This window comes from Diadema antillarum, unplaced genomic scaffold (assembly GCF_040938485.1).
Source record: "Diadema antillarum isolate AM-2024a unplaced genomic scaffold, OU_Dant_1.0 scf00000001, whole genome shotgun sequence".
NCBI classification, from domain to species: domain Eukaryota; kingdom Metazoa; phylum Echinodermata; class Echinoidea; order Diadematoida; family Diadematidae; genus Diadema; species Diadema antillarum.
In genome coordinates, this window is record NW_027270890.1 from 3520136 (window position 1) to 3630268 (window position 110133).

Consider the following 110133-nt stretch of genomic DNA (forward strand, 5'->3'; position numbering starts at 1 on the left):
GTCCACAAACTATTGCGAGCTGCCTTTGCAAAAGGGCTAATGCTTATTCGCTCTATTCCCGCTCAACGCTAGCAGGTGGCAGCCACTTCCGTATCACCAGTGGCCGTGTAAAATCAGGAGAGTTGATCATCTTATGGAGTGTAGGATCTTTGATGGAATGATGCCCTGACATGGGAGATGTTGCACACAATGGAGAGAAGGGGAGAGGGAAAGGCAGACATTTCATCCATTTTGTACTGTGCCAACTACCCACTCATTTCACTGATATGCAAAGCAACATCGAGCTAATTTATTTCTTCAGTCATAACTTCAGCTTCCTTTTCCAAATTTTTTGTGACTTTTTGTCTTGAAGATCAAATTATTCTTACGTTTAGAAGTGTGTTGATATTCTTCAGATTTGATCAATGTCTCATCTTTCTGCCAAAGGGTTTTTTTTTTTTTTTTTCCTGTCACATTTTTGAGAGCTATCAAAGTCCTGGGGTAGTATTCTGAAAATCTTCCCTAAGTTTCTTCCTAAGTTTCTTCCTAAGTCAGAAACTTAGGAAGTGCCTAGGAAAGACAAAATTGGTATTCTGAAATTTCTTCCTAGACACTTCTTAATGCAAATTAAGCCATCCTTATCCCCACCCACGTCCTTTCTTAAGCCAATACGAAATGCCGTATCATAAGGAACTACTGTATACGCTATATATTTCGCGTGGGTTTTATTTTCGCGAATTTCGCGAGTTGGGAGCTATTCGCGAAATTAACAACACGCGAAAATATTACCTTCCAAAATGAATCCCTTGCCTTGATGATACGAACATTTCAGTACTAGTATACCATGTCACGGCTTACCGAACAGACCATACTGGCTAAGCTTGTTTACGCACGTCCACGTCTACTTACGAATACTGTAGAGAGCCAATCCATTATCGCAAGGGGACCACTCGTCAGAAATCTAGCGCGATGGACTTAACCACTTCAAAAATGTTGAATTCTAACTTACTAGTTCGCAAAGTTTGGTAAGTTTTTTTCATGCAGTGTATAACTAGTAGGTCCTATCATTCTTATTTGCTAGTAAGTTGAACATTCACACTTTCTTTGCCACTTCATATTTTCTCTGGTCCCCCAATCGCGAATTTAACCACTCGCGAAAATGTGTGACAGCGGCAATTCGCGAAAATTTATGTACGCGAAAATTATAGCGTATACAGTAACCAATGTCTGCCAATGACAATCGCATATTACTGTGACGTAGGGTCAAATACACGAGTGCGCGGCACGTCCCCTTTCTCACGCTCATTTCGCGCATCAAAGTACATGTGCGCGCAGTGACTGACAAGCGCGCCTATCACGATGCTTGCAGTTTGCTATTCTTAACAACGTACTTAGGACAGGGGTGGAGCTTTCCTAAATATTTTCCTAAAATTCTTTCCTAAGTGCATTCTAGAATACCAACTAATTCCTAAGTCAGAAATTTGCATATTCCCGCCCCCTTCCTAAGTTTCTTCCTAAGTCTACTTAGGAAGAAACTTAGGAAGATTTTCAGAATACCACTTAAGAAAAAATCCTGACTTAGGAAGAAATTTCTTCCTAGGAAGGATTTCAGAATACCACCCCTAGAGTCCCTCCTGCGATTTATTTCCATAATAGTCATGGGGTAAGTTTTGGGGGGAGAGTGAAACAGTGAAATGTTGTGGTTAAGATGAAGTACATTTTAGAGGTAAAGAGCGTAAGACTTCTACATCTATTATTAACACTATGGGGATGCCAGTTTTCAGGCAAAAGCCTACAAATTCAGGCCTTTATAGTTTCAAAGTTCAAACCCTGTCGTGTACAAAGTACAACTGTAGCTTCACGTAGATGTGTTTCAGGTCCTTTTGTTCTAACTGGCATCCCTAAACAGTATGGGTAATTAGGATATTGTTTGCTGATGAAATCACTTTGTTTTTAATGGAAAATTGGATAAAAAAGAGAATGATCCTCTCTATGTAAATGGAATTTACAAGGAATGACAAAAAATACTAGAATTGTGTAATATTTGTCTCATTGCTGTGGTAACACCTTTTAAACAAGACCATTCGGATTGCTATAGAGTGTCCATTTTAATAGTTTAAAGAAATGTACCTAGCTGAGGCAGCATGTTAAATTAAATGTGAATTTTTTTCTTGGGATTTTTCTACCCTTTGGGGAAACTGTGAATGGTGTCAAGACAATTTAATTTCTTTTCTTTTTTTGACGGGCATACTCTGTGTTTTCCTTGCCACATCTGACAATGCACAAAATTTTGATTGAACAATTTAACAAATTTGAAATTTCACTCTTCATTGTTAGCTTCTTAGTGTAATGCAAAACAAAACACCTTTGTATTTGAAAAGCTAGTCTTATTTCAAGTCTTCCATTACTTGCTTGATGGAAATCTTTTGTGCAATAACTTTTCAGAAAATTTTACAAAGAAACTAGAACTAATGTATGCTGGAGGTGTGTTGATTTTATATTTTTGTAGATATCATGTTTGTTATGTACATACAGGAAAAGTAGATAGGGTTGTCATACAACCTAGTATCCTGTAGATTGTACATACAGGTACATGTGTACATGTGTGGGAAGGAACAAATTTACAATGTGACTTGAATATCTGCACATGTGCTGTTTATTTAGTTCATTGAACGTTGCACCTGTAGTACTCGGCATAGGTCCATGAAACCATGTTTACCTCGTGAGCCAAAAACTAAAATCTGGAGTTTGCATGATAATTTTAACAAATATGCCATTTTAATAGAAATCATCTTTAAATGCTGAATAATGTTGTGCTAGTGAAAAAGATTCAGTCATTGGTTGATAAAGTTGATAAAAATTGTGAAAATTGATAAAAGTTGATAAAGTCAAAGGCAAGGCATGAGAAAATGTTACACAATGCAGAACATTTGAAGGAATGTTTACAACTGCTACTACCAGTAGTTGACAATTTGAGTCATGTACTACTGTAGACCTAACAGAAAACACTTTTAAGTATGTTGCTGCTATGATGATTGAAACTATGTCAAATTTAATCAATCCAAGTAACAATCTATATGAAAAGAAGAAATGTTTTGTAGCGTTGAGGTGTCAGAGCTTATGATAACATATTTTTTTTCACACATACCATGCACTAAGCTACAATAACATCAGTCATTATAGCTACATATTTAGAGTTGTACGAGTGAAATCACAAGTTTGAAAATATCGCAGCAAAGTAGGAAAGCACTATGATATTTTTGGTAGCATGCATCATCCGCAAATGGTACATCTGTACGTCTTATCTTGGCAACTGATCTATTGAACTTTCTGTGATCTATTGCCAATAGGGAACAAATATTGCAATTACTAATGTTCATATTTTTGTGTACAGAGTTGACTTGATTCAAATGGTCCACTTACAGTATGGTGTATGCATAGTATACATGCCATTCTTGGCTGGGTAGGAGATGGGAAAAGTTTGCCCAGCTCTACAGCTGAAGGTAAAAACCCTGTGTGACCCAAAATAAAAGTCGCTTGTAGCTCAGAGTTTGGGCCACTGGTGACCCGAAGTAAAGGTTTTATTGATGTCTTGAAGTAGAGGTCACTAGTGTCCATGAATAGAGGTCACTCAAATCTCAAAGTAGAGGTCAGTGGTGTGGTGTGTTACACTTACTGTAGTTGCCAGTTGTTTTTGCATATTGCACAAAATGTTGGTCATAACAATGGCAATGTTAGACACCTGCAGCAAATTGGTATTTAAAGGGATGGAATAGTTTTGGTAGAGATGGGGCTTCAGGTTTCCGTCTATTTGAGATTATTTTTTTTTTTGAGATAATGATGATCCTCTTATGAAATATAAAAAAAGAGCATATATTTCTAAGAGGAATTGAAAGCTCATTTGATAAAAATTGGGTGTGAAATGGCTGAGATATCCAAAACAAACCAGTCATAGTAAAAGGTGCTACCCACCTTTTATTAGGATCACTCTGTTTTATTTTGTTTTTGGATATCTTAGCTATTTCAAAACTGATTTTCATCAAATAAACTTTGAATCCCTCTTACAACGGTATACTCTTTAAAATTTCATAAAGTGGTTTCAAAGTATCTCAGAAAAAGTTAAAAGCTGAATCCTCACCTCAACCAATAATGTACTATCCCTTTAATCACAGGGGATATTGCAAATGTTTCATTGAACATACTCACACACACATACATATGTGTACATGCAAACACTATCAATATAGAATTAGAGGGAATGACCCATGTTTACAGACAGTATGTAATGCAGTACAGTAAATGCACCAAAGTGCAAAAAAGTGTGTGTGTCTTCTTGCAGATGTTAGTCATTATATTTTCATGTCCTGCTGCAAAGTGATTGCCTTCAAAATGGCAAGTTTGTGGCATCATGTACATTTTTAATTTGTCAGTCTTTGGAAGAACGAGTGCAGATGTTTTCTGTTAATGTCATTCAGGTACCTCACATTAGGATAAACAAAGTTGTAAATCATTGTAATTCCTCTTCAGTATGTTTATTTGCTGAGAGAATATAGTTGTAATGTATATTGCCTGGACTGGATGATTACTTTGACTAGGATTTTATTCTGGTACATCGGTCATCGAAACTTGATATGTCGCATATTAGTAATCATTTGATATGCACATACATTGTATGTGGTGTTTATTTTATTCACCATGCGAAATATTTGTCAGCTGAAAAAAAAAATGAAAGAACGAAAGAAACCACAAGCCAGATTTGAGAAGTTTTATCTAAAATTGGCAGTAAAAACATTGCGTCCTGTGATTCGAGTCAAATTGATCCCTACTATATTAGCCGCTGCTCTGCACCAGATTTCGACCAACAGTCTTGTACTGAGTACTGTGGGTTTGCAATTAACCTTGCTTTTGTGTACATTGATGTTTCATGTGTAGGGAGCTTCAACTGTTCCTACCATCTCTACAAGAATATTGGCATTTGTTTCAAAGTTTATGTTTATGATGTTGGCTAGCAATTCTCTCAGCAAGAACAATGTAATACTCAGTCAAGTGGTACTGGTAGGAAAGTCACCATTTTCATCATTTATAAGTTTTTGCTCCATCCAATGCAGTCTTTTAAATGCTTTGTATTTGTTGAAAACATATTCAACACATGTAGCCGTCCAATCCAGAATATTGTTTTCAAGTTGATATTTATCAAAATTATCCCATTTTTCTAACTTCACACATTTATATAGAGGTTGAACTTGTGACAAAAGACATCTGAAATGGTTTTCTTGTTTCACATACATGTATCAGATTACTCACAGCCAGCAGTTTACTATTTTTTTTTCAGAGCAAGAAGTTACATATTCCCAACAACTTTAGAATTTACATTTAGTGTAATGTTGGAGGTGAATATTATTGTAAAACCGGAAATTTTTGCATGCATGAAACTTTTGCAAATTTGGCGAGGAGCCAAGAGTCACGAAAGTAAAATGTGCTTAAAAGGTTTTGTCTGCACAAAGCCCTGAATGTAAGTGGCAATTCAGGACAGTTTCATGCCGCAAAAGAAGCTGTTGGCTCCAATTCTAAAACATTGTGTGGTATTACAGTACTTTTGCTAAGGAGGAATTTTCTGACAAATTTCAGGAGTGTTGCGTCCTTACGAGCCACAAATAGAGCTATGCTCTGCTGAATATCAAACATGGCAAATAAATTTTCTTGGTGAACAATGAAAAATTGATAAGACTTGACATGACACTGGACAGAAAGGTCAAGGGGAGAGCGAGTCAAGTTCCAAGTACACACAAAGCTGCAGATTATCCTTTTTTTTTTTTTGGTGGGGGGGGGGGGGATGGGGATCAAATGCAGCTTTATCACACTTGTACATGAATGTGAGTCGCAATTTCTGATTTTCAAGATGTAGGTGGAGTGCAGTACTTTGGTGTGAGAGTTAGAGAACAATTAACTCTTTTTCTATCAGGTTCTATGTTAATGTCATGAATTGTGAAACATGGAGGCACCCAACATGCAGGACATGTCATTTATTTCTTCGAGATGAAAATAGGAGGTACATTAGTATTCACTATTAAAGGCCCACAATTGTACATACAATTTTATATAAATTTATCAGTATTTGTTCAACCGTGTCAGCTTGTATCAACATACTCGCCAGCCAGAGGTAATTCAGTTGATTTATTTTCTATTCAGCTAGCAGCTACGAAAAAAAAAGCCTTGTAACACGCATACTGCTTTTAGTATGTATTCATATCTGAATAAATTTATGAGAGTTATTTATGTGTAAATATATTTTCCCATTTGCTGATGTGTGAATCAAATAAAAGTGCGACAAAATTAACCGTGTATCCACTTGTATTTCTGTAGTCCTCTGATGCTCGTTCCGTATTATTGAATTTGTTTTATTGAATTTGTTTTATTTTTTATTTTTTAGTCAGAATTTTCCATAACTATTCTGAGACCTCTTCAATAGATATGCCTCATATCGGGAATGTAAAATCAATGGCAGTTACCACAGTAACAGCCTATCATCTTGAATCGTCTCTTACTATAGTACAGTGCACTCCCATTACAACAAACATGATTATAATATTCCTGTTACGAGGTAAAAATTCAGGCTCCAAAATGTTCAGCTCTAAGTTTTCACTCTATCTGCTCAGCTTGAACAAAATTTTGATACATTTATAATGAAAGAAAACTGCCTGTCCAAAGGACTTTGTTATACTGGGAGTTGACTGTAATACGAGATGTCATAACTCACTCCATTTATCTATCTAGCAGACACATCTTTCATCCAATAATATGTTCTGGCGTGTGAACTGTCTCCCAGATGGAACCTATACAGTATCTCCAGATCAGTGGTGGATCCAGAGGGGGTGCATCGGGTGCGCGTCCCTCTTTATTTGTTGCTAAAACAAAAGAACTAAAAAGAAAAAAATTAGATGAAACCCAGAAGTAGCACCAGAAATATTGTTTTTGCCCCCCCCCCCCCATTTATGGAATTCCTGGATCCGCCCCTGCAGATTGTATATAGATCATACAATTTATACTGGGTGTCATGATGTTGATTAAATCTGAAATAAGTCTTGCATTTACATCACAGATAAATACCAATCATGCACTTGATGAAGATTACTACCCTGGTTCATATACTGACACACTCGCCAAGCCTCGTACATTAGGCATGAGACTCAAGCCTACAAGGTCCTTCTAACGCTCACATGCTGTCTTTCTGTGAAAGACCTTTTCTCACACCTCACAAATCCGTAAAAGCACACACACACACCCACACCCACACACACCCACACACACACACACACACACACACACACACACACACACACACACACACACAAATGGATTTTCAACCACACACACAAAAAAAAAATCACATGAAGACTTCTTTTATCAGAACAAGCCAAAATTTACTTTGGCAAGCACCAGATCAAATGATTTACAGCGTAAAACACTAAAGGTCCATATCGTGGGAGGGGGACACAGCCCTCCCCCTCCCCCTCCCCCCCCCCCCCCCAAGAAAAAAAAAAGTTTGCAATGTAATTAAAACTTAAAAGAAAAGTTGATAGTGACACAAGGAACAGATGATTAAATTTTGGCAGTGGTCCGTGAATGTTTTCATGGACTTTTGAAGGATTTTTTATCTTTTGGCAGGTAGGGTCAATGAACTTTGCAGTTCAAGCTGTGCATATTGGAAGTTTACATACGCGCACTAAAGCGGGTGCTCTGCTTTAGCGAGGTGCCATGTAGCTGGAAGCTGATGACAGATACAAAAGGCTTCTGTATTGGGAAATTGTACGCGTGTACGGGTGGAAATGAGTAGCTGGCTTGGCAGAGGTCTGTACTCTCTCAGTGCTTTTCTAGTTACATACATACATATATCTTTTTAAAAATCCTCTATTTAATTCGTTGGCAAGAATAGCAGTGACATGTAGTAGCTTTTCTGTGGTAGGGTTTACAATTTGATACAAAATCAAACATTTCTGATTTGAAAGCTGTGTCATCTCACAAAGCCTTGTGCCAAGCTCTGTCCCTTGGATGGGACATTAAATGGAGGTCCCTTGTGTGAGATAGCCATGACTCACGCACATAAAAGATCCCACTTCATTCATTCATCACAAAGAGCAGGGTGCTACCCTGGTGAAGTGGTCCCCCTATCCATCTATTGACCGATTCGGGTTCGTTGAGGGCAGCAGACATTTTACGGCACAGGGCGCAGCCATAGTGGGTGTATCAGCCGACCCCCCCTGCTCTCCCCCACCCCTGGGCAATATGTTTATCACGCACTTGTAACAAAGGTTCGCGCACTAAGCAAGCATTCGCGCACTCTGTACGAGACGCCTATTGGCTAAAGCAGTTTTTCATTCTGCGCGCGTGCTATTAGGGAGAGGGGTGGGGGAGTGCGGAGGAGGGGTCGGCTGATACACCCACTATGGCTGCGCCCATACCAAAAATACACATAGCGCGTCACAGAATCGGTCAATACAAGAAGACGGGCAAATGATGCCATCCCCTCGTGTTTCGCCCCAGGTGACTAGCAATAGTCGAACAGTATCAACCAGGCAGGTGTGCCATACACTTGAATGAATGAATGTGCCAAACGGCATATCTAAGATTGTAATTCTTTACCAACTAACCAATCATTTTCTGAACTATTCTATTGTTGCAATGACAAATGCAAAGTTATATCACAGCCTCATTCAGCAGTGTGAATATCTTTAGTGCTTACTCACGAAAACAAACAGATGAGGAATACATCATTTGTTTCATATCAAAAACTTGTGTTGTTTGGTCACTTGTATACCAAAGCACTATTACAACAGTGACTGCGATCTTTACTGACAAAAACTACAAGTTGAACGAGAGTTAATTTAGGGACAAGTACCAGATTGAAAGGGAGATTCAGAAAAGTTCCAGCAAAGTTTTATAAACTTTTCAGAGGTTCAGCGTGAAGTTAAAGCCAAAACAATTCTCGGAAGAGCTCAAAATTTATCTTCCACCACTTGCTATTTGCTTGCAATACATTTGAGAGGGTCTACAAAGAAGCTTACCCGGTTGACACAATTAGCAAAGATGGTGAGCTGTTTTAGGGATATTTTGAGATCAAACGTGTAAGATAATTTTCATCACATGCATTCATTTATGACTTTTATTTCACAAGGGCACTCCCAATTCAGCATTGTGGGTAGGTAGAACACTACGTAATTATCGATTGTGCCCAAGCAAGCATACACTTGTATTTTCCAACATGCTACATGCAATTCACTTTAAACGCAGATTAATGGACACTGCTGTAGCCCGATTGATCAAGTATCAATAATCAACTATAAAATTTTATGTAGCGGCCATGATCAGGATGTTCTGAAAATGTAGTACTGTCAGCAAACCATTTTGATTTATCTCTCATATTTTCACTGTCACCTGACTAAAATTGTGTTATTATTGTGTTCTTCCACAGATTTCCATAATATAGAAGTTAGAGTACATTTAAGAACAAAAAATAGATCTTTGTTTTAACTTTAATATAGATGCAATTTTGATACATGTACGGCAAGTAGAATTGAAGAAAGAGTATCAATAATGTTCATTGGCGAGAGAGAGAGAGAGAAGTGAAGTTTGATGCAAGGTTTCCCTCCGCATACCAGGTTCATTTTAAAACTAATTTCATGCATATAAGAGCTGCCAATTTCGATGAGAGCACTGCCTTTATCCGTAAATGCAACATCATGATGATGTTGTTGCAGAAGTAGAGTCACAGTCGTGGCCCCTGGTTGGACACTGGCCCCCGGTTGAACACAGAGTTGTAACAGAGGTGGAGTCACAATGATGTCCCCCATTGGAAGAAACTTTCGGGGAATCCACTTGACTTTGGTACTGGGAGGAAGCTGTCACCCTCCTCTTTGGTGGTGGTGGAAGACCGGTAGACTGGGACGATGGCATCCTGCCACACCCATTCTCTCTGTTTGATGATTTTTGTCTCTTACGTTTTCGGAGTTGATTGTTGTTTCCCCTTTCTGCCGGAGCTTTGCTTTGAGCTCTTGCTCCTAATCTAGTTGCAGTTCTCTTGGTGACCGTGTGCCCTAACAATGGAGGCTTCTTCCTTGGAGCCCTGACAGTGGGTGAGTGCTCCCCAAATGAAGACATGGCACAAGCAAGTTTGGAATTTGTTCTGATGTTGCCGTAATTGCGGATCATTGCACTCAAGGGGGTGTTGAGGATGTCACGATGTTGGATCACCTTGAGAGCAATGTCTGTCCACATCTCCTTGAACTTCTGCATGACGGTGTCAGCTAGAACAAAACAAAGAAGAATGGTGTTAAAGGGATTGTATACTATTGGGGGAGATGAAGAATGGGCTTTTGACTTTTTGCAAGATATCAAGAAACCACTTGTGAAATAGTACAAAGGATACCATTCTACCAGGAATTCAAAGTTTATTTGATGAAAATTGGTTTTGGAATGACTGAGACATCCAAAAACAAAGTAAAACAAAATGATGATAATAACAGGTGGGTCCTACCTTTTGTTAGGATATTGCTCTGTTTTGGGTATCTCAGTCCCCAACCAATTTTCATCAAATAAACGTTGAATTCCTCTTGGAATTACATGCTATTTCATGATATATAAGAGGTTTCTCATCATCTCACCCAAAAAAGTTAGAAACCTGAAGTTAGGTCTAAACCAAAATTATACGAGCCCTTTAACAGTCTGGACCACATCTCGAAATCTACAATACAAATATTTCAGTCTGGGTTGTAGCATATCATGAAGGTTGCAGACTTTTCAAACACCTCACACGCCAAGTGCAACTTTCAGCACAATTGGAAGCGAGACACATTAATGCATAATAAACTTTCACCAAAGAATACATGCAAATACTAATCCTAATTTCCTGCTCTGTACTATACCTGTACATTGAATATTTTGCAAGTTGTTGTTGTTGTTTGTTTTTTTTTCGCAAATCGGGTGCTATTTGTAAATTTATAAAAAACACACGAAAATATTTACTCTGATCCATACATTTCTCAGTTCAGTACCATACTCCACAATCGCATATTTTACCACTTGCAAAATTGTCGTGAACTCCTGTTTCATCAAAAATAGACTCGCTATGCACAGCATATACAGTCACTGATAATTATGAGAGCAGCGAACAGAGTTAATAGACAAAGCCATGGCTGGAGTTAGGGATTGCTTCATAGACACAATTGCTCTGCCAAAATGTGGTAGAAGATCATTTCTAACCACCTGTTTGGTTTGCCAGTAAATCTCCTATAAAGGGCATCATCTGAAAACAAAGATTACATTTTGTAACTTTTCTTGGAATACCTCTGTGTGAGGAATGAAGATGAAAAATGTTTAAGCTACTGCAAACTACTTAGTGCCACTAATCATCACACAGGTTTGGTGTCAACAAAGTACTCTGGCAGTTGGCTGGAGGTCTCCAGCCAATAGCAAGCAATGAGCTAAACAAGACTGACAAAAAATTGTGAAAAGTAGAAACTAAAGAAACTGATAGCTCTTAAGGTTATGCTAAGTCACATAGTAGCCTGCTTCCCTTCTTTGATTAAAAGTGTGGCCTTGGTCATTTATGGCGTTTAGGTAAACGGAAGATGGATAAACTTGTAGCTCAAAATGCATCAAGTATTTCAGTTGACAAAGGTCTACCTGATAGTGAGAAAGGAAAAATATCTAATAGCAGACACTTTCAAACTACGCAAAAACTACACTGTAATTTCAATGCCTGGTCTTTTGTTTTGCATGGTTTGGGTAGTGTGACTGCAAGCTTCTCCAAAAGAAACTTTCTCACAAAACTTGCAACATGCACTCAGGAAGTTTCTCACTTCTGTATTGTGACCACACATGGCTGAAACTGCAAGAAGCTTGCGATGTAATAATAGATCCATTCTTGTTGTTTATACACTTTGCACATTCTTTTGCATGTTTTTTGTGTTTGCTTTCTTTAAATGGGGGGGGGGGGGCTTACTCGTGTGGAGCACCCATACTAGAGATCAAAAGTATGGGTAGATGTAGTTTTGCATCACTGAAACTACCTGTAGTTTTGTAGGTAGTGTAAGTGTATGCTCAAATTTCTAGATACCTGGTATTATTGGGTCTAGGGCAATTACCCCTTGGACAATTACCCCAGACCCTTCCCCTGACCCTAACCCTAATCCTGGGTCCAGTTTCATAAAACTTGTTATCAGTGACAACTGCCACATTTCGGTGACAAATTTGCTCTCAGCCAATCAGACGCAAGGATTTCAGTAGCTTGTAACAACTATCACAACTTGTCACTGATAAGGAGCTTTATGAAATGGGGCCCTGAACCTAATCCTAACCCTAACCCAAAACTTTAACCATACAACCTAACCCAAAACTTTAACCATACAACCTAACCCTAATCTTTACTCTAACCTTATCACTGACTAGTATTTAGCTAGGAGGTAATTGCCCGGGGGGGGGGGGGGGGGGGGGGGGGGGGGTAATTTGCCCTGATATGTATCAGGAAACAAACTACACGAGGTTCACATAGTGTTGCTGCAGCTAGAGACTATATTTGCCACAAACTTGTTACCTGTAGCTATGTTGTACAGCCAAAGTCTTATGTCCTTGTCCAGGATGGGTGTTGGGGAGGGCAACGAATCCTTGAAATGTCTCAGAACCGCTTCTTGGTGTTGGCAACGCTCCCCCGGTCTGGCCACATGACATGAGCACCGTCCAACCAGAGTGTCAACGTGGTAGGTAGCATTTTCAGCCTGAGGACTGGTCACAATGTACTGTGTTTGGGACATCTGCAGAGTGAATGCAAACATTATTACTTTACATGATATCATGCTCTTTCATGTTGGAATATAGAATAAATATACTGATATCTCATTCTCTGTACTTGTGACAAAAAAAATCAAACTACTGCTTACTTGTGTGGGCTCACATGCCTACAGGCAATACATTGCAGTAAATGTCTTTACTTTTGTGTGCCCTGACCCTCATGTTGCCTCCATTTATTTCATTTTCATTTTGTGTAACATGTACCGTACAGTGTGTCCCTTTATAATGTTCATTGTTTTTTGTTTCATCTTTGTATTGTTTATGATATGTATCCTTGATTCTAATTCAAAATAATGATAATAATAATAACAACAAGAAACAACAACAACAACAATAATAATAATAATAATGATAATAATAATAATGATAATAATAATAATGATAATAATAACAATAATAATAATAATAATAATAATAATAATAATAATAATAATAATAATAATAATAATCATAGTTAACTTTACCGTGGCATATTATACCAACGCATGAAGAGAGCATAAGTCTTTCAGTAACAGAGGTATTTTTCTCATATATCCGATAGTAATATTGTTTGTAGAATTGAAAATTAACTAAAACATGTATCACTCATCCACAAGTTTATAACCACACAATATCTCTAAGTCTCGTAAAGGCCCACATATTTACCTTTTGAATGTTTTCCGCAGTGATTGTTTCATCTCTCCGCGCAGCGCTTGACACGGCACCACAGTCCAATCCCCACGCTGCCACAGCCACGAAACCCTGCCTGTAATGTTCCTCCATGGAAGATGACACAAAGTCCACCAACTGGACAATGTTGAACTCTAGAGTCCTGTCAAGAATTCTGTCCCTAAGTACCATAACCGCCTCATCACATATTTCCTTCGTGTTCCTTCCACTTGTCTGAAGGTCATCGCACTCACAAATGGCCCACGTGTCTCTCCTCTCCATGTATTCTGTGATGTACTCCTTGAAATTCCTGTGAAAAAGGTTTATTCATCAGGTGAGACAGTATTTGTTAAACAGTACAGATCTAATAAAAATAATAATAATGACAAGAATATTTCATTGCAACTGATTGACAAATTGCCCTACATTGACGTGAATAAGCACGGAATTGATCAGTGTTTTAGTAGTGGCCATGATAGAAAATTATGGGCGTACATACTCAAGCAGGATTCGAACCCACGACCTCCTGATCACCGGACAGGCGTCATCTCCACTAGACCACCGAGCTTTCGCCCGAAAACAAGTGTTGGTTCTTATCCTTATAGCATGCAGCGAGGTACTGCTTTTATTATTCAAATTCATGAAAACACATCTCGACGGAAGTATTTCATGAATTTGAATAAGAATATATCATACTTTCTGGCAGAATGGGGGGAAAAAGATTATCCAAAAACACCTGGCAGAAGCATTCAAGAGACTATTGAGAAACGAATAAGGTATAAAACACAAGGAAAGACATTTCCAGAAAAACTTTAATCATTTTATCATACAACCTCAGCAACTTTTGCATCAACATATTCAGTAACATACTTCTAGACCATATTTCTGGAGGTTACGCCCGACATCGTTGATATATATTACTGGAAAGTGAATATCTTGATTTAAAAATTTTGCATTGAATCTTGATCACAAAATTATTGAACTTTGACCCCCACCACATGTAAACTTTTCAACATCTCATATGTTAAGCAGCATCACACGACACATGAGAGAGGCAAGGAAGATTTAAAGTCCTAACAAAATTTCACAATTTACGGCTTATTCCAGGAGGTTTCAATACGATATCTGATGTATGAAAAAGACAGACTAACTGACAGACAGATGTACATACGAACTGAAAACACAAAGCATCTGGTGTTTTGTTTTTTGACACAAGTCATAGCAGAAACATCATACTCAGGACAGGTGAGTTGATTCATAGATGCCATGACAATTCCTTGTTCAAAAAAGCAATATAATAATCTACTTTTTCACAAGAAATATTTCTAAAAATGTGCAAAATGGTTTAATCGACTTTTACTAGATTTTCCTCTTTATGTGATTTTCATTATTCTTTTATATTTTCCTTTGTACTTGCTGCTCAAATTGACAAATTATAGAAATAGATATAATAAAAGTTGGATGGACACTGCATGAATACTCACGGAGTGATTTCATAGTCACTTAAAGTCTTGTCATACAGTTGATTCATCTCATTCCCAGAGGTGGCATAGACCAATCTCTTGAGATGATTCAGATGATACCATCTTAGGTCCTTTGGAACCGGGCTAGTCTCCTCCCACAGCCTCTTCCACGCTGCTTGCAAGATCTGCAAGGGTCCGATGAGGCACGTCGTCGAGGGAAACACATGACGGATTGCATTCTGCTCCACGGAATTGTCATCGGTCAGAAAAATTCTTGGCCCCAGCGGACCTCTGCCGCTGAAACACCTGCTTGGGAGAAGGCCGGCGTAAAGTCGTAGTGCGGCTGTGATTTCCTCTTCCATCTCGGAAGTGGTGATGAGCATGCCCAGGGGTAACCCAAAGGCACCGGTGTGAGTGAGTAGCATGAAGACACTGCACCCATATCTCTCTCTGTTGGAAGTTTCATCCACAAAGACGATCTCCCCTGAGTACATTGACTCCTGGTGGATGCGTTTCATGAGCGGTGTACAGATTGCAATCACAATTTTTTTGTTACTGGTTACTTCCATAGCCATGAACTGCCCACCTCGCTCTTCATTGTATCGCTGGATGGTATTACGAAGCTGTGCTAGTATGGCTTCCCCGGCAGTTCCTCCGAATTCCTGTGGAAACAGCTTTCTCTGCCATCTGACAAAAGAAGAAGAGCAATGTAAACCATGATTACTACCTTCACCAAGGGAGGAGGTTATGTTTTCTTTAGCGTTTGTTATTCCATGTGCAAAATAACTCAAAAAGTTGAGAACGGATTTGGATGAAACTTGCAGGAAAGGTTGAGAATGACAGATGTAACAGATGATTAAATTTTGGTAGTGATCGGGAAATTTTTGTGGATTTTATGAAGGATTTTCGATATCTTGGCAGGTAGGCTCAATGAACTTGGGAGTTCAAGCTGTGCATTTTTGAGGTTTTCTGCTATTAACGGCGAGGCACGCCGTGTGGCTGGAAGTTGATGACGTAACAAATTCAAGGTTTCTGTATTGGAAAATCGGGCAACTTTCAGCACGCACACATATGGGTGGAAATCACTGATCTCTATGGAAGAATAAGATCTGTGGTGGAAATGAGCTGCTTGACAGAGGTCTGCGCTCTCAGAGTGTTTCTCTCGCATTTCTTAGTAACATATTTCCAAGTCATGCCTAATTCAAGAACAAAGAGTACCCACGCCATTGCAGAATCTTTTTCCATGTTTCCCTGCAGTTGCCTCATATAGCAGCAGGTTGATACAGTTTGCATACTATCATTGGAATGCAAGCTTTCATCAATATGTTCACTGGATTACTCACTGCTTTACTGAAATCCTTTTGGAAGAATTTAAAACTTACACGCCAATGAGCAAGTAGTATATCGGGTGTCATTAGTTGATCAATCACATATAGTGTATAGCATGGAAATAAAAATACTTAATAATTTGTTGATGTCACACTGTATAAACCTATTTACAATATTTCAATATTCTTAACAAAGTGTATGAGATAAGTGTACTTTCTACTCATTACCTTATCACTTCCTGCTCAATATTATGTAAATTTTGGTAATGTGATTTATTCGGCCTTGCATTTGATTAAATCTTACCGCTGATTTATTTCATGTTGTATCTTTTTGTACTTATGTAGATATCACATCTTGTTTGTTTCTACATGTTCATTTACTTTCTCTTTTGTTGCTTTAGTATTATGTGATTTTTATTTTCAATTTGAGCTATACAGTATTTGTAATAGCGCTCACTTGAAAAGCAGGCCCTTGGGACCTGAACATGACTACCCTGTTCATTTTTTGAATAAAACTGAATGAATAGATAGATTAGAATACCGTCGAGCAAATTGAAGGTCTGGACAGATAGCTCTGTCTGCAGTCTTCACATTGTTGTCCTCTCTACAACGACTCTCTAATTTCTGCCGTAGTGACTCCAACGCCTGCTTTGCTGAAAAATTCCGCTTGAAGAGGGACGACAGTGACGCCCTGGTCTCGGCTGAGACATCCCTAAACTTGAGGCTGTCCTCACACATGATGGGATGGTTGTGGACGTAGACAAGGATAACTTCTGTGGCATACTTCGGCAAATGTTTGTCCTGACTCCTGGAAGGGGGGGGGGGGAGCACAAGTACTACATCAGTTGAATTCCTTCAACATTAAATGCTGTAATTTCAACTTCAAGTACTAAAGCAGTGAAAATAACATTGTAATCTAGGGATGCCAGAAAACGTAAAACAGCACAGCAGTATAAGGGCTGAAAAGGCATATTAGGTGGAAAACAGTATTTCTACCTTTGCTGCAATACACACGTGTAGTATTGTGACGTGGAAAAAACATTATGCATATTTCTAGCAAAGCTTAGTTCCAAAATGCTGCGATAAAGTAACAGTTGGCATCAGTGACAATTCAATAACAATCCATGCATGCAACTGATTATAGATCAATGAGTACCATCATATTTTATAAACTCAGGAAAATAACACAATAAGGCCTGCATATTTCTGAAAAAATCATGAATTTGATAACCACTAGAGGCAATGTTAAATTTGAACACATACTGTACCTGGTGGACCGATTCTTGAATCTTGTCTTTTTAAGTGTCACCATCATTTTAGCCTGACAGTCTGTGTGTTTGGACGGGTTGCGTCGCTTCGAGTTTGTTGAGGCCTTCTCCGGGCGTGTGTTATGCTGGCAACGGTAGTCTTTCTGGAATGAAAATCGAGTTAAATTGGGATATAGAAGTACTATCGTGATGCATGAAATACTTTTCCAGTATCTGCAACAGAAATCACTGAGTCAATGTGAGGCGAAATTTGCCTTTATCACTGTTCAGTAAACATTGTTGATGCTTGTCAATTTGTTTTCTTTTATGTTCCATTCTAATTTTCATAACTGGTACAGAAAGAACAGATTCAGAGCAGCATTCACATGAACGTTGTTTAATAGCCACATGGACCAGCTTATGGATCAGAAGATGTATGTTTACCACAACTGAACTGCTTTTGACATTCTACGTAATTTCATTGCATTTGGTTTTATATTTCCTTTGCATTTGATAAGAAACCTCAAAATGTTGCAGTATAACAGACACAGCTAATTCTAACAGTTCCTCCTCAGAAGAAAATAAACAAAGTGTTGTTTTAGTACAGATGCCTCGATCCACTATTCACTAGGGTAGTTTGGCTGAGGCTGCACATTGAATCAAGCTGTAGCCAGTTGATCAAAATATAAGAATTACCTTAAAGAGTATTTTCCGCCCATCCACTGGATGTGTTCGGCTCACTCGCCACGTTGCGTGTGATGCATCTTGAAAGTTTTGACGCCACACTTTAAACTCCTCCTCAGTGTGAAGAGCCAGCCGCAGCGTCGCAGTGAACTCCACCTCGCTGTTGGTTTGTGAAGATTCCTCGACGCAGCATGCATGGTACTCATATTCCACAGGTAGAATATCCTGAAATGAAAGTATGAGAAGTTGCATAAAATGCTACTAGGACACCTGAATAGAAAAAAAAAAGTACTGGTATATAAGTATCAACACTCTTGAAACAAGCATTTATGGTTTGTGATAAATGAAACAGACAGTCAATTGCCCTTGGGGTAGCTTGGACAAAGACAAAATAATTGAGGTTACCTAGAGGTAGAACATTCTAAACCTCGATATTTTACACTTGTAGGTCAAAAAAGGTTATAAATTTCATCATGGCTTCAGGGAACCTGCATAAGGAAGTGTTGTAATGTTACTTTTTATCAAACCATACCGACCCGAAAGCTGCACATTCGGGTTACAGCACCCTGGAGTTATGGTACCTTTTATCTACCTGCGACCAGCCGGAAAGCGAAGCGTGTTCAGGCTGTGTTAAGGACTTGGTGCCTCGTAAGATCAGAGTCGTACGTGGTGGCTTTGCCTGTGAAATTCAACTTAAAATCTGAATAACCATCATGATCAAGTCATGATCACTAAATTGAATACAAAGTCTAAAAGAATCAGTTCAGTTGTTGACTCCTGTTGTGTAATTTTCCTAATTTTAAGGAGTTTTAACAAGCCCTTGATATGATAAAACTCTGAGACAACCAAATCCTCCGATCACATCAGAGACAAGCGGATGGCTGGTCTGATTTTTCCTGAAACAACTACCAGGCTACAATACTATATACGCTGTAATTTTCGCGTACAGATATTTTCACGAATGAGGAGGTCACGAACATTTTCACTATTTTCACGAAGTATTGGCATTCCATTGCTGCAATTCCTTTCACTGCTATGTTTTGCCTTCGCATTTTAAATCAAGGCTGCCTTAAATCAAACCCAATCCATACACACATCCTAACTCTAAGTAAGCATAAATCAGGGGGTATCTTGTTCTTTATTGTTTTAGTTAGATAGACTATGAACTGTCCCGCCTTTTCAATTTCGTAGCGTGTGCACGCAATTGTATCGTACATTGGAGGGTCTATAAATGCTTACCGGTCATAACGTCCCCACGTCAAAACGTCCCCAAGCCAAAACGTCCTCGGGTACGACCAAAATGTCCCCGGGCCCAGCTGGCACCAAAACGTCCTCGGGTCAAAATGTTCTAGTCTATGTCATAAATTTTTATAAAATCTATGAATTACAATGTTCATACAAGTATCACTTATCAATTCATAACGGTAAATGTGAAGAAATTTTGTTATTTAGAGCAGCATAAGCCAGCATATTTCTAGAGTCTTGTGATGAGAATGTACGCAAGATAGAATTGTCAACAACAAACCGAGCTCGACCATGGCCAAACGTGAGTAGAATTTGTGCCCTTTGCGTAATAATTGTCACTTTGTTCACATCAAAATAAATAATTAGATCATGGAGAATGTGATGTAAGGTCATATTTAAACAGAACGATTCACATCCATTTGAAAAAAAAAAGATTTAGTGAAAGCAAAAGAACAAAAATCTGGGTGACTTCATCGAGTTGCGAGCTGTAATGCCTAAAAATATACGGACTGACGTTTTGACCCACAGAGCGCGCGCCGACAAAAGCGGTGACGTTCTGGTACTTGACCCGGGGACGTTTTGGTTGGAACACGATGGGGACGTTTTGACCCGGGGATGTTTTGACCGGATTCGCTATAAATGCATTATAATTACGAGCGCTTGATTGGGTACCACCTACCCTAAGGATCTGCAGCTCGTTTATTCAAAAAATATAAAACAAATTCGCTTAAGATTTTCCTCAAATACTGTATGCCGTAAATACTGCAGTTTCGAATCTCGTAACCGTCCGGTTGATTCTGAATCCCTGTTGTAAAATAACGCAATCTCAGTGTATGCGATGCATTTTCAGCCAAGGGTACCGTACCTCACGATTGGCACCCCCTCCCTCTACTATCTGGTAATAGGTACACGTGAATTTCACAGTCATATGCATCGTTAGACCGAGTAGTAACGTGATTAGTTTGGTTCATTAGTTTGTTTGAGTTTGATTTTCGTTTCTCCGTTTTCATTGTTTTCATAGCTAATGGTGTGGCAGCAGTCCCCAGGTTGCTGCCATAGTAACAGTTTACTCTCCCTGGCGGTATTGTTAGATGCGCGTATTGCCCTAGAATACGCTAGGCGGTATGCTTTGATTATTGTATGCGCGCAGGCGCTTCCCTTTGATCTTGTAATGGTAACCAAATAGTAGAATGATTTTATACGCTCAGATCAGTTTCACATCTGTAGCTACTACAGAAAAAATCGAAGGTACATTCAGCAACGAAATCTTTAAAGGAAAAGGAATTAAAGTCAACGAACCATAAACAAGCTGCTTATATGTGATACAATGTTCACCAAAGAGGTAAGCAATTTAAATATGATTGTATTAAGTCTTATATACAATATATATGTGATTCTTATGATTATAGTATTTTATATGTTTGTACATAGAGGTTAAGATTTAACAATGAATATATTGTGAAGAGTGATCGAATTAGTATTGATGTTACTCTTTAGCAAATGTGAGATTGAAAGCACTGTGATCTATAGATGTATATAATTTTAGTGATTATTGTATAAATGCATAATTTTAGTGTAAAACATTCATTAGACATATATGAATGACAAAGCAATTTTATTGTAATTTGTGAAACTGAATTAGATCTTATTGTTGTATATTTTACTTATACAATTTTCTTTACAGTTTCACGGGTACGACCGTTGAGAATAAATATCTGACCGATTCCAACTACGTCCCGTTTGTCAACTGGTAATTTATCGCATGGGCAGCTACAGTGAAACTCTTTGAACATCGTTCCTGTTCAACGACAAGTCGATGATCGTCATACCAATCTGATGAGCCATTCGATGTCAACCAGCGCATTCGTCCCATCGGCGTTCACCACATCGTAAAGTCGGGTGCAACGCAGGGAATTAGGCAACTGATTGACGGCTTGAATTCGTGGTAAAGGTCTTCGAACAAGTGTCATCGGAACTGAACTTGAACTTTGAACTTCGATACATGAATGCTGATACTTCCAGTGCTGATATAGACTATAAGACAGCTCAGCCCATCATCGATTCCTCATCCGTGACTTCTGTAACAGTCTCCTGGTTGTGGATACATCGTGATCGTGCGGTATTGATATTATAATCTCGTACAAGCTGTATTAGATATTAAAGTACAGTTTATTTCGCTCTGTAGGAAGAGAACTAGAGCAAGAAAGGAGTGCGTGACATAAATCATATGTAACTAGACTATATAGCTTTGTAAGGACAGTGAATGTGATTGAGCTATATAATTTGAACTAGATATAGAGCTATATATATAGACTTACTCGAATTCAGAAGTGAATATCGCGTATTAACTATATCCTTAGTGTTATACACGTGATATACTATCTGGACAGAATGTGATGTGTAATTACTCTTCGTAAAGAAAAATTGTATTCGCTATAGTACAATATTTCAAATCTGTGTTACGAAAGAAAACATTTTCTTTCTCTTTGCCTAGAAATGAAGCGAAGTAAGTGAAAATTAGACACTGTTGACATGGTTGATGTATAATAACGACCTTATAGAACTGTTGACGTTAATGCAAAGAGTGTGTTATCTGTCAATATGGAAGAGTATCAAAGTAATACTACCGATGGTCTTGAAGATAACGTAAATACAAGCACTAAGAAAGAAACAATCGATAGCATGTCTGCCAAAAATGTGCGGCGTTCTACCCGTACAAAGAAACTTACAGAAAAGGCTAGACAGAACAAAGTAGAAGAGTTAGAAGAACAGTTCTATTCAGAACATTTTGACATGCTAACAGTCTTGAAGGACTCTGAGAAAATGCTGTCCTCAGTTTCCGTAAACTGCGATGACCTGTCAGAAAGAAAATCTGACATCTCTGCTAGATTCGGTTCACTGCAACAAGTAGCAGATGAGCTAGAAGAAGTTCTAGGGGAAAGGGATGAAGAGATAGCTAAGAATTTAGACAAGCTCTCCCCAATTGTTGTTGATATGATTTCGAAAATCGTAACCACTGTTTCTAAGAAGCAATTCGATACTAAGGAACCATCTATCACAAGGAAGTCGACTGGTTCCAAGATCTCGAAAGCATCTACAATCTCGTCGAAGAGGTTGGTTGTTGCAGCTGAGACTGCAGCTCTGCAAGAGAAACTTGCTGCACAAAAGCGTCAGAACGAACGTCGGAAGGAGTTAGAGCGTCTTGAGTTGGAAGAAGATGCTCGTAGGAAGGAAGCTTCTTTTAAGATGGCGCAATTACGCAGAGAACTCGAGGAAGAACGTCTAGAAGGTCAACTGAAGGCACAAGAGGCAATGATGAGAGTGTATGAAGAGGACGATACTGCATCCTCCATCACAGTGAGATCATCTAAGCAGCTGGTTGGATCATCTCAGAAGGAAAAAAGTGCAACAATCGTGAAAGAAATGTCACGGGAGAAAAGCATTCCTAGAGCTGATGATCATCCACTCCCTTCAAACCAGAAGTCGTCGAAGACAGAGGCCCTAAATCCTGAGTCACCAGTCTTCTATCCAGCTTCCTATCGCTCAGATGCCAAGGAAAGTGATGCTCTTACCGAGGCGCTTGCTCGAGCAATGACGCTTACCAGACTGCCTATTCCTGAGCCTCCTGTATTCATGGGTGATCCTCTACAGTACCCTGACTGGCTGTCAGCCTTCACAACTTTAATCGAGTGTCGAGGAATCCCAGCTGGTGAAAGAATTCACTACCTCAGAAGATACCTTGGAGGATCTGCTAGAGATGCTGTCAGTGGCTTCTTCTTGCTGAGATCAGAAAATGCCTTCGATCAGGCCAAGGCGGTGCTTGAGAAACGCTTTGGTAACCCCTTCACGATTTCAGAAGCCTTTCGATCTAAACTTGATGCATGGCCAAGAATCGCCAATAAGGACCACAACGGTCTCCAAAATCTCTCAGACTTCCTGCGACAATGTCTGGTGGCCTCTTCAGAAATCAAAGACTTGCAGATCTTGAACGACATGCGAGAGATTGGCAAGATTTGCACGAAACTTCCTGACTACATCGTACACAGGTGGAATTGCACAGTAGCGATGCTCAAGAAGAGCAGTGGACGATATCCATCCTTTGAAAAATTTGTCTTGTTTCTGACAGAGGAAGCTGACATCGCAAACGATCCTTACGTGACGTATGAGACTGCAAAGACTGGAAAAGACCGAACCCAACACGTCAGTCAGACACAGGAAGTAAACAAGAAGCCTGCAAATCGGCAACAAAGGATGACTTATTCGACAGCTAGCAAGCCAAATGTGGCCAAGAAAAGCTGCATCTTCTGCGAACGACAGAACCATGGCTTAGAAGAATGCCGGGAATTCAGTAGGAAACCAGTGGAGCAGAAAAGAGAGTTTGTGAAGAAGGAAGGACTGTGCTATGGGTGTCTTAGCAAAGGTCATATGTCCAAGCAATGTCCAAAGAGGAGTGAATGCAAAATATGCAGTAAGCGTCATCCAACCTGTATGCACGACGACACATTCAAACAGTCAACTGCAGCAGGAAAACAAGAAAACAAGGACAAACAAGAAATGCAGTCTACCAAGGCCAAGGAGACTCCCAAAGAGAAAGAAGCAAATTGCCACAAAGCCATATCAGGTACAGACGCTTCTCTCACATCAATGGTTCTGCCGGTATACCTGTCAAGCCTGGACAGTCCCGAGAAAGAGATAATGGTCTACGCACTGTTAGACACAATGTCAGACACAACCTTCATTGCAGATGGTGTTGGAGAAGAACTTCAGGTGCCATCACATGCTGCTACGTTGAGGTTGACAACTATGACAGACAACTGTACGAATATTCCGTGTAGGAGATATGAGAACCTTGTAGTTCGTGGTTTCAAGTCGGCCGAAAAGATACCACTTCCTGCTGCATACTCCAGGAACTCAATTCCACTTGATGAAGCGCACATCCCTATACCAGAGACAGCAATCCAGTGGCCTCACCTAAACTGTCTCTCAGACCAACTCGCACCAAAGCAAGACTGCCCTGTAGGTCTGCTCATTGGATACAATTGCGCTCGAGCTCTCGCCCCAAAGAACTGTATCTCTGGAAAGAATGATGAGCCCTTCGCAGTAGAAACAGAATTAGGATGGAGCATTGTTGGTGGCTCTCAGACGTACTCTACAGACAATTTTGATGCATTCGGGCAATCATATCGTACTGTCAGCATGAAGGTAGAAGCTCCTATTTTGACTGACAGTCAATCAGACGTGAAGTATGTCTACAAGACACAGCTAAAAGATGTCACGACTGCAGACTTCCTTCAGATGATGGAAAAGGACTTTCATGAAGTCGAAGGAACAGATGTAATGTCTCAGGATGACAAGAAATTTCTGCAGATCGTCAGAGATGGAATCAACCAAAGGGATGATGGATACTATGAAATGCCCCTCCCCTTCAAGAATGGTGAACCCACTCTACCGAACAATCGACAAGCTGCCATAAGTCGACTCAAAGGATTGAAGAGTCAGTTCCAGAAACGACCTCAGTACAAAGAACACTACATGACATTCATGAACGAAATTCTTCAGCGAGGTGATGCAGAAAAGGTTCCTGCGGAAGAATTGTCAGTTGAGAACAAGTGGTACATACCACATCATGGGGTATATCACCCAAAGAAGCCGAACAAAGTGAGAGTCGTTTTCGACTGCAGTGCTCGTTACCAAGTAACCAGTCTAAACGATCATCTCCTACAGGGCCCCGACCTCATCAACCCTCTGATTGGAGTCCTGTGTAGATTTCGCCAAGGACCCATTGCTTTCACGTGCGATGTGGAAAAGATGTACCATCAGTTCCGCGTCATGAGACAGCATCAGAACTACCTTCGTTTCTTGTGGTGGGAAGATGGAGATCTTTCCAAGACTCCAGTGGACTATCGAATGAAGGTCCATCTCTTCGGCGCCACTTCCTCCCCAGGATGTGCCAACTTTGGACTAAAGCAAATCGCGAAGGACCATAAGGAGCTCAGCATGGAAGCTGCTGACTTTCTTACAAGAAACTTCTACGTCGATGACGGTCTAAAGTGTGAATCTTCTGAAGCAGAAGCCATTGACCTCATTCAGAAGACAGTGAGCATGTGTGCCAAAGGTAACTTGCGTTTGCACAAGTTTGTTAGCAACAGTCCAGAAGTCACAAGCAGTATCCCTGAGTCTGAACGTGCTGCTGTTGCCAAGACTAGTCTTGAACTCGGCCAGCAAGACGCTACGCCCATTGAACGAGCACTCGGCCTACACTGGTGCATCGACTCTGATGAGTTCTGTTTCAGACTTACCCTCAAAGACCGTCCCTTGACAAGACGTGGGATTCTTGCAACAGTTGCCTCCGTCTACGATCCTCTCGGTTTGATTGCACCCTTGGTTCTAGTTGGGAGACAGATTCTCCAGGAGATGTGTAGAAGCAAGATGGACTGGGATCATCCTGTTCCTGACGAGCTCCGTCCACGATGGGAAAAGTGGAGACAGGAGATGTTGAAACTCGACAAAGTGAAAATCCCCCGTTGCTTCCAACCACAAGACTTTGGAACTCCCAAGGAAGTTCAGCTGCACCACTTCTCAGATGCATCATTGACAGGATATGGTCAGTGTTCCTACGTGCGTCTAAAGAATGAAAGCGGTCGCGTCCATTGCTCCTTGGTTATGGCAAAGGCACGAGTATGTCCTCTCAAGCCAACAACAATCCCAAGACTAGAACTCCAAGCAGCTACTTGTTCAGTGAAAATTGCCAATATCCTGGACAATGAACTCGATTATAGTTCTGCCACACACCACTTCTGGACCGACTCACAAGTTGTTCTTGGCTACATACACAATGAGACAAAGCGATTCCACATGTACGTTGCCAATCGCGTCGAACGCATCCGTCAGACCTCGCGTCCAGAACAATGGAACTATGTAGCCAGCGCAGAAAATCCTGCAGATCATGCATCTAGAGGATTGACGACAGAGGAAATGCTGGCATCAAACTGGCTCACAGGACCCAAGTTTCTTTGGGAGAATGAGATTCCTCCTCAAGATGTTACTGCAGAAGTCTCTCCAGATGATGTTGAAGTGAAATCTGCCACTGTTCACGCAACACAAGCAAAGACTTTTACGTCCTTTGAAGAAAGGCTGACACGGTTCTCCAGCCTTGAAAATGCACTGAAAGCAGTAGCAGTCATAGTAAAGTGCTCTTACAGGAAAAGGGGTCTGAGCATTGACGAAGTCGAAGCCAAACAAGTAGCAGAGAGGAATCTCATCTGCGCAATCCAGAAGGAAGCCTTTCGTGAAGAAAGAAAGCAACTCGACATATCAGATTCCCCAGCCACTTCGAAGTCCAACTCACTGAGACAGCTTGACCCGTTCCTAGATGACCACGATCTGCTACGGGTGGGAGGTCGGTTGAAGAAGGCAGAAATGATGTATGGTGAAAAACATCCTGTCATCCTACCAAAGGATAGCCACCTCTCTAAACTTGTCGCCTTACACTACCATCGAAGAACGGCACATCAAGGAAGGAATCTAACCATCAATGCTATTCGCTCTGGTGGTTATTGGATCACTGGTTGCAGACGCATTGTCTCTTCTCTTATCAGCAAGTGTGTTCACTGCATCGGATTCCGAGGCAAGCCAAGAGGACAGATGAAAGCCAATCTACCACAAGACAGAGTAGAACCTTCACCTCCTTTCACATACTGTGGACTCGACTGTTTTGGTCCCTTCACCATCAAGGAAGGGAGAAAGGAGTTGAAGCGATATGGACTCATTCTTACCTGCATGTCAATGAGGGCTGTACACATAGAAGTGCTAGATGACATGTCTACTGACGCATTCCTCAATAGTTTGAGATGTTTCATTGCAATCCGAGGAAACGTTCGCCTCATTCGTTGTGACCAAGGATCAAATTTCATGGGTGCAAAGCACGAACTAAAAAAGGGCCTTTCTGAACTGGATGAAAATCAAATAGCTACCCAGATACTGAAGATCAACTGTGAGTTCAGGATGAACCCGCCGGCTTCGAGCCATATGGGAGGAGTCTGGGAGCGGCAAATCAGGAATGTCAGGAACGTCCTGAATGGTATACTTGATCCGTCGGGCACTCTACTCTCAACTTCTTCTCTGCGAACGTTCCTGTATGAAGCGATGGCAATCATCAACAGTAGACCTCTGACCGTCGAAGATCTGGAGTGTCCAGACGGCCCACTCCCATTGACTCCCAATCATGTCCTGACAATGAAATCAGGTCTCGTATTACCCCCTCCAGGACAATTCGTGAAAGAAGATCTCTATCTCCGAAAGAGGTGGAGGCGTGTCCAACACTTAGTCAACCTCTTTTGGGCACGCTGGAAGAAAGAGTATCTTCACACCCTACAAGCAAGAAAGACTTCGTCACAGCCACAGCCAAACATTGAAGCAAACGACATTGTCATCTTGCAAAACGAGAGTCTCTGCAGAACGGACTGGAGAATTGCCAAGGTCATTGAGACCATCTCCAGTGATGATGGTTTGGTTCGAAGAGCGACTCTCCTCATGGCAACTCCAGATCTAGACGAGCAAGGCAAACCACTCCACAAAAGAAGTGTAATCGAACGACCTGTTCACAAACTGATCGTTCTCATCAAAAGCTCAGAATAGTTACTGACTATGTTATATTTTTTGAAGGTTTTCACAGTACTTTGCTGTGGCATATTGATTATTATTGTGATATACTTCGCTATTGGTTTGGTATCAAACCTTTGTTTACACAAAATTAAATGTATAATAAAGTGATTAATGTGAAATAAAATCATAGATGATTTTGGGTGGGAGTGTGGCAGCAGTCCCCAGGTTGCTGCCATGGCAACAGTTTACTCTCCCTGGCGGTATTGTTAGATGCGCGTATTGCCCTAGAATACGCTAGGCGGTATGCTTTGATTATTGTATGCGCGCAGGCGCTTCCCTTTGATCTTGTAATGGTAACCAAATAGTAGAATGATTTTATACGCTCAGATCAGTTTCACATCTGTAGCTACTACAGAAAAAATCGAAGGTACATTCAGCAACGAAATCTTTAAAGGAAAAGGAATTAAAGTCAACGAACCATAAACAAGCTGCTTATATGTGATACAATGTTCACCAAAGAGGTAAGCAATTTAAATATGATTGTATTAAGTCTTATATACAATATATATGTGATTCTTATGATTATAGTATTTTATATGTTTGTACATAGAGGTTAAGATTTAACAATGAATATATTGTGAAGAGTGATCGAATTAGTATTGATGTTACTCTTTAGCAAATGTGAGATTGAAAGCACTGTGATCTATAGATGTATATAATTTTAGTGATTATTGTATAAATGCATAATTTTAGTGTAAAACATTCATTAGACATATATGAATGACAAAGCAATTTTATTGTAATTTGTGAAACTGAATTAGATCTTATTGTTGTATATTTTACTTATACAATTTTCTTTACAGTTTCACGGGTACGACCGTTGAGAATAAATATCTGACCGATTCCAACTACGTCCCGTTTGTCAACTGGTAATTTATCGCATGGGCAGCTACAAATGGCACTTAATCCCTCGCGTACCTTTTCGTTCTAAATTTATACGCAAACAGCCATGCCCATGAAACGCAGGGTGCCGATGTCCCCTGCCGTTAGCGGATAGGTGGCACCCTATAGCCATGATAGCTAGACCTAGTTCTAGTCCACAGACCATGTTGTGTAGAAATTTAGATCTATCTAGCACTCTACTTACCCGAATTTTTTCTGGGATTGTGGCATTTTCGCATGTTCGCTTTCTTCTTCTCGAAGATACGGGTTGAAGCCAGGGTTGGTTTGCCAACAGCGGTTCCTCAACAACAGCCTCACATTCCATGATTTCCACGTCCAGTAGATATGTTGTTTACTAATCAGGACCAAAGTCGGGGAATTCCCCGAAAGGGGCTTGCGATCCGATCTCCGAGGCCGAGGGTGCCGGGCCACTGCGCCAGGGCCAGCTCGCTAGGCTAGCTAGGTGGGTGCAAAGTGGGGGATAGAGCATACGATTCTAGAGAAGAAGCATCCTTGACAGAGATTTTAGAAGCAACTCGGGCTCCGACGCGTGCTCTGCGACATAAGATGGCATATTACTAGTTTTAGTATACAGTATTATCAAATATCTAATCCAGTGCCAGTTCGCTTGCCTGCCTGCTTGGTTTTCTACGGCCGTGTCTAGTGTGTACTCGAAGTTGCGTGTCACATACACATGTGTGTCATATTAGTCTGACTTCAAGACGTTTGATTCATACCCCTCTACTCATGTAATCTCCCCTTCCTCAGTCTTCATGCAGCCTCCCCTTTTCCTCCTCCTCCTCCTCCTCTTCCTGCTCCTCCTCCTCCTCTATCTCCTCCTCCTCTTCTTCCTCCTCCTCTTCCTCCTCCTCCTCCTCAACCTCCTCCCAACGGGGTCCTCCTCCTCCTCCTCCTCCTCTTCCTCCTCTTCCTCAACCTCCTCCTCTTCCTCCTCTTCCTCCTCCTCCTCAACCTCCTCCTCCTCCTCCTCCTCCTCAACCTCCTCCTCCTCCTCCTCCTCCTCCTCCTCCTCCTCTTCCTCCTCTTCCTCCTCCTCCTCCTCCTCCTCCTCCTCTTCCTCCTCTTCCTCAACCTCCTCCTCCTCCTCTTCCTCCTCTTCCTCAACCTCCTCCTCCTCATTCTTTCCCTCATGGCCTTTCTTCCCCATCAAAAACAGTTGATACATCTGATAATAATTATTGAAAATGAAGATAGCAATAATAATGATAACAATGTATAAGCCACGATGTAGGCTCCTACTAAAAGATGTAAAAGACTCTGAGTAAAAATTTCTTAATTGATAACTATCATTTTTAATGTGAATATCATTGACAAGGTGTTTTTTGTTTCCTCTATTTCTTGGGATCATTTGAATTAATCAAAAAAAGTTTCCCCTGTAATGTGCGAATATATATAGGCCTACCCAATGGGCGGTCAGGTAACAACGGGACGAGCTCATGCAGTGCTTGGTGTAAAATATTAAGTTTCTGCACTCAACAAATGGAGTCATTATTATCATTATTATTGTTATTATTATTATTATTAGTATCATTATTATTATTATTATTATTATTATTATTATTATTATTGTTATCATTATCATCATTACTATTATTATTCAGTGGTGGATTCAGAGGGGGACGCAACTGGCGCACGCCCCCCCCCCCCCCGTATTTATTAGTTGCCCCCCCCCCCCCCCCCTTTACAGAATTCCTGACTCCGCCCCTGTTATTATTATTTATATATTGTTATCATTATTATCATTATTATTATTATTATTATTATCATTATTATCATTATTATCATTATTATTATTATTATTATTATTATCATTATTATCATTATTATCATTATTATTATTATTATTATTATTATTATTATTCCCATTATTATTATTATTATTGCTATTATCATTATTATTATCATGAAGATGTTATAAATTATAATCATAATTGTCCATTGTTGCTTTCCTTTGCAAATGAAAAAAACAAACGAGATCTTCAATTACACGTTAATGGCAATTTTAGGTAGCATGTACCAAAAGTTCATCCATTTTGACTTTGATATAAAAAAAAAAATCGAATTGAAGACAAGGCCATGCCGATATAATCTCAAGTACCCCACAGGTTTCGTAGTTGCAGTTTATTTAAGCTCATGTTCGGCCTCGAGTTTCCCGTTTTTGTGCAAAATGTGACAATAGATTTCATATTTCAAAAATGTGTTTTGTTCGATTATTCATTTTGAGTTGTTGTCATTTTAAATTGTGTTCTGGGAAGTGAATGTTCATATCGACGTTCACTAAAGAGGAAAATATTTGGTTTTGATGCTGAATTTTTAATGAGTATGTTGCAATTATGTTCAAACTGTTCTATGGATGTCGCGCAATTAGTGATTAAATTTCTTTTTTGTGAGTGTTAGACACACGCGGATGTGCGTGTGTATGGGTGAGTGTGAGTGTGTATGTGTGTGTTTTAAGTGTAAGACTTAAAAACAAAAGGTATTTTCAACTGGACAATAGAAGTAAAGAAATCTAGACATGTTCGGCAGTATAAGGCTGCATGTGTGACGAACAGATTGGCATATCAGCGTGATAGAAGCTTGTCTCAGCATTTGGGACAATAATAGCCTTAACGTTTTGCTCAATAATGTATCCCATTGAGATATATCACAGCTAAAACAAAACTTTGAAAATAATGAATTTCCGAAAAATGCTGGATCGCGCATGTGGTTGCAAGTGTTTTCTCAAACATGTCTATTTCAAGTAGGCTGAATTGTAAAGAACGAAGTAACCACACTGCCTGGCCAGCACCATTGTGGTGATTTTAGCGTCTATATAGGTAAGATCAATAGATTGACACCGATTACGTAATATTGGTTGTTCATTCAGCTTTTTGTGAATGTATGGGGCGAACGTTGGTGGCGGTATCGGAGAAGATGTGTTATCTGTTCAAAAAATGGAAATAATTATACGTCTACGATAATCATGTACTCTAGTGCATCGCGGGAAGAGCTCTCTGTACCACCCCCTGGGTGTAGTGTCATGCATATACATAGTACACACACAGCGATGGGAATATCTACGCAATAAATTACACACTGCAGTGTAATGACATAGCGTTGGACAGGTGCGAAACATAATGGAGAGATGAACAAATAATCATCATGCATGTACAATATAGATAGCTGTATCTACGTGTATAGGCCTATAATGTGCGGAACCGTCAGTTTGTGACCGTGTCATGTCGTGATGTGGAGTCCATTTCTCGTATCAGGGTGACGTAAGCGTGAGCTCTTGATGGAGAAGGGAGACCACTACACAGGCGACTGAGAGAACAGGGGGGCAGACAGTGAGGATGAGGAGAACGAGACGGAGGACCGAGGAGGAGGAGGAGGAGGAGGATGATGCCTCATTAAAAAAAAGATGATGGATATGAGTAGTACGAGGAGGAGAACGACGATGGTTAAAGGAGGAGAAGGCTCTCTAAAAAAAAAAATCGAGTGAAAATATTCACTCTTAAAGGAGTGAATTCAAAAAAGAGTGAATTTAGAGTGAAATTGGAGTGATCGAGACAAGGGATTAAAGTGTCTGTAGAAGAAGGGAACAGAATGAGGAAGAGAGGGGGATCGAAGGGAAAGGGAGGCAGAGAGAAGTAGAAGCAATACGTGTATAGGCCGTGCCCCGGGTCTTCAAAACTTTTCACGTCTTTCCATGCACCATCAACATAATGATAATAATAATAATCACCGTCGTCATCATCATCCTATCACCATTGTCATCATCATCATCATCATCATCATCATCATCGTCATCAGGATCATCAGAATCAGAATCAGAATCATCAATATACCATCATCGCAATAAAACTCAAGAAAATTTCAGTTGTAATCTTTACATTCATCTGTTTATCATCTCATCATACTCTCTAAAAAAAATAGAGTGAAAATTTTCACTCTTGAAGGAGTGAATACAAAAAAGAGTGAATTTAGAGTGAAATTGGAGTGAATTTTGAGTGAAAATGTTCATTTTCACTCGTTTTAGAGTGACGTCAGGGATCACTCCAAAATCTTCTAGTGATCCCTGAGGTCACTAAAAAATGAGTGAAAATATTCATTTTCACTCGTTTAGAGTGACATCAGGGATCACGTCAGGGATCACTCCAAAATCTTCTAGTGATCCCTGAGGTCACTAAAAAATGAGTGAAAATGAACGTTTTCACTCGAAATTCACTCCAATTTCACTCTAATTTCACACTTTTTTGTATTCACTCCTTCAAGAGTGAATATTTTCACTCGATTTTTTTTAGAGAGTAGCTATACCATAAATCGTTCTCCTCATCATCATAATCACAACGCTGAATCCTTCGTTACCATCATAATTATTAATCATCATTATTTTGGTATAGCGCCACCACTATGCCATCGACATCAATAAGCACCAGCATCCTCTACTATCTTCGCAACATTACCAATAGTTGTCATCACGAAGAAAATCATGGCCATGATCAACATTGTCCACAAACACCACAATAATCATCTTCTTGAGGTGTGAATTATACTATCATACATTTGTGGGAGAGGGAGACAAAATTGAAGAAAATTCATACCCCGACCTTCACCACACTGGTCAATATTTTCTTGCTTTCAAGCAGCTTCTTTTTAATCATCATGCATGACGAGCGAAATGATAATATTATTTATAATTTTCATCCTTACCCCACTCATAGAACTGCCACTAAAGCCATGAGGTTGTCATGTATATAGTGTACAGCATTATTTTGTATGCATGATATCGATACTTAGTGTCACGCCTTGTGGACTATTGTTTACAATATAGCAAGTTATGTCAAAACAATGTCGCGCAAAAAGCACATCAATTTCTTCCTTTATCGCCATTACTGAGAGCAAATTACACGTCATCACCGTCTCTATTACAATATCCATCATCATCATCATCATCATCATCATCAAGGCTAGATCGCAGTCTGACTCTTAAACCTCTTACTTGACCACAGAATAATATATCGTATATAGTTTCCAACCGTTCTTCGCCAATTTATGTTCGCGGGAAGTCAAGCAATCTCGAGTGCACCCATCACCAAATCGAATTATGAAAACTTTGATGGAGAACGGATCATTACAACAACAAAAAAGACTCGATAAACATGGTGATAAAATTACTATATAAATGCAGAGTATTAACATCATTGGTCAGTGTACATTTTAATATTATTCCCGCCGTTTGATGTAAAGCACATAAAGATTGTCAAATTGTACAATGAATCATATGAATACATAGTAGAAATAAGTAAACGGATACAATAACACACGATGCGTTGACCTGAACGTGCATGGGAGTAGAGTTGGCTAATGCATGCACAAAGTCGCTAAATCTCATGACAGGGGCATCATATACAGCCCCACAGACAAATACTGCCCTACTTTGGCAAAAGGAAGCAAGTAACAAAAGTGACATTTCTTGTAAAAGAGCAAAATGTGTCTGTCATTTACACTGACGTCAATGGACTATCATGATGTCTTATCTAACATATCTCTTAGTAGGATGAGTGTTTCTGCATGAAATTTGGCCTGGAAGAAGAGCTCATTATGTAAATTATGAAAACATCAATAACTCAAATTCGGATGGTATGTCACTTGCTTCCTTTTGCCAAAGTATACTAGGGCAGAATACCAATCGAGGTTAATGTAGAACCTGATGCAAACAGAACTACTTGTATAACTATATAGCATTTCAGCTTTTAACACCTCAGTCTAATCATTATAGCTACATTGATTAAAGTCTAATTACTTAACGCAGACGGTATAATTATAATGACGTATTTCATATCATGCATTCGCAAGAAATAAACGAGAAAAGAAGGAGGTTCGTTTCTCTTCTTAAGTAACGTCAGCTTCAAGCATTTAAGATAAGATTATACTCTATATACACTCACTGAAAATGTTGTTCTCTTCATAGAAAAGCCTCTCTGTAAAATGAGTGGAGATTTAGTTACTCTAAACAAAATACATGGTATATTCGCTGTGATATTATAGTATACTCAGTATAAGTATCGCGCGGATGAGCAAAGATAGTATACCTTTTCCCAGAAAATTCATGAACAGCGTATATCAATCTACATTATCACTATATCGTTGAATTATCAAGATAATCGATAAGCCTTTCTTGGGCGAAAGGGCAGCAAACGAAACATTCAGCTCGATGCAGTTTCCAGATATTATTCACGATGAAGGAGTACATACATTATTATACAACAATAATCTATGCTCTCATCAACAATAAATCAATGGAATTAATATCCTACCAGCATTTATATACAGGTCTATTGTCATAAATCACCCCATTATTATACTTCGAGTGCTCCTGTTTACATGCCCTCTTGAATCGATCTAATAAATTAAGTAAAGTGTGCATATTGGACGTTCATGTCACATTCAATATACGACACATAGACATACGCATATACATCAAACACATTCATGCATAAAATTTAGCTCTCACACACACACACACACACACACACACACACACACACACACACACACACATGCACGCACAAACTATAACGAGACACACAGGGGTATACCCCTATATACTTATTATGCCTTTTGGCCTATAGGCTTATGATGCTGTATCCACAGTGAAAACTAATGTTTTATAGTCCATGCTTGACAGTATTACTGACGTGATTTCATTAAATTTCATTAACTCTGTAGTTACTTACATCTAAGCAGAAAGTAGAGAAATGAACATTTTCTGTATATGATGCTGGCATATACAAATACATTATCTTGGAGTCACAAATCTTGATACATGAGCTCGTATTCAGTCAAAATACAGAATGAGATACTGAGTATGCACGTTGTCATTGTCAATACAGTCATGACACGGTTGAATATTTTACAGAGACAACTTTCTTTCAAAACATAACGTGCATGTATATAAGTATAGCATTCCTTTCTTTACCTAAAGTACATACATTTTCATCACACGCAAAAAGGGTTTATTGTGTGCTACAAGTTCTCTGTTGTTGTCATGGTGCTTTTGTTTCATTTTTGATTAATTTGGTGAGTTATTGTTCTCTCTACGGATGAAGTACTGTATTCTTTTCTGTTTCTTCATACAGAAATGAATTACGAACAAGCAACAGGGAATACTTTGATATTTGAATTATAGCAGACATATTTTTAACTGGAAGCACTTCCTTTTTTTTTTTGGGGGGGGGGACAAACACGCACAATTCACCACACAATGAACGATGTACAAAAATCACATGAATTATTGCAATCATTTCTTCAAGTTATTCATCGATCGTGAAAAAAAAACCCCGGAAGAGGTCAAAGTTCATGAGCATTGCAACGCCTCGTTGTATTTATACACAACAAACTGCGAGAGGTCAGGTCGTCCTAGCACCATCATTGCATTGGACAATTCCATTGCAGCTTGGTGGGGAGGTATCCTTTTCAACGATATATACCGCCAGTCCCTCAGAGCTCCGAAGTATCGATCATAGGAAGGATGGGGAGGATAGAGTCGATCGATTCTGTCCATCTCCGAGTTGGATAAGTTTAAGCTGCACGCGAGGTCCACCCAAGACATGCTGAGGTTGGTGGCGATAGTCCATAGTACCTGATCGCTTAACGGTCCTGTGGTATCGTGATATTGTGTGAATAAAACAACATTATCATTTTTATATTTACGGATATGATCTTTAAAACCATAATAGCATAATACATGCATTTTGATGAAAATAATTACGCTGACATCGAACAGAGAACAGAGATTTCATTTGCAACCTGATGGGAGGGTCTAAGAGTTTCAAAACAGCATAAAAACTGCAATATCGTGGATTATTATTTTGTAAACTGAAGTAGGGCCTATGGTAGACCTATAACAATTAACATGGACATACAGACAAACCCAGATTTAAAACACACAAGCTAGCTTTTTCAAATTGCCATCTGATAATGCCATTCTTTTTCATCGTAATTCTTTCGCTGTATAATTGATAACGTATCAATTTTTTGTGTGAGTAGAGCTCCGATACCGAGTATTTTTCAAGTCATAAAATCATACCTGGCCATTATTTCCTTTTATTGCATTGCTGCAAACCACGTGCCGAAAAACATACTTTTCATTTCATGGTTTATACGAATATACAACTGTACCACATAAATGGGTTTCCTCATTTTTTTTTCTTCTTCTCCTCTATCACCAACTTTTTCTTTATCCCCTATACTTCTTCCCCTTATTATCAACTTCTTCTATAATAGCTGCTGCTTCTGTATAATATCTGTATAGCAGTCACATTTTCTTTTCAATTTGCTATAGTAATGTACATTTTGAATATTCTGTTAAAAAAGAATTCAAAATCTTCGTAGCCCTCGAAAGGACCATCACGACATGCAGTACCATGGATCTGAGTCGTAGGTATACGCCATTGATATCGACAGAGTTATTTTTTTTTTTTTCTGGAGGCGCACACAGTCAGTTATTATTGTATCACTGTATCACATGTATTGGGTTTTTTTTTTCTTCTTCTTCTTCTTTTGTGACTGTAATTTGATTTGCATTGTTCTATGTTATTGTGTTTTCTAGTCTTTTTGTGTAAACAGCACCAGTGTCCTATAGAAACACCATCATAAAGCGCCATATAAATGCAATAATAATAATAATAATAATAATAATAATAATAACAATAACAATAATACTAATACTAATAATAATAATGATAATAATAATAATAATGATAATAATAATAATGATAATAATAATGATAATAATAATAATAACAATAATAATAACAGGTACATGTATATCATACCTTCTGGTGCTTGAACAGGGATATGTGAATTCAGCTTGTAGTATGACGTAGCATCACCGTCTCTCGGCATGTTGAGCGATTAGAAAATATCCAACTTCAATTTAAAAAGATGAGTTGTCAGTGTACGACTCCCTAAAAGACAAGTATGTGAAAATGAAACAGAAGACACCCGATTAGTAACTCGATGCCACAGTTTACACAAACATTTCACGCGTTAAGGCTCTGTTAATGAGTGATAATAAAATATACACAAGTGTAGTCGAAATTGCACTTTGGACTCTGAATTAACATGATTATGATCAGCAACTTCACAAAGTGTGTATATAAACTTCCATGCGTGCTCCTGAATATTGTCTGTATAATCTTCAGACAATAAGTTTTTCTTCATTGTCACACACGTTGTACATTAATTGACCGCGGAAATCGCTGATTTCTCTATGTAGCACTTTTATTATTACGAAAACACAAAAGAGAGAGAGAGAGAGAGAGAGAGAGAGAGAGAGAGAGAGATGTGGATCAGATATAACAGAGAACAGAAATATCATTTGAAACCTGTGGAGTATACGTCAGGGCCTATGAGTTTCAAAACATAAAATATCGTGGACTATTTGTAAACTGAAGTAGGGCCTACATATATAGGCCTACAACAATTAATATGGACATACAGATAAACCCAGATTTAAAACACACAAGCTAGCTTTTTCAAATTGCCATATGATAAGGCCATTCTTTCGCTGTATAATTGATAACGTATGTATATCAAATTTTTAGGTGAGGAGAGCTCAGATACCGAGTATTTTTCAAGTCAAGTCATACTACAATGTATACCGTCCCTTGATTTTCTTTTGTTGCATTGCTGCAAACCACGTGTCGAAAACATACTTTTCATTTCATGGTTTATACATGATATATAAGTTCCGCTTCAAGCATGTTGGCATGACACAAAGCGATGCCGTCAAACATTAATTCTACAAACATGTTAGGATCCCATACTTTGACAAACAGATATTGAAACGTTAAAACTAATAATTGTAATGATATCAAGCAATTTGACAAACTATAAGAAAATCATCGAATATAATCTATGTCAAATCGGGTTCAAAATGACTTTCAGTTTCATCACGTCATTATAATACGTTATAATATTCATATCCCTTCTACATAATGTTTGGAATTCATATTTTATTTTGCAATGAGCATCATAGATATATCTTCTTCTTTTTTTGGGACAGTATAGATGAAGCTAATGTGACGAATATCAATGAAACTTGTTTAATTTTTTCTATGAAAGGTAGTAAACGCCCTGTAGACTATAGAAGAGAAATGATACATGCATTAATGCAACGAGAACATTTATCATAATGAGTGAGTCTTATTATCTCTTACCTCACACGCTGATCTCTGGCTCTGTGTAGCTGTTGGCACAAACTTCTTCTATTTCAGAATTATATCGCTAAGAAATACAGTTGACCTGTAACCTCGTCTTCATTTTATCTAGAAAATTCACACACCAAATATTCCTGAGAGTTTGAGAAAGAGAGAACGTCTGTCTCAACGGATTCGCCAGTGAAGACAATCTGAGCGTGTATACCCACTTCCTTCACGACAGAACATACTCAACTGATAAACAGTGGGAGTCACACGAGTTCGCCGTGTTTACAGACACTCGCTGTCAATTCATAACTTGACCCCAGTCTCAGGGTTATGGCAGGTGTGTCCTGGGGTAAACCTCCCCCTTGCTTTATATGCCTCTCCGCTATCGTTATCTGCTACTGTTTTTGAAAGGTTTATATAGATTTATTTCCTTCTTATCAAGCCAATATGTGCTAATCAACCAACATTAACCTTATCTGTTGATATTCGAACCTTTATCTAACAAGAAAGGTAACAGGGGATGTGATATCTCAGCAACCATAAGTATTCCTCATTCCGACTTCGGCAACCCCCTTCGGAAGGAGGAGTGGTACATGCCTTACACTGCCCCCGTTTTTCCAATACACTTGCAAGGGGAGGGAACAATTGATAGCCGATTTTAAGATCCATTCATAGACCTGATAGGGCATTACGGTCTATTGTTATGCTAACCCGTGTACGATCAAACCGTCACAATGAAAGTACAGCGAAGGGGATCGAGCGTTCCTTAGCAACAACCCAAACAAATCTGGGATTGGAGGTGCTGCACTCACAGACATGTGTCTTACGTGTTAGCCTTAGTTCAAGAGTCGTTCTAAACCATAATAGAATTAAATTCTTCCCACTACTCCGACCTGCATTGCCCTTGTCTGTATTCTTGGCAATAAACATCAACCACTTTATCAAACATCACTTTTTTGGGGTCTCTTAGAAGTGAAAATCAGTCGGTTAAAAAGTCTTGTGTAACTGCTTATATGATTATCTGTGGAGAGGGCTGGCCTATAATGCAGCTTATAGATCACATCACATCAGAGGATGAGTTACAACATTTCCCCCATAATTTTCCCCATAATGGGGTGGGGGGTGGGGGGTGTTCAGGGGGTTCTGTGGACCCCCCCCCCCCCCCTCCGTTTGACAGCAGACCAAAAAATGAAAGAAACAAAAAGAAATAGTAGATTAGTCGCGGAACCGCCCCCTCCCCTTTATAACAAATGAAACCCAGAAGTGGCACGAGAAACGAACAAAGATTACACGGGGAATCTTTTTTTTTTTTTTTTTTTTTTGCTTGTCAGCTGATTAAACCTGGAAGTGGTCCACTTTTTCTATTCTGAATCCCCCCCCCCCATGAAAATATTAGGCCTGATTTTATGTATTTCAGTGAAAGTATCTGAGTGGCTATCGAACTTGAAAGGGCCTGACAACCTGATACTTAACAGTATAGCATATTTTCTTGAAGAAGAGGATGAATAGGACTTCATTTTTTCCTTTTTATGAGGAGCAAGGAGAAACCAACACCAAACGCAGTGAAATACATGCCGCATGCATTGTAGGCCTTGATATACCTATGAACAGTTCATAGTTTATAATATTCGTTCTTAAATAATGTATTTATAAGATCATGAAGCATTATCAAAAATCTAAGTGATTACGGTATTTTGTCATTTCTTCTGTTCATAATGATGATGAAATGAACCAATTTGTCTGCAAACAATTTTGTCTATCTTTTTAAAATGAAGAAGTGTGTGAATGTATCCATACGATGTGTAGATTATAGTTTTTATAATCTATAACGAGCATCTTGTGTGTGTGTGTGTGTGTGTGTGTGTGTGTGTGTGTGTGTGTGTGTGTGTGTGTGTGTGTGTGTGTGTGTGTGCAGGGAGGACCACTGTGGGAGAGAGACACATTCTTATAGTATCTGAAGGGCGGATCCAGGGATTTCGTAAAGGGGAGGCGCCTTTACAATATTAGAGGGAGGGGGGCGCACACGCTCCTCCCCATTTTTTCTTTTTAATTCCTTTGTTTTAACATAAAATAATAGGGTGGCACGCCCCCGATGCCCCCCCCCCCCCCATCTGCCACTGTAGTATAGTCTGAAATCTGCTGTGATGTAATCATTTTGGGTCCTTGTGCTTGCCAACACGGCGTGTGGCAAAAGGAAAAGAAAAAAAATGGAAAGAGAGTGAAAGAGAGAGAGATAGAGAGAGAAAGAGGGGGGGAGGGGTCACAAGGAGAGAGTAACAAAGATTAATGGTACCGAACACTTACTAGTCATTAGAAAAAAAGGACAACACTTACTGTAATCATGAAGGCGTTAAAATGATGATGATGATGATAGCAGTATAGTCGTGGTAGTAGAAGTAATAGTAGTAGTAGTAGTAGTAGTAGTAGTAGTAGAAGTAGTAATGATAATAATATATAATGTTAATAATAATGATATATAAATGATAATAATAATAATAATAATAATAATAATAATAATAATAATAATAATAATAATTATTATTATTATTATTATTATTATTATTATTATTATTATTATTATTATAATAATTATAATTATAACAATAATGATAAAAAATGGAAATTATGGAATTGATGCTGTGTATATACTGAAGCTGGCTGCAGGGAGAGAAAAAAAGAGTGGTCAGATATAATAGATAAACATAAAATAGATAATTTTAGATACTGTCTAATAGCTATGATACATATTCTGTGCTTGTTCCAAAGCGGGATAATAACAAAGAAAACCAAAATGTGAATGTCGAGTTGTTTCTAATCAACGAAATACTCATAGTATTCAACAGTGGGAGCAGGGGGAGGGGGGAGTGGAAACACCCCTGTTCCACCGTGGAGCACCTCGAGTGTGATGTAACGCTGCAGTTTACACCTGTAGAAGTAGTTACAGTAGGAGAGGCGGTACATGAACAGTAAAAGTGCATTGACCTTGTATGACCTCATCTGACCTCTGTTATCTACTACCCACGAGCGATTCAATCTCGACATTCGAACAGCACCGAACACAAGGTCGTTTACTCGTGAGGTGATGACAGATTGGTGAGGGGGTAAAGTAACAATCTCCGCCAACAAGCCGATGGGGGATTCGGATTACGCAAGGCACGCGTCCTCTGACAGACTCTTTCGCTCATTTTAAAGGCAGAATACCTGTTAGAAAAGAAAATAAGCTCAAATTCGTTCTAAGACTCTGACTACTACAGTTGGATCGTTGGATCGGTGTGCTGTGTGTATCATTTTCGTGCAGCATTGTGGAATTAACTACCAACTAGCCAACAGAGGGCGCATGGTAGTACGCGGCGATATGAATAAACATGCTAATTTGCATACATGAGCGACGCGTCGCTGCGAGTCTTGGTGTTGTGTCAAATAAACTAAATTATCTTAATTTCCCTGTCTTTACATTTTTGATAATGTAATGAAACAGAATTAACTTCATATATAGTATGCCTATGACTGCTCTGTTTTAAATATATGACGGCATTTGGCACTACACTAGGGATAATTAACCCGACGGCACTGTATTTCTAACCAGGACTAGAACGTATCTTTGTAATGATAATATGCTTGCTTGCGATTAATTTCGTTATCTTTGCGCAGAAGGCAGTATCGTAGCCAATGAGGTTTATCCGAGGCGCGATTATTGCTAGTTGAAAACTTATCCCAATACCCCGCTCTGACGACGTGAAATACCGTCGGCTGTAGCAATTTTTTCCGGATCTCCAAGGAGATCTCATATAAACTCAAAGAAAGAAACACATAACAAATAATAAAAGAACGACATTAGTCACATATTAGTTTTCTTCCTTTTTTTCATACTTTTTCTGCTTCGATTTCTATTTTCCTCAATTTATAGGCATATTCGTTTTCGGACCATTTGAAACTTTTTCATTAAAGTCCATTTATGACTTCTAATTTAGGTTTTATACGTTATTGTTCCCATGTTCAATATTCATGCAGTCGCAGACCCCATTACTAGTATGACGGTAGTGTCTGTATAGTGAATAAACAAAATGTTGGGCCCTCCCATGAGGAACATCGATCGAGGTGCCTGTGTCTGAATACTACTGTACAAACGTTTGCATCTTCCACATCCCTGGTATCTCATATTAGTATGAATATTACTTTAATTCTCTTCCTAAATGATAAGTAATAAACAGGGATTGATAAATTACCAATATTTGATTATACATGCACTAGCTACAATAATTCATAGTGTGGAGAAATCCGGCAAAACCTAAAGTTTTTTTTTTTCAGTTTTGAATAAAACATATCCTATGATTTAACCTGAACATACCATGATTTAGACCACGAATTTGAGAAGAAAATAAGTCTACATGAGTTTCATATAAAATAACATTTATTTTGCCAAAAATTAGACATAATTTAGCAGAACAACATAAAGAGAGGCAAAATAATGCCAAAGAGGAACGAAACAAATTGAAAATGCAAGGAGAAATAAGGTACCGTAACTGTTATGAAGAAACAGCTGTCATGTACAGTATTTTCATAGGATATATTATCATCAAATATGTGTTCTTTTCTTTTTTTTTTCTCCCTCTCTCTCTAATTTGCTTTTCTGATTCGGCAAACTTGTAACATGACACTTAATACCGAAATCCGATCTGTTCAAAGTACCTTTCGGCGATTCTACTCTCAGTCGCGTGAAACAATTTGACCTCCACTCTCATATCACATCGATCATTTGAATCTTTTATGCCCGTTTCGCTCTGGAAGACATGACTGTTTTGGGAAAAGAAATTTTACCAAGCCAAGAATGATGAAATTTTCACTCCCGAATCATGACAGCGTATGCTATACCACAGCCTGTTGTTATAGCCAGGAGCGATGACGTGTGATTAGATTTTTTTTCCGCACCCAATCGCTGTACGCCACTTTGCACAAGTTGAGGTCAAATCGTGACCCTTTGTTGTACACGTTCACTAAACACATGTTTGATTAGACTTCGCCGGAGAAGAATCTAGTAGCCGGTACATTTCATTTAATGAATCCAGTGTGTATGCATCCCAGTTTTTAGGAAGAATCTACCAATACAAGAAGTACATACAATAGGGTAAGTTTCTGTGAATCATATTGCATTTTCGATTTCCTACAGTAGAAAACAATTTGCTGGCAGACACAAGCTTCGAATTGCAAAAAGAAACCCTAAGTCCCATACGCGCAATTCTGTGTAATCATATTTACACTTCTGCTGCTCTAAATACAATTGTCTACTGTGTCTACTAGATTAGTACATAGTAGTCTAAAGTAAACTTACTGATTTGATACTGGCTAATGAATTGAGATGAATGAGATGTTATCCTGCCGCAGCGCCCACGCAGGTACTATCCACACACATGCCACAAAATATTGCAAAGTCCTTGTCGTTCATAAGACTGTCTTTTACAAAGTGTAGTTGCACAAGTGTTGTTGGGGATCCTTACCTAAGTGTTTTATTTCCAGAGGTGATCTCTATTTGTCAACCAGTACCACGTTGCTCAGCCAGCAGGCATCTGTCACCTCTGCCTCAAATCTCAGGGCAGCGAGCTCCTCATGTACTTTACGTGGCATGGGTTTTCGTCTGCCGTGATACTGGAGCAGTTTAGTTATTGTTAACTTGTGCTTAACATATAACTGAGCTATGTGTGTCTCGCCATTCCACACATGCAAATTTGGGAAGTTCCTCAGTTGTCAACACTTATTGTTCTTCTTCTCCTCCTTTTTTTCCTTCTTTTTCTTGGTTGATATTGAATATTGATATTGTCATTAATTTGTAGCTCCCTCCAGAGTTCAGCCATGTTCAGCATTGAACTTTGCATACATTGCAGTTTAGTGTGACTTTATTTGTGCCTTGAATTGTTTAATGTTTATTGTTTTACACCCATTCACAAGCTGTTGAATTGCTCATCATACCTCAACTGGTACTTGTGGAAGATTTCAACAAACTGCTAACCACTATTTGTCTTCCCAAGCAGATCTCCCGGAATGAGTGTATGATATGTTGAGAAATGTAAATGTGCCTTAGTTCCATAGAAGTTGAAAGGTGCCTTAGTTCTGTAGAATTATCAGTACATCTTATGATAATGACATTTTAGATTTCATACCTGTTTTCAAGTCAAAAAGGGACATTTCAATCCATGAGGAATATGTTTGATTTTTACATTTCTTTTTCAGAAGTACTACCATTAATCAGCTCTTTTTAGTCAATCGTGTGTCATTTTAGAAAAGAAAAAGCAAGTCTTATTTCATTTAGGTATTTGCTGCATAGTTATACAAGTGAGTAGATATATCTTTTTCTTGTTTATTTTAGATCAGATATGATATCTTGAACCCTTGATGACTTGTCATAACATTCACATCTTTTTCCTTACCTTCTGATTTCACCCAGCCATGAGGGTACCAAGCTTAGTTGGGCTGCTGTCAGCGGTCAGTCTGGTCTTGCTGACCGGTCAACCCAAGCTGACCAGTGGTCTGGCGGTCATGTCTGTAGACTTGGGCAGTGAGTGGATCAAGGTGGCTATAGTGAAGCCAGGTGTTCCAATGGAAATTGTTCTTAACAAGTGAGTATTACCCAGCTGGTATGAATACCTTGACCTTCCAAGGGCGACTAAAACACATTATAGAATGGGTAGCGAGAATCCTGCAATCTCATTGGTCGAGAGCTATGTGTTGATTTTTACTGACCGCACGCTGAGTCACAGTGGTAAACATGTTATCGCGCACTTGTAGCAAGAGTACGCGTACTTGTAATAAAGATTCGCGCACTAAGCAAGCGTTCGCGCACCCAGTACGAGACGCCTATTGGCTAAAACAACCATGCATCAGTATTTACTGATGCATGGCTGGCCGTGCGTCCAGTAAAAACTGATGCATGGTGTATGTATGCCAAGCCAAAACGAAATGCATCCAGTAATTTTGTCATCGGGTGACACGATAGAAAAATGGGTTTTTGGCAAGAAAATTACCCATTCTATAAATCAGATGATGCACATGTCTTTTCGTGCGTCAGTCGGAATATAGTGTGCATGCGGTAACTATGGAATTTAGCCTAAACCCACGAGGCGAAGCCGAGTGGGTTTTATAAGCATTCCATAGTTACCTTCTGCACACAATTACGACTGACGCACTCAGACCTGTGCGTCATTTGTATACGGTACTAGTCTGTAGGGCAAGCAGGGGTCGCACTTAACTTTTTTTTTAACTATCCAGGCGGACTACTTGGAATTAATTTTGACACTGAAGCAATATTTTGGCTAGCCAGACGGACTAGTAACTTCAGAATTTTACGATTTTTAGCTAGTCCGACGTGATTTTTGGTGGCCAATGGCCAGCAGACCATCGCCAATTTCGAACCCTGGCAAGTAAATAAACATGCATCAATACCAGTTTACCCTTTGTGTGCTTTGGGTGCTGATGGCTCAGTAAATCCCAGCATTATACACACTGTTCAAAGTCCCTGGCACAGAAAGACTTTTCAAAACAGTTTAGGGCACTTGTCCTTAAGCCCATGCAAGCAAATAGGAGAAATACAATACCGACTATTTGAAATGTATACATGCCTGTACCTTGTTTGATAGCCTGCCAAAGACCTATCAGAAAGCTATGGAATGGATGAATCCTGCCAGTAATTGAGACTAAATCCTGTTGCCGATAGTTTATTTCACCATTCAATTCAATTCAATTCAATTCAATTCAATTCAATTCAATTCAATTCAATTCAATTCAATTCAATTCAATTCAATTCATACATTTATTCAGTATAAATCATCAGTTCAATTCAGTTCAACTCATATCATAATTCACTGTCTAGGCAGAACTTAATCACACTGTTAGCATTACATTTCAAAGTAAATGAAATTATCATTAAAGCAATTAAAGTTAAAGTTCTTTTTTGTACTCTTTCCAATTTTTATCTGAGTGGCCTTTCAATGTTTTCCATGTGTGCATATACAGAGAAAGTCGCAGGAAAACGCCAGTAAGCATCGGCCTTCGAGATGACGAGCTACTCTTTGGAGACCCAGCTCAATCAATGGTGAGTGTTTCTTCCCCAGTGTGAGTTTTTTTGTTTGTTTTTTTTCATCAGGCAAACTGCTTATGACTATTTAAAACTGCTTCTACAGAGTAACTATCAACAGTGCAGCCTGCCTGTGATTGTTGCCAATTTGAGCTGGTGAGTGGGTGTATGATGGAAAAGAGAGAAAGCATGAAAAGAACAGACAAGCTAAAAGCATGGTTTTGTAAAGTAGATATTACAGAGTTTAATTTGTTTTGTTTCTTTTTAAACTTTTTATTGATCAGATAATTGATGTGTCCATCAAAACAGCACTAATCATATTATGAATTAATACTGTGGGATCAACATGGCAAAACATGAATGAAAAAAAATGTAAGGAATTACATCAAACAGCATAAGATACACATAGTGGGTAGTGGTATTCATTAACGGTATGGATCAAAATGAATTTTCTACAGGAAACCAAATATTACAGAGTTCTCTGCTGGAGCATTGTGTATGAAAGTGAGTTATATAAATGAGCAGATACAGGACTTGAAACACAAGACTGACTTGATGTTTTCTTTTGGTTTCTCAGAGACCAAGGTCTGTTTAGTTTTGCTTTTGGTGTTTTCTGTCTGCATGCTGCAGCTGCTGTTGGCATGTTTGTACATGTGCTTTACACACTCTTTTATTGAATTCCACAAAATCTCAAGAATTATACTGTATCCTAAGTTGCCATGGAACTGTCAGTATCCTGATTCTGGTATATCAACAGAAAGTTAGGGCAGATGTAAATGTAAATGTCTTCACTATTCTTGTAATTTCATCAAACTTGTTAACATAAATCAAATTACTGTAAAAGTGGAAATTTTCGTGGTGTTGAAATTTTCGCGCATTTTGTGGAACAAGAATCTTGTGCAAAAATAAAGACTCGCAAGTATTTTTGCTTCCCATATGTTCCTGTAGTTGATGTCTTGATTCCGTGGAATTTAAAACACACGAAACTTTTTACCTGGCTGAGTGCGAAAAACTAGTCGTATGAAAGTATGTAATTTGAGAACCTCAGTGATGGCACATTATATTTTGGAAAAGGCAAGTTGTCATTTTCAAATGGCACAGGGCCCTATGTTCTGGTATTTCATGGTTTTTACAGTAACATGAAAGTTGTTTTGGCATCTTTTGTGCATTATCAAATACATGTATCTTCTGACAGATAAAAGACTAGTGGCATGGAATAATCGAAAATTTAAAAGTTACACCTCAGAATATGTGGTTCAGATTCAACATCTTTTTAAAGCATATTGATGCTCATTCCAATGTAATTTTTGCTGGATTTTTATTTTGATGGATTCATTGATATATCTTCACACTGATGATGAGCATGATAAAGTGTCATTTTGGATAATGCAGTATGGAGAAATTTATCAAGTTGAGTCAAAACATCAAGTTATTCTAATTGTCTTCGATGTTTCCAATGATCAGTAGTGGTGCGGTGAAAGTGAAGCTTACCAAACTTTCTGAATACTGTCAATATTTTTTCCTCTCCACTTACTGTGAATGCTTATCTTGTTTCTCTTCAGAACATCAATGGATAATTAGTGTAAACGCTGATTTTTTTGCAAGATTAGATTTTGTGTGTGTGCTATAAAGTGACTAAAAACATATTCAAAGATTCTTGCATTTGAATTGTGCAATTGTCAGCCCATTCAAAAAGTGCAGAGAAAAATTGTAAGGATATTTATCGCGGGTTGTAGAATCTGTGTCAGCCAAAAGTAACTTGAAATGTTTAAATTAGTGCAGTGCGAAAATTTCCATGTTTACATTAATGAGCAAGGCATCCTCATCAACCATATGTGACCCTGCACCTCAAAACAAACAAAGAGTCGCCAGACATGAATTTTTAGGTAAGACCATGTTCTGAAAGAGCAGACTTTAAGCTTTAAAATGATGTATAACTCAAATCAAATGGACTCTCCTAACTTATCTGAATATTGGAAAGAAAGCACAAACTCAGGAAAAGTGTGAACTGAGAAAAGAGGCTCTGAAGTACGGTGTCTATTCAAGCGCTTAATCTTTACCAAACCGTGCTGGCTGTGCGATGAATGGGACAAAAAACAGGAAGTAAACCACCAGAGTAACAACAATGAAGGGATTATCAGATTAAACTGAAATTAAGCATGCCTCATTAACACATTCTGTCCATAATTAATGCCAACTTTCAAAGCAGTAGCACCATTCTTTCAAAAGTTGTTAGAGTTGAAAGTGAAGAGTGTGGACAAGGTTTTTCAGAAATGAAAAAGGGATTCTAAAGACACATCTAATCACACTATTCTACCAAAAATGTTCGAGATAAACTGCTAAAAAAACACACTTTCCTGCCCATTTTATGATACCAAATTTTAGCATAATGTAAAAGAAGACCCGCTCTTTCAGGAAATATGAAAAAGTCAAGTTCGGCTACGTGTAGGTTGACCCATTTCACTTATTTTCAGTCCTCACGCAAAATCAGTGTGTGCGACTTTATGTTCGTTTTGAGGTGCACGGTCACATATGTAGTTGAATTGCTCTGCATTTCCTTTTTTTCTTTTTTTCTTTTTCATGAAACTGAAACTACCCATTATGTTTGATTTTCACACACTATGAAACTACACACATGTGTATTTCCAGTGGCCTGTGCCATAATTCATTGATTTCTTTTTTATTTTCTACTATTTTGTTGGTGTATTGAAAGTACAGACCTGCAAGGGGCAAACTACAATGTAGCTGTGTTGAGTCTGTGTAGTGACAGGGAAGGTTGAAACATCTGTCGCTGGTGATATTCTGTGCAGTTTAAATGTTTTTATAGTGAAAAACATGAATCATCAAACAGCAGAATCAAATCTAATACCAACTTTTCAAACATTGGTCCTGCCCTGTTTCCTATTGCTACAATATTCAGTTTGACGTCATGAATTAGATTTGGGCCCAATTTGATCTCTTTATTCTGTCATGGAAACATGGAGATTTATGCTCTCGTCTCTTGATTAGCAGTTAACATGAATACTTATATTGAAGGTTGCCTGGCATAGCAGTACAGTTGTCCAAAAAAAAATTACAATCAATTTTTTGCATTGATAACACCCAATATGATTAAACTGTCTTAATGCTACTTCAGGATCTTAAAATATAATATCTTAGCTCTATTTTGCAGAAAACCCCATTCAATTTGGTTAAGTGGTCACAGAGAAATGTGAAAAGTTGTAAAGCATACGTGTCATGAGTCTGATTCTTCCAAGTTTAGCACTTTGATGCTTTTGTGTGTGAATACAATAGACAGAACTTGGAGGGACGAGATTCTTGACATCCTCTACAGAATTCCTCATTTCTCTTTGACCACTGAAGCAAATTGAATGGGGTTTTCTGTAAGATGTGGGCAATGAGTTATAGTTTCATACCATGAATTTTTACTTGGATTGATTGACTATTCTTAAAGATATCATTGCGGAGGGTCCCGTTGTAATTTTTTTTGGGACATACGGTACATAGATGTTCACATACAAGGTGATTTTAGTAGATCGTTTTATCATCACATATTCAGTGAAGCATTCTTTGAAGGCAGAAAGAATGAAACTTTGTTACACTTGTGAAATCACATATCATCACTTTGGTGTCAAAACCATCTATCTCAAATTTTGATGAAAATTACTTTCTTTGATCAATGGTCAGATAGTCAGTTAAGTGATGTCCTCTCCTAAAAAATGAAGCCACCATGGCATGTCAAATGAAAGGCTATCCCATTCGCTATAGTGCTTTGGCTGCCATGCGTTTTTGCTTTCGTGAACATTTGGCATTTTGTATATATGAGGTCTTGTTGCCCCAGTGAGGATATTTCATGATTACACAAATTTGTGACAGGAAACAAGAAACTAGAATGCTAGTGCCATTACCAGGGTAGCTATGATCCCGTCCTGCCAAGAAATTAACACTGTCATAAAATATGCAAGGTTTGTGTCAGCTCTCAGTCTGCATGAATTATTCATGAACCCTGGCAAGTGTCCCTCGTAATTACTCAACCCTTAAAGGGATTGCCGCACATTAATTTACTTAATTGTCCATCAGGGAAATATATTGGAAATGTATTAGGTAAAATAATAGGCTTTTTTTTTCCTCATGAAAATGATGTGCATGGCAAGTTAGACCAAAGCACGCAGACACACACACATACATGCTAAAAACATAACATACTTTATTCAGAATTTGTCTGAAGAGTGAAGGAAAGAGATGATGTGATGTGCTAGTAACATCAGCTGGCTACTTGGGTATAACTGCAATTTCTTTACTGTGGAAATGAACATTAGATAGAGAATATCCATTTTCTGTATTTGAGAAGCATATTAACTCATACAGTTTAGTGGAATACACAATGTATACTCTTGCATTATACAGTAGATATTTGCCAAAATGATTTGTAAAATATACCCCCCCCCCCCAAAGAAAAAGTAAAAAAAAAAAAGTCCCTTGTGTGTTGTCCTCTGATTTCAAAGACTTTTTTTTTGGTCAGTGTGGAGAGCTCAAATTCTCATAAAGCCTGAGTGTTTTTACAAGGGAGTTATATGATAGTTTTTTTTTTTTTTAAATCATCATAATGAGTCACTTCGTGGGAATTTATACTTCCTGGGTGTAGCTTGCATATCATACCATTACTGGCTTGTGTAAAAATAATTGTCTGTCTTCATCGAGATGATACAATATTATAAGTTGATTGTGTAGAAAAATAATTATGAACAGTCACTAGAAAAAGACATGTACACTGTATAGATCTGTTCAATGTTTGTCATGCTACTGAAATAATCATTGTACATCGTATTTTGTATACGATCGATGTTAAACTTTGCTGGAATGAAATAGATTTTTTCCCTCTGTTACTGTTACCTCTTAATTGCAGTGCACATTCTTATGTACATGTACATTATATGTTTGTATAATGTATAGATAGTGCAAGACAAGAATTTTATATTGTACTTGTTTGTACTGGGTTTGTGTTAAATATCAGAGTAATCTTATGTTTTTTTTCAACAAAATGTTATTTATACTGGGTCAAAATATTGATTGGTTTGTTGTTGTATATTATTTTGTATCTTGTACTATTTTGAACTTTGTTTCATTTAGCATTGTTTGCAACAGATGCTCTGCTGAAGATCAGCAGATTAGTATTGAATTTAGTGAATCAGAACACCTTTTATCATTTTAGCCTTGTATATTTGAGTTGTTCTTGCAAAATAGGCCATTCTAGCTGATGAAACATGAGTTGGTAAGGTACTTACACTTGTACACAAGAATAAACCTGACTTGGCAACCAGAAAGATGAAGGGATGTTTGTGTGTGTGTGTGTGTGTGTGTGTGTGTGTGTGTGTGTGGGGGGGGGGGGGGGTTGGGGGGTTGGATGGAGGGGGCAGGGCTACTAATACATTATGGTTATTTCTATGCTTGACAATACCAGTAGTGGTCTCCAACTCTGTGGAAATGTTTGATGCAAAGAATCACTACACATTGTGCATTTCCTTTCTTACTTTGTTTTCAATTTCCACAGGGAGTGAAATATCCCAAGAGAAATTATTTTTACATCCAAGATCTCTTGGCCAAACCACTGGACAATCCACTGGTCAAGCTTCACCAAAAGAGATTCCCTTTCTATGACATGGACCAGGATGAGGAAAGAGGTCAGTGGTTGGAATAGCTACTGCAGAAACAAATTTAAAAAAAAAAAAGAGAGAAGATTGCATTCATGATTAGTGAATGAATGAAAGAATGGATGACTGACTTCAATACTGCATGAATGAATGAATAGATGAGTGAATGAATGAATGAATGAATAGATGAGTGAATGAATGAATGAATGAATGAATGAATAGATGAGTGAATGAATGAATGAATGAATGAATGAATGAATGAATGAATGAATGAATGAATGAATGACTTCACAGTGAATCCAAGAAATCAATAAGTTCCCAAATGTATGATGTGTTAATGGATGAATTAATCAGTGTGAGTAGTTGTTGAGTATCAATCTTTGCCAATAATTTGAACAGGGATTGACAGAATATTTATACCCCCGCCAAACGAAGTTTGAAGGGGGTATATAGGAATCAGCGGGCGGTCGGGCGGTCGGGCGGTCGGGCGGTCGGGCGGTCGGTCCGTTGCAAATCTTGCGTCGCGAACTACTTCCTCAGTTTTCAACCGATTCCCATAAAACTTGGCACAGATGTGTGCCTTGGGTTGTAGATGTGCAAGACGTATTTTTTGACAGTACCCAAAAGTACGTTGCCATGGTAACGGCATATTATGGGCAAAAATGGGTACAAATCTTGCGTCGCGAACTCCTCCCACAGTTTTTGATCATTTTTTATGAAATTAGGTACAGATGTTCATCTGAATATGTTAATGTGCAAGACACATATTTCTGCAGTGGCAAAAAGTGCGTTGCCATGGTAACGGCATGTTATCGGTAAAATATAGGGCAAAATGCTTCATGGCAAGACTGCTTCATCAGTGTTCTTCCAATTCTCATGGAATTCATATTGAATGTTTGTCTTAGGATATAGGTCAGCATGACACATTTCTTGACAGTGACAAAAAGTATGTTGCCATGGTAACAGCTCACATATTATGAGCCAAAATGATGGAAAATTTTGTGTTGCAAACTACTTCCTCAGTTTTTGCCCAATTTCCATGAAACTTGGTACAGATGTGTGCCTTTGGTTGTAGATGTGCAAGACGCATTTTTTTACAGTACCCGAAAGTACGTTGCCATGGTAACGGCATATTAATGGCAGAAGATCAAGGAAAGATCTTGCGGATTTAACTACTTCCTCAGTTTTTTGACCAAAGCTTATGAAATGTGGCACACACCTTGATCTTGGTGGGAAGATGTGGAAGACATATTTTTCGGACGTGTCGGAAGCTGCGTTGCCATGGTAACGGCATATAAATGGCAGAAGATCAAGGAAGATCTTGCGGATTGAACTACTTCCTCTGTATTCGACTGAAGCTCATGAAATGTGGCACACACATTGGTCTTGGTGGGAAGATGTGCAAGACATATTTTTTGGACGTGTCGGAAGCTGCGTTGCCATGGTAATGGCATATTAATGGCGGAAGATCAAGGAAAGATCTTGTGGATTGAACTACTTCCTCAGTTTTTGACAAAAGCTTATGAAATGAGGCACACACAATAGTCTTGGTGGGAAGATGTGCAAGACATATTTTTCGGACGTGTCGGAAGCTGCGTTGCCATGGTAACGGCATTTAAATGGCAGAAGATCAAGGAAAGATCATTCCTTGGGTAAGACTGTCGTCACGGGGTGGGGGTATTAATCACCTTAAGTGATATTTCTAGTTTACACTTGTAATTGTAAAGATTATAGATGAGTGAGTATCTTCATAGTCTAGATGTACAGTTCCGCCTGCGATCAACGTCACAGTGATTTTGCGCGCGAATGAGCGCGCGCAAGTTAGCGCAGTTGAGCGCGGTTCGAGCTCGCTCATTTGCGCTCACATCGTCGGGCGGGTGAAAGCCGGCAAATGTATCTGCTGCCATCTGCGGCCAAAAAAGGGCATGGTAATGTCGTAGGTGCATGTATTACTGCAGTGCCGAGTATGCTGAGCATGTTCTCGCGGAAGGGAAGGGCCGTCCCTTTTCACATCAAAGTTTGATAAATGTGTTTGTGAGTATGTATGTCTGTGCGTGTTTGTCTGTATGTTCGCGCCTCTGTAAAACAGAAAAAAAAGGCGTGAAAGAAATGGATGGAACAAGATTCCGCTGCAAGAATTTGACCATCGCTGGGACCATAACTGCACTACACAAAATTTTACTTTCAGCGTTCATGTTTTAACTTTCATGAAGGAATATTTTCTGGTTATTTCGACTGTCTTCTGCAGTTTCCATTAGCGTATTTTTTCCCGCGCAGTACGATAGCCCGCGCAGGCGCGTAATTGCGATCCATGCAATCTCGACAAAATGATAGCAAGGAAACATCAAAGAAATAAAGCAAGATTCCGCTGCAACATTTTAACCATCGCTATGGCCAAAATTGCTTATTTTAAGATTTTACTTTCAGCGTTCTTGTTACTTCCAGTATTCATGGTATTCGGAATATCTGTTGTACTTTCTATCAGCATTCTTTTTTGTGCACTACGAAAGCGAGCAGAGGTGCGCAATTGCGATCTTTGTACTAGTAATTCAGGGCAGATGCGCGCAACATTGCGCTCTCTGCATTTCGAAAACATAATCGTGATCAGAAGAAGATATTTAACAAATTTCCGTAGCAACATCTTAAACCATCTCCCTGCAATGTATTCTTTTCCGCACAATACACAATAGCGAGATAACCAGGTTTAGAAGAAAGCATTAGAACACGATTCCGTAGCAACATTTTGGAACATTGCTCTAACCAAAAATTAATATCGTAAATTATTTTATCTGACAATATTGCTTTAGGATTTTACATCCAGGGTTCGTGGTATTCTGAATGTCTTTTCTACTAAGCCATGGGTTCTGTTCCGCACATGTACGACAGCGTGCAGATGCGCGCAATTGCGCTCTCTACATTCTCGACGAGATGTAATCAGTTTCAGAAAGCATGAAAGAAAATTGAGCAAGGTTCGGTAGCAATATTCTGAAACATCGCTCTAACTAAGATATGGATCAATTTGTTTGACACTTTAATTCTTATTTTACTTTTAGCGTTGATATTTCTGTCACTGTTCATACTAATCTGATGAACCGTTGATCTATCCAATACGTATTCTTAGACGAGCAACAGGATAGCGAGCAGATGAACGCAATTGCGCTCTCTGCATTCCCGACGAGATAATCAGGTTTACAAAAAATAATTTGAACAGCATTCCGTAGCAACAATTTGGAAGATCGCTCTAACCAGATATACTCCGAGTAGTATATCATTTTGTCAGAAAATGCAATATTGTTTTACGATTTTACATTTAGCGTTCGTGATAGTCTGAATGTCTTTTCCACTTAGCCATAACATTGTGTTCTATTCCGCACAGTTTACGATAGCGAGCAGATGCGCGCAATTGCGCTCTCTGTATTCTCGACGAGATAATCAGTTCAAGAAAGTACAATGTATAAAAGAAATTGAACAAGATTTGGTATAGCAATATTTGAAAACATCGCTCTAACGTAAATAAAGAACAATTTGTTTGTAATTTCGTTGATGGTTCTTTCACTGTTCATGACTGTAATCTGAAGAACGTTGTTCTATCCTATACTAATGAGCATGGCGTATAGGATAGCGAGCAGATGCACGCAATTGCGCTCGCCTCTGCATTTCCAACGAGATAATCAGGATAAGAAGAAGAAAACAGTATAGAACCCGATTCCGTAGCAAGATCTTTGAACATTGCTCTGACCAAAACGTAGTACATCATGTTTTTGTATTACAACATTGTTTTTTGATTTTACATGAAGCGTTCGTGGAATTCTAAATGTCTTTTTTACTTAGCCATGTGTTCTTTTCCACACAGTATACGATAGCGTGCATAATATGGGCGCAATTGCGCTCTCTGTATTTTCGACGAGATAATCAGTTTCAGAAAGCATGAAAGAAATTAAAGAACACGATATTTGTATAACACTTGTGTTAGTATTTTACTTTTAACGTTGATGTTTCTTTCACTGTTCATGTTATTGTGAAAAACCGTTGTTCCCTCCAATACGTATTCCTAGACGAGCAATAGGATAGGGAGCAGATGAACGCAATTGCGCTCGCTGCATTCCCGACGAGATAATCAGGTTTACAAAAAAATGATTTGAACAGCATTCCGTAGCAACAATTTGGAAGATCGCTCCAACCAGATATATTCCCAGTAGTATATCATTTTGTCAGAAAATACAATATCGTTTTACGATTTTACATTTAGCGTTCGTGATAGTCTGAATGTCTTTTCCACTTAGCCATGACATTGTGTTCTATTCCGCACAGTTTACGATAGCGAGCAGATGCGCGCAATTGCGCTCTCTGTATTCTCGACGAGATAATCAGTTCAAGATAGTATGAAAGAAATTGAACAAGATTTGGTATAGCAATATTTTAAAACATCGCTCTAACGTAAATAAAGAACAATTTGCTTGTCACTTGTTTAATCATTTTAACACTTTCGTTGATGGTTCTTTCACTGTTCATGACTGTAATCTGAAGAACGTTGTTCTATCCTATACTAATGAGCATGGCGTGTAGGATAGCGAGCAGATGCACACAATTGCGCTTGCCTCTGCAGTTCCAACGAGATAATCAGGATAAGAAGAAGAAAACATTAGAACCCGATTCCGTAGCAAGATCTTTGAACATTGCTCTGACCAAAATATAGTACATCATGTTTTTGTATTACAACATTGTTTTTTGACTTTACATGAAGCGTTCGAGGAATTCTAAATGTCTTTTTTGCTTAGCCATATATTGTGTTCTTTTCCGCACAGTATAAGATAGCGTGCGTAATATGCGCGCAATTGCGCTCTCTGTATTTTCGACGAGATAATCAGTTTCAGAAAGCATGAAATAAATTAAAGAACACAATAATTTGTATAACACTTGTGTTAGTATTTTATTTTTAACGTTGATGTTTCTTTCACTGTTCATGTTATTGCGAAGAACCGTTGTTCCCTCCAATACGTATTCCTATAGACGAGCAATAGGATAGGGAGCAGATGCACGCAATTGCGCTCCCTGCATTCCCGACGAGATAATCAGGTTTACAAAAAAAAAAAATAATAATAATTTGAACAGCATTCCTTAGCAACAATTTGGAAGATCGCTCCAACCAGATATATTCCGAGTAGTATATCATTTTGTCAGAAAATACAATATTGTTTTACGATTTTACATTTAGCGTTCGTGATAGTCTGAATGTCTTTTCCACTTAGCCATGACATTGTGTTCTATTCCGCACAGTTTACGATAGCGAGCAGATGCGCGCAATTGCGCTCTCTGTATTCTCGACGAGATAATCAGTTCAAGAAAGTACAATGTATAAAAGAAATTGAACAAGATTTGGTATAGCAATATTTTAAAACATCGCTCTAACGTAAATAAAGAACAATTTGTTTGTCACTTGTTTAATTATTTTAACTCTTTCGTTGATGGTTCTTTCACTGCTCATTTCTGTAATCTGAAGAACGTTGTTCTATCCTATACTAATGAGCATGGCGTATAGGATAGCGAGCACATGCCCGCAATTGCGCTCGCCTCTGCATTTCCAACGAGATAATCAGGATAAGACGAAGAAAACATTAGAACCCGATTCCGTAGCAAGATCTTTGAACATTGCTCTGACCAAAATATAGTACATCATGTTTTTGTATTACAACATTGTTTTTTGACTTTACATGAAGCGTTCGTGGAATTCTAAATGTCTTTTTTACTTAGCCATGTGTTCTTTTCCGCCCGGTATACGATAGCGTGCATATTATGCGCGCAATTGCGCTTTCTGTATTTTCGACGAGATAATCAGTTTCAGAAAGCATGAAATAAATTAAAGAACACAATAATTTGTATAACACTTGTGTTAGTATTTTATTTTTAACGTTGATGTTTCTTTCACTGTTCATGTTATTGCGAAGAACCGTTGTTCCCTCCAATACGTATTCCTATAGACGAGCAATAGGATAGGGAGCAGATGCACGCAATTGCGGTCCCTGCATTCCCGACGAGATAATCAGGTTTACAAAAAAAAAAATAATAATAATTTGAACAGCATTCCTTAGCAACAATTTGGAAGATCGCTCCAACCAGATATATTCCGAGTAGTATATCATTTTGTCAGAAAATACAATATTGTTTTACGATTTTACATTTAGCGTTCGTGATAGTCTGAATGTCTTTTCCACTTAGCCATGACATTGTGTTCTATTCCGCACAGTTTACGATAGCGAGCAGATGCGCGCAATTGCGCTCTCTGTATTCTCGACGAGATAATCAGTTCAAGAAAGTACAATGTATAAAAGAAATTGAACAAGATTTGGTATAGCAATATTTTAAAACATCGCTCTAACGTAAATAAAGAACAATTTGTTTGTCACTTGTTTAATTATTTTAACTCTTTCGTTGATGGTTCTTTCACTGCTCATTTCTGTAATCTGAAGAACGTTGTTCTATCCTATACTAATGAGCATGGCGTATAGGATAGCGAGCACATGCCCGCAATTGCGCTCGCCTCTGCATTTCCAACGAGATAATCAGGATAAGACGAAGAAAACATTAGAACCCGATTCCGTAGCAAGATCTTTGAACATTGCTCTGACCAAAATATAGTACATCATGTTTTTGTACTACAACATTGTTTTTTGACTTTACATGAAGCGTTCGTGGAATTCTAAATGTCTTTTTTACTTAGCCATGTGTTCTTTTCCGCCCGGTATACGATAGCGTGCATAATATGCGCGCAATTGCGCTTTCTGTATTTTCGACGAGATAATCAGTTTCAGAAAGCATGAAATGAATTAAAGAACACAATAATTTGTATAACACTTGTGTTAGTATTTTATTTTTAACGTTGATGTTTCTTTCACTGTTCATGTTATTGCGAAAAACCGTTGTTCCCTCCAATACGTATTCTATAGACGAGCAATAGGATAGGGAGCAGATGCACGCAATTGCGGTCCCTGCATTCCCGACGAGATAATCAGGTTTACAAAAAAAAATAATAATAATAATTTGAACAGCATTCCTTAGCAACAATTTGGAAGATCGCTCCAACCAGATATATTCCGAGTAGTATATCATTTTGTCAGAAAATACAATATTGTTTTGATTTTACATTTAGCGTTCGTGATAGTCTGAATGTCTTTTCCACTTAGCCATGACATTGTGTTCTATTCCGCACAGTTTACGATAGCGAGCAGATGCGCGCAATTGCGCTCTCTGTATTCTCGACGAGATAATCAGTTCAAGAAAGTACAATGTATAAAAGAAATTGAACAAGATTTGGTATAGCAATATTTTAAAACATCGCTCTAACGTAAATAAAGAACAATTTGTTTGTCACTTGTTTAATTATTTTAACTCTTTCGTTGATGGTTCTTTCACTGCTCATGACTGTAATCTGAAGAACGTTGTTCTATCCTATACTAATGAGCATGGCGTGTAGGATAGCGAGCAGATGCACACAATTGCGCTTGCCTCTGCAGTTCCAACGAGATAATCAGGATAAGAAGAAGAAAACATTAGAACCCGATTCCGTAGCAAGATCTTTGAACATTGCTCTGACCAAAATATAGTACATCATGTTTTTGTATTACAACATTGTTTTTTGACTTTACATGAAGCGTTCGAGGAATTCTAAATGTCTTTTTTGCTTAGCCATATATTGTGTTCTTTTCCGCACAGTATAAGATAGCGTGCGTAATATGCGCGCAATTGCGCTCTCTGTATTTTCGACGAGATAATCAGTTTCAGAAAGCATGAAAGAAATTGAAGAACACGATATTTGTATAACACTTGTGTTAGTATTTTACTTTTAACGTTGATGTTTCTTTCACTGTTCATGTTATTGTGAAAAACCGTTGTTCCCTCCAATACGTATTCTTAGACGAGCAATAGGATAGGGAGCAGATGCACGCAATTGCGCTCCCTGCATTCCCGACGAGATAATCAGGTTTACAAAAAAAAATAATAATAATAATTTGAACAGCATTCCGTAGCAACAATTTGGAAGATCGCTCCAACCAGATATATTCCGAGTAGTATATCATTTTGTCAGAAAATACAATATTGTTTTACATTTAGCGTTCGTGATAGTCTGAATGTCTTTTCCACTTAGCTATGACGTTGTGTTCTATTCCGCACAGTTTACGATAGCGAGCAGATGCGCGCAATTGCGCTCTCTGTATTCTCGACGAGATAATCAGTTCAAGAAAGTATAAAAGAAATTGAACAAGATTTGGTATAGCAATATTTTAAAACATCGCTCTAACGTAAATAAAGAACAATTTGTTTGTCACTTGCTTAATTATTTTAACTCTTTCGTTGATGGTTCTTTCACTGCTCATGACTGTAATCTGAAGAACGTTGTTCTATCCTATACTAATGAGCATGGCGTATAGGATAGCGAGCACATGCCCGCAATTGCGCTCGCCTCTGCATTTCCAACGAGATAATCAGGATAAGACGAAGAAAACATTAGAACCCGATTCCGTAGCAAGATCTTTGAACATTGCTCTGACCAAAATATAGTACATCATGTTTTTGTATTACAACATTGTTTTTTGACTTTACATGAAGCGTTCGTGGAATTCTAAATGTCTTTTTTACTTAGCCATGTGTTCTTTTCCGCCCGGTATACGATAGCGTGCATATTATGCGCGCAATTGCGCTTTCTGTATTTTCGACGAGATAATCAGTTTCAGAAAGCATGAAATAAATTAAAGAACACAATAATTTGTATAACACTTGTGTTAGTATTTTATTTTTAACGTTGATGTTTCTTTCACTGTTCATGTTATTGTGAAAAACCGTTGTTCCCTCCAATACGTATTCTTAGACGAGCAATAGGATAGGGAGCAGATGAACGCAATTGCGCTCGCTGCATTCCCGACGAGATAATCAGGTTTACAAAAAAATGATTTGAACAGCATTCCGTACAATCAATTTGGAAGATCGCTCTAACCAGATATACTCCGAGTAGTATATTATTTTGTCAGAAAATACAATATTGTTCTACGATTTTACATTTAGCGTTCGTGATAGTATGAATGTCTTTTCCACTTAGCCATGACATTGTGTTCTATTCCGCACACTTTACGATAGCGAGCAGATGCGCGCAATTGCGCTCTCTGTATTCTCGACGAGATAATCAGTTCAAGAAAGTATAAAAGAAATTGAACAAGATTTGGTATAGCAACATTTTAAAACATCGCTCTAACGTAAATAAAGAACAATTTGTTTGTCACTTGTTTAATTATTTTAACTCTTTCGTTGATGGTTCTTTCACTGCTCATGACTGTAATCTGAAGAACGTTGTTCTATCCTATACTAATGAGCATGGCGTATAGGATAGCGAGCACATGCCCGCAATTGCGCTCGCCTCTGCATTTCCAACGAGATAATCAGGATAAGACGAAGAAAACATTAGAACCCGATTCCGTAGCAAGATCTTTGAACATTGCTCTGACCAAAATATAGTACATCATGTTTTTGTACTACAACATTGTTTTTTGACTTTACATGAAGCGTTCGTGGAATTCTAAATGTCTTTTTTACTTAGCCATGTGTTCTTTTCCGCCCGGTATACGATAGCGTGCATATTATGCGCGCAATTGCGCTTTCTGTATTTTCGACGAGATAATCAGTTTCAGAAAGCATGAAATAAATTAAAGAACACAATAATTTGTATAACACTTGTGTTAGTATTTTATTTTTAACGTTGATGTTTCTTTCACTGTTCATGTTATTGTGAAAAACCGTTGTTCCCTCCAATACGTATTCTTAGACGAGCAATATGATAGGGAGCAGATGAACGCAATTGCGCTCGCTGCATTCCCGACGAGATAATCAGGTTTACAAAAAAATGATTTGAACAGCATTCCGTAGCAACAATTTGGAAGATCGCTCTAACCAGATATACTCCGAGTAGTATATTATTTTGTCAGAAAATACAATATCGTTTTACGATTTTACATTTAGCGTTCGTGATAGTCTGAATGTCTTTTCCACTTAGCCATGACATTGTGTTCTATTCCGCACAGTTTACGATAGCGAGCAGATGCGCGCAATTGCGCTCTCTGTATTCTCGACGAGATAATCAGTTCAAGAAAGTATAAAAGAAATTGAACAAGATTTGGTATAGCAATATTTTAAAACATCGCTCTAACGTAAATAAAGAACAATTTGTTTGTCACTTGTTTAATCATTTTAACTCTTTCGTTGATGGTTCTTTCACTGTTCATGACTGTAATCTGAAGAACGTTGTTCTATCCTATACTAATGAGCATGGCGTGTAGGATAGCGAGCAGATGCACACAATTGCGCTTGCCTCTGCAGTTCCAACGAGATAATCAGGATAAGAAGAAGAAAACATTAGAACCCGATTCCGTAGCAAGATCTTTGAACATTGCTCTGACCAAAATATAGTACATCATGTTTTTGTATTACAACATTGTTTTTTGACTTTACATGAAGCGTTCGAGGAATTCTAAATGTCTTTTTTACTTAGCCATATATTGTGTTCTTTTCCGCACAGTATACGATAGCGTGCGTGATATGCGCGCAATTGCGCTCTCTGTATTTTCGACGAGATAATCAGTTTCAGAAAGCATGAAAGAAATTGAAGAACACGATATTTGTATAACACTTGTGTTAGTATTTTACTTTTAACGTTGATGTTTCTTTCACTGTTCATGTTATTGTGAAAAACCGTTGTTCCCTCCAATACGTATTCTTAGACGAGCAATAGGATAGGGAGCAGATGCACGCAATTGCGCTCCCTGCATTCCCGACGAGATAATCAGGTTTACAAAAAAAATAATAATAATAATTTGAACAGCATTCCGTAGCAACAATTTGGAAGATCGCTCCAACCAGATATATTCCGAGTAGTATATCATTTTGTCAGAAAATACAATATTGTTTTACATTTAGCGTTCGTGATAGTCTGAATGTCTTTTCCACTTAGCTATGACGTTGTGTTCTATTCCGCACAGTTTACGATAGCGAGCAGATGCGCGCAATTGCGCTCTCTGTATTCTCGACGAGATAATCAGTTCAAGAAAGTATAAAAGAAATTGAACAAGATTTGGTATAGCAATATTTTAAAACATCGCTCTAACGTAAATAAAGAACAATTTGTTTGTCACTTGCTTAATTATTTTAACTCTTTCGTTGATGGTTCTTTCACTGCTCATGACTGTAATCTGAAGAACGTTGTTCTATCCTATACTAATGAGCATGGCGTATAGGATAGCGAGCACATGCCCGCAATTGCGCTCGCCTCTGCATTTCCAACGAGATAATCAGGATAAGACGAAGAAAACATTAGAACCCGATTCCGTAGCAAGATCTTTGAACATTGCTCTGACCAAAATATAGTACATCATGTTTTTGTATTGCAACATTGTTTTTTTTTTTATTTTACATGAAGCGTTCGTGGAATTCTAAATGTCATTTTTACTTAGCCATGTGTTCTTTTCCGCACAGTATACGACAGCGTGCATAATATGCGCGCAATTGCGCTGTTTTTTTTTTTGACGAGATGATCAGTTTCAGAAAGCATGAAAGAAATTAAAGAACACAATATTTGTATAACACTTGTGTTAGTATTTTACTTTTAACGTTGATGTTTCTTTCACTGTTCATGTTATTGTGAAGAGCCGTTGTTCCGGGTTTACAAAAAATAATTTGAACAGCATTCCGTAGCAACAATTTGGAAGATCGCTCTAACCAGATACTCCGAGTAGTATATTATTTTGTCAGAAAATACAATATTGTTGTACGATTTTACATTTAGCGTTCGTGATAGTATGAATGTCTTTTCCACTTAGCCATGACATTGTGTTCTATTCCGCACAGTTTACGATAGCGAGCAGATGCGCGCAATTGCGTTCTCTGGTATTCTCGACGAGATAATCAGTTCAAGAAAGTATAAAAGAAATTGAACAAGATTTTGTATAGCAATATTTCAAAACATCGCCCTAACGTAAATAAAGAACAATTTGTTTGTCACTTGTTCAATTATCTTAACTCTTTCGTTGATGGTTCTTTCACTGTTCATGACTGTAGTCTGTAATCTGAAGAACGTTGTTCTATCAGGCATGAGATTTCTCAGCGGATTTTGAAATTCTGGGGGGAAAATACACAGTCGAGAAACTTTCCGTGATTTTCCTCTTTTTTTTTGGGGGGGGGGGGGGGGGGGCAGCCCACATATCTCGCCGTGCATGACGAGTATGTCTAGCGATGTCTAGATCTAGCGATGTCACGATTTCAATAACTGTCGAACACTTACTCAATCCAACACCAACAATCAGCGATTCATAACCATAACCGAAGAAAGTCCATTTATATTCCAAAACACAATGTGTGTCTCGCCGAATAATGTGTGATGATAAAGCCAGTATTTTGGCAGTAAAAGTAGCGGCAACAGAAGAAACTCGGCTGTTTTCTGCTCGCGGTAAGCTGCCAGCAGGTGAGTCGAGTGGTGACTTGCTATGCCTGCCTGCTTCACGTCATGTAACTATACGTGTGTAGAGCACCAGCACAGCGCACACACCAAGTTCACGCAGAAAAAAAAGAAAAATCCCACGATGCCAAGGTGCCAGACTGAGAATGGGGAGGGGTGGAGAGAGAGAGACCAATCAACAGAAGAAACCGCGCGTACTGGCGCATTCTTGGAGGTCATGAACTGTCTGGGATGTTGGAGATGAACAGGGAAAGAATGTTTAATTACTGAGTACACATAGCTCAAGTCGAAGCCCCATGCAGGGCGAAGACCCAGGATTACAAAATGCAACGATTTCATATTTCTTTCATGTAAGCTCCTTAAAATCACTCTCCCGCAATATTTGATGAGCTTAATTTAGGTGTTAGAATGTCAAATTTTTCATGAGATTGCAACTTTGTGTAATACAATACTATATACCAATTGATTTATCAATCTGCAAACCACAAACGTGACTATCAGTGACAATAAAAAAGACTTGTATTTGTTTTCTGCCGAGATTCTTTTTTTCTTCATCCTAATACTTCCAAGTTTACATGAAATTTCTGATGTTTTTACTGCAGTATCAACAGTCTAACATAAATTACTGAAATATTGTCTAAATTAATGCATTTAGAGGATGCAAATCTATGTGGATAATTTGTGACACTCAACTCGTCTTTTTGATGTTTTTCTTTCAGTCCAAAAGGAAGAAGTATCATGACGTTTGCAATTGTTCAAAAGGTCTGCTGTTGATAACTCACAGACTCACAGACTAATCACCAAGGGGCTGTTCCCAGGCCCTCTCTCCAGCCAGCTGTCGGAATGTGCTTTGAAGTTGCATGGCAGCCTGGCCTGGCTGGCACAGAGTGAAATGAGTGCTTGTTTCTTGTCTTGATTATTGACTGAAGAAAGATAAATTGGTTGATCCTTTAGTGCTGAATTTTTAAATCTGTTTAGACTTTCTGAAGGAATAAAACGACTTGACTATAGACAGTAGTAAGTCACTTGACTAGCAAGTCAAAAAAGAGGACATACCGGTAATGATAAATGATGTTTCTTTAATTCACTGTTCATGTAACCTGAAGAACGTTGTTCTATCCTATACTAATGAGCAGTTATAGGATAGCGAGCAGATTAAACATAAAGCGTTCGGGGTATTTTGAATGTCTTTTCTAGTGTCCGTATTCTATTCCGCACAGTATACGATGGCGTGCAGATGCGCGCAATTGCGCTCTCTGCATTCCCGACGAGATAATCAGGTTTACAAGAAAGAATCTGAAGAGCATTCCGTAGCAACAATTTTGAACATTGCTCTATCCAGAATATACTCCGAGCAATACATTATTTTGTCAGAAAATACGATATTGTCTTATGATTTCACATTTAGCGTTTGTGGTATGAAGCGTAAAAGAAATTGAACAAGATTCCTTAGCAGTATTTTGAAACAATGCTCTAACTTAAGTATAGTACAATAACTGCACTTCTTTTTGTGTTTTACTTTTAGCGTTGATGCTTCTATTACTGTTCATGTCACATTATTCTGAAGAACCGTTGGTGTAATACGAACCGTTTTCTTAGACCAGCTAGTAACAGCGCGCAGATGCACGCAGTTGCGCTCTCTGCATTTCCGACAAGATAATCAGGTTTAGAAGAAAGCATTTAATATGACTGAACAAGACTGCGTAGAAACATTTTGATACATTGCTCTTATCAAAATTTATCACATTATTTTGTATGACAATTATTGTTTAATGACTTAACATAAAGCGTTCGTGGTATTCTGATTGTCTTTTCTACTTAGCCATGCGACGAGATAATCAGTTTCAGAAAGCATGAAAAAGATTAAATAAAACGGTTTGTATGCCACTTTTGTTAGTATTTTACTTTCAGCGTTGATGTTTCTTTCACTGTTTATGTTATTGTGAAGAACCGTTGGTCTCTCCCTTACGTATTCTTATAGGCGAGCAGTATAAATTAGGATAGCGAGCAGATGCGCGCAATTGAACTCTCTACATTCTCGACGAGATAGTCAGTTTCAGAAAGCATAAAAGAAATAAAAAAAAACAATTTGTATGACACTTCTGGTAGTATTTTACTTTTAACATTGATGTTTCTTTCACTGTTCATGTTATTCTGAAGAACCGTTGTTCTCTCAGAGTCTTAGACGAGCAGTATATATTAGATATTTAATAATAATTAATAATAATTGCGCTCTCTATTCCCGAGGAGGCAGGATTAGAAGAATAATAAGCATTAAAGATATTGAAAAAGATTCAGTAGCAACATTTTGATACATCGCTCTTATAAAGAAAAATAGTACATTATTTTGTATGACAATATTGTGTCATGATTTTACGTTTAGTGTTCGTGGTATTCTGAATGTCGTTTTTACTTAGCCAAGTGTTGTTTTCCGCACAGGATATGTGTAACGTGCAGTTGCGCGCAATTGCGTTCTCTGCATTTTCGACGAGATACTTAGTTTCATGGCACAAAATAAGAAATTGAACAAGATTCCGGGGCAAAAAAATTTAGACATCGGTCTGACCATAGACTAGTATATTATTAATTACAGCTCGTTATTCCGAAGGTTCGTTATTCCGAAGATTCGTTATTCCGAAGGTTCGTTAATCCGAAAATGAAATTAGGTTCGTTATTACGAAGGCTCGTTAATCCGAAAATGAAACAAACCTCTTTGTTCCGGAGGTTCGTTACGGACCCTATATAAAACCTTCGGAATAGCGAACCTTCGGAATAACGAACAGCACCAAACAGTTATTTTGTATGACACTTGTTTTTGGCTTATTAGCGTTCGTGTTTTTTCACTCTTAATATCATTCTGATATAAGGAATTAACCGTTGTTCTGTCGCAATACCATCTTAGACGAGCAGTAGCGAGCAGATGCAAGCAGTTGTGTCCTCTGTATTTCTGACGAGATAATCAGGTTTAGAGAAAGCATTAAAGATATCTGGCAACCTTTGGAAGCAGAGATTAGTACTCAGCAACCCAAAAATTCGTATTTTTTCGATCAGAATTAGTATTTTCAGTCTTCCTTTTTTTATTATTTCGAAATAAACTTGCCGATGTATGAGGCCTACTGGCTCTAAACATAACATTACGACGTCATGCCGAAGTACCGAGCTGCATAGTCACCAGCACAATAAAGAATCAAAACTACTCCGTGTTCATCGCATCGTTGATTGATTACTTATTCCCGCAATAAATATGCAGAATGTACCTCCAAAACTTGTTGAGCTGGTTATGGAAACTTCCACTACCTAGCAGGGGAGGGGGAATGTTTTTATCTTCTCATCTTTTAAAGAGAGCTTTCGTCTTAGCGAATACAATATCTCTGGGGTGTTTTCTTTCCAATACTATAAAACATAGTCATGCGTTGTTTTGAGGCTTTTTCATCTCATGGGATTTTAAACATCATATTCCAAGCAAGTATTCCAGTTCCTTCTCTCTGACTGGAATCGGAAAGGCTGCCGTAACGACGATCGCTAAACCGCACTGTGTGTGGCTGTGCCGATGTCACCTGAAGTACGAAGGAAAGCGCCATGTGCTCCCGCCTTTAGAGTCGGATGCGCCAGTGCAGAGCTGAGCGGAGAAAGGGATGGTTAAAGTATTCGAAGAGGTGATAATTGGGCTTTTTTTTTTTGGTACGAGATACCAAGAAAACATGAAATAGTACAGAGCACATACCATTGTAAGAGGAATTCAAAGCTTATTTGATGAAAATCGGGTTTGGAATGACTGAAACATCCAAAAACAAAGTAAAACAAAGCGATCACGATAAAGTGTGGGTGCTACACGTTATTAGAATTGCTCTTTTGGATATCTCAGCCATTTCAAAACCAATTTTCATCAAATAAACATTAAATTCCTCATGCAATTACATGCTCTTTCATATTCATAAGAGGTTTCTCATTATCTCGCCCCCAACCAAATCTATACGATCCCTTTAATGACTTGGTTATTGTAAGCAGTTTTCGTTCGATACAATCATTAGCTCTTTCTTAGGAGGAAAAAAAAAATTATGGAACAGCAAAAAAAAAAAAAAAAAAATCCACGAATGTTGATAGCGAAAAGTTTGAAAAGTCTTTTTTTCAAAAAATTAATGAGCGTGAAATTACTAATGTCATGATTTTGCTGTCTAATCGGGTTTTTGGTGCATCATTATAACTAGTGAATTTGACCAGCACTGGCCATAATATACGAGACCTTTCATGTATTTCTGTGATTGCATTTTTAATCGAGTAATCCCTTTTCATTGTTCAGGGAACATACAAAATATCAGATCAAGTACAGTAAAATCGACTGTTTGATGTTTCTTATACGCCAAAAGAAAGGTCATATGAATCCTGATACCTTTGCAATGATTCCCACGAGCTAGTTATTCGATCCATATTTCCAGGATATTTACACGCTGTTTATTCCAGTGCGCGCATTCTTTCGTCTGGCATACGCAACGGGGTCTGGCACGCTAAGAACCAAAGACGTGGATTTCTACTATCTTTGCTCATGAACTGTGGAAATTTCCACAAGTGGAGATGGGCGGGGGTGTCACGCAAAGAGCGCAGCTCGGGGGTGTTTCATCAAGTTCAGCAAAATCCTCGATTTTGATTGGCTGAGAAGCTCTTGTCACTGACTGTTACCATGGTGATTGTCAGAGACTGACAAGTTGTCAGCGCTGCGGACAACTTTCATGAAACTGTCCCCGGGTGTCAAGTTTCTTGGATACAAAGAGACCTCATGTCATAGAGTGTACACCATTATATCTCTTCACTTGTATTTTTTTTTTTTTTTTTGCTGTTATTCATGTTTTCCCCTTAATGTTTTTGCTGGTAATGAGGACAAGTTATCCTTCATGTACTGCATACATTGTGGAATGAGTGAATGTAGCAATATTATTAGAACACATTAATAAAAAAAAATTGGGAAAATCGCACAATCCGTTCACAAGTTATGAATTTTTAAATTTTGAATTTTCTTTGTTTTCTTTACATCGTTGTACATGTGACATCACAAGTTGTAGTAGTTTTCTTATCTAGCAGTGACTGAGCAGAAACTTGGAAAATGTATAACTTTTCAACTGGTTGTCCAATTTTCCTCAAACTCTCACTGATGTGTTGCTGCATTCACTCAATCCACAGGTTTATTATGAAGGTGGACTTGTCCTTTAACATTACGAAGGTTGCTAACACGTGATTCTTTCTGTTTTGATGTGTATGTATTTTCTTTTTCATCATTCTTGGCAGGGGAAAGAAGAGTAAAAGAGGGAAAACTGAAATAAAACGAAGGGCACGTATATACACAGTATTCACAGCAAGCCGCCTTTTCCAAGCATTGTTCATCATCATCAGGCATCACTACACTTAGACACACGATCACCCTCATCACTCGAGATAAACGACTAGGAAAATGAATCACGAAGTATCAAGTACGAAGTGTACAAATGTCAGAAGTAAGAATATCAGAGGTAAAAATGTCCAAGATAAAATGTCATTGATCAAGATTTATAGACGTATATAGGAGGATGAGGTGAAAGTGCCAGATATGTTTGTTTTTGCAGTATTGAGTTTACTTTCAGTGTTCATATTTCTTGCACAGTACTTTTTGTTGCACAGTACAGTTTGTTTACTTGCTATAGTATAGGCATGCGTTCTTTTCCTTTTCGCTTGCGAAGCGAATTTGTTCTTTCAGTTTTTACCTGTCATTTATAGTTATTCATAACGGAGGGTTCATACTTTTCTTTACATTTTATTTTGTACTAATCATAACCGCGTTTTACAGTTCCATTGAGACCATACAGTTTGTGTTTCCCAGCTGAAGAGAGTATCATGCTTTTCTGTGAACTTGAGGGAAAAATTGCGTTTTCAAGTGTTTTTGTTAAATGATTTTTCCATCAATTTCACAGAAGGTCCCGGACACAAATTGGTCTCAAATAACCTTATAAGGGACCGAAACTAGTAAGGGAATATAAGAAAGCAAATTATTTCCTTGAAATCAATTTGAGTGTTGTTAACCAATTTCTGTGATTACACATTGTAATAAAAGAAAAATGCACCTCATCAAAATCATACTGAGATAGAACAACAAATCTTGTTTCGTAAAATGTTCCCTTACCAGTACTGGGGACTTGTTCCTCTGTTTACTTTAATTGTTTTTGTTATGTTACAACTACTTACATAACTACTGTACCATAAATCTCGACAAATACAATGCAATAAAGCAGTTGGTACAGTTTGGAGCTGTGACACAATTACTGACAAGCGTAAAACTTCCTGACGTATGTAAAGTAAGCAAGTAGAGTGGTACCAGGAATGAACTTGCTTGGGCGAGCTACGAGTTCAGTTCGAGTTCAAGTTCGGACGGCCCGCCCGCGCGTCTGCGCGGCCCGGCCCGCTTCTTTTCTTCCTCCGTTGTATGGCGCATGGATATGGCCAGAAAAGAAGCTACTACAGCTTGTACTTAAAAGCCTACTAATAGTATAGCTCGCAGTTCACATACACGGCTCCATGCCACACACACAACACACACTACTCGCGCCTTGCTGAGCTACTCACACAGACAGATGTGATTTCGATTTGGTATCACACACAGTACGTGTTCTTTGCACAGACAGCCTAGCCGCCTGCTGATGTCTAGATACTTGGCGGCCCAGCGCCCGCCGCTAGCTCGACTGTGTGTGTGTGTGTGTGTTGTGTGTGTGAAATGAAAGGACACGTGCCACCATGCATGCCTGTTGTGTGAAAGAAACCGAGGGGATTTGGGTGAGATGAGGCAGAGGAAGTCTGACACACGTGTACGTGCGTTGTTGTTGTCGATAAAGATGCTTAGTACAGTTAGTATACTGGTACTGGTGTACGTACTAGATACTACACGGAACCTTTGCGTTATCCACCAGTGCACCCACCTCGTTGTTGTCTCGGGTTTAATGCGCATAAAAGTGGCAATGTAGAGTTGGTCCTACTACTCATCTACCGTCTCATTGTTATTTGTCTGATAAGAATATTTAGCACTGAAATTAACGTAAAAACTTGACCTACGTGATGGACAAAATCCAGCACTATCATATGCTGTTGATCTCTTTCCAATTCGTAGTTTCAAAAACAAATACCGACGTCGAACTTGAGTACTGTACCCTCTTTTCAATCAGCTCCCCGCGGTATCGCTCCCTTTTTTGGATCGACCTCTATTTTTGTATTGACAATGCACACAAACCGAGCTAGCTAGCTGTTTTGACCACCGTGTTGTACGAAGCTTTTAAGAAAATGCATTGAAATTACATTAAGTGCCACTAGCTACAAAACAATAAAAACGAACTTACAAACCAAACTAAACACGTTTCAATTACACATCCGCTCAGTAACGACGCATGACTGTGAAATTCACGTGTATAACCTATGGAAAGAGGGGGCCGATCGTGAGGTACCCTAGCTTATACGCGCGAAGAAAATGCATCGCATGCACTAAAGTTGCGTTATTTCACTACGGAGATTCAGAATCAAGGTGACGGTCACGACATTCAAAACTGCGGTATTTATGGCATATTTGAGGTAAAAATTAGGCGAATTCGTCTTATACTTTTGGAATAAACAAGCTGCAGATCCTTAGGGTGACGATAGGTGGTACCCTCAATCATACTAGGCGTTCTGCTGTGCGCCAAAAACTAGTGGTCGGTTTCAAAAAGGGTGTGTCGATGTGTAGTAGTAGAGTTACCGTACCATGCAAGCAATGATGCAGGCAGTGGAGAGCGCCAGTTTTAAAGTCCTAGTAGGCTGCGTTCATAGAAGTACAAATGTATACTATTCGGGTATTCGGGGCTCGTTTTCGAGGGCACGCGAATAGCTTGAATCGAACGATAGGATTTCCTCACACCGGTTCACATATTAAAGAGGGCACTATTCAAAAGTACCGAATAGCTGCGAATAGTATAGCAAAGTGGGAATCGAGCTTGTTCGATTTTCTTGCAGCGTATACTGTCTCTCGTTTATGAAATAATGACAATTTTGGTCTGGATTTGCCCTTTAGCAAAAATAAGCAAGCAGACTGACATTCTGATGCAGTTTAGAAATTGTTGATAAGATTTGCTGGGATGTGGGATGTAGGAGGAAGAAATCCTCTCTGCATGGGATGGTGAGTTGTCGGTGCGGGTGATGGTGATGTACTCGGTGCTCGAATAGCGAATAGCGAATAGCGAATAGCGAATACTTCTATGTGAACGCAGCCTTTAGGGACGTCGGGTTCGTTGTTCCGAAGGTTCGTTGATCCGAAAATGAAATACAGTAGGGTCCACAACGAACCTTCCCGGGAATAACGAGCTTTGTTTCATTTTCGGGTTTACGAACCTTCAGAATAACGAACCTTAATTCACTTCGGAATAAGAAACCTTGTTACATTGTAGGATAATTTGAGATTATTGTAGTAATGTAACAATAACAACTAAAGTAAACAGAGGAACGAAGTCCCCAGTACTGGTAAGGGAACAGTATACTAAACAAGATTTGTAGTTCTATCTCAGTATACTTTGGATGAGGTGTGTTTTTTAATACAATGTGTAACCACAGAAGTTGTGGAAACACTCAAATAATAATTTCAAGGAAATAATTTGCTTTCTTATGTTCCCTTACTAGTTTCGATCCCTTACAAGGTTATTTGAGACCAATTTGTGTCCGGGACCTTCTGTGAAATTGATGGAAAAATTATTTAACAAAAACATTTGAAAACGCAATTTTTCCCTCAAGTTCACAGAAAAGCATGATACTTTCTTCAGCTGGGAAACACAAACTGTATTGTCTCAATAGAACTGTAAAACGCTGGTTATGATTAGTACAAATATGTAAAGAAAACTATGAACCCTCCGTTATGAATAACTAAACAAAATGACAGGTAAAAACTGAAAGAACTGAAATTCGCATTTGATGGCCATGAGGAAACAAAATCAAATCAATGGTCATAAAATAGTTAACATCGGAGTACTTTGGTTGCCTATGTGTTGCCAAAATCTTGTCACCTCCGAAACGATTAAGTCTATCGTATTTGATTGCGCGCATCACAATACACTGGGTTAGTGAAACAGACCAGAAACAGTCAGGATAACACAAACAATGCTAGAAACGGGAACGCTAAAAAGTGTCATACAACATAAGGTGTACAATGTTGCTACGGATTCTTGTTAAATTAGTCATATTTTCTTCTCAACAAAATCATCTTGTCGCGAATGCAGAGAGCGTAATTGCGTGCTTCTGCTCGCTATCGTATATACTTCGCGTCTCCGATACGAAATGAAATTAAATGAAATTTATTCACCTAACAAACAAACAAACAAACAAACACCGTGAACAAAGTCACAACAATAGATAATTGAAATATAGTTTAGCAAAAAAGAACTGGCAATAGCGTGCAGGCTATAGTCGAGGCCAGTTCTTTCAAAATGATAACGTATGATAGGATCACAGAAGAATTGTTATACAATGCAAATATGAATATACAACAGATATACAGAACACCATGAACAGTGAAAATTACAAGAACGATAAAATCAAAATGTGAAAGGAATATGCAGAGTAAAAAAAAAGAAAAGATAAAAGGAGAAAAGTACTATTGTATGGCTAGAGCAATGGTTCAGAAAGTTGCTATACGAATCTTGTTAAATTTTCTTAATGCCCTTTTTCAACGTAATAGCTGAGAACACATGGGTTAGTATACGCTATTGGCACAGGACCTGTGACCGATATCGACAGGTCGGCTGCCGTTTTGAATTTCAGGACTTGAATCGTATGAAAGATACCGCACGTTATTCTTAAATAAAAAACAAACAAACAAGGAAATAAGTTTGCTTGTGCAGCTATTATATTATTCTATGAGGATTTTTTTTTTTTACAATTACTTCTTTTGATGTTTTTTTCGGAGGGGGTTTTGTTGTTATTGTCACATTTTTTGGCTTCTTCTGTTCTTTTTCAATATTTTTGATAATTATAACATTTCAGACCGGAGGAACTGCACTGATTCGTACCACCGGTGTACATGAATGGGGTTCACGAATGAGTTTGAGGTTATTGATAATTGTATTGTGCGAAGCTGACGACGTATTAAGCAACAAGCAATACCCAGACAAGTACCCAATTATTGTCCCTATTTAAATAGTCGGCATTATGGTCAAATTCTACGATGTTATTGGGAGCTGTCTTTGCCTGTGTGTATAGCACTTATTCATATTAATACCAAAGCCTAAATCTGTTATAGTCAAGTTAGTGGTAAGACGGCATTTCGCGGCGAAGGTTATAGTGTTGCATTAATTTTGTCAATCATGGCTGTGTGATTGTGACTGAGCTATAAGAACTCGGTAGAATTCACGCAATGAACGTAAAAGCTAACGTATTACTGTCTGATTTAAGGGTTCAGTTATTTTATTTATTTATTTATTTATTTATCTATTTATTTACTTATTTATTATACACTATACGCGTCCTATATTCACCACGGGATGCAAAATGAGTGGCCGCTGGCCGCGTTGTGTATAGGTGACCGCCATAGGGTCTATACTCTGGGCCCCGTCTTATAAAGCCTTCAAATCAATCACAAGTCCCCAAATCAATCGCAACTTGCATTGAAGCTCTCAAAAAACTTGCGATTGATTTCTATCACAAGTCTTTATAAGACAGGCCCCTGGGGTCGTTATACTCATAGAGTTGGATACCAATCCAACTCTAGTATATGGGTCTATACTAGTATATAATAACAGCAATTTCGTGCGGGGGATTTTTTTTTTTTTTTTTTTTTTTTTTTTTTTTAGTGGCCGCTATAAGTAGGTGACCACTGTCGACAGGTGGCCGCTAAATAAAGACAGGTTGTTACTAGATTGTGGGCAGAGCGATGGTTCAAATAATATGTTTCTACGGCGGAATCTTATTCAATATCTTTAGGCTTAATGCCTTCTTCTCTAGCTAATTATCTACAATAATAGTTGAGAATACAGAGAGCGCAAACGCGCGCCATCTGCTCGCTATCGTACTGTACTTCGCGTCTGAGAACCGATATGGGTTAGTAGTAGTACAACATCGCTGAACATATTTAGATGAACAGTGAAAGTTTACACGAATTTTTAAAATGAAAATATGAAAACAACTGTCATATAAAACTATTGCAATGGTAAATGCGATGGCTGAAAAAAATTCTACGGAATGTTGTTCATTTTCTTTAATGCTTTCTTCTGATAACTTATCACTGTATTCTCAAGCTGATTATAGTCAAAATGCATGCGAGAGCGCAAACGCGCGCATCTGCTCGCTACCGTTACTGCGCGGAAAAACCAAACTGGCCTATAATAATGGGATAGCAAAACAGAGTCAGAACAACATGAACAGTGAAAGAAACGTGAACGCTAAGAGTGAAATCTAGAAAGAATCAAGTGTCATACAAAACAAGGTGCATAATATGATCAGAGCGTTGTTGAAAATGTTGCAAGGGATTCTTGTTAAATTACTTCAGTACTTTCTTAACCAAATCATTTTGTCGAGAATGCAGAGAGCGCAAATTGCGTTCATCTGCTCGCTATCGTACTCTCGCGTCCAACCGATATCGGTTAGCATATAGCACAACAGATGTTCAGAACACAATGAACAGTGAAAGTTACACGAACGTTAAAATCAAAATGTCAAAACAACTATCATATTATGCAGGTATAGTCAGAGCGATAGCTTAGAAAGTTGCTACGGAATATACTTGTTCAATTTCCTAATGTCCTCTTTTCTATACCTGATTATTATCTTGTCGAGAATGCAGATGAATCAGCTCGCTATCGCGTTTGCACTGCACGTCAGAACGGATGCAGTAGACATTCTGAATACCATGAACAGTGAAATTTACACAAACGATAAAATTAAAATCTGAAAACAACTGTTATACAAAATAATAAAGCTATATATATTAAGAGTGATGGCTCAAACTGTTTCTACGGAATCTTGTTCGATTTCTTTAAAGCTTCTCCTCAATCTTACTATTTTGTCGGAAATGCAAAGAGCGCAATTGCGTGCATCTGCTCGCTGTCGTAGAACCGTTATGGGTCACTATAGTATACAATGTGTAGTACGGTTACAGTTCGTTATTCCGGAAGGTTCGTTTTTCCGAAAGTTCGTTAATCCGATAATGAAATAAGGTTTGCTATTCCGTATAGGTTCATTCGTCTGAAAATGAAATAAGATTCGTTATTTCGAAATTTTGTTTATCCGAAAATAAAATAAGGCTCGTTATTCCGAAGGTTCGTTATGGACTCTATTTAATTTTCGGATTAACGAACCTTCGGAATAACGAACATATGGAATAAAGCCACAAATATTCGGACTAACGAACCCTTTTTCATTTCTAGGCATAGGGACTTTGTGTGTTTCGGATTGACTAACTTTTGGAATAACGATCCTTCGGAATATGAAGGAACAACATCCGGTTAGTACAACAGAATCGGATGTTCAGAACACCATGGACAATGAAAGTATAAACACGAACTTTAAAATGAAAATCTGACTTCGAGTGTCATAATCAAATAGTTAAAAAAAAACACTATTACATGGTCAGAGCGATGGTTTAAAATACCTTTTTTTCTACGAAATCTTGTTCAATATCGTTACAGGCTTAACGTCTCCTTCTCTAGCTGATAGTCCTATAGTCGAGAATACAGACTCTAGAGCGCAAACGCGCGCCATCTGCTCGCTATCGTATTTATTGCTTCGCGTCTGAGAACCGATATGGGTTAGTAAACAACATCATGCAGAACATCATGACCAATGAAAGCTACATCAAAATCGCAATATGAAAAACAATTGTCATACAGAAGATTTGTAATGGTAAATACGATAGCTCAAAATGTTTCTACAGAATGTGGGTCATTTTTTATGCTTTATTCTGATAGCTTTTTGTGTCTGCTTTTCAAGCTGATTATCTACTGGAAGTCAAAAATGCAGAGAGCGCAAATGCGCGCATATTCTCGCTACCGTAAGAATGCGCGGAAAAAAGAACACAACATGGCTAAGTGAAACAGACATTCAAAATAACATGAACAGTGAAAGAAACATGAACGCTTGAAGTAAATCGGAAAACACGTGTCACACAAAATAGTATAAGGTGTACAATCATGGTCAGAGCAATTTTTGAAAATGTTGCTACGGATTCTCTTTAATTTTTAATACTCTCTTCTCAACCTGATAATTTTGTCGGCCACTGAATGCAGAGAGCGCACTTGCGCGCATCTTCTGGCTGCCGTACTGTGCTATTAACAAAAACAAAAAACAAAACAAAACACACACACACACACACACACACACACACATAGGCCTTTGGGTTAGTAAAACAGCCTACTGGTAGTCAGAGCATGAGCAGTGAAAGAAACGTTAACGCTATATAGAAGTCAAATCTATAAAAAAAAAGAATTACGTGTCATAAAATAAGGTGTATGATATTCAATAATGATCAGGGGTCCGCTTCATAAAACTTGTTATCAGTGACATCTGCCACATTTCTATGACAAAATTGCTCTCAGCCAATGAGATGCAAGGATTTCAGTAGCTTGTCACATCTTTTATGAAACGGAGCCCAGATTGTTGTTAAAAATGTTGCAACGGATTCTTGTTCAATTACCTTATACTTTCTTCTAAACCTAATTATTTTGTCGAGAAATCAGAGAGCGCATTTGCGTGCTTCTGCTCGCTATCGTACTTTGCACAGTGAAAAATACAAGAACTTTAGAATTAAAATCTGAAAACAAGTGTCAGAGTGAAAATGTAGGCCCGACTATCATCGGTTGGGATATAGCCCGATCGGGTTACCAAAATCATTGATTTTTATTTTGTTTTTGGCGGCCCGAAAGTAAAATCTGGTGGCCCGAAAAAAAAAAAATCACGAAAACATAAGAAAAACTAAATCGGTCCTACTTAAACATACGCTGTAGAAAATAAGTATCCTGAAGTGATACAGGTACCCACGTCTAACCGTTCAATCGTATACCGTTTATTCTGAGTTCTAAGATTTAGCAAATAGGCTTATAGATTATTATAAAAGTTGATGCCTTACGATCAAAACTTGCTTTGAAATGAGAAATTGATGGGAACATACTTTGCAGACATTGGTAAACATCCGGCATTTAAATTTTGTTTTAGCATTGTATAAAGAGCCGAAAGTTACCGTTATTCATTTCTGATTGTAAAAGCAATCATCCAACATTTTCTACTATTTTAGCACCTTTACGGAGCCGAATGTTGCCGTTATTCATTTCCGAACGTGAAAGCAAACATCCTCTATTTATTTTAGCATCTAACTGAGCTGAGTGATATTGCTATTTACTTTCGAACGTATTATTAAAAGCAAACATCCGGCATTTATTTTATCATCGTTCCATACGGAGTATAGTTAGTCATTTCCGAATGTCAAAGGAATCATTCGACATCTTATCTTATTTTAGCATCTTCCGGAGCCGAATGTTATTGCTATTCACTTTAATACATAAAAGCAAACATCCGGCATTCACTTCGTATATACGGAGTCGAATATTATTGTTATTCATTTCCGAACGTCAAAGGGACATTCGATATATTTTATCTTATTTCATTTTATTTTAGCATCCTCCGAAGCTTAATGTTATTACTATTGATACTTTCGAACATAAAAGCAAACATCCGGCATTTCATCGTACGGAGTTAAATATTATCGTTATTCATTTCCGAACGTCAAACGGACCCACTCGACATTTCGTTATAGCATCTTTGGGAGCTAATGTTATTGCTATTTACTTTCGAAGATATCATCAAAAGCCAACATCAGACATTTATTTTGTTATCGTACGGAGTTGAATAGTATTGTTATTCATTTCCGAACGTCAAAGGGATCGTTCAAAATTTATTTTAGCATCTTCCAGAGCTGAACGATATTGCTCTTTACTTTCGAAAGTAGAAGGAAACATCGGCATTTATTTGATCATCGTACGGAGTTGAATATTTTTATTTCCGAATGTCAAAAACAAAAATTCGACATTAGTAATACACGAAGCTGAATGTTACTGCTATTTACGTTCGACCATAAAAACAAACATCAGATATAAATTTATTTCATCATCATACGGAGTTTGAATATTATTGTTATTTCCGAACGTCAAAACAAACATCAAACATTGATTTTACCATCTAAAGCAGCTGATTGTTACTGTTATTCATTTCGAAATTTTAAAGCAAACATCTGACTGTTATCTCAGCATCGTTTGGAGCAGAATATTACTACTATTCACTTCCGAATGCAAAAACAATCATCTGACATGTATTTTGGAATCTTCCAAAGCCGAATGTTATTGCTATTTACTTTCGAAAGTAAAAGCAAACATCCAACGTTTATTCAATCATCGTACGGAGTTGCAATGAATATTATTGTTCATTTCGGAACGTCAAAGGGATCACTCGACATTTCAGCATCTTCCGGAGCTATGTTATTGCTATTTACTTTCGAACATAATCATCAAACATCCGGCATTTATTTGATCATCGTACGGAGTTGAATATTTTTGTTATTTATTTCCGAATGCCCAAAACAAAAATTCGACATTTATACGGGGCTGAATATTATTGCTATTTACGTTCGGCCATAAAAGCAAACATCAGACATTATCATCATACGGAGTTTGAATATTATTGTTATTCATTTCCGAACGTCAAAGCAAATATCAAACATAAAGCAGCTGAATGTTACCGTTATTCATTTCGAAATTTTAAAGCAAACATCTGACAATTATTTTAACATCGTATGGAGCAGAATATTACTGCTATTCACTTCCGAACGTAAAAGCAATCATCTGACATTTATTTTGGCATCTTCCGAAGCCGAATGTTATTGCTATGAACTTTCGAAAGTAAAAGCAAACATCCGGCATTCATTTTATCATCTTACGGAGTTGAATATTATCTTTAATCATTTCCGAACGTCAAAGCAAACATTGACATTTATATCAGCATCTTCCGGAGCCGAATGTTATCCTTATTCATTTCCGAACGCAAAATCGAATATCTGACTTTAATTTTAGCACCGTACGGAGTTGAATCTTATCATTATTCGATTTCAAAAGTATAAGCAAACATCCGACATTAATTTTATTTTAGTATCATACGGCCGGAATCGAATATTACCGTTATTCATTTCCAAAATTAAAAGCAAACATCTGATATTTATTTTAGGTTCTGACGGAGCCGATTGTTACAGCTGTTCACTTCCAAAAGTAAAGGCAAACATCCGACTATTCTGGGGGAAAATCTTCATTTCCAAAATCTTGGTGGCCCGATGTGCGTTTTTAGCCACCGTTAGTGTCGAGCGCTGCATGGTTATGGTAAGAGCGATGGTTCGAAATGTTGCTACCGAATCTATTATTGTTGCATTTCTGACACGCTTTCTTGTCAATATTACTAGTATTATGATTATCTTGTCGATTTTGCAAAGAGCGTAATTGTGTGTGTGCATCTGCTCGCAATAGTACTGCGAGTGCAAGAACGAAGAAAGTACAATTAACAGACACTGAGAATAACAGCGGTAAAAGTCACACGAACTTTAAAACAACAAGTGAGTACTCTCGCGCCGACTTTAATGCGAGGAAAAGGAAGAGGATTTTACCTTCCTTTTTGGTGACAGAAATAATATGAGGTGTAAATTGGCGACCATCAGTTAGCAAAAGTAAAATACAAATCCGAAAGAAAAATGGAAAAGAAGGGGCCAATTGAACGCAACACACACACACACACACACACACAAATAAAAGCATTCGTGTACTGAAACGCAAGATTATAGAATGACAGTGGACGGACGAATACACGTGTTCGTACACGTAGGGAACAAGGGAACAATGTACTACTAACGCCAACAGCTGGCGCTCTTACGATTTGTGGCTATGCGATGAAACGCCGTGTTCAAATTTGTAAACAAGGATGAGCGCGCGCGCAAGTGATCGCCACGCACTGAGCGCAATCGAGCGCATATGAGCGCGCTCATCCTGTGATGTTGATCGCAGGCGGAACTGTAGGTAAATTAATAAAGAAAGTGAATGAATGTTAATCAGTGATGAAAAACTTGATCAGATATTTCAGTCTTGTGCATTGCAACATAATTTACATTCAACTGTCAGTGGGGCCTAGGTAGTGAATGTGGCTACTGTATTTTCATCTTTGTAGGTTTTTGGATAATGATTGATGTAATTCTGAGTTGATTTCCACAGAGATTTTGTCATGTAGGCATTAACTCTTTCAGCATAAAACCAGTGACTACCCTTTGAGGATGAGATTGAAATTTCCATCATGTTTGATGTAAAGGAATTTTCTCTTGTCTGTTGTTCAGTGCTTCTGTATAAGGTGCTGTATACGCCAAATATTTCACGAGGTTTTTATTTTTGCAAATTTCGCGAGTCAGGTGCTATTCGCGAAATTAAAGACACAAAAAATTGACTCTGATCCCGATATGAATGTGACGTACATGTATACATTTCTCTGTTCAGTTCAGTACTCCACAATTGCGAATTCAATCACTCGCGAAATTGTTGGGAATTCCTGATTCGTGAAAATTTAGGCTCGCTATTACTTATTGCATATACAGCTGTACAGTAAGCATCAGGAATGATAATAATGGTGACTGGACTAATATTAGATAGTCACTACGATAGTTTGAGAACATTTTGTGAATTCCAACTGTTTATTGTTTCATTGTGGCTGATTTTTTTTTGCAGGTACAGCCTTTTTCAAACATGGCAGTGATCTTTCATTTCATCCAGAGGAACTGCTTGCCATTGCTCTTAATAAATCTAGAGAAAGCGCTGAGGATTTTGCTGGTGAGTTTGACACAGTTCTCTTTTGAAAATCACCTGTTAGCTAATCAAAAGAGAACCTGTAGAGAGGTAATTTTATGCAAATTGTTATGTATGATGAGGAGGTGCTACACCCTGCTGATGTTATTATTTTCCCTTCATTCCCTCCCCCTCATCCCCCTTCCCTCTCCTCCCTCCCCCCTTATCAAATGGTTTGCCCGACACACTTCAGCCATCAACTGCATGATTTTAGTCACCTGCATGTACAGTTAACTTAGTATTAAAGGGTACGCAAACCCAAAGAGCAATGTGTATTGAGTGAAAGCAGCAGCATCAGTAGAACACATCAGCGAAAGTTTGAGGAAAATCTGACAATTGATGCAATAGTTATGAATTTTTAATGTTTTGGTGTTTGAACCGCTGGATGAGGAGACTACTACAGGTTATGACGTATGAGTAGACAACAATACAAAGAAAATAAAGAAAATTCAACAAAAATTCACTTTTCTAGCATTATGAAAGAGCACTTGACTAACCGCTTTCAGAAAGCAGGGGGAATAATTGCTACCCTTAACATATGTCAGTATCAAGTTGATGGAATTTGTAATTTTCATGAAAAATGAATTTTTGTGGAATTTTCTTTTTATTTTCTTTATGTTGTTGTCCACTCACACGTCATAACCTCTAGTAGTCTCCTCATCCAGCGGTTCCAACACCAAAACTTAAAGAAATTCATAACTTTTGCATCAATTGTCAGATTTTCTTCAAACTTTCGCTGATGTGTTCTGCTAATGTTGCTGCTTTCACTCAATCCACATTGCTCTTTAGGCTTGCGTTCCCTTTAAAGTTCAACCTTACCTCAGTGTATTACAAGACATATAATATGCAGATTTCTAGTATAGTTCAGTTTGCAGTGGGAGTCATATTTGTCTGAATTTCACATGAAATTTTGATTTTTCGTTTAAGCCTTTTTGGCACATGACCAGCAAACTTACGCATGGATTCTGCAATCACATCAAATTTTATCTCCAGAGCAAATCATCAAAGATGCAGTGATAACAGTCCCAGCTTTCTTCAACCAGGCTGAGAGAAGATCAGTCCTGTATGCAGCGGAGCTGGCTGGCCTCAGGGTGTTACAGCTTATGAACACCAATGCAGCAGGTTAGTGTGTATACATAGATTACAAAACTCTTAGAACCCCAGGGTCTCAGGGTGTTACAGCTTATGAACACCAATGCAGCAGGTTAGTGTATATACGCAGATTAACCCTCAGAACCCCAGGACCTCAGGGTGTTACAGCTTATGAACACCAGTGCGACAGCTGAGTTTAAACAGTGGACTCCCGTTATAACGAAGTCCTCCAAACCGGCAGTTTTCTTTCGTTATATCGAAATTTCGTTATAACAGAACAAATAAACAATAAAAACACATAAAATGGATAATGTTGCAGCCCTAATTTTTACTTTGTTGTAACCGGAATTTCGTTATAACCGTGTTTGTTATAACGGGAGTGCACTGTACACACAGATTAACCCTCAGAACCCCAGTGAATGACAGGTATTTACCTAGTCATAAATTCATTTCATGAAAACCAAGTGCAAAATGGTAATGATGATAGATATTGTAGGTTATGTATCACCTTTACAAAGAAAAAATGTATTTCCTGAATATCCTGAAAACACATTTGCAGAGCTTTATTGCATAACAAGTTATCTCCATTGTTGTTAATGTTTAGATATTTGTGATGAAAACTGCTGAAAAAAACAAAGAGAATTCTTAGGAATATTTCTTGTTGTGTAAAAAGTTAGGTATCACTGTTAAGGTTTTATTTTTTGCTCTGTGGAATGATGGACTTTATCTATTTTCTTGTTTTTGGTGGCACTTAATCCATTATGCTATCAAACTCTTCATTTCTTTAGTGTTACTCATGTTCCGATGTAATGATACAACTTCAAATAATGATGACAACAATCTTTTGATTATTATACCCCCGCCAAACGAAGGTTGAAGGGGGTATATAGGAATCAGCGGACGGTCGGTCGGGCGGTCGGTCGGGCGGTCGGGCGGTCGGTCGGGCGGTCGGTCGGGCGGTCGGTCGGGCGGTCGGTCCGTTGCAAATCTTGCGTCGCGAACTACTTCCTCAGTTTTCAACCGATTCCCATAAAACTTGGCACAGATGTGTGCCTTGGGTTGTAGATGTGCAAGACATATTTTTTGACAGTACCCAAAAGTACGTTGCCATGGTAACGGCATATTATGGGCAAAAATGGGTACAAATCTTGCGTCGCGAACTCCTCCCACAGTTTTTGATCAATTTTCATGAAATTAGGTACAGATGTTCATCTGAATATGTTAATGTGCAAGACACATATTTCCGCAGTGGCAAAAAGTGCGTTGCCATGGTAACGGCATGTTATTGGTAAAATATAGGGCAAAATGCTTCATGGCAAAACTGCTTCATCAGTGTTCTTCCAATTCTCATGGAATTCATATTGAATGTTTGTCTTAGGATATAGGTCAGCATGACACATTTCTTGACAGTGACAAAAAGTATACTGCCATGGTAACAGCTCACATATTATGAGCCAAAATGATGGAAAATTTTGTGTTGCAAACTACTTCCTCAGTTTTTGCCCAATTTCCATGAAACTTGGTACAGATGTGTGCCTTTGGTTGTAGATGTGCAAGACGCATTTTTCGACAGTACCCGAAAGTACGTTGCCATGGTAACGGCATATTAATGGCAGAAGATCAAGGAAAGATCTTGCGGATTTAACTACTTCCTCAGTTTTTTGACCAAAGCTTATGAAATGTTGTTTTGACCAAAGCTTATGAAATGTTGTTTGGTGGGGGTATAACCAGTCGCTGTAGCTACATTTCTAGTTACTTTTTTGCTGCAGTGTGTAGCTGAAGACACATCACTTACAATATATACGTTATGTTTCTTAAGCCTAGAATTCCACTGAATGGATCTTGCGAGACAATTATCACAAACATATAATCAAAAGCCACAGTGATGGACCTTTAAATAGGTAAAATACCGTTTTAGAGTTTTGCTATTGGTTTTCTATTTCATTTTTGTTATTGGAGGTAATTTTTTGGTGTTCTGCTAATTCCAGGAATATCAGCTGACTCGCAAAATTTGAAGAAATAACACCACCACAAATATATATTGCTGTATATAGTATATTCAGTACTTAAACCATTTTATTGTATTTGTGATGTAATTAAACAATTCTCGACTTGTTCTGGATATTACCACTGTAGTTTCACTGAACTACGGGGCTTTCAGGCGCAGCGACTTCAACGCCACGGCCCACAACATCATGTTCTACGACATGGGGGCAGGCAGCACCACGGCGACCATCGTCAGCTACCAGCTGGTGAAGACGAAAGAGAAGGGGATCGTGGAGACGAACCCTCAGGCTTCCATCAAGGGGGTTGGGTGAGTTCTGCTACACTGTGTTGCCATGGGATACACAAGGGGGTCAGAGAACTGTTACTCTACTAAAGACCAGCATTTAGGTCTTACGTCCTCATCCCCATGAAATCTTGTTTCTTTCACTCTAATCCTGTGGATTTTTCTTTCGTAAATATCAACAAAAGAGAGCATGTTAGAGAGAGAAGAAAAAAAAAACCATGAAAGAAATTTCAACAGAGATTGTGTTTCTTGTAAATTTTCATTGAAAGTTCTATATGCTCATGTAGATTGTAACAATGATAACGAAATGCTAATAGTTTAATAATAATAATGATAAAAGTTATTCATATTATCAGTTTGCATATCACTGAGTCTAGTAGTATTTCTTGTAAAAGCAGTAGTAGTAGTAGTAGTAGTAGTAGTAGTAGGAGGAGGAGTAGTAGTAGTAGAAGTAGTAGTAGTAGTAGTAGTAGTAGTAGAAGTAGTAGTAGTAGTAGTAGTAGTAGTAGTAGTAGTAGTAGTAGTAATAGTAGAAGTAGTATTAGTAGTAGAAGTAGTTATTGTAGTAGTAGAAGTAGTAAAAGAAATTGAAGTATCCGTTGAAGAAGTATCAGCATTAACAAAACCCAATCGATTTCTTGATTATTTCTTCTTCTTTTTTCAAAGTTTTGACCGAACACTTGGTGGCCTGGAGTGGGAGATTCGTCTGCAGCAGTACCTGGCCAAGCTCTTCAACGATCAAGGGAAGACGTCAAACAAAGTAGAAAGCTCAGACCGAGCCATGGCCAAGCTGTTGAAGGAGGCCAAGCGAGTCAAGAAGGTGCTCAGTGCAAACACTGACATCACTTCACAGGTATGGGACTAAGGTCATAGCAAGTACTTCCGTCAATAGGACTAGGACAAGTAGGGAATGAGGCCCTTAGTATGCATACTATGTATTAACAGCATGATGGTTTTATGACTAAAAGTTGAACACTCCTTAATAGAGAACTGAATAATGCCACAATGTTCAACGATTTGGGGTAGTGTTTCCACGTAGAAAGGAAAATTTTCTTGTGTGCTGGTATAGAAGTGCCAAGTCACATCAAATCATATCAGAGCTTGATGTATATGTCCATAAGATTTTAGACAGTTGTCAGTGTATGACAAACTTAGAGCGCTCCTTTTTTACACCACAAGGAGTGGTGGTGTGAGCAAGCATTGAAAATTGAGGGCAGCAAGCACATTCAATGATGTAAGAAAGCTTGCCTTCTTACAAACGATGTGTTCTTCATTCAACTTTTACTTGAAGGATCATGCTCTTTATTCCTTTTGTTGCATTGGGATATAATAGTCTGGTTAGTGTCTGTCTGTTTCAAAAGACAATGGTGGTTTACATGGGGTGATTCACCCGTTGCTATTAAATTTGGCAGCACCTGCAGTGACTGAAGGGGTCAGTGGTCAAGTGGTAGGTCAAGTGCAGGTGCTGCAGACCAAGTCAATTATATCTCATAGGTATATGTTAGAACTGTGCTTCTCAACCAGTGGGCTACAAATCTCTCACAGGTGTGCCATGATCTCTTTCCAAAATATTAAAAATAAAACAATTCATATTCAATCTAACTGGGCCTCAAAGAACTTTGAAGGAGCCAAAGTGGGCTTCAGATGAAAAAAGGTTAGAAGCATGGTGTAAAAACATCTACACATGACTTCCAAATTACATGTGAAATGGGTCTAGCTTTCTCAGTCTCACCCAGCTATGGTTTGTCTGTGACTCTGTGTCTGTCTGTCTGTCTGTCTGTTTGTTTGTTTGTATGACTGTCCATCTGGTCACTTTTCGCCACCAGATCGAGGGTCTGCTGGATGACCAGGACTTCCGAGCCCACATCACCAGGGCAGAGCTGGAAGAGATGTGTGCTGACCTGTTTGAGAGAGTGGGCGGTCCCGTTGACCGAGCACTCCAGGCCTCTGAGATGACCATGGTCAGTGTCCTGAGTGGCTTCTATAAAAAAAATGACCCTTTCATTCATAAGACATAATGGAGTCACTGGTTTACTTAAAGAAAGAGAGGAACAAGCATATTTCAGCTGATTAAAAAAGAAAGTTTTTTTTTTCTATCAACTTACACAAATTAATTAATTTGGTTATTAGTATTAGTACAGATAATGAAATTGTTTTTGTCTTATTTTTGTATATGTTTAAGTAATTTTATTTTTTATGTTCTAGGAGAAAAGAAGGAATAATCTATACAATGTAGGTCAAATATCTTTCTCAATCTCAAACATTAGGATGTTAGGAGTTGTACGTAATGCATTTTACTAATATAAGGAATGTTGCCAAAGTGAGCTGGTCAGGTAGTCGGGTATGTGCCAAGCACTTTCTTTATCGAATGGTGTTGTGTATCATATTTGGAGTTCACAGTCACCATCAGTCACAACAAAGATAGTCTATAATCACCTAGTTACCAAAATACTGATATTTCCTTGTATGTGACGGATGACAAAGTCTGTTGAAAATAATTGAATGTCAGCATTCTCTGTTTACAGGAATTAATTTAAGTGTATGGCACAATGTGCCTGGTTGATACCGTTTGCTGACTTTTGCTAGTCACCTAGGGCGATCCACAAGGGTTAGCAGGGGTTGGCGTTTTCTTGTGTGGGTGGGTAGGGGACCACTTCTCTGGGTTTGGCATCCTGCTCTTTGCAATGAATGAATAAAGTGGGATCTTTTACGTGCATGAGTTGTGGCTAACTGACACATGAGACCTCCATTTAATGTCCTATTCGAGGGACAGAGTGTTTTGCCTCTTACTAAGAGGGGATGGAATACTTACAACATTGCTCAGTGAGACTTGGGAATCAAACCCAGTACCCCCTTGGATCTGAAGGCAGTCACACTCACACTATCACGGCCCCTGCCACTAAAGTGAATTCAGTTGGCGCACGCCACAATACCTGGCCATTACAAAAAGTAGGAGAGCCTCTTTCATAATATACAATGTAGCCTTAAACATACTATCAATACTTAGAATCACTCACTGGAAATAATGAACAACCATAGATAGCGACACTGAACTACTCTCATCGACATTAATAAACCTTTGTCCTTCATCTTCTCCCTTCATGACCATGACCTTGTCCAGGATGAAATTGACCAGGTCATTCTGGTTGGTGGTGGAACCAGAATTCCAAAGGTCCAGGAGACTCTACTCAAAGTGACCGGCAAGTAAGTCAAGTCTCATCAGGCTATGAGGTTTTGTTTGTTTGTTTGTTTGTTTGGTTGGTTGGTTGGTTGGTTGGTTGGTTGGTTGGTTGGTTGGTGGTGGTGGTGGTGGTGGTGGTGGTGGTTGTTGTTGTTGTTGTTGTTGTTGTTGTTGTTGTTGTTGTTGTTGTTGTTGTTGTTGTTGTTGTTGTCGTTGTCGTTGTCGTTGTCGTTGTCGTTGTCGTTGTCGTTGTCGTTGTCGTTGTCGTTGTCGTTGTCGTTGTCGTTGTCGTTGTTGTTGTTGTTGTATCGTACTGTGCAGGACATGGATGTGACATTGCTGCAAATGTTAGAGACTAAAGAAAGGCAATGCACACAGTGGGGTATGTAACTCAGGGGTAGAATAGCTTGATGTTGAAGAGCAATATTGACTAGTCAAAATTCATCATTGTGTAATAACTTTCTACAAGTTGATGTCATGAATTGTCAGATATATCAACCGTAAACATTCCATTTATATGATTAGAGTAACACCTTTAGGGATTTACATGTATGACTAATCAGCATTAAGATTAGGATTTGGATTAAGAGTGATAGGCAATCATCTTCTCTGATGTCTATTTATCTGCTAAAACTTGGGATCTTTGACTGGCATGTGTATTTGTAGATGATATCAAAAATGTCATTTTAACTGTACATCACAGTAAGCTTCAAGTTGACAAGTTTGTTCTAATGACACTTCACCCCAGGGCCCTGTTTTATGAAGAGTTAAAATTGATTATATAGTTGATTTCAACTGTAAGTCTATGGCAGCCTGTGTGGTAAGGAAATTTAAAATCGATTTTATCTTTTGATAAAACGGGGCCCAGAAATGGTTTGAATCAGATTTAGTTCAACTAAACTTTGTGTTATACAGAATAGGTGAGTAAACAGTAGGCAAACATACATTAGAGAAAGTTGGAGAAATTGAAATATTTGCAGATTAACAATCTATTTGATTGAACAATTCTCCCCTCCCCCCCCCAAAAAAAAAGGAAAAAATGAGTTGCCTTTGGGGAAACCTTTTATGGATGTTACCCGACTCAATGAACCTCTCGCTCTCTGTGCCCCAGGAAGGAGCTAGGGAAGAGTATCAATGCAGACGAAGCGGCGGCGCTGGGAGCCGTCTACCATGCAGCTCATCTCAGCAAGGGCTTCAAAGTCAAGAAATTTGTTGTCAAGGATGCCAACGTCTACCCCATCCAGGTGAGAGGTCATGACAAAGGGTCATGTCAAAGGTCATGACACAGGTCATGACACACGGTAGTGTCAGAGGTCAAAATCTTTTCATGCGGATGTCTGTTTGCATTGTGAAACTTTGATAAGGTCATCATTCTCTTAACTAATGAGATTGAAGTTTTAGGTCAGGAGATCATGTCAGTGCCATGTGTGTTCTCTGGTTGACCTCTTTTTCATTGAAATTAATTATTAATGTTGATGTAGGGCAATTTGTTAATCAGTTGCAATAAAGACCTCTGTTTTAGTGAGTATGTCAAGCTGAATTAGTGTGTGTGATATCAGAATTAACATTTTGCAGAATTATGCGATTTAGATACACATCATTTTTTAGTCAACGTCCATCTTAATGACTGGAAACCGGTCTTCCATTGTCCCTCCTGCTCTGCCCCCCCCCCCCCCCCCCCCGACTCTCTAATGTGATCCAAAGTCTTGGATTGTCAGTATTCACACTTGGTATCTTCAGCTCAAATGCGTATCTGGGCAATTACCCCCTGAGGGCAATTACCCCCCCCCCCCCCCCCCCCCCCCCCCCCCCCCCCCGGCTAAATACTAGGTTAGGTAAGGTTAGAGTAAATATTAGGGTTACAGGAGTTTGGGTTAGGATTGATTAGGTTCATGATTGGGCTTAGGATTAGGGCCGGGGAAGGGTTCGGGGTAATTGCCCAGGGGGTAATTGCCCTAGACCCCTCAAATGGTATGAAGCCAGATTGGGGTTCCACTTTGCACGTGAGCAGAAAAAGGCCATTTGTTCCAACAGGACATGTTGGTTTTAAAATTCACTGAGATAAGCATCTGTGATGTAGTGATTATTCAAGTTATCATGCTTAACCAACTGATAAAAAAAAGGAAAGATGATTTGTACCCATGTGCACATGAGCTAACTCCGAATTGGCTTATACTCCTAGTCTTTTGGAGATAGACGTGTATTAGATAATCCCTTATGATATGTTGTCTTCTCATGCAGGTTGATTTTGAGCGATCTCTGACGGACGACGACGGACGTGAGGTCACCCGCTCCGTCAAGCGAACACTGTTTGGGGTCAGCAACCCCATCCCCCAGAAGAAGGTCATGACTTTTAACAAGCACTTTGAGGACTTCCAGTTCCGGGTCAACTATGGGGACGTAGAAAAGGTCATGACACCGGAAGACTTTGAGTAAGTTACTGTCTAAAGTGTTGCCAGAATTGGTTTTGCTTCATCACAACTTATACCAAACTTTTGTTGATATGGAAATGCCAAGTCAAATGTGTCTATGTTTAATGCATCAGCTGTAGTTCACTCACATTGTGTTTTCTGTCAACTTTAGCAGTTTCTTTCATACAGATTCTTTCATACAGATCCACAGCCGAGTCGATAATTCAGCACATGTGGATATTTTGTGTGCATTGCCTACATGTACATGTATGTATTGTCATATACATTTACGCAGTATGTGTACACGTGTGTGCTTCATACGTTGAACAATGCCGGTATTGATCGAGTTGTTGCACAGTAGCATGCAAAGGCATACTTCAAACAGGATTTACACTATTAAGTGCATTACTGTGATTGAATATCTGGTGAATGTAGTGTTGGCCATGACTGAACGCTAGCCATGAATGACATTCAAGGCTGCAACACGGAAAAATGTGCTGAATTATCGGCTCGGCTGTGGATCTGTATGGGTCTGTGGCCGCTATAGACAGGTTAAAGTCTACCATGGGAGGCAAAACAGGTGGCTGTTATACACAGGGTTTATAACTTAGCTTTTCTCTTGGGAGATTTTTCAGTGGCCGCATACAGCAGTTGGCCGCTAAGGCAGGTTTGACTAATTTTAATCATTATGTCATTATATGTTTACCATTCTCCCCAGAGCCTTCACGTCCGTCAAGCTGAGTGAAGTGTCGTTGAAAGGTGTGAAGACTGCCTTGGAGAAGAATGTTGGCTCGGAATCCAAAGGCATCAAGGCCCACTTTAGGATGGATGACAGTGGTATACTGCACCTCGATGGGGTACGTTTCATCCCCCTTATTGCCACTTGGTCTACTATCAGATGGTCTACTTCCCAGTTCGTCTAACAACACTACGGCTAGCCTCGTTTGGTCTGCTATCAATTTCGTCTAATGCCTGTTTGGTCTAATCCTTATTTAGTCTAATGCCCAGTTTGGCTAATTATCTTCTCGTCTAACGACCAAATGGTCTAATTGCAATTTTGTCTCCTTGGATTTTCCCCACTTTGTGTAATAAAATGTGGGTATTAGACGAAATGGGCAGAGCCCATCTGGAAGTAGACCAACTGATAATTAGGCTAAGTGACAATTGGACTAAATGGTCATTAGACGGACTGGCTGTAGACCAAACGGGATTAGACCATGTGGGTTCAGACTAAATGGCTATTAGAGGAAGTGGGAGTAGACCAAGTGATAGATCACCCGTTTCACCCCCCTTCGGAAGCTTACTTGCTCTGAAAGGTTTACTGGCTCCTAAAGGTTTAATTACCTCTTAATAGATATTGGGCAATAAATGCTAGAAGAAATCCTCTACAACTGGTTGTCAAGACATAAATATTTCATTAATGGCTGAAATAAAGGGAGAGAATGATGCTTTTCTCCTTTTGTGTTATTTGTATCATTTTGGATTAAATCTTAGTTTTCGGGTAAACTGTGCTTCGAAACATCCATATTAACCGCCTAATAAATGTATTGTATTATTATTATTGTTCTCTCATCTGGATTTTCATTTGATTACACAACATTAATGCAATATTTTGCAGATCATCAGGAATCATACATAGTTCTGCTACACTGTACATCTGATTATGATTGTATGAAGAATTTGAATGCAAAACAGATAAATGCCATTTTCAAAGTTTTACAGGTAAAGTCATCTATGAATAGAGAAAGATTAAATCTTTTCAATGATACTACACTCATTACATAGCAAGAAATATATTTGAAGATTATCACATATATTTTAAATATTTCTTTGTTTTTAGCAAGTCCAATATAGAATATCTCAAGTTGACGAAAATAGATATATCAGTTTTTTGCATTTAAGCTCTTTGTATATTATGTGAATATAAAATTGTAGTTGATTTTCTATCTGTTAGAAGCAAACTCTTGCCTGATTGTACAATGTAGGTATGTGACCTAGACTCTATAGTTTATGGTTGATCCAAGTCACTGCTTTTGACCTCATGTGGGAAAGTCTCAGTGAATGTTCATCTGATCATCTCAGCCATCCTTTTAGCTTGAAGGCATACAGAGTTTCTCGAATAGAACATCATAATTTTTTAAAAGGTATTCTACTTCACAAATCATTGATACAGTGGACTCCTGTTATAACGAAGTCCTCGAGACCGACAGTTTTCTTTCGTCATATCAGAATTTCATTATAACCAAACAGATAAACAATAAAAACGCATAGTGGGGATAATGTTTCGGCTCTAATTTTTTCTTCGATCTAACTGGAATTTTGTTATAACCATGTTCGTTATAATGGGAGTACACTGTATATGTATTATATGTTATTGTGTGTAGATTAAATGAAAAGTGATCCTTTCTATCACCAGGTGGAATCTGTATTTGAAACGGTTCAGAATGTGACGGATAATGAGACCCAAGAGGAACAATCCACACTGGCCAGTGAGTCAAACAAGAGTTGCATTCCTATTTTGATGTCCCCACTTTTTGTTTATTCAAAAAATTTGTGAATGTGTACTGTTTTAGTGTCTCCTTTTTGTTTAAAAAAAAAAAAATCTTTGTGTTGTACTTGCCTAACATTGATGAGTATTAGTGCGAAGGGCTACAGTCGCTAAATTTATGACCAAAACTTGGTTTGATGATAATCTTTTAGTACGGACACTGTGGGAGAGATGTAAGCAGTTATCATCATTATTTCTCCATATTTGCAAATGCACTCTGTGGGTTTGACCAATATAACAATGTGTGAAAATTTGAGAAACTTTAAAATTCCACGTACTTTCTTAGTTTAAGGCCAAGTTAGAAGAAACATGATATATTCTGTTTGCCTTATTTTTAATACTCTCCCTATTAGAGTCAACTTAAACTTACTTTGGAAATGCACTTGAAAGTCTTCAAAAAGCTTCTTCCCTCCCATCTCCACATGAAAGCCCCCTGATGCTCATGTGAACAGTAATGATTCTGTGTTTGAATTCTCAGTGGGCCTTATTGCCAGCTGAACAGACAAGAATCAGGCCACCCAAGATGAAAACTGTTCCTTTTTCCCCCTCATTTTATAAGATATGTAATAATCTTGCCCCATCTTCTTTCAAAGACTTGATTTCTTTCCACTCCTCCACTTCAACCCGTTCTCTCCGTTCTTCCTCCACTCTCCAATTGTCACGTGGTCCCCGCACCTGTACCCATTATTGTCCCCGCCGAACGAGTTCGAGCAGGGGACTATGAAACGGGCTCCGTACGTGTGTGTGTCCGTGCGTCCGTCCGTGCGTCCGTCCGTCCGTGCGTCCGTGTGTGCGTCCGTGTGTGATCAGAATGTTCAATTTGCTACTTCTCTGTCATTTATGAGCCAATTTTGATTCTGTTTGCTTTATATGATAGCACTACATGGGAGCTTTAAAACTTGTACACAGAATTTCAGTTGTGACCTTTGACCTTGACCTTTGACCTATATTGTGCATTTTGCTACAAAATGCTACTCCTTCGCCATTTCTAACCCGATTTCGATTCCGTTTGCTTTATGTGATGGCACTAGGTGAGGGCTTCAAAACTTCTACACAGAATTTTGACCTTTGACTTCTTTGACCTTTGACCTTGATTTTTGACCTATATTGTACATTTTGCTACAAAATGCTACTCCTTCGCCATTTCTAACCCGATTTCAATTCCGTTTGCTTTATGTGATGGCACTAGGTGAGGGCTTCAAAACTTCTACACAGAATTTTGACCTTTGACTTCTTTGACCTTTGACCTTGATTTTTGACCTATATTGTACATTTTGCTACAAAATGCTACTCCTTCGCCATTTCTAACCCGATTTCGATTCCGTTTGCTTTATATGATGGCACTAGTTGAGGGCTTCAAAACTTCTACACAGAATTTTGACCTTTGACTTCTTTGACCTTTGACCTTGATTTTTGACCTATATTGTGCATTTTGCTACAAAAATGCTACTCCTTCGCCATTTCTAACCCAATTTCGATTCCATTTGCTTTATGTGATGGCACTAGGTGAGGGCTTCAAAACTTCTACACAGAATTTTGGCCTTTGACTTCTTTGACCTTTGACCATGATTTTTGACCTATATTGCACATTTCGTTACAAAATGCTACTTCCGGCGGGGACATATATTACGCACCGCGTAATTTCTACTTTTCCTTGTTCTGATAGGGCTTTTCTGTTATTTCCCCATCTCTTTGGAACAAACTCTCTCTATATATTCGTAATGCTGAAAGTGTTGATAAGCTCAAATCATTGCTGAAAACTTATCTATTTCCTCAATCCTATTTTTGTTGTTCTTGTTGTTGTTATATGATATGTACATAATGCTGTATCTTACTTCAATATTTTTTTTTTTTTTTTGGATTAATGCGCTTAGAAACATCACTATATTATGCTAAAGTGTTATTCATTATCATTATCATTTAGAGCTCGGTAGCACCATCAGTCGATTCTTCTCCGGAGGATCAAGCGGCACTGACGATGAGGATACCAAGACAGAGACGGAGGAGGAAGAGGATAGAGGAGCGGAGAGTGAGATGGAGGCAGATCAGGTGAGAGGTTACTGTTAACCCTAACTTACCTGGGCTATCTAACGAGCTTGAATTCCTGGGGGGCATAATGGCCCCCCCCTTCAGATCTCGGCCGTTGATCGCGCGATCGCCACAAAAATTTCCCATGAACATAAAGCTGGATGTAATCTACAAGACTGTTCAGTTAAATTTTCAAAAGATTTGCATTTTCTATTTTGAATTGATTAATTATGCAAATGTATGCAAAACACCTCATTTTCGTCTGTAATTGGCTTATAAAAGCTTATGGAATGCTGATTTTTGGTGAAAATATTCCTAGTGACATTCCGAACATTTGTGCATAAAAAAAATTCAGTATCAAAATTGATTTCTTATGTTTTTTATTGTTTTATCAATTTTTTATGTATTTCGTTGTTTTTTTCGAACTTTTGTTTTTGTTGTTTTATTCGGCAGAATTTGTCATACACATTTTTTGAAGCATAATTATACTAAAATAAATTGATTACAGCCATTGAAATTAAAAATATGAATCTTTATAAAAATCAATTGAAAAAAACACAATTTGTATTGACTTTGTACACAAAATCACGTTTTTGAGCAATTTTGGGGTTGACGAAAATTTTTTGAAGGGGCGTGGCTTCGGAACGGTATGCCCGGGCGCAACAAATTTGGTCTCAAAAGTTGCGCGAGACTTGAAAGTAAAAAGTCAGTGAGCGGCGCGGTCAAAAAATTTTGCGCACCGGAATGGTCGCAGAATTCGTCAAGGGGGGGGGGGGGGGGCATTATGCCCCCCCCCCCCCCCCCCCCCCCCCCCCCCCCAGGTAAGTTAGGGTTAACTCTTTATGTGCCAATAGTGTAATCCCCCTGTGTGCCATGTTATTCTGAGACAGCAACATAGTCATGCTTTGGGGAAACATTCTGCTTTTCAAATCTTTGTAATTTTTATAGATTTGAAATGTAGTGAGCAAAGTTCTAGAGAAAATGCCAAGCCTTGCTTTAAAGTAAATGTATGACAAATCAGTGTTGATTTTTCTTTCAACTGACCAGTAGTTACATTGACTTTTGACTACATTGACTACAATGACTTTTGCATAAAAACCAGTAACAGAAACTTAGAATTTACATGCAAATCCAGAAGGAAACACAGCTTGCTGGTCAATCACCACATAAAATGCAAGCCATATTTGATGGGAACAGAATCGCGAGAAACGCTTTCATTGTACTGTGGCATTTGGCATTTTGCCGATCAGTTTGGGCGGGTTTTTGTGTTTGAGCAGAATATGCAAAATTGGCACACCGTCGACTGAGTCGGGCATGCAAATTACGTCGCTCATAAAGAGTTAACTCTAATCAGGCTGAGCTATTCCAGGGGAGTTGAGAGCGGAAAAGAAGAATCTAATTTTGACCTTTCCCATTTTGTGAGACAGGAGGAAAAAACTGAGACGACCTCAGAGAAGGACAGACAGAGGAGGGAGCATCAGACACGGATCAGGGTGAAGTGGATACCGACCAAACAGCTGGACAGGAGACTAGTGATAGCCAGGACCAGCAGGAAGGTGGAGAAGGGGCTGATGGGAAGGAAGGAGAGGATGCTGGGAAGCCAGAGGATGCTGGGAAGGCAGAGGAGAAGGAAGAAGGGGGAGAACAGGTTTGTTGCCCCATCACAGTGCTACTCCCGAGTATTCTCAGGCAGGTGTTTATGGAATGGGTGTAATAGAAAAATTAGCTCATCCTCAATGTTTTAATGGATTGTTTACATTCTCATTTGTATTACTGGCCTGAAAAACTGCCTTACTGTAGAGATACTGGTTTGTGGTAAAGTACACTGTAGGTGTGTGTGCATACCTCACCCATCATTTTGAAAATGATTGCTCGCAATATTTTCAGTTGAAATTAGGCCTTTTCATTTTGTTAAAAGGATTGTCTTTCTCAGAAATGTTGTCAAGGATCTTGGACAGACATCAGCTTACTGCATCTTTTGATAGTATCTTGGAAGGAAAGCATTTTTAGGTTCACATTCACATTGTATAAATATCAAGACAGATTGAATTTATCGTATCTGGGCCATTACCCCCAAGGGCAATTCACCCCCCCCCCCCCCCCCCCCCCCCCGGCTAAATACGGGTTAGTAATAAGGTTAGACTAAAGATTAGGTTTAGGGTTAGGTTTAGGTTAGAGTTTGGCTTAGGGTTAGGATTAGGTTCAGGATTAGGATTAGCGACAGGGTCAGGGAAAGGGTCTGGGGTAATTGCCATGGGGGTAATTGCCCTAGACCCTGAATTTATCTACACACCTCTTGGAAGAGAAGGGAAGATGAACAGGAATTCAATGAACTTCAACTTCTTTTGAAAGTGAAGACAAATTTCTTGTTCGTACAGTATATCTTGGAGAAAGTTTGTCATGCCTTCACAAGTTACTCAACATGTGTAGCTCTTACAGGAATACACAGAGGGAGAACTGCTATTGATGATGTCATGAGATCACTGGCATACCTGATGAATGCATCTGTGATTTTATCTCACTCTTGACTCCGCAGACACCGGAAGAAGACAAGGAGAAGGAGAAGGAGGAGAAGGAAGATGAGGAGAAGAAACCTGAGGGAGAGGGAGATGAGGGAACCACTAAGAAGGAGGAGGCTGAGAAGACGGACGAGAAGAAGGAGACCAAACCAAAGTAGTGACCAAGAAGGAGAATATCACCATGGAGGTCACGACCCTTGACCTACAGATGCCTAACAAGGACAGCAAGAAGGCTTCCAAGAACAAGTGAGTCTTGTTCACAGGTCAAAGGTTAAAGGGCAAGAGTCAGTATGCAGGTCTCTCCAGGCTCATTTGGTCATGTGACTGAAACAAGCAATGGTTTGGTTTTGTTTTGTTGTGTTGTTTTTACCTCTGCCAAGGGAGGAGGTTATGTTTTCATTACCGTTGGTCTGTTTGTCCGTGTGCAAAAATATCTAAAAAAGTTGAGAATGAATTTGGATGAAACTTGCAGGAAAGGTTGAAAATGACACAAAGAACAGACAATTAAATTTTGAGGGTGATCCAGAATCTTTTATAGATTTTATGAAAAATTGTCAGTATTTTGGCAGGTAGGGTCAATGAACTTTGGATGTTAAGCTGCGCACTTTTTAGGTTTTCATACGCGCACTGAAGTGCAGCAATGCCCATGCTCGAGTTTATGCCAGGACGAGACCCAGCCGTGCCACGCCACTGAGGGTTGATGACGTAACAAAAGGCTTCTATATTGGTAAAATTGGGCGATTTTCAGCACGCACGTGTATGAGTGGAAATCACTAATCTCTATGGAAGAACAAGATCAGTGGTGGAAATGAGCTGCTTGGTGGAAGTCTGTGCTATCAGAGTGCTTTTCTAGTTTTGTATAGAGATTAACCTTAGGTGTTATCCTGACACCATTCACCCATCTTTCCCTCCGCTCACTCCACCAGACTGAAGGAGCTACGACAGAAGGAGGAGGAGCGCAAGGAGAGAGAGAGGGCGCTAAACAGCTTGGAGTCCTTCATCTTCGACGCCCAGGAGAAGCTCTACGAGGAGGACTACGAGAAGTGTTCCACTGAGGAGGGGAGAGAGGATCTGAAGACTAAACTCAGCGAGGCGTCTGATTGGCTCTACGACCAGGAGCCTGATGTCACCGCCAAGGTTGGGACATTATTTGGTCTTCATACTTACTTTTAGAATGTGACAATGACATGCAAAATCTGTAATTGCCTTTGTGCAAAACAGAGTTTTTTTTTTTTTTTTTTTTTTTTTTTAAGTGTAATATGCCATTCTGGATACTAATAAATCATCAATAAAATCAAGAGACAATGATTTAAAGGAGGAGGCACTGGGATTTTGTGCCAACTTTATCATGTCACTTCCATGAAGTGGCTTCAGTTCAATTGATAGTGCAGCTGCCTATTAAGTGATAGGAGACATGAGTTCAAATCTCAGGCGTGATCCTTAATCTTTTGTTGCTTGGGATATATTTTCATGATCCACGAGGTTTGCATGGTACTTAGATAAAAAAATTATGGTTGCAACTGATTGACAAATTGCCCTACATCAGCATAGATAATTTTACGTCGATGTAGGACAATTTGTCGAATCATTTGCAACGAAAACAGCTTGGCAGAAGAATTACATCAATTTGAATTTTATGCAATACCCGCTGCATGCTATAATGATTAGAACCAGCACTAGCTTTGTGACAGACACTTGGTGGTCTAGTGGAGATGATGCCTGTCCAGTGATCAGGAGGTCTTAGATGCAAATCCTGCTTGAGTATGTATGCCCATGATTTCTTTTGTCAGGGCTACTTCTAAAACACTGATTACTTGACGGAAGAGCATCATCATTTTGAAGGACTCTTGGTTGCATCCTACTTCAAATCAGTTTTCTCTTTCTGTACAGGTGTACAAAGACAAGCTCAAGGCACTAAAGAAGCTCACGAAGGACCTCGAGTTCCGTGTCGAGGAGTACCGCCGCCGGCCGGAGCTGATCGCTGCATCGAAGAACGCCCTCAACGCATCCTACCACTTCCTACTGGCTGCAAAGAACCTGACAGGAGTGGATCTACTCTACACAACGATCGAGGTGAATCTCCTAGAAAAAGCTTACAATGAGACTAACGAGTGGTTCACCACCAAGACGGAGGAGCAGGACCGGACGCCGCTGACGGAAAAACCGGTGATGCTCATCAGCGATATGGAAGAGAAGCTGATGTCCCTGGAGCGGGAGGTGCGGTACCTCGTCAACAAGGCCAAGAACCCACCCAAGAAGAAGAAGGAGAAGAAGACCAAGACCAAGACCAAGGCTAACGCCACGGAAACGGAGGATGGTACGGGTAACGGGAACGGGAACGGGAACGGAGAGACAGGGGCAAAGGAAGGAGAGACAGATGAGAAAGGTTTGAAGATTTTCCCTGTTTCTTATTTCCTCTTTCAGTATTTTCTCTGTGATAGATATCTTTACAGACAGCCAAGGTTACAATGTAAGCTACTGTATATGCCTTGTATTTAGCAAGTCTAATTTTTTCACAACTTGGGACTTTCCAACAATTTCGCAAGTGGTTAAATATGCGATCAGGGAGTAAGTACTGAATGGAAAACTGTATGCATGCACGTCACAGTCATGTCGTGTCTTTAAATTCGCAAATGGCACCTGATTCACAAAATTTACCAAACTAAACACCTCAAAAAAAAAAAAAAAAACCTCAAAAACCTAAACAAAATTTGGCATATAGATATACAGTACTTGAATGTACAAAACAACAACAACAACGTATGACATTGATTACACAGAGTGACCATCTTCATTGTTTCGTGAAACAAAGCTAGAGTGAGTAAATTTAACCTGTTGAGGACAGGCTGACTTTTCTGCAACATGCATTTTTCATATACACTTGCCCGAGTATACTCAGGAGTCGTCCTCAGTGGGTTAACTGCTAACACCTGTTCTTACCCAAGTGTACATATTTTTCCAGTGGTAATAGCATTTCTTTTATCTGCATCACACCCACACAGTTGTTATACCACCTCCAGAAGAGGGCCAAGAAGAGAAAGAAACAGTTACAGAGGAAATACCAGAGACATTAGAATTAGGAGGGGGTGAGGAAAAGAAGGAGGAAGAGCCTACTGAAGCCATGCCCACCGAAGAGAAGGAAGAACCCACTGAAGCCACACCCACCAAAGGGGAGGAAGAGCCCACTGAAGCCACGCCCACTGAAGGGGAGGAAGAGCAAAAACTAGAAGAGCCTTTACAATTAGAAGCACCTGCAGAAGGTAAGTCCTCAAATTGGCAACGGGAAGTATGACCCCAGTGATGTACTTTATGTAGTGTGATGGAGTACATGTAGGTACCCTTGATGGTTGGAAGGCGAAGCCTTAACAGTGCACATTCAGTCAGGACAAACACCTCGTCACACCCACAACATTTCAGATGTACTACTGGTGGTAAATGGCAGAGTGAACAATTATGCAATCAACTTTTACATTCACACACTGAAATTGCATCGCTTGTGCTGCATTTAGACGAAAGTGAAACCCAAATACACGTGTGGATTGAGGGCAGCTGTATAAAGAAAATATCAGGAGATTTGTTTATAATATGCATTTTTTTAAGTACACATGTAATTACACTATCATCTTTATAATACTATTATTTTTTTTCTGGAAATTTTGAATGAACAGTGTAGGGCAAACAAAGATCTGTTCACTGAATATGTTTGATTTTGGGGGAAAAGTGTTGAGGAAAGGGATATGTGATGTTTTATATTTCAGTTTTATTAAGGAAATAATTCATAGTTATAGCACATGCTAGAGAGAAAAAACAATCAATTTTTATGCCTCCGCAACGAAGTGGCCGGAGGCATTATGTTTTCGGGTCGTCCGTCCGTCCGTCCGTCCGTCCGTCCGTACGTCCGTACGTCCGTCCGTACGTCCGTCCGTACGTCCGTCCGTCCCGTTTTGTTTTTGTCGATATCTCAAGAACCGTGTGGTGGTTTTACATTAAACTTGGTATGAGGGTATATCCTTGGGGGATAATACTTTGTGTGGATTATAGGGTCACAGGGTCAAAGGTCAAAGGTCACAGGTTATTTTTGTGAAAAAAAATTGAAATTTCATGTTTTTCTCCATATCTCGCAAATGGTTCAAGGTATCTTCATGGAACTTAGTATATATGCTTGTACCGATGGGCAGTGATTATCTAGGAAAGTTGGGGGTCATGGGTCAAAGGTCAGGGGGTCAAAGGTCAAGGTCAACTCCTCAAAATATCACTACTTTCCTTAAAATGCAATATATGCCTGAAGTTTTTTTTTTTTTTTTTTAACTTGATGTATGGCATGTATTACCCAATATATATTTTTGGGGAAGTTTCTTGCCAAAAGGTCAAAGGTCAAAAGGTAAAAGGTCAAGTGAAAGTGCTAAATTGCACTTTTTCCTCCATATCTCGAAAGTAACTCAAGGTATCATCATGAAACTTACATATTTATGCATGTTCAACCTAACAGTGATTCTCTTTGGAACTGTGAGGTCAAAGGTCAAAGGCCAGGTTTAGATAATGCTATTTTCCCATTTGATACTGAAATTATACTTTTTCTCAATACCTTGAAAATTACTCAATGCATAAACTTATAAAAGGGTCAAAAGTCAAGTAAAAATCATCAGTTCCCCAAATACCTGCACTCTGACATTTTAATCATTCATCCAGTTGAACCTAGTTCTAGGAAAGTGAACATTCAGCACATTTGTGTCAAACCTGTCATTTTAATATTTTGCCAATTGTGTGAAACTGTCATCACACATTGTCAAGACATTGTACTATAGACCTATTAGGAGAACCATGCATTATAGCGGAGGCATATCAGTAGCCGTAGCGATATATCTAGTTTGTTAATGTGCTCTTTAGAGGAAATGATATGTAGCCTTCTTACAAGTCTCAGCAGTAAGAGATTTTGAGTCGAGTTCAATACCTACTAATCATCATGGTGCACAGCTGAGGGTAATATCACTGCAGATCATAATTTCTGTGTCTCTCTACACTTGTCTACCCTTCTATCTATCCATCTGTCTGTATATCCATTTTTTCTATCTGTCTATCTCTTTGTTAATCTGGCTCTTTGTATATCTGTCTATCTGTCTGTTTGTTTGTCTGACTACCTGTCCACCTGTCTGTATCTGTCAGACTAATTACAGGTGTACCTCCGCCAAATGAGGAGGATTTGTTTTTATTACCATTTGTTTGTTTATCTGTGTGCAAAATAACGCAGAAAGTTGTGCACGGATTTGGATGAAACTTGCAGGAAAGGTTGAGAATGACACAAGAAACAGATGATTCAATTTTGGTAGTGGTGCAGAAATTTGTGTGGATTTTGTGAAGGATTTTCAATATTTGGGCAGGTAGGGTCATTTTTTAGGTTTTCATACGCGCGCTTAGGTGCATGCTCTAGTTTTTGCTAGGGTGAGGCGCGCCGCTCAGCTGAGGGCTTATGACGCAACAAAGGCTTCTTTATTGGGAAATCGGGCGATTTTTCAGCATGCATACGTATGGTTGGAAATAACTGATCTCTAGATGGAAGAGCAAGATCATCGGTGGAAAGTAGCTGCTTGGGGGAGGTCTGCACTCTCAGAGTGCTTTTCTAGTTTGTCTATCTAGTTTGTCTGTGAATCTGTTTATCTGTCTATCTGTCTGTCTGTCTGTCTGTCCATCTCTGTATCTGTATCTCTTTCTTTCTATCCAACCATCTGTAATATTTATCACTATGAAGAACACATGCAGGGTATTTATTTTCATGTTGGGTTTAATACTAATTCTAGATTCTTTGTATTTGTTTCAGAAACGACAGATTCTACACAAGAAGAGGCAGCGCCGACAGAAGAGGCAGCGCCGACGGAAGAGTCAACAACGACAGAAGAGATAAAACATGGTGGCTCAGAGCATTCACATAAAAACGGGGACTTGTAGCAGTAAATTATTAAAGTTTATGAATTGTTTACCATGAAGTGAGTGTACTGTGGCAACTCTACAGTGATAGATAAGCTGATAAATCAACACCTTTCTCATGCATATTTGTATATTTGTATTAAAATAATAGACCGCACAAAATTTACTATAGTGTCACACTAATGAACAACCACATGAAATGTTCAAATTGTGTCGTATCGAAATAAAGCATTTGAAGGTTAGTCACCAATTTTTCATACAGAGATTAGACTGTTCAGCTGGTTTGCATATTTCATAGCTTCACCAATTTATCCGGCTACCAACTTCCTAGCTTCCAAAATGGTGTCATTGACCCATTCGCAATGCAGTTTTGTTTTGTTTTGTTTTTTCTAGAAGGAATTTTAGTTGAGTCATCATGTTACAATTACATGCATCAACTTCCCCTTCCCCTCCCCCTCCCCCCCCCCCCCACCATAACCTTCAGACAAACTACATCAAGCATAGCAGAAACAGAAAGTATTTTTTCAGTTGAATTGAAAAGCTTGGTTTTGAGTGCACTCATGAAACTCTGTCTGGGGTTTTTTATGGCCTTGTAACCTGTTGACATAAACACATCATGCACAACAGAAAGAGATATAGTGAGTGTAACATGGGTATCACATGACCATGGAGCTAAACCTCGTCATTAAAAGTCCGAGGAGCTTTGGTAATGAAACTTATTTCCAGTGAATCTATCAAGACGTCTTGGTGAAAATGTATAACCACTTACGTGTACTTTAACCTGTTAAGGATGAGCTGCTTTTGCTGTAAAGGGATGGTATAGTAATGGTGGAGATGAGGATTGGGGTTTTAGCTTGTTGTGAGATACCAAGAAACCACTTGTGAAATAATTCAGAGCATACCATTCTAAGAGGAATTCAAAGTTTATGAGATGAAAGTCGGTTTTGGAATGGCTGAGACATCCGAAAACAAAGTAAAACAAAACGATTCGAATGAAAGGTGGATCCCACGTTTTATTAGGATTGCTCAATTTTTGGATATCGCAGCCATTTCATAACCAATTTTCATCGAATAAACATTGAATCCCTCTTGAAATTACATGCTCTTTCGTATTTCATAAGAGGTTTCTCATTATTTCACCGAAAATGTTGGAAACTTGAAGTTAGGTCTCAACCAAAACTATACGATCCCTTTAACACTCAATTCCTAAGTATACTTGGGAGTAGCCTTCAGTGGGTTCAGATGTTTACATTTATTTTTTGGCAATCAACCTTTGAGAAATTGTCTATAAAACGTTGTGTAGAAAGATGCTTACAAGCAAATCCTCACCTCTAACTGATGTGGTTTACTCGGGGAGTAGTTTTACTATAAATTACACTGGTGTTTTCTTCACTTCTGGCCGTGGCATGCCTTTGTTTGCAGGCTGCAGAAGATTTTATGACTAACTGGTAACATTTGGGCTTCAATATTTGCTGTAATTAGCAAAGTGAAACTGAAAGTTTCAATATGATGCAGCTTGTCCCACTGGTTTCCCTGAATATATTTGCTTGCATTGTTTTGTCACAGAGAGGTTCAATTGTTTCCGATTACTGTGAGCTGTTGTCTGATGATCATCAACATGTATTTTTAAACATATTCTGCATTGTTAACTAGTAGTGAGTAGTTAACAATGCCCAATGCCAACGATATGCAACTTTATAGGGAAAAAAGAAAAGAAAAGAAAAAAATGTGCTTGGTTGAGGTTCATTGTAAAGCTGTGGTTGTATCAATATTTGACAGAAACATTTTATCAGACAAACAATTTGCAGGAATGAACTTGTACTTTGATCAAGATTGACATTTTTCATGAGCTAATCTCAGTATGCTGGAGTGATATGTTTGCATTAGATTATGAGGCATTCAGACAGAAACGCCCACAGGATGTGTTGCGCATGAGTAGGCTGGTTCACCACCATGTTCAAATCAGAGTTCTTTTTCTATCTCCTTGTCTGGACACAGAAACGCAAGCTTTTCAAATTCATTTGTGCCGATCAAATAATATATTTCAGTGCTTGGAATTCTACTTGTGTGCGTTAGTGATTGCCATTTATGGCAAGCTTCAAGGAAGTGTGTTTTTGTTTTTTGTTTTTTGTGGAGACAACCTTGATTATGTAGGTATGCATAAATTTGAATATATTAGTAGATGGGACCATTTGTATTCTTCCCCTTCTATTCCTTCTCCACTCTCTGCATACATCCACACATATAGCACTACAGAGAATGTCTTGTAACCTTTGTTCCACTTTTGGACATCCTTTAATAACCTGTGGCAGTTTCATTTTCATCGCCGTAGACACCTGTAAAGTGATATATCTACAATCATTCTCTTTGTCACACAGTAGCATGCAAAGATTGTGTAAATGAAAACTACCAATTCCTTGAGGTACAATGTAGGTGTGGTAAATAAGTAATGTTTGTCTGAAGGTACTTCCCAGCCTGTATCCACTTCCCCTTTTTTAATGTGAAAGTGTGAATTGAATGAAAGGAAAATAATGGATATTGGCCTCTTCTCTTACATAATTCTGATTGTGTGACATTTCTCCTAATGACCTTTTTACCAAAACAAAACTAAAAAGAACACAACACAGACATGCTTTTTTTTAATGAAGGATAAAACATGGTGTGTATTATTTGAGGTTTTCCATTGCAGAAATAATTACGATTCCAGCATCTTTGTTGGCCTACAGTAGCTGCACATGTGCAATTATCGTATGACAGTAAGAATGGGCAAGGTAAGTGCCAAGCACTTGTTTCTTACAAATGTGCAAATGAACCTGAAGCGAAGTACTTCTTTATCACAGAGAAATCAGGGCAGTCTAGTACTGGTGTCAAATGTACAGGAAAAAGAAATATCAAACATTTGTCCATTGGTGCAGTTTGATTCTGATTGGCTGATATTGGGGACATCAGTGTTGTATCTATGGCAACCATTTGTGGAGAATGTCAAGGGAGATGCCGTGTAAAGCACCAGTCACTCAAGTATAGATCAAAGTAGCCTTTCATCAAGGCCCTCTTGCAGAGCTACCAAGTCTCACGCATTCTACGTGAGACTCAAGCATTTAGGGGCCAACTCACGATCTCACGCATGACACCCATTTTTCTCACGCATCGGGCGAAGTCTGCAACTTGGGCCTATAACAATGAGCATAGCTCAGAAGATTAAAGTGATAGTTGCAAATGAAGGTATATTTCCCTTTTGTCTTTCAAAATAAGTAAAACATAGTCACTTAAGTGTGCACCTGATGAGCACCATTAAGAGCTAAAAATTGAAAAAGCTCCCTACCGTGGGAGGCCACAGGGGGGAAAAACCCCTCACACACCCTCGCTCGCGCGCACATTAGCATGCCGAGATGCCGAGTCATGAAAATCTCACTCATAAAATTTTTTTGAACTTGGCACCCCTGCTCTTGCTGTATGGTGAAGAGAGCCCAGCTGAGTGGGGTTGCGTGAGAGCCTTATGAGGTCTGCTTTGCATGCTTTTGTTAGCCCTTTGAATTACTGACTTTTGCTCCCCGATTTGGGGAGCAAAAGTTGACCAATCAGTGTGGCTGTATGTCCGAGCCCTATTTGCATACGGCGAATGCACGCCACAGACCTCCACGGGTGGTCAGTGATGAATGCCAACATGCATGACAACACCAAGGCTGAGGATGTGGGGAGCACGCCATTCCATTGGTCGACCGGAACCTGTTACTATGAATATTCAGTAGGGTTCAAAATAATAGTGTGTGAAGCAGATCTCAAAAGGCCCTCACGCCGTAGTGCTTGGCTGAGCTTGCTTTGCTCACCTGTTAAAGTGAGAGGGCCTTGACAAAAGGCTAAGAACAAAGTGATTTTTTTTTTTACATGTGTATCATTTCTTTATATCCATTTGAAGGGAGTCAAAGGTCATATTTGTATTGATGTGTAAGAGTAGTGAAGTCAAGTCCCCATGGTTGTCCAGTAAATGTGTGTTGAGTCCAAGAAGTATGAATATATGACCAAAATAACATTTTCTTGCACTATTTTGACTCATTCTCACTTTGAATTTTGATTAAATTTTGTAAGAAATAGAAGGAGAATGAAGGGGTTCTCGAGTACACTCACTTCATGGTATCAAATTGACCAAAAAGTGCTTAAATGTATGTTTTCTATGTGTCAGAATATATCTGTAAACATGAATGTTATTTGTGTCTCTCAGATATCAATGCCTGCTATTTATGAACTGTGCTTAGAACTGTTGGTGTAGTCTTAGTAGACAGTCTACGAGAACAAAAATTGAAACAAAAACACATGCAGCAAGTAAATGGTCATTCAAGAATTTAATAAACCTTCTAACAACTGGTAAGAGTCAAGTGGAAGTATGTCACCATAAAGGGATCAAACCAATGTGTGACTTATTACCATTTTACCTGGAGGAAGTCACAAACTCCAATGGTAAAAACAAAATCCTAGCAGAATAGACAGATTTAGTTTATATACGTGAAATAGACAATATTACTTCTGTTAAAGCATTAGAAATCTAATATCTAACCACAGAGACATATACAAAGTATATCTCTGTGTATCTAACCTTCTTAACTACCTCCTATTCACATTTCATCACGCAAGAAAGTTTCCAAATCATTATATCAAACATTTGGGTGTTTATAAAGTAGACATCATATTACTATTTGCATTTTGAATTGACCTATTTGAATCATAATTTACTGCATCTAACCCTAGAGGTATAAAAACTTCTTTTTTTTCCAAATTGTGTGTATCTTGTGGCCAGCATTTGTGCAAAATCTTGTATCTTTGTGGAAATGAAATAAGACAAGTTCTGAATATATCAGG

General features: G+C 38.7%; 1 non-coding gene and 1 pseudogene across 1 annotated transcript; both read left to right on the forward strand.

The window, feature by feature from the left end:
• The first annotated feature begins 42836 nt into the window (after nt 1-42836).
• On the forward strand, nt 42837-42979 carry LOC139728731 (U4 spliceosomal RNA). The gene has a single exon (XR_011710828.1). It is a non-coding gene; the product is annotated as a U4 spliceosomal RNA (small nuclear RNA).
• A 1218-nt stretch (nt 42980-44197) lies between these two features.
• Nucleotides 44198-105721, forward strand: LOC139717811 (hypoxia up-regulated protein 1-like; annotated as a pseudogene).
• Nucleotides 105722-110133: the final 4412 nt, after the last annotated feature.